This window comes from Mustela lutreola, chromosome 15, assembly GCF_030435805.1.
Source record: "Mustela lutreola isolate mMusLut2 chromosome 15, mMusLut2.pri, whole genome shotgun sequence".
Classification (NCBI taxonomy): domain Eukaryota; kingdom Metazoa; phylum Chordata; class Mammalia; order Carnivora; family Mustelidae; genus Mustela; species Mustela lutreola.
In genome coordinates, this window is record NC_081304.1 from 20,660,082 (window position 1) to 20,801,853 (window position 141,772).

Sequence of the window (141,772 nt, forward strand, 5' to 3'; positions counted from 1 at the left end):
TTGTAGCATTATTTACAATAGCAAAGATATGGAAGCAACCCAAGTGTCCATTGATAGAGAAATGGTTAAAGAAGAGGTGGTATATATACACAATGGAATATTATTGAGCTGTATAAAAGAATGAAACCCTAACATTTGCAACAACATGAATGGCTCTAGAGGGTATAATGCTAAGTGAAATAAGTTATTCAGCAAAAGACAAATACCACATGATTTCACTCATATGTGGAATTTAAGAAACAAAACAAATGAACAAAGGAAAAAAAAAAAAGAAAAACAAAAAGCCAGACCCTTAAATACAGAGAATAAACCAGTGGTTGCCAGAGGGGATACAGATGAGGAGAGGGTCGAAATAGATAGAAGAGATTAAGAATGCATTTATCATGATGAACACTGAATAACGTATAAAATTGTTGAATCACTGTATTATACATCTGAAAGTACACTGAATCAGAAAACAATACAGGGACACCCTGCAATGTGAGCCTTGGATAGCCCCACTTTTCATACTCAGGGTCACTGACGTAGTATAATTTGGGAATGGTCACTGAAACCATGTAAACCATTTGATTTATTAGTATAAACCTTACAGGACAGTGTATTTTCAGTTCCTGAATGAGCTAATCTGCCCCCGCTCACTGCTGCCTAGTTCCTCCTAAATGCCTTGTCTGTTTTGAACATTTCATGGGTCAAATCAGTTATCTGAGAAGGGGTCGAGGATGACTTTGAAGGGGGGACTATGCCATTAGCAGAGAAGGACTGTTCCCAGTACAATCAAAGTGATTGATTCTGTCATTAAATAATTCTATTCTTTTCCCAAAAGGACATGGGCTAAATACATAATTCAGTATGATCTGCTTTTGAATGCTCTGTAGGACTTTTCATAGAAATATGTTCCTAGATGAAAACAAACATTATCTTGATTTTGATTTGATTTAAGATGATAGGGTTTAGAATTCAAGGATTTTCTGTCCTTGGGGCAAGAAGCTACTATTTGGTTCATACTACATTCATTCATTCATTCATCACATAATTGCTGAGCATCACTATGTACCAGGCACACTGGAGGATAAACTGAGTGCGATTGGCTCTGAGCTGAGTTCATTTAGTTCTTTCTTTCATGTTTTCATTGATTAGGCATTTCCTTTGATTTCTTGTGTTGGGAATTACAGAGATGAACAAGACAAAAATAATAAGGCAAAATCCCTGCTTCCAAGGGTCTTCCACATATGCTGGCAACAGAGCAAGCTATGGAGAGGGATATGTTTAAGGTAAACTGAGGATTCAGTGTGAGTGGAGAAGAGGAACACTGACTGAATGCTCTGGGAACCTGGACGAAGCTTTCTCTTGAAGGCAACTCTTCAGCTGAGAAACATGAATCCCGAGAGATACACTTGACCCTAAGAATGATTCAGAATTAGGGTATTTAATAATAGGTTTTCAGTGTGAAAAATAATGCAGGGTTGTCAATATTTACCTATTTTTAAAGGTTTGTTTATTTATTTTTTTGAGAGAGAGAGTGAGAGTGAGCAGGGGGAGGGCAGAGGGAGAGCAAGAGGGAGAGAGGAGCAAACAGATTCTAAACAGAAAACAGAGCCTGATGCAGGGCTTGATCTCACAACCCCAAGATCATGACCTGAGCCGAAATCAAGAGTCAGATGTTCACCTGACTGAGTCACCTGGGCACCCCAATATTTACCTATTTATATTGCATAAAAACTGTGAAGTGGACCAAATAAATAGTTTGACAATGAGTTATTCAGAATTTCATATTTTCCCAACTTCCTAAAATCATCCACTCTACATGTTTCTACAATTGCATTTTTCTCCTTTCCATTAAACATACCTTTGCCCCAGAACAAAGTCAGTGAGAGATTTGTTAGCTTCACATCCATAGGACATGGTATCTTGAGAAGCTCAGAGAAATGGACTCCCAACATTGGGGGGAAATCCTCAAGCCTTTGGGGGCACATGATAGAGGACATGGCTCCTAGCCTAATGTCCCAAGAATCACCACTCAAAGATGAGACTGTGGAGGGCAAAGGGGCTTTTGAATGCTGGGCAGAACAACATCTGAACCCAACCAGTTCAGCACAAAAGTCACAGATTCCTGAAAGGGGAAATGGCCCCCAAGGATGTGCAAACTCTCACAAAACACCAAGCATTTGTTTGTTTGTTTGTTTGTAGAAAGCCTTCTTTAAAAAAAAAAAAAACTAGCTTACAAAAATTATACACATAGAACATACATCTTGTGAAAACTTGAAAACAGAAGTGAAGCCTACACCATGGAAATAGTCCTCCTCCACAAATTAGTTTCCGTATGTATATATATAGAGGAGAGGAAGCAAATTTTGAGGTTCTAACAGATGATCATCACTATATTTCCTCGTACCCTGGGCCCTTCTAATAGCTGTAGCCCAAGCAGCTCTCAGCGATTTGGGAGAAGGATGGCATAGCAGAAGACAGGGAAGAGGTTTTGAGTCTCATGAGTCCAAGCCCTGAGTTGACAAGAGAATGGACTTGGATGAGATGAGTAAGGGGAAATGTCCCACCCTCCAGTCAGAGGAAGGCATCTGGGATTGAGGAACAAAGAGGAGGGAAAGGGAAGAGCATGTAGATGCTGGAGGATCCCCTGTTTGAACCACCCCTTTCCCCAGGCTGGGATACAGAGTCAAGGGTCAGGAGGATAATAGGTTGGGGAAGGTAGGACCAGAGGGCATCTGTTCTCCCTTTCCCAGGTAGAACCTGGAGAGGCACCAAGACCCTAGGGGAGAAATAGTTCATGGGGCGTTTGGACAGAGGGCCTGAGAAAATATAGACAATCCTGAGGCCCAGGATGGTACTGAAGCTGAGACATGACTCTGTGGATCAGAGAGTAGCACAAATGGAGCAAAGGGAGCCCCAAGAGCTCAAGGGTCATGCGGGTGAGGATGAGGATACCATGGCAACACCGGGGTGTTCTGATAGCTGAGAACTGGGCAGAAGGGCCCACATGGGTCTCTCTTACAGTGTGGATTGAGGACAATGCCAAGGGCTGATCCCTGCCCACCTCCTGTCTCCCAACATCCTGGAGAAAAGGCCCCTGGAACTTAGGGTCACCTCTCGGGAGGGGGTCCTCAAGATGATTCTGCCACTTGGTGTCATGTAGGATGAAGATTAAAAGTACAATTTAGTTCAAGCACAAGAAAGTAAAGCTACGTATCTTTTACACCTGACTTTATGGTCTGAGATTCATTCTTACCATAAATGTATTCCCCTTTGGGTAAATATAAAAAGTAGCATACTGGGTATCTTGTTGAGCATTTGACCTTTGATTCACTGAAGCTTACATTGCAGGTGTCATTTCTATGTTACTATATCTGTATCTCTACATATCTACCTCATTATTTGCAATGGTGGCAAGCTTTTCCCTATATGCATATACTACAATTCACTTACCCAGGCTTCTTCCGGTGGGTGTTTCATTTCTCCCTAGTCTTCTATGATTCCCCAGATATTGCAATAAATATTCTTGTTATTCTTATGCACGTGTCTATGTAAGTGCATCTGGGGTAATTCCTGGAAGTGGAATTATTGGATCGTGGGGGATGCGCAATTGCTATTTGCATAGATGTTGCTGAACTGCCTTGAAGAGGCTGCATGATTTACTGGCCCACCCAACAGTGTTTGACAATGCCAGTTTTCTATTCATTGCCAACATTGTGACATCAACCTTTTTGATCTTTGCTCATTTACATAGTTAAAAAATGGTAATTTAATAAGCATTTTAAAATTTCAAATGATGTGAGCATCTAAACCGATGATTAAAAGCCACTGGAAAAAAGCCAGCTAGCACTTATTTTAGTATTTACTCTGCCATGTGCCGGACATTATTTTAAGTGGTTTACAGAGATCAAACTCTTTAATAGTTAAAACAAGTCTATGAGCTAGGTGCTATTACTGCCTCTGTTTTGCATATGTAGAAATCTCAACACAGAGAGGTCAAGCCACCAGGCCAAGTTTTCACAGCTAGTAAATGGTAGAACCAAAATCTGAATCCAGGCTGGCTGGTTCCAGAGTTCTTGGCCTTAACTACACTGCTATGCTGCATTAAAGGGCTTCATAATGGGCCTGGGTAGGAGATAAATAAAGGCAAATGTGCTGCCCTAGAGTGTTATAAAGGAAACCTGTTATCAGGGGTTGGAGAGAGGAAGTACAGATAATTGTTTTTATCAGCTAGTCTCTGATGCCCTAGAGAACCTGGGATAAGAATAAAGCAGAAACTATTAATAAAGATCCTTAAATCAGACAGGATTTCCAAGTAATCATATCATAAAATCTCACTTAATAGAGAAGACAGTGGCAGCTTTTGGTCTTTTTCAAAGCCTCTTGAGGTGGCCTTCTGGGTGTCCATCCTAGAACCCCCTCCTCACAAATGTCCCTGAAGGTGTCCGTCCTGGAACCCCTGCATCCAACATGTCTGAAGGTATATGGACACAGATGGGTCAGGATGGATCACCTGCTGTGGTTTGACATCTTCCTGGTGCAACACACACAGAGCACGCTGCATGTGGACAGCACCTGCTTCCTTAGACACTCTCAGAATCTCCCCTTGGCAACAGATAAGGTAGCTGCAGACTAGATCCTAACCCTGGGCTGCTCCAATTTCACTGCTTTCTCTTTCACAAAGAGTTGTCTCGGTAGGTCCCAGCACCGGCATTGAATGATGCTGTTCTCGACCCAGGGCTTCACCTAGCCCTGAAGACAAACTATAACTCTAAAACTTGTACTCCCAAAGAGCGACAGGGCGGTCCCTGTGAATGAAGGAGGGCTGCTAGACTGCCTCTCTTTTCACAACTCATCGCCAGGACTTCCCTCCACACAACCTGGCCCATATGTTGGTCTCTTTACAGGGAGTGAAAGGAGGCAGACTGGGATGTCAAGGATGGGCTCCTCCCCAGCTCACACCATCTCAAACACCTGTCTCATGCCTTCCACTTACTACCAGTTCTTTTGAGACAAAAGAAAATCAGCAGAACCCTCTTCTTTAAGAGCAACAGGTGGCATCAGTGTCATTATGTAAAACAGACCACGCTGAGTCCAAGCCAGGACTTTAGAGAGGGGTGCCAGGGAGGGCATCAACACTCCAGCTGTGAAGCCCAAGAAGTAACAAGTGGCGTGTGTCCTGAGATGGAAGGAACCATAATTTCAGTCAATGGGATAAGTCCTTCCAGGAAGTAGGGCCACAACTTATTTAGTAGCTTATTTAGCAAATCAAAGGAAATGACTGTAATGGTCCAATTCTCTGGATTAAAGTGATGCATTGGGATGAGGCAAGAGAGAAATAAAGAGGTGTTTGAAGATGGAACTTATGCAGATTGGACCTAGAAGCCTCTGAAGGATGGGAAGGCCAAGTCTGGTGATGTCTCCTAATTATAGTGTTTGTAAGGGGTTATTCACTGGTGACCTCAGGGTAACTGGCACTGACCCCACAATGGGTTTTCCTTTTGGGAAGAATTCCAGATCTCTTTATTTCTTTTTGAGAGAATTCTAAGAGCCCAGGACTCACCGATACTTATACCCACTGCCTCCCATTTGGTTTTCTTAGAGATGCTTTTTCTTGAATTTTAGGAATTAGAGAAAAGACCTGTTTATATTCTCCTGGGCTGTTCTCTGATTAACTCTTCCTCCATTCTTTGGTCCGTCTACTTTCCCTCTAGCACTCTGGAGGGGTGACCTCTGACCTCACAGCCCATGGTTGCTTTGGTCTCTAACAAAAATCTCTGGGATGTGAGGCCCACTTTAGACTCCTGACTTTTTATATGACTTTCTGTGTGCATTTTTTGGTCTTTTCTGCTCTGTGTGTAGGTATCTTCTTTTGCTGGAACACAAGGATCCTCAGATATTTTATTTCTTTTCACATTAGCCTCTAGCCCAACAACTAAGCCTGCGACAACTAAGTCCAACAACTAAGTTGCCCAACAACTAAGTCCTGCAACAAAGCAACAACACAGGCAGTACATAAGTTGTTCTCACTGGGGGTCATGGCAGGGTAGGAAGAGAATGAATGGGCCCCATAGACCTTAGACAGAATCAAGCTCTTGACAATTTATTTCTCTGTGAATTGGAAGATGGACTTTAGTTTCTTCACCTGCACACTGAGGCTATGACTAGCTGCCTCATAGGTAGTAAGGATTAAATAAGAAAGAATACCACAGAATAGCTATTGTACCTTACATCTTCATAAATGTTAGTTCTTGAACTTTTCTTTAGATATCCTTTGAGCTCTGGTCCCAGTTCCCTTTTCTGCAGTCAGATGTTCTACCACTGAGCGATACCCCCTCCCAGTTCCCTTTTCTGGGTCAAATAAAAGGTTTTTTATGTTGTTGTTATTGTTGTTTTGTTGTTGTTGTTTGTTAGTAGCTTTGCTCTAGATACTAGAAATATCCTTGGTTAGGACCATGGATCCTCTCTTACACCAATTCCCATTGATCAATGGTTCTCATTCAAATTTGTTGAAGACATCGTGAGGTTTCTGGGGGTACCCTTTTCTCCTGAAGAATAGGGGCCATTGCATGTTCAAGAGCCAGCACACTGCCCAAGTTCTAGGAAATGTTCAGGAAACATGCTGAACAAGTGAATGACTGAAAACTGATTGTGACTAGTCAACCAAAACTTAGCCAGTTCTAATGTTTCTGGATGCATTAATGCTTTTAAGCTTCTTAAGGGGAGTGTGCAGTGTAAAGGATAGAAGAAAGAAAAAATCGGACCTCTCAATGATCAAGTATCTGTAGACTTACCAGTTTTATAAACTAGTGTTTCTCTTCCAAGGAAAGTCTGGGTGAGCCTGATCACAGGAGTCATTGTCCCTTTTGCTACAAAGATCACTGGTTGAAAGAGTCTATCCTTGAGTGTGTCCACATCCATAGAGATACTGGCCCAGTCCAGAGAAGGATGTCTAGAAGTTGAATTAACTGCTGGTGATTGTTGGGTAGAAATAGAAATCTCTGACCTTTTGTCAATAGATAACCTGATATAAAAAATCAAAGGGCACCACAAATTCATCAACATTCCTATAATGAGGCGGTGAACTCTTAATAGTAAACTAAACAGCTGAGTAACAGGATGACCGTACAACAATAGGGAGGGAATCGAGGCACTGAGGTCAAAGCATGGAGCCAACACCCACCTGGGATGGGGGTATAAAAGGCCCAGGAGGGAAGGAGGTTGTCAGACTCAGTGGCTTGGCCTTTCCAGCTGCTCTCAACCTTCTGTGCAACCTCAGCCTAACACCATGACTTCCTGCTACATCAGCTCATCCCAGTGTCCGGGCAGCACCAGGTTGCCTGCCCCAACAAGTGTCTATGGCCCCTCCATGGACCTTGTGACCCAGCCTGGGGCAGAGGCCAGGGCTGCCTCCCTGTGCCTGTCAGCCACCGTGGCACATGCCAACCGACCATGTGTGGGGGCGACCCCTCTGGGAAAACCCAGCCTGTGCATGCCCTTCAGTTGCTGCACCGCTTGCCCCTTGCCAGGGACCTGCAACATTCCTGGCAACATTGGAGTCTGTGAGAACTATGCGGAAGGCGCCCCGAATGGCCATGAGAAGGTAACCATGAAGTTCTTGAATGACCGTCTGGCCAACTACCTGGAGAAGGTACGCCAGCTGGAGCGGGACAACGAGGAGCTGGAGATCAAGATCCGAGAGTCAAGCAAATGTCATGAATCTACCATATGCCCAGACTACCAGTCCTACTTCCAGACCATCAAGGAGCTCCAGCAGAAGGTGAGGTTTAGAGTAGCCTGGGGTGCGTTGGGTCTGAGGAAGGTGGAAGGGCATGGCATTTTTCTCCTTTCCATTAAACATACCTTTGCCCCAGAACCAAGTCAGTGAGAGATTTGTTAGCTTCACACCCATAGGACATGCTCCTGAAGGCTCAAGGAGCTTTGGGTTCTTGGATTCTCTCGAATATGAGTGTAGATGCTACCTGTAGAGCTGGGGCCCAGAGTATGATGTTTTGTGTGTGAACTGTCTTCCTGCTTTTCCTCAGATCCTGTGCAGCAAGGCTGAGAATACCAGGATGATTATCCAAGTTGACAATGCCAAGCTGGCAGCTGATGACTTCAGAATCAAGTAAGTAGGGCCAGAAGAGGGCTCAGAGTGACTCCTCTTTTTTGTTCTATTTCTAGGTGCCCATCATGGTACTTGCCCAAAGTAGATGTTTGAAAATAGTTGCTGGATAGAAGCATTAATGGATCAATACCTAAGTGTTCACATTCTTCCTTTCCAAACCATAATTTAACCTATTACTAGAAATTGTCCTTATATAGGAGAAAAAGAACAAAAGCATTGAAACAAAAAGAGGAAGAATCATCTAGATTGGTCAGGTCCCATGTCATTTTCTCCCCACATCTAGAAGATAAGAGAACTTGGTATTAGAGCCAGAAACAAAATCAAGTCATTGTAAGAATAAACTTTCAATGCATTGGCTGTTGACAGATGCACTGACTCTTGGCCAAATTCATCGGTGGGAGAAATTGTCACTGTAGTTCCTTGTTTTCAAGAGTTGCAATTGAATGAATGAGAAAGGTGTAAAAATCCTGAAAAATGATTAATCCATGGGATAAACTAGAAAGCTTTAGGTCCAGAAGGCTTACTTTTAAGCCATTCTTTTCCAGCTGAATGATCTTTTTTAGCCGGATGGACACTGCATTCTCGTTTGAACACTTTGGTTGAATCTGCGTATTTATTATTGACCAAGTGGACAATCCATTTATTCTTTCTGAGCCTCAGTTTCCCATTTCATCCCATCCAGTGGGCATAATGATAGTTGTCCTGACCATGAGCTCTGTAGCTACAGGATCCAATAGGGTGAATGTTGATGAATTGAGGAAATGAGGATCCACGTTGGTGGGAACCAGGGGCAGCTGAGAGGACATGTCCTTGGTGTCCCGCTGACTTTGCATTTCCTGTGCTGGAAGGCACGAGAGTGAGCACGCCCTGCGCCAAGTGATAGAGGCAGACATGTGTGGGATGCACAAGCTCATGGATGACCTGAGCTTGGCCAAGGCTGACCTGGAGGCCCAGCAGGAGTCCCTGAAGGAAGAGCTGCTCTGCCTCAAGAAGAACCACGAACAGGTCTGGGCCTGGGGCTGCAGACCCTTGGGGGAGGGCCCTGGGCAGGAAGGAGAGCACTGCTCAGCTTGGGGCTCTAGGATTCGAACCTGGGCTCAGTTGGCATTGGGATGAAGAGTTGATCTGGGTCTGGGAGGCAGGCTGACTGTGTGGGAGGTGGTGGAAAGAGAGTTTCTTGTTTATAAAGGTTTGTCTTGTCAGTTTAGGAAGGTGTCCAAATGGGCTCTTCCCAGTGGACCGTGGGCAAGACCTTTCATATCAGCACACAAGTGGGGGCACCCCTCAAGCAGTTAGTCTGGAGGAGAGGTTCAGGTGCCATCTGCTCTGTCCAAAGCCCTTTCCTCACTCAGGATGTGGTTGCTTCTGTTCCTGCAGGAAGTGAGCATTCTGAGGAGCCAGCTTGGGGACAAGCTCCAGATTAAGCTGGACGTGGAGCCCACTGTGGACATGAGCAGGGTGCTTCAGGAGATGCGGTGCCACTATGAGGCCATGGTGCAGACCAACCACAATGATCTGGAAGAGTGGTTCCGAGATCAGGTGAGGGCACTGCCTTGGAGCAGGGAGGGACCTTGGCTTTCCCGTGGGAAGGTTGCTGATCATGTCTCTGTGGCCTTGTGCTTCAGTCTGAAAGCATCAGCAAGCAGGACATGTCGTGCTCTGAGGAGCTGCGGTGCTGCCAGTCGGAGATCCTGGAGCTGAGACGCACGGTGAACGCCCTGGAGGTGGAGCTTCAGGCCCAGCACACGCTGGTGAGTTTCTTTGCACGCCTAGAGGCCTCTGCTTGGCTCCCACTCCCAAGAGCAATTCCTGGTTCAGTACCGGCCCCCCTTAAATACAGACCAGGACACAGTTGAAACCTCGACTTCCTTGCCTGTGCAAGAACCTTCTCATAGATGTGGATGCTGGGGCATATGGGGGCAGGTCCTGCACACTTATCCTGCGTCTGCAATGAAGAGCAATGGCACATTGTTAGTTCTTCTAGCTGAGGTCTGCTAGCTGAGGTCTTCTAACAGGAGCTAGATTGTTCTCCAGGTCTGGCAATACCCTGGGGTATCACAGTCTTACTGGAGAGACTGAGAGCTGCAGTCCACAATTTTCCACCTGCCTCCCCCTTTGCCATTACAGAAAGACTGTCTGCAGAACTCCCTGTGTGAAGCTGATGCCCGCTTCGGCACCGAGCTGGCCCAGATGCAGGTGCTGATCAGCAACGTGGAGGAGCAGCTGTCTGAGATCCGGGGTGACCTGGAGCGGCAGAATCAGGAGTACCAGGTGCTGCTGGACGTCAAGGCCCGACTGGAGTGCGAGATTGCCACGTACCGGAAACTTCTGGAGAGCGAGGACTGCAAGTATGTGTGATTGGGTCTTTTTCTGCCCAAGATACATACCTGATGGTCAGGCGGGTCCTCAGAGATAACTGATGGGGTTGTGGAAGGAGATGTCATCTGAAAGAACAAAGCTCCCTGTGCATGCTGGCTAAGGGACGCACTCAGCTCTCTGCTGTGTGCAGACTCCCCTGTGGGTCAGTTGTTATATGAAGAGCTGATTCCTAAGGCAAGTCCCCCCAGAGGGCTCCTGGATGTGGAAAAACATAGATGAGGGTGGACGAGGAACTGGTCATATGGAGTTCATGCCGCCCTGTGACGTGGTGGTAGACCCAAGTCCTTTACCTATTTGGTGTTGCCCTTTCCGTGCGTCCCTGAGACACCTTTGCACCTCTTGTGTCTAACTCTTCCTCTCTCTTTCTCTCTCTCCCTGCAGACTCCCCATGAATCCCTGCTCTATGGCTGCCTCCTGTGTCCTTTGTCCAGGCTGTGCCCCTGCCACCTGCAGCCCTCTCTAAGCCGGTGGCACCAGCGCTGAGGCCCAATTCTGAAGGTCTGGATGCCAGCATGGAAGGTCAAGACTGGCTGCCCTCACCTGCTTAGTCTTCCTTCCAGGAAGACCAAACTCACTGGAGGCATTTTCACTGAATCAAAGTGTAACAGAAACTTCTAAGCAGTCGTTCCCTGTGCGTCCCTAGGCTGTGTTTCTCCCCCAAAGCTGTAACTGTCTTTCACTTGAGCTACTGTTTGTTCCCAGTACCTCTTCTGGGATTTTGGTTCTACTCCAATGCTTCAGCCTCTCCTAAGATGTAATTGGATTCCTGTACAAAATGGCCAATAAACCTCCTTCCTGCATTAAGTTCTATACTTCTGGTGTTTGGCAATGTATATGGGGAGATAAAGAGCTCTGGCCCTCAAGACCTTGGGTGGTCGCTAGCTCCAACATGTCTCTTTGCTGCCAGGATTTCTCTGGGGGCATTGGGGTCTTAGCCTCTGGATGAAGGCCCTTTGCTGACACGGGATGTGTACTTACCTTGCCCATCGATTCCTATGGACTGGTGAAAGCAAGTCATGCTGGCTGCCAGGTTTGAATTCCTTTAGAACAGCTCAGGACTAACATGTCTCTATCATGCTTTTGGCATCTTCAGACTCTTGATTTTGTCCAAGAGCAAAATCACACAACTTAGATTTCCAAGCTAGCCAAAGGGAGATCATGCTGAGAACTGCCCTGATCAGGTTGCCAAGTTCTCTCTCTCATTCAGATTGTCCCTTTTACGGAGGCATGGTGTTATCACATACTGTCTTAGATTGGGCTCTGGGGACAGCTGTCTGGGTCCTGGGCATATTTTCTTCCAGAGAGATGTGTGCCGGTCTTCACTGCTGATGCCTTTGGAGCACCGATGCTGACTGAGGAATGCAGTTGGTGTGAGTGCTTCGTATGCCTGTCTGCCACTTGGACATGGCTCTGACCCAGACTCAGGTGGGTCACAGCCAGGCATGGCAGCATAGCACTTGTGAGATTATGTGCCTTCTTTGCTGTCCAAGTCAGTTTAGCATCTGGCATGGGCTGAGCGTGTCCAAGAATAAAACTCTCAGATTTTGGCTCCCCTGTGTACCCTGGTCCAAAGACCAAGGCGGATTCGGTTCTTCTGCATGGTAGCATAGTATTGCGGAAAGAGCACTTGCTCTGGAGTTGGGCCAGTTTGGGCTCAGATCCCACCCTCTGTGACCCCAGTTCAGTGGCCAGGCCACTACACTCTTTTGAGACCTACTCTTCAGTTGTCAAAGTAGAAAAATGTTATTTCCCCTTCACTGTTGTTGAGGGATAATTCATACAATGCTCTTGGCATAGAGAGGGTGTTCAGTGGATATTGGCCTATGGGGCTCCCTGGGAACCAACAGGGATGACGTTTTCCTCTTAGAAGGAAAGCGGGACTGAAGAGTTGATAGCAGAACCCATTAGCAGGATCAGGGGCCATGTATTTCCAAGTCGGTGGCCTGGAAGTTTGACCATCCTCCTTGTCCACTTCTAAGCAATAAGGAAAACCAACCACTCTCAACACTAAGCTCTGTTATTGGAGCTTAGTGTTTCTCTCCAAATGGCCTAACCCAAACCAACCAACCAATCAAACAAACAAAAGACATTCTTTGGGCTGTTAGAGGACAAGTGGGCTCCTGTGGGCCTCCTTCTAATAAGTAACCCACAAGAATCGTATGTTATAAGGAGTGGCCATAACTTTTTCATGTAACATGGTCGTGAAAATCTGGCCTGTTCCTGCCTTGACCGGCCAGGTCACAATCTGCATGCACTCTAATTTGGGACCCCCACGGTTAGTGGATGTGATAGGAAAGGCTATTCCGACACAGGGGGCACTGCAGTCTAGGGAAGCTGGCAAGTGGCTATTTAGCTGGCAGGTGGCTATCCTGCCTGGCCCAGGGCACCTGGACACTGGTTTTACAATCATCCGTAATGATGCCCGGCAGCTCAGGGCGCCCTCTGGTGCCAAAACCCAAGCACTTCTCCATTCACAGACCGGTTCTCGCGTCTGTACATTCCACCCTGGGCCCTCCCGCCTCCCTTGGTTCCACTGTCCTCGCATATTGGACTGATAGGAACCCTGGATGCAGTGTCTAGTTTTGTGTCTAGATTTCAATGAGGTTGATTGTTTTTCCCCCCCCTGAGACTATTGCTCTCTTGGCTTGGAACCAGATCCTCTTTTGAGCCACCTAGTTAAGTTCCAAGCCCACTAGTTTTCAGATTATTGCCTCTGCACTACCAATGTGCTGATCAGTAATGTTTTTTTCCAGGCTTCACACAATAACACCAGGCAGGCCTCTGCAGGCCTCTCCACTCATTGCCTGTTTTTTACTCCAAATGCCATTTCTCCCAAATACCAGCAAAGTGGAAGGAGTGAGGGTAGCTGGCTGCAGGCCCCAGGACAGAGGCTGGCAGTCACTGAGCCAGCTTTGGGGAAGGGCCCACATGTCTGCTCCCACCACCGTGTACTCCTGGAAGCCAAGAGTACTGAGGTGGAATTCTGGACTTTTCCGAACAGGAACATTTTTTATTTAGATACTAATTTTTGTGCGCTGTGGTCCATGATGTGCGATCGCTAACGCTTTGCCTCACCACTCCTTCGTCTTCCTGACTAAGAACAAAATCAAATCTGCCCCTTCTGTTGGTCACTTATAATAATCTCCCCGAGTTCATCTCATTGAATCATTTCTTTGTTTTCTTGTCACCTAATTTAGTGTTTCTCAGCCTTTCTTTCTTCCTTATCTGTGGCTTTTCTTTAACAAATATTAAAAAAAAAAAAAAACCCTCACTTCTCACTTAATGTTGTTTTAGCTCTCAAAAATATGAATACCGAGGCCCGTCATGGCTAAAAGCTCATTGAGAACACAGGCGGTTTGTTTTTAAATGACACTCCCTCTAACCAAAATATCCTCCTCACCATGTCCCCTCTGGCAGGGAGAGGGGACTTTCCCTTGGAGAATCACTGCCTGGTTCAGGTAGGAGCCTCTGGGCTAGCTCAACCCAGGCTCTACCTGCCTGCCAGGTGTAAGAAATCTCAGAGACTCTGGAGAGTGTCTCAGTGAGTCCAAGCCACTCAGGTTGCTCTCGTGTGGCTCCAGGCCTTTCCCTCGGTCCTCCTGGTGGGTAGTCCCGCTGGGCCACATTTCACACTCTCAGAACTTGAAGTCCGCATCCTCCCCCTCGAGCCAGCTCTTTGCCTTGACTTCCCGGCTTCCCTTATCACCCCATTCTTGTCCCAGGAACCCAGGGACCTCAAAGACTTTTGCTGTCTCTCTTTTGACCACCCCCATATCACTCAACCCTGTAGTGTTTTGGTAGAGTCCTCTTGTCTTCTCTGCCTCTCTGTCAGCACTCCTGATTTTACCACATGCTGCTAGGGATCTTGTAGGAACTTTCTCCTCTTCCGTCTGCCCCGTCTCCTCTGTACTGAGTTTATCCTGCACACACTTCAGCCTTTCACCATTTCATTGAACAGTTCCTGGGTATGTGTTATGTACCAGGCACTGCACTAGGTGCTGGAGATTGTGCAGAATGGAGATTCAGTGTTTCCATCCCAGGGTGCATTCTGGGCGCTGCTTTTCCTAAACTACCCTTTGGTCATCTCTCTTGTCTAGTCAAAACCTTCAGAGGACTCTGTCCTGTTCCCCGCTATACTCCTAGCTCTCTGGATGAGTGTGCAGCCCAGAGGGGACTGCGGCACTGGTTCAATGAGTGGAGCACGTGGATGGAATGGGTGTCCGTGGTGGCTGGCAAGAAGCCTTGGCTTGGGTTTGAGGGTCTTGGTCGACCTGAGCTAATATTTCTCAGACTTCCTTTTCTAGTTTTGTGAGCTCAGACAAGTAACCTAACTGCTCTGAGCTTTTTGCTTATTCTATAATGGGATACTGGCAACCATTTTGCAGTGTGATCGAAAGGATTAAAGCCTGAGGTACAATACTGGGGAGCACATAGTAGGTAGTCAAACGTGATAGTGTGTCTCAACTCTGAATATGTAGTTGTGTGTGTGTGTGAGAGAGAGAGTCATGAAATTCTGTGTGACTGCCAAGCCAGATTCCCAGCACCTAGTAGATATTAATCAGTACCACTTCACTTGACCTTCATCTGTCCGCTACAGACATTGTTTCTTGTGGACAGACTTCATACCCACAGGTTTAACAAACACTGTATGGGTTTCCCCTCTGGTCCCTCCCTTCTCCTTCTGTCTTAGATGTTCTTAGAAAACAAACCTTTGTGAAGAAGAGTAAACTAGGAAGATGAAAACAAACAGAATTGCTTATTATATTAAAGACAACCCATGCTAACACATTTCAAGTGTGCGCAAACATTGGCCCCTCCTGAATGCATCAAATACCAGTTTGCTACATTGGGCTTCATTTATATAGGATGACGGCCACCAGAAAGCTCTTCTCTTTCTGTAGAACAGAGGTCCTGTTCTCAAAGTGTGGTCCCCAAACCCCAGAGTTGGTATCACCTGAGAATTTGTTAGAAATGCAGACTCTTGGGCCTGACCCCAAACCTACTGAATCAGATACCCTGGCATGGGGCCCTGGCAATCTGTCTGCAAGCCCTCCAGATGATTCTGATACAGCCTAAAGTTTGAGAATCAACTGTGTAGAAGTTATAAAAATATAAGGAGATGACTTTTTTTTTGCATAAATTAGTATAAATTCCACTTCTATAGGCTTTAAAAATGCAATTTGACTCTTGGGGGTCTACATTTTTCTGTCATTCAAAGTTATCTCTGTTGGGGCAGGCCTCTGTTGGCTGCATACTCGCATTCCTGAGGTTGCACCCCTGCTTCTTTGGAGCCCACCATTATGGTTCTGCTTCCAAGTGTGTGCCTGTGGTTATCTTTGTTTTCTAGAAATTCTTTCCCTCTTTCCTCTGCCTGTCCAGATCTTACCTGTCTTTCAAGCTCTTTCAAGCTTTCAAGAGATAAAGTCTCTTGATGTCCAACCCCCCCATCCCATGCCTGCAGCTCTCTCTGTGACTTTTCTTTCCTTTGAGTGACATGAACTATTTCTCTTTCTGCTCTGAGCTTTTTCAGAGATGGGCACTTCTCTGATTCATCATTGCAATCCTCATGGTGCCTTGAAAGGGCTTTGAACATTGGAGGAGGTTATATGAATATTGAATCACTTGGAGTAGCTCACTAGGACAAATTCACAGATGGCGGTAAGCCTCTGCCTTGGTAAATATTGCCCATATCCATACATAGAGTAATTAAGGGGGAAGTGTTCCCATGGGTCTCACTGACTGTATATGAGACATCATATTGTATATGAGAGTTGGGATCAGCATAGAGCACACAGGAGTCCTGGGCAAGAAGGTTTGCTGGGCCATTTGTTGGCAGCCTCTTAATGCCAGCTCATCAGAAATTCCATTCTAGGGTCCTCACTTAAGAGTAATAGAGGGGGTGCCTGGGTGGCTCAGTGGGTTAAACTTCTCCCTTTGGCTCAGGTCATGAACTCAGGGTCCTGGGATTGAGCCCCACATCAGGCTCTCTGCTTAGCAGAGAGCCTGCTTCCCCCTCTCTCTCTGCCTGCCTCTCTGTCCACTTGTGATCTCTCTCTCTCTGTGTCAAATAAATAAAAATCTTAAAAAAAAAAAAAAAGAGTAACAGAGGCTCCATGGGATGTATTCATAGGAATGTATTCAGGATGGCAAGGGGATTAGAAAGAATTGAAGGTCTGCCATGTGGCCGAATGATTGATTTACCCTCTGTGGGACCCCATGGGTAGAACGAGAAAGTAAATTAACTAAAGGCAAACTCTCTGACTTACTTGCTAGCATACCACCAGCATCCAACATCAGACCCTGCCTGGCACAGTATGGGTCCTCACTCAATGTTTATTGAATGAATGCAGGAACAAATGAAAGCAAGAGCCATAAACAGCACAGAGGTAGATATGTCTTTCTGCATAAAGGACATTCTAACTGTCCCCTGTATTATAACTCCAGAAGACAGAGCTAGCTGTTATTATCTCTTGACTCTAGCATCTTGCCCAAAGCCTGGGAAACCGAGCCACAGGGGCCCAGTTGGCCAATGACGGGAGGGGCCTTCTGGGGAGCGGTGGACTGGACAATGAATTGGAAGGTTATCAGAAGACATTTAATGCCAAAGGGCTTTAGACTAGAGGACTTTGAGATCTCCTTTGGCTCATATTCCATGTTTTAGAGCTACCTAAAACATGTAGCTACTGCCTCAAGGGCCCTCCTGGTGAATGCATTCATCTCAGGAATGGGGTCAAAGCAGCGTCTTCGTTAGCATAGCCTAGAAGCTGGCTGGCTGCCCTTTTCCAGAGCTTACTGAACAACTGGCCACTGGCTTATTTGTTTAGGAATAGAGGAGGCCATAAAGCTTCTGATGCGCTGAGTGTGTCTGAAGATTAAGGAAATTTAAATTTTATTTTACAGTCTGCTAAGTAAAGGACCATCAAGGTAGGTGCATTTCAAAGAAATGTACCAAGTTTCAAAAGATGGAAGATCAAAGTTCTTGAGTACGTATCTTCTTAAACAAGGTGAAGAGGGAGTCAGTGGGTGAGAGGACCAATGTCTTACAAGGAAAGCTGCCGGAAAGGAGGGGGAGGTGCCTGAGAACAGACACCATAAAATACTAATCACTGCCTGCCTTAATTAGCCTATAGGCTCTAATACACAAAAACATAATTTTATTTCTTGAGAATCACAGATTACCCTGTTTCATTTATGAATTTTTTTCCCCCACCTCCTAAGCTAATTTGTCTCATGCTTGCACAGGGAAGTCTTAATTGCCCAAATCAGTTTGATAGGTGTTATTTTCATTTTAATTCAGTTTAAAATACTTTAATTTCTCATTATCCTTTGACCCATGGTAATTAAAAAGTGTCTCTTCAGTTTTCAGACACCAAAATCAATTTGGAAGTTAGTTTTCTCTTTTGTTGTTTCTGGCCTGATGTTGTCCTCTAATGATGATACTGGAGACTTTCATCTCTTCTCTATTACTTTCCTCCATAAGGAACATGGATTTTTATTTTTCCTCGTATTTGGGGAGAGTCAGCTTCCAGGGACAGATTCCCACCTTTGATTTGGGTTTACTTGAAGGCTATATATGGGGTGGTCCTGGCATTCAAGTCTTCCCACAACCTGGACTGAATGCAACTTTCCAGGGCTGGTATATGTGTCTTCCTTATAAATGCCAGCACAGTTATACTATCTTCCATTTTCCAGACACGTTTGATTCTGTTCATTTTGGTCTCTATGAGTGATGGTCTCTGTCCCACTGTATCCTGGAAACTATCATTCAAAACACATCTTAAATGCTCCCTGTTCCATGAAGTCTTTTTCTAGTCACACAGTGTGCTCTCTTCTTAAAATCTATGCAGCTTCTTTTTAAACCCCTTCTCTTATTGCATTTATAGTAAAGGTCATTTACTTTCTTATTCCTTTTACTAAAATCTAAGCCCCTCCCTCCAAGCAGGCTAAGCTGTGTCCCACAGTGGAGATCTCTATACACACCTGCTGAAAGAAACTAATTGTGATTTGTTTTGCTTTCCTCAATGTGCCTGATTGATGACCATTTTAGACTTTGCCATGACGGGAAGATTTGGAGGCAGGAAAAGAATACTGGAGTGGGAGAGATTTTGAGGGGATTTTAGGAGACTCCGGTTCTTGATTACCTCACAGACATAAGCTGACAGAGGGGAAAGAGACATAAGCCACAGAATGTGGCTTGAAAAAGACCTCATTTTCTCTGTGTTCTAGGACCCTGCAGTGAGGGGAAGTATCCTGTGTGGGTGAAGGCCTCTTTCATGAGCTCATTAACTCTTTATAAGAGACAAAAAATCACTGACTAATAGGGTGATTGTATGAGAATCAACATAAATATTAATGAGGAAAATGCCTGTTTTCTTGCACCAACACCCACTACAGACCTATATAAGGTCTGGAGGAAGAAGGCTTCTACTTCAAGCAAATCTAACTGTAGGCAAAGCACACGTCTGGCCTTCAGCACCATGACTTCTCATCACTGTAGTTATCTTCTCAGCGGACAGGTTCCGGAGACCAAGGCTGCCTCTCAGTGCCTGTCAGCCATCCTGGCACATGCTAACCGAGCGCGTGTGGGGGCAACCCCTCTGGGCAAACCCAGCCTTTGTATGCCCTTCAGCTGCCACACCGCTTGCCCCTTGCCAGGGACCTGCAACATTCCCGGCAACGTTGGAGTCTGTGAGAACTATGTGGAAGGTGCCCCGAATGGCCATGAGAAGGTGACCATGCAGTTCCTGAATGATCGTCTGGCCAACTACCTGGAGAAGGTGCGCCAGCTGGAGCGGGACAATGAGGAGCTGGAGACCATGATCCAAGAGTCGAGCAAATGTCACGAGTCCACCATGTGTCCAGACTACCAGTCCTACTTCCAGACCATTGAGGAGCTCCAGCAGAAGGTGAGGTTTGTGGTGCTTCAGATCAAGGTTTGGTAAACTATGGCCCACTTGGCCTACTGACTGATTTTATAAATAAAGTTTTATTGGTACATGGCCATGCTCATTCATTAATGTATTGCATATGGCTGCTTCTGTGCTCTAATGGCAGAGTTGAATAGTTGTGATAGAGATTCATGGCCTTCAAAGTCTTATATATTTACTGTCTGGCCCTTTATAGAAAAAGATTACTGACATTTGCACACAATTTTCAGGGCCTGGATTGGAAGTAGAAACAGCCACTGTTGAAAAAAATTTTTTTTTGGTTGTGGGAAGATAATTTTTCAAGTGCAGATGAATGGGAATATGTAAAAGATGAGATGTTGGATTTGAATCTCTCCAGGATTCTGAGTCTATGTTTACTTAGTCTCGGTACTTAAAATTCTAACATTGGGGATCCTGGGTGGCTCAGAGGGTTAAAGCCTCTGCCTTTAATTTAGCTCAGGTCATGATCCCAGGGTCCTGGGATCGAGCCCCACATTGGGTCCTCTCCTTGGCAGGGAGCCTGCATCCTCCTCTCTCTCTCTCTGCCTGCCTCTCTGCCTACTTGTGATCTTTCTTTGTCAAATAAATAAATAAAATCTTAAAAAAAAATTCTAACATTGTAGTTGCAAAAACAGTGCAACCTAAGTTCTGGCGCAGTACAAGGCAGTGTATTCTAGTGTCCTTTATGAACCAATATATGTCCATTCAGTAGCATTTGTCTCTTCTGCATAGCTCCTGGCCCCTTTGATAATCAATCCAATGCTTCTTAAGAAACTATACCTGGGGCGCCTGGGTGGCTCAGTGGGTTAAGCCGCTGCCTTCGGCTCAGGTCATGATCTCAGGGTCCTGGGATCGAGTCCCGCATCGGGCTCTCTGCTCAGCGGGGAGCCTGATTCCTCCTCTCTCTCTCTCTGCCTGCCTCTCTGCCTGCTTGTGATTTCTCTCTGTCAAATAAATAAATAAAATCTTTAAAAAAAAAAAAAAAGAAACTACACCTTTGCTTTGGAGATAGGAAGGCAAATCATGTCAAATAGGGATCACAGAAACCCGGATAGATTCACAGAAGACCTTTGGGGAAGTTGGCCAACCAGCATAAGGGACTTCTGATTGAGAATCTGTCCCCCTTCATTTAAAGCTTTCATAACCAGCTAGCTCATTGTTCTGTGGCCTAGATTTCAGATCTTGTTTATATAAGGCTAAGTATCATGGCTGGCAAAATAAAATTAAGTCTCTCTTATATGTTCAGTTTGCTATTCCTTTCCATCTCCCAGTTCTTTTGGCTATATGCCTTTTGTCTCTGCCAAGCATCCTCAAGCATAGCCCCAACCGTGTATCACAGCAGCATTTCTTACATGTTTGGGAGTTTGTGTTGTTCAAGAGGATGTTGTCGTTTGAATCTCAGCCAATGCAACTTCTTTTGACCCGAGGCCATTGATGGCTCTGGGGATAGGGACTTACTAAACCTACTTTCTTTCCCCAGATCCTGTGCACCAAATCTGAGAACAATAAGCTGGTCGTGCAAATAGACAATGCGAAGCTGGCTGCAGATGACTTCAGGACCAAGTGAGTTGGGGTAGAACAGGCAGAGGGAGGAGGCAGGTGCCTAGCCTAACTTCTTGTCTCTTGTGATGCAGTTCGCATCAGAGATATAATTGACCAAGATCCCAAACTGATAGTTACAGCAGGAGAAAAGAGAGGGCATGATGTCCAAGGTCTTGAAAGAACACTCCTCTGCCCCTCGGTTGTTTAGCTTTTATGGTCCACGGCATGTTTGAGAATACATCATACATTTGCTGCTATTGTTCCCAGGACCTGGGGAGGTAGGCAGGGCAGTAATGGCTCCATCCTTGTGAAAGTACCAAAGCTCAGGGCCCTGAAGTGACCTGTCTGAAGCCACGTGGCTACTGAGTGGTAGGACTGGAACCGGCACCACATTTCCTACCCCGAAGGCCATTTCCTACCAAATTCTGCTGCCTCCATGAGGGTGTTTCCATGCTGCAGCCCAGCCAGTTGTGAGCACTAGCACTAGGAACTCACAACAAATATCATGCTCCACTGTCTATGATGATGGAGGCTTGGGAAGGTCAAAAGATTTATGCCACCTGAGAAGGTCCAACCCAGGAACAGGAAGGAGCATTGTGTTTTATTGTCTTTCTTTAGAGCTCTGTAGAAGCCTCACTCCTCTGGGGCTAAAGAAAGCTATTTCCAACCTCCCATTAGAAGCGTTTGGCTTCCAATCTGAGAGAGGACCCAGAGTCTGCCTTAGTAGGGGGCATGGAAGAGGAGGGTCTGTGGGGATCACCTGGCATGGCAGTTGTCAGATTACTCTGCTGCCCTGTCTTTGGCCATCAGGCCCTGAGGGCAGATGCTGACCATGTGTCTACTCCAGCACCCTCAGTACTGGCCGCTCTGCCTAGTGGTGCTTAGTGTCAAATGAATGGGACATACCCCATTGCTTTTTGGGCTAGGAGTGTGCCACCTACAAAATAGCAGCTCACAATTAGACTGCAGAAGGATGCTGGTAGAATGGCTGCCAGTGTCCTGGGGCCCCTTTGCTCTCTACCCCCTACTCCTATATCATTCCTTCTAAAGGTACCAGACGGAACACTCGCTCTGCCAGCTGGGGGAGGCTGACATCTGTGGCCTGCGCAGGGCACTGGATGACCTCACACTCGCCAAATGTGACCTGGAGGCCCAGCTGGAATCCCTCAAGGAAGAGGTGCTCTGCTTTAAGAAGAACCATGAGCAGGTACATGGCCCTTTGTGTCAGACTTTCTGGGGATGAATTCGGGCTCGTTTGGGGGGAGCAGTGAAGCTCTTCTTCCTGCTCAGGATGGAAGCTCTGCAGGCCTTGCCCTGTGGTTAAACCTCAAAAGCTATGGAGGTGAGCTCCAGCTTTCAGTAGAAAATTGCTCTTCATCCACAGCCTTTGGAAGTTGCTAGGCTAATGCTAGGCTAGTGCCTTATCTGCAGAGGAGCACAGGGAAATCACTGGGGAGGGTAGATAGTGGGAGATGAGGCTTTGGGGTGGAGGGCAGTGGGGACTCTATGACTGGGATGTCCCCCTCCTGTGCCCACAGGAAGTCCACATTCTGAGGAGCCAACTGGGGGACAAGCTCCAGATTAAGCTGGATGCTGAGCCCACCGTGGACCTGAGCAGTGTGCTCCAGGAGATGCGGTGCCACTATGAGGCCGTGGTGCAGACCAACCACAATGATCTGGAAGAGTGGTTCCAGGATCAGGTGAGGGTGCTGCCTCAGAGCTGGGAGGGACCCCGGCTTTCCCATGGGAAGGTTGCTGATCATGTCTCTGTGGCTTGTGCTTCAGTCTGAAAGCATCAGCAAGCAGGACATGTCGTGCTCCGAGGAGCTGCGGTGCTGCCAGTCAGAGATCCTGGAGCTGAGACGCACGGTGAACGCCCTGGAGGTGGAGCTTCAGGCCCAGCACACGCTGGTGAGTTCCTGTGCACACCTAGAAGCCTCTGCTTGGCTCCCACTCCCAAGAGCAGTTCCTGGCTCAGTACCGGCCCCCCTTAAATATAGACCAGGACACAGTTCAAACCTCAAATTCCTTGCCTGTGCAAGAACCTTCTCATAGATGTGGATGCTGGGGAATGAACATTCACCCATATGGGGCAGGTCCTGCACACTTATCCTGTGTCTGCAATGAAGAGCAATGGCACATTGTTGGTTATTCTATCTGAGGTCTTCTAACAGGAGCTAGATTGTTCTCCAGGTCTGGCAATACCCCGGGGTATCACAGTCTTACTGGAGAGACTGAGAGCTACAGTCCACAATTTTCCACCTGCCTCCACCTTTGCCATTACAGAAAGACTGTCTGCAGAACTCCCTGTGTGAAGCTGATGCCCGCTTCGGCACCGAGCTGGCCCAGATGCAGGTGCTGATCAGCAACGTGGAGGAGCAGCTGTCTGAGATCCGGGGTGACCTGGAGCGGCAGAATCAGGAGTACCAGGTGCTGCTGGACGTCAAGGCCCGGCTGGAGGGCGAAATCAACACGTACCGGAAACTTCTGGAGAGCGAGGACTGCAAGTGTGTATCCCAATGTTTGTGCCAATGTCATGTATAAAAACAAAGCCCTTTTGTGGGGATGATTTGAAAGGAGGGGTGGCATGGCAGATTGCATCTCTGGGGACAAACTTGCTACCTGGTAAGCCTGGTGAGCTGCTTGGACATAAGGGAAGGTGTGAGGGAACTTTTCAGCTCATGCCATCCATTCTGCTGACCACGTTATATTCCCAGATGCCAGTCACTGCCACAGGGGGGCCGAAATACTGAAAGCTCAGTGTATTTAGGTTTTGTTAAATTCTCTCTGGAAGAAGTATTCTAGTAACAGGGATTCTTGATGCTCAATGTTAAAAAACATTGCTAAGGGCATTGGCAACCCTTCTTTCATTTTGTCCTCCCATTGTGCTGTGCAAGAGGTAAGGTGGATAGAACACCCCATTAAGCAATAAGGAACAAGACAGGGGGCTATGTGTCAATCAGGAGGGCAGCTGAGCTGCTTTTGCTTGGCCAGCCTTTCTGCCTTTCTTGTCCATGTTCCTTTACCTGCATCCGGAAGGGCTGGTTTTGCACAGGGGCACCATGAGCTCTGGTCCCAGCTCCACTGTGGACTTTCTAGGCCCAGCTGGAACTCCAAGGTCTACAATCCCCTTTTGCTTTTCCGATTTTGAAATGCCTGTGTACTTTTGTCTTTCATGCACTTCTGACGTCAGTGTTTCAAACACGTTTTTCTCTCCGCAGGCTCCCTTGCAACCCGTGTGCGACCCCAGCTTCCAGCACCCCCCGCCCAACCCCTGCAGCCTGTACCCCCTGCTCTCCCTGCCTTTCTGGGCCTCCTCGGGCCTCTTGTGGCTCCAGCTCGACACCTCGATGCTGACACACTCCTCAGCCCTGAGGACTCAGGAGATGGGAACCGTCTGCAGCTCCGCTGTCTCCATTCCGCAGGCCCGACCCCCGAGGGCTTGCTCCCTTGGCCTATAGGGCAGGAGACTGATGCCCGGCGACGCTTCTCTGCTGATGGGCTTTCTAGTCCAGCGGCTCAGCTCTGGCTTCCTCTCTTTAGGGTGTCCTGAACACTTCTTTTGCTTTCTCCTGTTGCTTCACAGTCTGAGAAGTGGTAGGTAGCCTTGTTTTTATTTTGCTAATAAACCTCACTTCGGCAGCACGAAGAGTCCAGGGCCCGTGGTCAGTGTCTCCATCCTATGCCAAGAGTGTTGCCGAGGGACCCCTCGAGACAGCTGTTCCCACAGAAGCAGGGGTTGGGGGCTCCCTCACAGAAGGGGTCCTGGGAGATGGCAAAGGCAGCCAGGACCACAGTTGAAAATCGGCCTGCAGCAAAATGACACCGTTGACAGATACCCAGCTGTAACTGGGTATCCATAAGTATCTAAAACTTATTAGAGCTGGATTCACAGAGCTTTTAAAATACTTGCACCAGCTAAAATCTCTCCTTATCAGGGCAGAGCCTTCATCCTTGTGCAAAGGAGAAGCTCAGGTCAGAGTTTCTGCCAGGACCCCTAGAATGTTCTACTTAAAGTAAGCTTTTGTGATCATGGGCCCATGGCAAGCAAGGCACAGTCCTGGGGATTCAGAGATCTTGTGACAACAGAGACCTGCCAAAGCCCGCAATGAGGGAGCATCTGGTGGCTGAATCAAGACTTGAACCCTGGTCTCCCTGAGTTAGGCCCAAAGCCTATACTTTGGAGGTACTGTAGGGAAAAATATTAAACATGAGAAGTTTTGAGGTAGTGGTTCTGAAAGTGTTCCAACCAGTAGAACCAGCTTTACTTGGGGACTTTTAGGAAATGCAAAGTCTTGGGCCCCACCTCCGACTTTCTGAATAAGCAGTCTGATTTATTGAGCCTTCTAGGTGATTCTATACAGGCTCAAGTTTGAGAATCACAGGGTTAGGGCGTTTCTTTGGAGACTGAACCCCTCACGGGCCAGATGTGTTGTAGAAGGAGTTGGCTGTGGCCTCCTATAGATTCTGTGTGTGAGCAGTATCTCATCGGATCAAGGCAGCACCTTTCCCCTGCACGTTATGAAATGCTGAATGTATTAAAGGATGATGGTTGCTGAGCCTGTCAGACTATCAGTCTAGAGAAGGCCAAATGGACCCACCCAAGCTTCCTCATGAGCTCCACTAACAAGCTTACTGGCAGCTGCTTGGCTTGGACCTTGTAGACAGTAGACACATGAACCAGAAGCTCCATGTTTAGGCAGCCATGGCCAAGAACAGCATGTCTCCAGAGAGCATCGTCAGAGCTGCCCAGAGATGGGAAGCAGTGAGTTCCCCATCATTGGAGGCATACAAGCAGGTCTTTATAACCACCTGGTGGGGGTGTTGAGGAGGATACTCAGGCATCTGATGGGGCTGGATGAGATGATTGTAGAGGGTGTTTTAGTTCCCAGATTCTATGACCCCCCGAGGTCTAGGTCTTATTCACTGGTGAGGTTACAAGTGTTCAAGGAGAGCTGACACACCAACCCCCACAAGCTGGTTCTTGTCTCCTCTCTGCTCTGTGAGATCTCCAAATCAGAGTAGCCTGCTGAGAAATTTACAAAGTCCAGCCCATCCTGGTGAGGAGTGACCATAGTCCCAAGCCTGAAGGGTGGAGAGATCTTAAGCCAGGCCCTGGTTTTTGTGCCTCCGACTGTTCTCAAATCCAAAATCCTACCTGTTGGCCACCATCTGTGTGGGAAAGACTGATTTGCTTGGAAAGCACCAGGACTTCCAACACAGGGAATATGGAAGGGTCAGAGGCTGTCACACCCTTCCCTCCCTTCTCCACTCTGCCTCTGTTCTTTTTTCGAAGCTGTATAGGTATTTGGGTACAGGTGACATCTCTCTGTCTCTCTTTTTAAGGACTTTTTCCCAAGATTTTATTTATTTATTTGACAGAGAGAGAGAGATCACAGGTAGGCAGAGAGAGAGGGGAAAGCAGGCTCTCCACCAAGCAGAGAGCCTGATGCGGGGCTTGATCCCAGGACCCTGAGACCATGACCTGAGCCAAAGGCAGAGGCTTTAACCCACTGAGCTACCCAGGCGTCACTTTAAGGATTTTAAAAAAAAGATTATGTGTGTGTGTGTGTGTGTGTGTGTGTGTGTGTAAGAGAGAGAGGGAGAAATAATGCAAAGCAGGGGGAGTGGCAGACAGAGCAGGCAGAGGGAGAAGCTGACTCCCTGCTGAGCAAGGAGCCTGACATGGGGCTCGATCCTGGGATCCAGGTCACCATGACCTGAGCCGAAGGCAGACACTTAATCCACTGAGCCAGGTGTCTCAGGTGATACATCTCTAAGGGTAGGTCCCAATAAGAAAGAACAATCTTGGTAAGTCTTAATTTAGCACCTGGCCAAAATACCTTTGCTTTTCCTTTGTACTTTAAAAGCTCCTTTCATCCAACAAGTTCAAAGCAGTCTAACAAAACAAACCCACTTATTCTTGCACCGTGACAGTAGGTGAGCATTGCTTTTCCCTTTTAAGGAGAGGGAGAGAAGGTGAGTCATTGAGTGGTTGAGGGATTCTTCTGGTGACATGAAATGAGTCAGTGGGGCCCCAGGGTAATTGACCTGTGCTTCTTAAGTTCATGTCCAGCCCCTTGATTATACTTAAAAGAGGAGATTTGATGAGACATTGTGTGTGTGTGTGTGTGTGTGTGTGTGTGTGTGTGTGTGTCTGTGTGTGGTGCGTAATGTATGTGTGAAGTGGTTTGGGTTTCCTGGGAAGAAATGCTGGGTGGAGGCATCACTCTGTTTGGGGTGTGTGTGAAGAGCTTCTTCATAGACCAAACAGTCCCTCATCACCACCATCATCACCATCATCGTCACCAACACTGAAGCTCACATTCATTGAGCCATGGCACTCATCTAAGTTACAGATACATTTATGTATATAAACTCATATAATCCCTGTTTTGGAGTGAGAAACCATGGCTCAGAGAGATTAAGGAACATGCCCAAGGTCACACAGCTAGTAGGTGGTGAAGCCAGGATTGAGATCCAGGCTGTCTACCTCTAGCAACTGTATTCCTAACCACTGTGCTGCACGTAGCCCAAGTCTCCGATTGTGTGGGCAGGATGACAGAACCATAATCACCTCATTGTTTTGGTTCCTTTTCCTTGAAGGAAATGGTAGAGTGTTTATGCTAGCAGAACCACTGCTGAGAATTTCTGCCACAAAGGGCAGCACAAGAAATAAAGGTTGTACCTCATTTCAAAATAGTCTGAGAACCCTGGCAATTTTAATGACTGCAAATCATGAAAGAAGGTCACCCCCCCCCCGCCATTGTTAAAAATACTCTGTCTACTGAGGAAGAGGAGAGAAAAACAGTCCGAATCACTTACCTATCCATCCCTTCACCACTTACAACGTGCTTTCACACAGGCTATCCAGTTTGAAATGCCCCAGACGCCCGGGAGAGGCAGAGCAGGCTCCACAGTCCCCATTTTGCAGGGGGAGAAGTTCAGGGTTGGGAGGGAAATGAGCCCATGAGGTCTCCCTGTGGTCTGTCTCTCAAGCCCTTTGCCCGGTCCCTGTACGCAACTGCTAAGGGCTGGAGGCAGATCTGCCTAAGACTGCCCATTCAGACCGACTGTCTGATCCTGCGGTGAGGTGGCGCTGATGGATTTTATAGGGTCTGGGAATCTCCCCAAGGAGAATCTTCCTGTGTTTACTCCCATCTTGCCGGATCTTCCCCATCCCAACCACATTTCAGACCGAGCTTCTGTCCTTTGGCCGTCCCCTAGCCTTCTTCAGCTGAGGCTCCCCTTTTACGCTGGACTTTGTGTCTAAAGCTCCCTCCCTTGCCTCTCCTTTCTCCCTGCAGGGTTGCCGGACATGCTAAACACGTGCCCCGAGGCCCTCCACCAAGATGCCTCTCCTGGTAGTAGATCTCATCCCAAGGGTGGCCGGCGTGTGCCTGCTCACCAGCTGGCTCACGCGTCACCCCCATTTTCCCACATAAGTCTCAGGCCCTTTGACACTTCCTCTTTCACTTGCTTGATTTAATATTGCTTCTTCTTCTTCTGCTACCCCATACTGTGTCCTGGAGAACTCTTCCACGTGCTTGGAAGCATACCCTAGTACCACGATGCCTCTGGGGATCCCGCGGGGCAGCCAGACCACTCGACTGTGGTGTCCAAAGCAAAAAGAACCAACTACCAAAAAAAAATAATAACCAGACCTCATGGAAGACAGGATTCTTAAAGGGATTAAGGCTCTGAGGAGACTGCTTCTTTGAATCCTACCCCCGAGTCACCTAGGGAATAGGGTTTACTACTCAGTCTCCTTCGGGATACAGGTAAATAATCTGAAATGGTCTCATCCCCCATCTCCAGGCAGAGAATCAGACACTGGTTTAAAATGATCCGACTGGAGGCTGGGACAGGAATATGTGTGGGAAAGAAGTGAAGGAATAAGGAAGAAACTTTTGGGACGGTAGGGTCCAATGATATCACCTTATACTAGAGGTTGTTGTGGGCCCATATGTGTGCTCAGCAGGACTGAGAGCTCACAGAGGACTGCAGCATGTCATCTCCCCACTGTCCCCGTGTCCCTGTCCCCCTGTCCCTGTCCCCAGCCCTGCCAGAGATTCAATAAATGACTTCTGCCCTTAATGTTGTATATGCAATTTCCTAATTACATTAAATACAAACATATTTCCAGACATGTCCATCTCACATCTCTTAAATATCTCACCCTTTTGTTTCTCAGATATTTTGGGGACCCATATGAGCCTGAATTGCTCATAAAAATATAATCCTCTACCAGAACGATGATTCTTCTGTTCCAATATATCCCTGTGCCCAGCATGGAGAAGCTGCACCATAAATGTGCTTTGAATAAAACTGATCTAAAGAAAGAACGTGGGCTTGATCGTCTCTTGACCACTCAGTTTCTCTTTGAGTGAGTACAATTTGCAGATATTTCAATTAGGAAATCGAGAGAGTACACACAGTTGACTCCTAGGCTGTGTGAGTTCTCGAAGACCTTACAGTGCAGGAGTCCCTTTCCCTCCACTAATTCAAGAAGCAAATTCACTCAAGCCTACTGGAATTTTAAAAAACACTACAAGGCAGAGGCAAGATTTACAAGGGGATGGCAGCATTGTGTTCACTCACCAGTCACTCCGTCTCCTGTCCCTCTCCTGAATCCTTGTGCCATTGCATCTGTGGGGTGGCCAGCAGGGAAAAAAGAATCTCTGGTTGTAGCCTGTTCATTCCTGTGTCTTTGGTGTGGTTTCTGGTTGGCCATGATCTGAAGCCAGTGCAGCTCTGTCCTCCTCTGCTCCTTTCTTCCTTTCTCCTGTTCACACCTTACTCATTCTGGAACAGGAGGCATTGTCCCCTTCTGATTATGCTGCCGCATATAGACAATCCTGTATTTCTCAGCCACAGACAAATCTCAGACAGGATCATGGAGGTGATGCTCTGGTCTGGGCACCTCGGGAAAGGTCACTTCTTTTGGAGGCCTCAGAAGCTGTGATCCCATGTCTGTAGATCTTTTCTGAATCATCTTGATTTACATCATGTGGGACTCTCAGCAGGGTGGGTCAGTCTTCTGCCCATGGATTTGGGTCGTCTTGGCTACTTCTCAGCATTGCATTCTCCAGGTGCACTCATTTGAAGATGGGCTCACTTTGTCGGAGCAGCATGGCTGCAACGGTTCTGAGGATTCTTTCCTTGCTTCTCTGGTCCGTTGTTATCTCTTATTCAATGCACTGCTCCTGGTTTCCATTTCCCTGGTTTCTTGGCTTTGCATGCAAATTCTAGTTCTGCTTTTTTGTTGACCCAATTCTTGAATCTTCTCTTTCTTAGACCTAAACACTCTCCTTGGACTAAAGCCCCTGTGAGGCTGTGCTGGCCAATCAGTGGGCTCGGCCAGAGAACTTGAAAAACTGCGGCCATTGTTCTGTGCTCAGCGGCCAGTGTCCTTGGGTAGGGAGGAAGGCAGGGGTGAGGAACTGCTCTGGGTTGGAAAGCCAGTGCTCTGGAGCAGGCTGACAAGAGGCAGGAAGCAGGATGCCAGTGCTATTCCCTCTAAGCAAACACTCATCAGTCTGATGGACAGGCCTTTCCATCTGTCCCAAGTGAGACAGATGCTCAAGTGAGACAGATGCTCCCTCTGCCTGGCCTTGCATCCTTCCTCTGGAAAGTCTCAGTGGTGCCTGCCTCAGGACCCACCTATTTCTGCCCCTTTAATTGTCTGGGAGGAAAACAAAGAAATTTTGGTTTTATTATAAGTCTGGGCTTCTTTGTAGTGTGGTGGGGCTTTCCGTCTGAATGGCATTATAATAAGTGGTGAGATAATGACTTTGGAGAGGGTAGATGGAGGACCTTTTATCTGGGACCCAAGCGGAGTGCTGCATGAATACCATCATGAAAGCTTGTTGGGGAGAAGGACTCCAATAAGTTGTCAATAAAACTACCATTCTGGCTGGGAGCCAAAGCCACAATGGAAATTGAGATGCTGCTACCCAAGATGCAGGGGGTACCCCAGTGGGGCCTATAATTATGCAACCTTTATATACTCAGAACTTGGGCCACCCCTTTCCACAGACCTTCTGGTGCCTTCCCTCCCCTCCCAAGTCAACCCTGTATGACTTCAAGCTTGCTCTGCCAAACTTGCTTCTGCTCTGTCTCAGCAGTTTCTATCCTGGTGCCTTAGTCCTTGGATTCAATTATACCACTACAGAGCCCTCCTCAGTGCCTTTTAACATTTGGTTCTTAAACCAGATTGCGTGTAACTCAGTAAGGCTGGGGATGGGGTTCCAGGACGGGATGTGGCCCATCTTCTGGGTGTGTTGATTTTACTGAGAAGATTGGGCAAAATCTTAGAAAGTTTAACTGGAAATTGTAAAACTGTTCTTTGAAAATATTAAAGCCAACATGGGCATATGATGGAATATAAGGTCAATACACATGAAGTTTTAAGATCATCCTCCTTTGGGCAATCTCTCGATTTCCCCGATTATCTGCTCATCCTGGTCTAAAGCTAGACCAGTGGTAAGGTTTGACTAGCAGTGCCTTTTTCCTTTCCAAGCCAGTCCCAGATACTTCTCCTGGACAGTTAAAATACATTTATATGATTCTCTCAGGAATCCTTCCAAATGATCTCTTCCTCCAGAAACTTCCCTGTTCTTAAAGCAATGATCAGAGCCTCTTCCTTTGAAATGCTTCTATAATCCATGTACACAAAATATAGGAGGCATTCCACAAACAGTTCTCCATCCTTCTCAGCCATGGCCCAACTCAGTCCTTATCCACATCAAGGCTTATAAGGCTTGGAATGGTGCACTATTGAAGGATTCTTCCCTTAAAGCAGATGGAAAGGGAGTTCAATGAAACTTCTTCTTTGACTCAATCCCAGTCCCTCCCTAGAAGTGCCAGGTGGGCCAGGAAATGAGTCTGAGTATGGGTTTACAGGATCACATAACACAGAAGAATGTCATTGGATGGACCAACTCCCCATTAACAAGGGCAGATACCTGGGCCAGACTGTGTGGCCTCTTTTAAGATCTACCACAAAACTCTGATTTTATGGGTATACTGCCTGAAGAGGAGTCCTGACTTAGCAAGAAGCCCAAGTAAAGAATTTTATGGGACAAGGGACTCTTCTGAGGAAGGCAAATAACAGACTGAGGGAAGGGCATTTGAAAACCAGAGAAGACATAGAGAGAAAAAAGACATTACATACTATGTCCACACCCTCTGTGAAGGGAATATAAATCCTTGTCAGAGGAAGGAAATCCACAAGCTCCTTGGAGAACTTGGACTCTGTGTTCAGCCAGGTGCCTTTCTCCCTCCAGCACCATGCCTTACAACTGCTGCCTGCCCAACGTGAGCTGCCGCTCCACCTGCTCCTCCCGGCCCTGTGTGCCCCCCAGCTGCCACACCTGCACCCTGCCCGGGGCCTGCAACATCCCCGCCAATGTGGGCAACTGCGGCTGGTTCTGTGAGGGCTCCTTCAATGGCAGCGAGAAGGAGACCATGCAGTTCCTGAACGACCGTCTGGCCAGCTACCTGGAGAAGGTGCGCCAGCTGGAGCGGGAGAATGCGGAGCTGGAGAGCCGCATCCGGGAACGGTGCCAGCAGCAGGAGCCCTATGTGTGTCCCAGCTACCAGTCCTACTTCCGGACCATTGAGGAGCTCCAGCAGAAGGTGAGGGGGTCTTCTGTGAGGGTGCAACAGCAACTGACTGTCCTTGAACAATAAGACCTTCTCAAGTTCAAGTGGCCCTCACAGTAGAATCTTGCTTTCAGATTCTGTGTGCCAAGTCTGAGAACGCCAGGCTGGTGGTGCAGATCGACAATGCCAAGTTGGCTGCGGATGATTTCAGAACCAAGTGAGTTGTTCAGATTTCACACTGATGTCATTCCTTTTGTTTCATCTCTGGATAAGTGAAAGGGATTTTCCATAGTTTTACTGAACCACACTTCCAAATCCATCGGTCGTGAAGAATCCGATAGGGATTGAGGAGAACCAAGTAAAGGAATCACAAAAATAGATGAGGACTCAAATCGATCTGTTTATTTTTGGATCAATATTTGGTCTGGACTGAGATTCCAGAACCCTCTGTCTCTTGGGTCTACTCATTGCAGAAAATGGAAAGGCTAAGTGCATGGGGGCTATCAAAGGTAATTTCTGTACGTCTTGGAGGTCTGCTGGTCACTGATTTGACCTTGTCCTTGTGCAGGTATGAGACAGAGCTGGGCTTGAGGCAGCTAGTGGAGTCAGACATCAATGGCCTGCGCAGGATCCTGGATGAGCTGACCCTGTGCAAATCCGACCTGGAGGCCCAGGTGGAGTCCCTGAAGGAGGAGCTCCTGTGCCTCAAGAGGAACCATGAGGAGGTGAGACCAGAAATGAAAAATGAAGTACCCTAGCTCAGCCTCAGGTACTGAGTGATTTGGGATGGCATAAACTGGAATATGAGGTTGGGGCTGACTTTATGATTTTCCTTTAAAAACACCAAAACTTCAGGATGAATGAAAAAACAAGAGATGAAACCTATCCATGTTCTCAGATAAGGTGTATCTTTCACTCAAAACTGGTGCGTCATGTGAGTTTCCTAGAGTCTCTCCATCAGCTTCTGATTGATCACTGAGCTGTTGAATGAGCCTCAGCATTGCTGTATTCATGCCCTACCAACTCATCTCTCTCCCCAAAAGTCACAGAATCAAACCTGGTAGATCTAAATCTCCACTCTTTCAAAGTCTTATTGAAAAATGTTCTGGGGCTCCTCCTTTCTCCTGGAGGGGCCATGCCATGATCTTATTTGATGGCAAGAATTGTTTGCTATACAATCTGAAATTGTACAGTGAATTCTTTGTATTATGAGGTCTTCTGCAGTCAGTCTGCAAATTGGGAACATTGGGAATTAGTCCATCTTTTGGTGGCATCCGAGCAAATCCTCGGATTTGAGCCCAAGTGCCATGGCACAGTTGTGTGAGGAGGGAGCTCTGCCACATGGAGCACAGAGCATTTTGCCTTGAGTTGTCACAGACTGCTCCACTCAAAGTCTCTTTTCCAAAGAAATAGACTAATGGGGCTCAAGTTTATTCTTCACTGAGGAGAGTCACTCTTGCCTTTTCTGCATCCACAGGAAGTCAACACCCTGCGCTGCCAGATTGGAGACCGCCTCAACGTGGAGGTGGACGCAGCCCCTGCTGTGGACCTGAACCGCGTCCTCAATGAGACCAGGTGTCAGTATGAGGCTCTGGTGGAGACCAACCGCAGGGACGTGGAAGAATGGTTCACCACCCAGGTGGGCATCTCAGCACATGGCCGCTCAGAACCCTTGGCCCCTTAGGGCTCTTGAGGCAGGGTCTGACCCTGTCTTCTCCCCTGTGCTGTTTCAGACCGAGGAGCTGAACAAGCAGGTGGTGTCCAGTTCGGAGCAGCTGCAGTCCTGCCAGGCGGAGATCATTGAGCTGAGACGCACGGTCAACGCCCTGGAGATCGAGCTGCAGGCCCAGCACAACCTGGTGGGTGTTGTTCAGGGTACTGTCCACACTCTCCTGACCTTGTGAAGCCTGGGGCTTCTCTGGAATCCCATGGAGAAGCTCCCTGAGGAGTGGCTCTGTGACCTGCTTTATGTTCCCCACACAGAGGGACTCCCTGGAGAACACGCTGACAGAGACCGAGGCCCGCTACAGCTCCCAGCTGTCCCAGCTGCAATGCATGATCACCAACGTGGAGTCTCAGCTGGCTGAGATCAGGAGTGACCTGGAGCGGCAGAACCAGGAGTACCAGGTGCTGCTGGACGTGCGGGCCCGGCTGGAGTGCGAGATCAACACGTACCGGGGCCTCCTGGAGAGCGAGGACTGCAAGTGAGTAGTTAGCTGGAGATATCTAATGAAACCATGCTCACATAAGTGTGCTTCTGCGTTGGACTCCAGACAAAGATTGCATCCTTTCAAAAGGAAATTATGACTCCACACCAGACATGATCAAACAGAACTCAGAAAACACAATATAGCCATCATTAGAAATACAGAAAAGAGAGTTGTTTGATGGACAAACTACAATTGTGCAGCTATTTATTTGCATTCAAATGTGGTCATATAGATATAAGATCAATGATGTTTATTGCATTTTACAAGACTGTTTTGTGTTGAGGGTGCATCTCCATACGCTACCTTATCTGACCTTGTAGTTACTGCCAAGCCGGTTGGATCAGTACTGTTTCCATTCTGTAGGTGAAGAAACTGGGGCTTGGAGAGGCTAAGCGACTTTCCTAGTCTCACTATCTACAAATGAACAATGTTGGGAGTCAAAGCCAGAGTTCTAGAGTTTCTGTCTAGTACTTTGGGCACTATGTGGTAGGAAGACATTAGCAATCTGATAGGGAGCTTTACAGCAGGTGAATCTGTGGCTCTCTCTGTTACAGGTCAAATCCCACAGGCATTCTGCTCTTCTATATACTACAAGCCTCCCTCGATTCACCTTTTACACGTCTTTCTTTTTCTCCAGGCTGCCCTGCAACCCTTGTGCCACAACGAATGCATGTGGATCCTCCGGGTCCTGTGTCTCTAATTCCTGTGCCCCCTGCACGCCCTGTGTCCCCCGCCCGCGCTGTGGGCCCTGCAACTCCTTCGTGCGCTAGAGCCCAGGGGCTGCCAGAGAAGCAAGGAGGCAGGGCACAAGGTTCCAGAGCTTCGACCCGACACTGGCTTTCTGGACAAAAAGGGGCAGAGAACATGGCTCCAGCCGCCCCAATAAGGCAGCCATGAAACTCACCCTTCCCCACCCCCCGCAGGCTGTTCCTTGCCCACCCTTCTCTTCACCGTGGTCTGTTCCTTTTTCACTCGCCCAGGGAACCCTCGGAAATGCCAGGGCGTTCCCTTGTAACCTGCTAATAAACTTGATTTCCCTGGCAAAGCAGATGCCTTTCTCATTGGTATTCATTCGTTTTGCCACGCCCATCTCTTGAGCACTCTATAAAAAGCCACTTGAAAGTCAGGCTGCATAATGGCCTGACTCTTGGGTACAAGAGCCGTTCTTTGCCTGGCGGGCAGATGGCTGGCCTGGCACCCTGGGTGCAGAGGTGAGGCAGGCTGTCAGAGGGGAGGGCAGAGCAGCCCTAGTGCTGTAGACTTCATCTCTTCTTGACCATTCCTGCGTGTTTCCCACTCTCCCCTGTTGACCTGGACATCTTCTAGAGCTGACTGCCTCTAAATTCGAAAGGAGAAGGCATGAGCTAGGCATGAGAAAGAGGCTCTGGAAAGTTCATCTTTTCTCAGCAGGAAGCCTCAGGTCCAGTGCTGTATTTCCTGGTTCCTGGTGGTCCCAGCTTTCCAGGCAGCCTCAGGAACACCCAGCAAAGGGGTGCTCTGGCCTGCCTGCTATGCCCAGGTCTTCCTCCTTCCTCCTGTGTCAGTGAATCATTATCACCCTGGGCTCTAGGGGTTCACTTCTGTTCCCGACTGATCTGATACCTTCATCTGATAATTCCCACCTTTTTCAGTCCATCCTAACCACTACCTGTTCCCTACTCTATGCACATCCTGGATAGTGGGGAAGGGAGACACATGTCAAGAAAGACATAGTCCTGGCTGCAAGTTTTTTTTTTTTTTTTTACAACTTGTAGAGGAATAAAACTAGTCCCTAAGTTATGCTATCATAAGGCATTGTCCCCGACACTGAACACTCAGGCTCGTGCTGCAAACAAATCACCAAGTACTGAAAATGACAGTAGCATTCATCAAGAAAGGCTTGAACTTGAATCTTTAATTTCAAAGAAGAGCCAAGGAAATGTTAAGCATTGACTTTCTAGAACCCCAGAGGACCATTTTGACACGAAACGATCAGAAAGCACTCAGGTTTCTTCCTTTTCCCATGAACTGTCCCATCAAACCAGGCTTTCTGAGGCAGATATCAGACCCCACTTTGGTGAAACACAATCTTGTGTACTAAAATAACCAAATGGATTGAAATTACATATATATTTGATAAAGCAACTATTTATTGTTTCCACCATAATTGTTACCACTGACACTTATTTTTAAAGCTCAAATTTCCAGGGATTCAGATATGCACACCTCCTTGGCTCGTGAGCAGCCTCCGACCTGGAATCCCTTCTCTGATGTGGTTTGCTACTGTTTCTGTGATTTCTTCCAAACCTGAGGTCAAGCTCAGTTCAGAAGCCATAATTTTGCTTGTTCCTTTATTCCACGTTCTGCTTATATCTATTATCTTACAGTAATGCAAAAGTAATGTTAATGGCTCCTGTGGTAAGCAGAATGACTGTCCCCCTTCTCTGCAAAGATGAGCATGTAGTTTTCTGGAACCCAGGAATGTGTTAGGTTGTACACAAAGGTAAATTAAAGGTGAGAATGGGATTGAAGCAGCCATCCAGCTGACTTTAAAATGGGGGAGATTAAACTGGATTATCCAATGGGGCCAATATAATCACAGGGATCCTTCAAAATGGAAGGGGAGGCAGAGGAGAGCCAGAGGGACAGGGAGATAAGACCGAGGACACAGGTCAGAGCAGTGTGGCATGAGGACTGGTGCTCTCGTTGCAGGACCTAAAGATGGAGGAAGGGGGGCCACAAACCGAGAAAGTAGGTAGCTTCTAGATTCTGGAGAAGGGAAGGAAATGGAGTCTCTGTTAGAGCCTCCAGAAAGGAACATAGCCCTGCCAACACCTTGGTTTTTCTCTTTTGTGTGTGTGTGTGGAAAAATACATATGTATATATAACATAAAATTTACAAGTTTGCCTTTTTTTTAAGTGTTTAGTTCAAGGGCGTCCACCAGCCCATCCCTCTCCAGAACTTTCTCACCAATCTGAACTAAAACTGTCCTTATTAAACTCCATGACCTCCCTGCCTCAAGCCTCTGCTAACAGCCATTCCACTGTCCGTATGAATTTGAAGACTCTAGGTACCTCATATAAGTGGAATCATACAGTATTTGTTTTGTGTGTGTGTGTGTGTGTGTGTGTGTGTGTGGTCTGGCTTATTTCACTGGATATAATGTTTTCAAGGCTTATTCATGTAGCAGGTATCAAAATTGTATTCCCTTTAAAGATGAGATAATTGTACATTGTATATTCAGACATTTCCAAAACACAATATACATTGTGTATATCACATTTTGTTTGTCCATTTGTCCATGGATGGGTATTTTGGCTATTGGGACTAATGTTGCTGTGAACACTGCTATACATATATCTGTTCAAGTCCCTGCTTTCAATTCTTTTGTGTCTGCACCTAGAAGTGGAGTTACTGGATCCTTTGGTAACTGTGTTTAATTGTTTGAGGCCATGCCATTTAACATACCTACCAGCCATGCACAAGGGTTCCAATTTCTTCGTATCTATGCCAGCACTTTTCTTTTTCTTTTTTTTTTTTAAATTAACATATAATGTATTATTTGCCCCAGGGGTACAGGTCTGTGAATCATCAGGCTTACACAATTTGCAGCACTCCCCATAGTACATACCCTCCCCAGTGTCCATCGCCCAGCCACCCTATCCCTACAACGCCAGAACTTTTAAAATTCTGGATTATTTGTTTGTTTTTGCTAATAGCCATCCTAGTTGGTGTGAAGTGGTAGCTCATTGTGGTTTTAGTGTGCATTTCCCTGATGATTAGTGATGTTGAAGCACCTTTTCATGTGCTTGTTGACCTTTGGTTTACCTTTGAAGAAATATCTATTCAAGTATTCTGACCATGTTTTTAATGGAGTCTTTCAGTTTTGCTGTTGTTGAGTTGTAGGAGTTCTTTATATACTCTGGATATTAATCCCTTATTAGAAATACAATTTGCAAATATTTTCTTCCATTCTGTGGGCTGCCTTTTCACTCTCTTAATAGTGTCCTTTGGTGCACAGAAGTTTTTACATCTTCTGGAGTTCATTTTATTTATTTTTCTCTTTTGTTATCTATGCTTTTGGTGCCATGGCCAGGAAATCATTGCCACACCCAATGTCATGAAGTTTTTCTCTATGATTTCTTCCAAAAGTTTAACAGTTTTAGCTCTTACATTTAGGTCCATGATCCATTTTGGGTTCGTGTTTTGTATATGTTGTGAGGTAAGGGTCTAACTTAATTCTTTGCACGTAAGTATGCAGTTTTTTTCAGCACCCTTCATTGAAAAGACTGTCTTTCCTTCACTGAATGGCATTCTTTTTGAAAATCATTTGATCATATATGTGAAGGAATGATTTTTGGATTCCCTATTCTATTTCATTGGTCTATATGTCTGTTCTTACTCCAGTGTCACACTGTTTTGAATATTACAGCTTTGTAGTAAGTCTTGAAATAAGGAAGTGTGAATTTTCTAATTTCATTCTTCTTTTTTATTTTTTTTTTTATTTTTATTTTTATTTTTTTTTTTTTTAAAGATTTTATTTATTTATTTGACAGGGAGAGATCACAAGCAGGCAGAGAGGCAGGCAGAGAGAGAGGAAGGGAAGCAGGCCCCCTGCTGAGCAGAGAGCCTGATGTGGGACTCGACCCCAGGACCCTGAGATCATGACCTGAGCTGAAGGTAGTGGCTTAACCCACTGAGCCACCCAGGCGCCCTCATTCTTCTTTTTTAAAGGTGAGCCTAGTGGTGGGTATTAAGGAGGGCACATATTGCATGGAGCACTGGGTGTGGTGCACAAACAATGAATCTTGGAACACTGAAAAAATAAAAAAAAAAAATAAAAAAAATAAAGAGTGTTTTCACTATTTGGGGTACCTTGAAATCTCATGTAAATTTTAGGATGAGGTTTTCTATTTCTTAGAAAGACATCATTGGGATTTTGATAGGGATCACATTGAATCTCTTTGATAGGGATTTCTTCGGGCAATACTGCCATGTTAAACATACTAAATCTTCCACAGACACAGGAGGTTTCCCCATTTACTTGTATCTTCTTTAATTTCTTTTGGTAAAGTTTTGCAGTTTTCAGTGTACAAGTCTTTTCTTCCTTGGTTGCTTTTATTCCTAAGTATTTTATTCTTTTGGATGTTATTGTAAACTTCCTTCTTTGTTATGCTGAAAAAAAAAAAAAAAAGATACAGACATTTCCAAAACACAAAACTCCAAACATGTTTTGAATAGAAGCTATCACTAGAACAAAGGAGATTCTGGCCAAGAGCAAAGATTTTGGATCTGTAAATTCTGTTATTTATTTATTTTAAAAAGTATCTATCTATCTATCTATCTATCTATCTATTTTATTTATTTATTTATTTTCAGCATAACAGTATTCATTGTTTTCACACCACACCCAGTGCTCCATGCAATCCGTGCCCTCTCTAATACCCACCATCTGGTTTCCCCAACCTTCCACCCCCCGCCCCTTCAAAACCCTCAGATTGTTTTTCAGAGTCCATAGTCTCTCGAGGTTCACCTCCCCTTCCAATTTCCCTCAACTCCCTTCTCCTCTCCATTTCCCCTTGTCCTCCATGCTTTTTGTTATGCTCCACAAATAAGTGAAACCATAATTGACTCTCTCTGCTTGACTTATTTCACTCAGCATAATCTCTTCCAGTCCTGTTCATGTTGCTACAAAAGTTGGGTATTCGTCCTTTCTGATGGAGGCATAATACTCCATAGTGTATATGGACCACATCTTCCTTATCCATTCGTCCGTTGAAGGGCATCTTGGTTCTTTCCACACTTTGGCTACTGTGGCCATTGCTGCTATAAACATTAGGGTACAGATGGCCCTTCTTTTCACTGCATCTGTATCTTTGGGGTAAATACCCAGGAGTGCAATTGCAGGGTCATAGGGAAGCTCTATTTTTAATTTCTTTCTTTTTTTTTTAAAAGATTTTATTTAAATCTTTAAAAAAGGCAGACAGAGTGGTAGGCAGAGGCAGAAGGAGAAGCAGGCTCCCCGCCGAGCAAGGAGCCTGATGTGGGACTCGATCCCAGGACGCTGGGATCATGACCTGAGCCGAAGGCAGCCGCTTAACCAACTGAGCCACCCAGGCGTCCCTATTTTTAATTTCTTGAGGAATCTCCACACTGTTCTCCAAAGAGGCTGCACCAACTTGCATTCCCACCAACAGTGTAAGAGGGTTCCCCTTTCTCCACATCCTCTCCAACACACATTGTTTCCTGTCTTGCTAATTTTGGCCATTCTAACTGGTGTAAGGTGGTATCTCAATGTGGTTTTAATTTAAATCTCCCTGATGGCTAGTGATGATGAGCATCTTTTCATATGTCTGATAGCCATTAGTTTGTCTTTATTGGAGAAGTGTCTGTTCATATCTTCTGCCCATTTTTTTATATGATTATCTGTTTTGTGTGTGTTGAGTTTGAGGAGTTCTTTATAAATCCTAGATATCAACCTTTTGTCTGTACTGTCATTTGCAAATATCTTCTCCCATTCTGTGGGTTGCCTCTTTGTTTTCTTGACTGTTTCCTTTGCTGTGCAGAAGCTTTTGATTTTGATGAAGTCCCAAAAGTTCATCTTCATTTTTGTTTCCTTTGCCTTTGGAGACATATCTTGAAAGAAATTGCTGTGGCTGATATCGAAGAGGTTACTGCCTATGGTCTCCTCTAGGAATCTGATGGATTCCTGTCTCACATTGAGGTCTTTTATCCATTTTGAGTTTATCTTTGTGTATGGTATAAGAGAATGGTCAAGTTTCATTCTTCTACATATAGCTGCCCAGTTTTCCCAGCATCATTTATTGAAGAGATTGTCTTTTTTCCACTGTATATTTTTTCCTGTTTTGTCAAAGATTATTTGATCATAGAGTTGAGGGTCCATATCTGGGCTCTCTACTCTGTCATTCTGTTGGATCAGAAGAATAAACATTGTTTAAAATGTCTATACTGCCTAGAACAATCTATGCTTTTAATGTCATTCTGATCAAAATTCCACCGGCATTTTTCAAAGAGCTGGAGGAAATAATCCAAACATTTGTATGGAATCAGAAGAGACCCCGAATCACTAAGGAAATGTTGAAAAACAAAAATAAAACTGGGGGCATCACATTACCTGATTTCAAGCTTTACTACAAAGTTGTGATCACCAAGACAGCATGGTACTGGCATAAAAACAGACACATAGACCAGTGGAACAGAGTAGAGAGCCCAGATATGCCATTTTTGTTTTTTTTCAAAACAGAAAACTCAATCCCTGTAGCTGAACTGTAATTTTGTAAGTAAATGTATTCTACATTCCCTTAAATACTTCCATGTGGCTTTTAAATTGTTTCCTGGTATTCTGTCATCATCATCATACATGATGACAGTTTTTCTCTACCTTGGTGGTACTCGGGAATCACCTGGGAACTTTAAAAAAAAAGCTAAAGCCTGAGTTTGCCCTTAGAGAATCTGATTTAATTGGTCTGGGATGTAGGCTGGCCGCTGTGAGTTTTCTTATTTTGTTATTTTTATTTTTTATTTTATTTTTTAAATTTAAATTCAATGAGCCAACATATAAGTACATCATTAGTTTCAGATGTAGGGGTCAATAATTTATCCGTTGCATATAACTCCCAGTGCTCTTCACATCATGTGACCTCCTTAATGCTCATCATACAGTTAGCCCTATCCCTGCACCCACCTCCCCTCCAGCAACCCTGTTTGTTTCCTGGAGTTAAGAGTTCTCAAACTCAACATACACAAAACAGATAATCATATATATAAATGGGCAGAGGATATGAACAGACACTTCTCCAATGAAGACATACAAATGGCTATCAGACACATGAAAAGATGTTCATCATCACTAGCCATCAGGGAGATTTAAATTAAAACCACATTGAGATACCACCTTACACCAGTTAGAATGGCCAAAATTAGCAAGACAGGAAACAATGTGTGTTGGAGAGGATGTGGAGAAAGGGGAACCCTCTTACACTGTTGGTTGGTGCAGCCTCTTTGGAGAACAGTGTGGAGATTCCTCAAGAAATTAAAAATAGAGCTTCCCTATGACCCTGCAATTGCACTCCTAGGTATTTGCCCCAAAGATACAGATGCAGTGAAAAGAAGGGCCATCTCTACCCTAATGTTTATAGCAGCAATGGCCACAGTAGCCAAAGTGTGGAAAGAACCAAGATGCCCTTCAATGGACGAATGGATAAGGAAGATGTGGTCCATATACACTATGGAGTATTATGCCTCCATCAGAAAGGACGAATACCCAACTTTTGTAGCAACATGAACGGGACTGGAAGAGATTATGCTGAGTGAAATAAGTCAAGCAGAGAGAGTCAATTATGGTTTCACTTATTTGTGGAGCATAACAAATAACATGGAGGACATAGAGAGATGGAGAGGAGAAGGGAGATGAGGGAAATTGTAAGGGAAGATGAGCCATGAGAGACTATGGACTCTGAAAAACAATCTGAGGGTTTTGAAGGGGCGGGGGGTGGAAGGTTGGGGAAGCCAGGTGGTGGGTGTTATGGAGGGCATGTATTGCATGGAGCACTGAGTGTGGTGCACAAACAATGAATTCTGTTACACTGAAAAGAAATTAGTTAAAAAAAATAAAAAAAAAAGGAATTAAAAAAAAAAAAGAGTTTGTCATGGCTTGTCTCCCTCTCTGCTCTCTTCCCATTCAATTTTCCCTCTCTTACCTTATAATTCTCTGCACTGTTTCTTATATTCCACATATGAGTGAAATCATATGATAATTGTCTTTCTCCAATTCATTTATTTGACTCATCATAATACCCTCCAGTTCCATCCATGTCGATGTAAATGGTAAGTATTCATCCTTTCTGATAGCTGAGTAGTATTCTGTTGTATATACAAACCAAATCTTCTTTGTCCACTGTTGAAGGACATCTTGGTTGCTTCTGTAGTTTGGCTATTGTGGACATTGCTGCTATGAACACTGGGGTGCAGTGGGAGTTTAAAAATCTCTACTGGCTCTACTCTACTTTAATGAGCCAGTTGTGACCCACTTGCCAGAAGTAGGGTTCTAGTTCTCACTTACCTTCTCGTCAGTTTTATGTCCTTGGACAAGACATGTAACTTCTCTGAGCCTCAGTTTCCCCAAAGTGGAGGTAACAATATCTTCTCTGCCTGTATTATACATTTGCCAAGAGGATTGTGGAAGACTGTGTTTATGGAAAAACTTTGCAAGCCAGATATTTTTATTAGGATTATAATTTTGATTATTGATGACTTAACATATAGATAAGCTTCTTAAAAATAGAAAAGCATGGTCATTTTTGTTGTTTCATGCCCAACAGTAGAATTTGTATACCATCTTGTTGTCTTTTACATCAGTTTCTTTCTTTAAGTCCCCTACCTAGCTCTGGAGTATATATTCTATATAATATTATTTGATACTTTTTGGCTCCACCCCCATCTTCTGATAGGGCCCCAGGCCCATCTCATTTGCATTTCCAGTGCTCTTTTGTGATCTATTTAATTGGCTCTTGGCTGTCCTGGTCTGAACTCTTAGCCCACCGGGATTATCATTCTCAGATACTTGAGACCCATCCCCAAGCTTATGTCCTGAAAATTTTGGTTGATTCTTTTCCTGAAAATTTATTTGTTATGGATATAGCTAGGGCTTTTTTTTTTTTTTTTTTTTTGCATCCTTATATCTGTGGTCAGAGTCATTGTTTGAGTGCTTTGAGGCCTGAAGTTGCTGTCAGGATCTCTAGGAAGAGCAGGACTGTCAAGGAATGTACAGCATTTCTCTCTGTAAAAGCTCATCTCATTACTTCCAGGAGGCACGCCTCATCACAAGCTTGTGGGATTTGTCACTTTTTAATCTCCAGTTTACTGAGGAGCAAAGCAACATGCAGGAAGCCTAGGTGTGTCTTCCTATTCGTGCTCAGAGCTGGCATTGGAATTCATGAGCTACCTCTGTTTTCTTCCAGTTCTCATGTTTTGCCACATCCTGGCCTACACCAGTGTCCTAGCTCTCTACTTCACAATGAGGTGCAATGGGCCCAGCAGACTTGACTCTACTTACTTTTGTCCTTTTAGACTTTACTTTCTTCTCAGATTCTTGATATCTGATGCATGGTGACAATAATGGCATTGAAACATCCAGAGTTTGGTGTGAAGATGGAATTTTATATGTGAAAGGTCCTGGTAGACTACCTGATGAGGAAGTGACATATTGCTATTCATTTCTTTCCTGCCTCACCATCTCGTCCTCAGTTTTCTTCTCCATAAATTCAGGTCTTTCTAGCTCTAGAGTTCTTTGGTTCTTAGGAAATATATCCTACTTCTGAGATGAGTTTTATCGTGCTAAAAGTTCAGGGTGAGGCAAGTAGGCTTTCTCTGGCATTCTAAATCACCTTAGGTCATGCCATTGTGCATTTTGATTTTTTTAGATGCTAGGAAAAGGCAATCTAATTTCCAATCTGGACATAGCAACCAATCATGCAAAAGGACAACCTTTTGCCTGTGAAGAAAAGGAAATAAGTATAATTTGATTTTGGTTCAACAGGGTACCAGAGAGTGTAGCTGGGTGAGAGAGGCCTTTGGGCAGAGAGGACTTTGGAAGACTGATGAACTTGGGGGATTGGGTGGGAACAGGGCCCTAGTAGGACAGAAACAAAAACTATAAAGAGAGGGGCAAGGGGCTGAAAGGAATCTAAGATTTCTTTCCCCTCACAAAATCAGAGAAACTTCTGTGCCAAATGTTTGCACCGTGTTTAGGTATTCAGGGTCAGAAATTAGACAATGAATTGTTCAAATCCCAGCTCTGCCACTTATTGGCTGTCTCTTGGGAAAATCCTGAGCCTTTCCCAATCTCTTAATTTATCAGTAAAATGGGAATAATTTTATAGGCCAATCTTACAGGCTTGTTGGGAGGGTCAAATGAGAAATGTACTATCGCACTTAGTGCCTTGTTTGGCATAGAATAAGTATTCATGAAGTGGTAAGTAACATGGTCAGCATCACCAAAACCACCACCATTATTATTATGGATGTTAGCACAGAAACACACTGGGGGAGTCCCCAGTAGATTCAGTGGAATCCATTTCAAGGCCAGTACAAGAAAAGGGGCTTTCACAACCCTGTGTAGAGAACATGTCCTCCTCAAGAACCACCCCAAATAAGATAACTGAATTCACAAGATCAGTAACTTTTCAGGGAATGTAGGGACAATGGGCCCTCTGTTAACTTCCTACTCCGGCCACCAAGTTAATGTTAAAATTTGCGTTTTTGTTGACTAATTCATGAATATAGTTCTGTGCCCCTAGTGTTTGCAAGGTAAGTGAGTGAAGTTTTATCACCATTGGAATGGCATGGGCTGTTTGTCCAGGTGTCTGCTTAACAGAATTGGATTTTCAGAAAATTCTACATCTGAGCCATCTGGGCCAACAGTAAGGAGAAAGATTATGGAAATGATCATCACTCCCACCCCCATCTATATTCACACACACACACACACACACACACACACACACATGATTTTAATTACTTATTAGGAAGAGGGGGGGGGGCCAATGACAGGGGAACAATAGGTAGAGGGAGAAGTAGGCTCCCCAGTGAGCAGGGAGCCTGATGCAGGACTTGATCCCAGGACCCTAGGATAGTGACTCAAGCCGAAGGCAGACACTTAACCGACTGAACCACCCAGGTGTCCCCACACACAATATATTACTTACATTTTACAACAAAACTATGAGGTGGGGAGCATATTACTACTTAAACTTAAGAAATGAAGAGAATGAGTCGAAAAGGGGAACTCACTACTCTGAACTCACATGATCAGTAAAAATGTGAACTCAGGTAGGTTAGCTTCAAATGTGTGATTTTCTGTTACCTTCATACTTCCTTTGAAATCTGGACACAATGTTCATAAATTGCTTATATGATGTTGCACAAATAATTTTGGGGGGGACTTCTGTCTGAGCCCAAGATTTTGTTTCTGTGTAGAAGAAAGGACAGAAAAAATGACAAGGAATAGAAGGTGAGATGAGGAAGGCTACTTCATTAAGATCCTTTACCGGGCAATAGGGAGACTCCCAAGAGTTTGGAGGTGTCCAAGGGTCTCTGATCCTAGAGGTAATATAGAGGTGCATGCTCATCAGAGATGGTGCCCACTTCTTAGGGACGACAGAGTGAAGGTGCATTCTCATGGGTTGTGACTTGTTCTGGGAACATCTCATGTGGGTAGAGTTACACCCCTAGGGATATACAATGCTCTCAGAAAGAGGATTAGCACTAGGGATAAGGTGAGAGAAATTTCCAGAGACTTTGAGATAAGGTCACCATAGACACAAAGATAACTCTGAGCTCCTCATTCTGGTTTTCCATTTTGTTGAGCCTGAAGTATTATGCTTTATGTTTATGCTTCAACATTGCCACTTGAACTCTCTGTGGACTATTCCAGGTATAATTTTATTTCTAGATATTTATTCTCTTTCTCATCTTTAGGGAGATGGTTGTTTCAGTACAGATTGGTAAACTTCTTCTCTAAAGGGCCAGATCATAAATATTTTAGGCTTTGCAAGCTGTATGGTTTCTGTTACACTATTCAACTCCGCCATTGTAGGCCCAAAGCAGCCACAGATAATACCTAATGAACGTAGGTGTATGCTATGTTCATTTATTTAGAAAAGAAAGGGAGCAGGCTGATGGTGGTGGCAGGATGGTGGGCCCTAGGTTGCTGATCTCTGCTTCAGTGTTATTCTACTCATTTTAGCCAGTTTCACTTCTCAGCCATGAACAATCCATTATTTCCAATCTCCATGTATTGATAAATTCCTTAAGTCCCAGTTAATACTCTCATGAGTGGCTAATACAGGACAAGTTTCTGCTACGAAGTCAAGTTGAACCAAACACTGAGGAATGGGTAGGCCTGGGGAAAAAGGGCCACCTGGAAGACCGTTCTCTCCAGACTCTTTCCAGGGAACTAGTGGCGGAACCTCATGGGTGAGGAGTCCCAAACAACTCCACCCCATGTCCCTGGATCTCCTCCCCTCTGAGTAATGGGGAGACCATTTGGGTTTGTGATTATTCTGTCTCCTTTGAAGCCATCTGATGAAACTCTGATTTCACCAACCACTAGCACCCAGGAAGAACTGGTGTGACACAAGCCAAATGGAATAATTTTATGGGTTGAGGGGACTCTTTGGAGGCATCTAACTAGCATATTTTGGAGAAAAAATTAGCTGAAGCATTAGGAAGGGAAACTATGTTATATGCCAACACCCACCCACCAATCAGGGTATAAAAGGACCATGGACGAAGGAGAGACTCAAACTTCACCACATCCACCTGTGTTAGCTTATCTGCTCTCCATCACCTCTCCCTGCACCATGCCTTACAACTGCTGCCTGCCCAACGTGAGCTGCCGCTCCACCTGCTGCTCCCGGCCCTGTGTGCCCCCCAGCTGCCACACCTGCACCCTGCCCGGAGCCTGCAACATCCCCGCCAATGTGGGCAACTGTGGCTGGTTCTGTGAGGGCTCCTTCAATGGCAGCGAGAAGGAGACCATGCAGTTCCTGAACGACCGTCTGGCCAGCTACCTGGAGAAGGTGCGCCAGCTGGAGCGGGAGAATGCGGAGCTGGAGAGCCGCATCCGGGAGTGGTGCCAGCAGCAGGTGCCCTTCGTGTGTCCCAGCTACCAGTCCTACTTCCGGACCATTGAGGAGCTCCAGCAGAAGGTGAGGGGGTCATCTGTAGGGGTGCAACAGCATCTGACTGTCTTTGAGCAATAAGACCTTCTCAAGTTCAAGTGGCCCTCACAGTAGAATCTTGCTTTCAGATTCTGTGTGCCAAGTCTGAGAACGCCAGGCTGGTGGTGCAGATCGACAATGCCAAGTTGGCCTCTGATGACTTCAGAACCAAGTATGTTGAGAATTTCAGGCTATGTGACCTCTAAGACCCCTATGGCTCTCTCATGGTCCTGTGAGACTAACATTTCCTGGAAGGGAAGAGGCAGCCATTTCACCCTTTTCATTTCTCTTCTCAAGTCTGGATTTGTATAAAACCATTTTCTAACAGAAATCTATACACTGCATGCTCTTCAGTTTACAATAGTCTTTCTGGAACATTTTCTCAAACTCTCAAATTTGGACGACATAAACTATTCTTGGAGAATGAATTGGTTCTTGGGGGATAGTGGTAAATTAACCAAAAAAATTGAGAGAAGAATTAGAGACTCCATTTAATGAATCCCTGTGGGAACCTTCTAGTGTTAGGATGAGTCAGGGAGGGTCCTCTCCAGTCTCTCTGTGCAGAGCTTGAGGGAAACATGGGAGAAAAGAGGAAGAAAACTGCATTAGCTCAAAGAGATTGAGACCAGCCCATCTATAAGACACACAGTGGGATGGGATTCTTTCCTACCTCATCCTCCCACTCTGATCTGCATGTGCAGGTACCACACGGAGCTGGGCTTGAGGCAGCTTGTGGAGTCAGACATCAACGGCCTCCGTAGGATCCTGGACGAGCTGACCCTGTGCAAGTCTGACCTGGAGGCCCAGGTGGAGTCTCTGAGGGAGGAGCTGCTGAGCCTCAAGAGTACCCATGAAGAGGTAAGAGGAAAAGGAAAAAAGGAGGCTTTAGAGCCATGCTGTTAGCATTGGCAACCAAGAGGCAACTGACATCAGGCTTCTTGGGTTGGGACCCTTCTCTGAAGAGGTCAAGGTCAGCCAGTGAGTGAATCATGATGCTATACCATAGCATGGAGTGAGGTGGGTTGCTTATTCTCAAGCAGCTGGATGAGGGTTGGGCAGTGTTGGAGAAGCCAAGGAAGGGCAGCCATTTATTGAGCCCTGCTCTCTCCTTGTCACTGTTAGTTTCTGAATTAGTTAGAGAGATGGAGGAAAAAAGAGAAATAAGACATGCCCCTCTCTTCAATGAGCTCCCAGTCTAGTCTGGGGAGATGTCCATGTAAAGACAATGATGTAAGGCAGGGAGAGGACAAGCAGCATATTCAAGGAGTAATCCAGTCTAACTGGAAAGAGATAAGGAACTCTTCTTAGAGGCACGTCTTGGGAAAGAGGAGGAATTCACACTGGGATGTTTCAATCTGTGGGAAGAGGCTGAGCAAAGACACAGAGGTGCTAGAGCATATATATTGAGTTTGGCCCATGGACTGATATGGCTGGGCATATAGAGATGTGAGGTGAAATGAGGTAGGACCTGCATATATCAGGGGGTTTGGATTTAATCTTATTGGATATGTGAGCTTCTTTAAGGTTTTTGGGAAAGAAATTGATGTGATCCCTACTTGGGTTTATTCCCACATCATATTTGCGTCAGTCCTGGGGAATGATCAGGATATTCCCTTCAGTGCATTTTTGTTGTACGTACTTTCCTACAGTAGGAAGGTAGACAGTAGATCCATTTAGGTAGCTCATTCATTCTTCTTCTTCCATCAGGAAGTCAACACCCTGCGCTGCCAGATTGGAGACCGTCTCAATGTGGAGGTGGATGCAGCCCCCACTGTGGACCTGAACCGTGTGCTTAACGAGACCAGGAGTCAGTATGAGGCCCTGGTGGAGACCAACCGCAGGGATGTGGAGGAATGGTTCACCACCCAGGTGGGCATCTCAGCACTTGGCCACTCAGAACCCCTTGGCCCCTTGGGGCTCTTGAGGCAGGTCTGACCCTGTCTTCTCCCATGTGCTGTTTCAGACCGAGGAGCTGAACAAGCAGGTGGTGTCCAGCTCAGAGCAGCTGCAGTCCTGCCAGGCAGAGATCATTGAGCTGAGACGCACGGTCAACGCCCTGGAGATCGAGCTGCAGGCCCAGCACAACCTGGTGGGTATTATTCAGTCCTCCTGGTGACCAATGTAAGGTTGGGGAACCCTAGTCATTGAAAGCCTTGTGAAGCCTGGGGCTTCTCTGGAACCTCATGGAGAAGCTCCCTGAGGAGCGGCTCTGTGACCTGCCTTATCTTCCCCATACAGAGGGACTCTCTGGAGAACACGCTGACAGAGACGGAGGCCCGCTACAGCTCCCAGCTGTCCCAGGTGCAGTGCATGATCACCAACGTGGAGTCCCAGCTGGCTGAGATCAGGTGTGACCTGGAGCGGCAGAACCAGGAGTACCAGGTGCTGTTGGACGTCAAGGCCCGGCTGGAGTGCGAGATCAACACATACCGGGGCCTGCTGGAGAGTGAGGACTGCAAGTGAGTAGGAGGCAAAGGAGGCATGTAGTCCCATGTGGTAGGACTACAAGACATTGTGAGCATACACATGTGGGTCACATTTTCAACTCACAGAACATGCATTTATAGAGAATTTACTATGTGACAGTTACGTAGAAATTGAAGGTCAAAGGTGAAGGGCATACATCCCCTGCCTCAGGGAGCTAATAATGGAGAAGAGAGGGTGGAGAGATTGTTACAACAATAACTGTTGGGTAAGGCGTATTGTGTTAGTTCCATGAAAGCTCAAGAGCACAAGAACAATTTTGTGCCTCAGCACAAAGCCTTCTCAGATGGGGATAAAGATTTGATAACAATCAAATTTGATTCCAACTATCTCCAACCACTGAGACTTCATGAGTTGTTTCATTAAGCACCTAGAGCTCTTTCCACAATCATCCCCAATCCATTTTAAACCTCTGTCTTCCCAGGCTCCCCTGCAACCCATGTGCCACCACCAACGCTTGCGGCAATTCCTGTGGGTCCTGTGGCAACTGTCAAACGCGTTGCTCTTAATTTAAGAACTTGCATCCTTTTTGAAGACGACAATGAAGCCATTCAGATCAAGCACAGGAAATGTCCTTAGGTTTTGCCTTTGTTGGAGCTCAGCTGTCAGTTAGAAGCCTACCCACACCAAATGTGATATTTCTAGACATAGAAATGCTTTCCAGATTCAACAAGCAAAGACACACATCATTAACTTCCAATATCTGGAAAATCCCTTCCTATTGAAGATCGAGTATCTTTGTTTCTGAAGATGATCAGCTCCCTGTAATCTGAGCTCCAGGTATTACTTTTAGGGCATTTCCTGTATGTATTGTGTTTCCTGCTTTTCTTGCTTCTTTGGTATTCTCTGGAATGCAAGGAAGCTACTTCATTTACTTCCCAATAAACTTTATTTCTCTGGCATAGTAAATGTGTTTCTCATTCATATTTATGTACTGTAAAGAACTTGTGTTGCTGTTTCATAAAAATACATCTTTGTTAGGAAGAAATAGGTTAAAAGACTGACCCCAACCATTATATTCCAATGGTAAATACTGGTGGGGAAAGGGATCTATCCTCCTGGGAGGCTACCACCAAGGAGAGACCATGCAGAAACCCTGACCTCCAGCACTCATGACCATCTTGCCTTGGCTGCAGGGTCCTAGGTAATACTGAGAGTCTTCCTCAAACCTCATTGCTCTCCCATTGTCACCTTCATTACTCAGGGGTCAATTCCCTGCTCCCCTTCCTCCTAAAGTACTTAAAGACCAGCTTCTGTAGAAACTGCTTAAAGAGAAGCAGTCCAACTTCTTTCCTTTCAGCTTGTCAGCTGTACCTGCATCACCAATAAGGATAACTGTCTTTCCCTCAAAATGTACCTTCAGTGATTTCCATAAACCCACACACTCTGGGCACTCTTGTTATATCTCCTACTACTTATTCTCCAGCCCCGGATTAGCCTGACTTCTCCTTTCTGTTGCAACTGGAGGAAATACCTAGATCCTCTGCTGTGTTTCTTTTTCTCCTTCCCTGTTCGGTGAGAACTAGGATCTCTACACTGATGACTCCCAAAGCTCTCTAGCTCAAGTCCTGGGTCTTGCCCATGGGACAGTTTGACTTGATGTTATGTTGCCATTTCACATTTAATTAGACTCCAACTTATCTTTGACAGACTGTTTCTTTTTGTTACCCACTTGTTATACCCAACACTTTGTAATCCAAAGACCCTTTAAATGCGGGCAAGTGTATCTCCTTACCTGCCTCTTTTTAAGTTTACTCATTCCTCTAGATCTTTATAAATAGGTCTATAATGTTCTCCACTAACTTCTGTATTACTTTATTTCCTATAATTTTAAGAAAGATCAGTGTTCATAGTCTCCCCCTACAGATATTAATACTACCCCCACTTGACTCATATCTGAATTATTAAAGCTCTCAATTCTTTTGGCCACCATCTCAATTCTTCATTTAATTCAATTTAATTCTTCATTTAACCTACAGAACTGCAATAAACCATCTCCTCTGTGTTTCACTACGGTATAGAGCACTGAGAACACTATGAGACCCAGTCCTAGCCCACAGCATGTTCATAGTCTAGAGTGGAAAAGACAAAGAGATAACTGTGCTACAGACAAACATCAATGTGGCTCTAGAAAGGTATAAATGAAGAATGATGAATTTCTGCTGTGTGAGAGAAAGACTATATTTCATTTCTATACTTTGAAGTGTAAGAGAGTAGTAAAAAGAGGCTCCAATAAGAGATAGTGCTCAATCAGGGCTGTGAAAACTCAAAAATTCTGTCCATAAAAATATTGTCTGCCTGTCCTACAAGAAACTGTATCTTCACCCAATTAAAGCCTAGTGTTAACCATAGAATACTGTAAGAGAAATAAAGGAATAGTAACACTAATAAGTATTCATGAGAAGGTTATTAAAACTTTAAATACTTCCCTTGTTCTGACTTCAATCAATGAGCACTATATGATATTAGCATAATTCTGAAATAAAGTTTGATGCGCTCTGTTTAAATAGATGAGTGTGTGCAGGTATGACAAGAGGGAAAGTTTTCATGACCATGAGCTTTGCCTAGCAAGGAGGTGGGGAAGCAGGAAGTATATCTAGAGCTCGACAGAACAATTTCTAGCTGGAACAAACCATAAATATGGTGGTGGAAAATGAAACTGCAAAGTAGTCACAGATGACCATATCTGGGGGTGCTTTTCATTGTTATCTGTGAGATTTGTTTGTAAGGAAGTTTAGCATATGTTCTGTCATGCTGCTATGTATGGGTTGGGTCATGATGGGTCCCAGAAAGTGGGCTTGGGTGGGAGAAAAGGAAGAACAGTTGGGAGGCTGCTGAGAGACAATAGGGCTGAGATGGGAGGAGAGTGGAAGGCTGAGGGAGGGGTGGATTTTAGAGGCACAGTCCAGGAGGTGGAAGCTGATTAGAGGTAGAGCAATGGAAGGAGAAGGAAGGAAACTAGTACTGATTAAATACCTACTTTGGGTCAACATGAGGGATGTTTTTGAGCCTGAGAAAATGAAACACCAGTGGGGTTCCAGTGAAGAGAGCTGGAAGAGAATGACTAGATTTGGGAGAGATGTCAGAGAGTTACCTAAATAGAAATGATCAGTAAGAGCTGTAGGAGTTGTTAAGACTGTCAACGGGGATGATGTTAGACTAACGATAATCTTGGGAAGCACTTGGTGAAAGGATAGAGGGCCCTCAGTCTCTCCAAAGTCTCTGACATGAGGTTCCTCCTTGGTTTGGTCCAGTCCCCAAGGATGGAGGTGACATCTGGTTATAAACAGTTGGAGTGGGAAGCAGCTGAAGCAACACAGAAGTCAAAAGAAGTCGAGGTTTTGATGAGGGGATGGTCAATGACATCTTTCTCATGAATCCTCATTAGTGTTACTATTCCTTATTTATTCCACTTACAGTATTCTATGATTTATACTAGGCTTTAATTAGGTGAAGATACTATCTCTCTTGAAGGGTCAGGAATATTGAGGATTCAGACAAGTCAGTGTACAAAGCAATAGGGAGATTGCTGGTCACCACAGAGAGAGCAGGGTCTATGGGATGCAGGGGGAAGAAGGCATATTTCAGTGGCTCTTTCACATCTGTTTCAGATCACCATCTTGATAGTAAACTTAATGCAAATGTTCAACACAACTTATTCATACTAAACATGAAGCTTACTTTGCTTTATCCTCTGTGTAACTCTTAAAATGTTTTGGCATCTGCTCTTCCCTTTGATCTATAGAGCAGTCACATAAACAGGTTTTTATCCCTTCTCTGAGTGGTTCCCAGATCTAGCTTTCCCAGATGACTAGGACTATTAAATTATATTGTCTTGGATTGTTTCATGTTCTTCTTGACTCCTCTATTCTAGACTGGGTAGAGTTAAAGACATACTGATGAACTTTGCATTTTTCTGATTTGGCTTGGTTCCTGAAGACCTCCAAACTCTATTCCCATTGACAGTTGAAGCCTGAGCATAAGAAACAATGGAAGCTCTAGAGAGGATTTGAGTAATGAGCACTGAGTCTTATTTTGGGGTGCTTGTACCTCTCTTTGCTCAGCCCATATTATTTTTGACCTGGCTCATTCTCCATGTCCTCTCCTGCTTGTCCTTCATTAGAAATGTTGTTTGAACATCTTCCCAAATCCAAACCCATTGGTTTATTTCCTGGATCACCACCATAATTTCTCCCCTCAATGTGGTAAGTCTGGGTGATTGATAAATTGGCAACAGACACCTTTATGGAACAGTCCATGGAAGCCCTGTATCTTGTTCTCATAAGCAGCTCTAACTGGGGCTGGCTCAGCAGGGTGGGCTGATGTTGGTATCAAAGAGTGTTTCTGCTTTTCTAATTCTCCAATGGCAGACTCTCCAACTCTTTTAGGCAAATGTCAGTATCTTGGCTTGTGTATGTCCAGTGATACCACTCCTGTCCTCTCCTTGCTATTTATCTACATTAAGATAGAGTAAATCTGTAAGGGACCCAATATGTTACTTTGCATTTCCTAAAGAATGTAGTTTACATTTCTCATGATGAGAATTTTAAGTGCTGCATAAGAGAAGATGGTTTTGGGAAGGAGTGGGGAGCCTTCCTAATACCTTTAAAGTTCTGCCTTGGGGAGAATGGTCTTAGAAGATCTGCCCTGATTCCACTCTGTGGTTAAGTGCTGCTCATGAGTTTGCATGTGATCTCTCCTACAGAAATATCCTTGGCTTCCATAATAGATAGTATCTTTAAACCTCAACTGCAATTTTCTCACATCTGGTGACCAGAAGCCTTACCATGGCGTCTGCCACAATTATATGGGCAGGTTTAAACCTTTTTGTTTGTTAGGATTTGATTTGCTCATCAGGTTTATTGAAGGGTCATTGACCAGAGACGATGGCATTGCTTGTGTAAAGGTAAAGATACACAGCATGCAGTAAGTGGAATAAATAAAAAGCAACTGCTTTCCAGAATTCCTGGGGAATGACTTGAAACTTGGCTCTTTTCTCAATAAGCCCCAAACCTCTCAGCTATTATAATGTAATGATCATGCAGCCAAGCGGCAATCATGGTTATTTCTACTCAAGAGCTGGGAGTGGTCCTATTTTCTAAACTCTGCTCTCCACTTTTGAAGATACAGAGATACTTACCTCTGGCTCATTTTGCCCTGAGGTTCAAACTGCTGTAATGGTTTAGGGATCCCCAGAGACATTTTTGGCAATTTACACAGCATTCCTTTCCTATTCTTTAAAAAAATTGCCATTGTCTAGATTTTTCTCTTTTGAAGCCTGGGTCATAGAAGAAGGAGGGAAACAAAATAGCTAACGAATCCTGCTATTTGCTTTATGTTATTTGATCTGGTCCAATAGGGCTTCAATCAATTTGGTACTGATTTTAAGAGAAGGAGAGGAGAAGGGAGTTGAGGGAAATTGGAAGGGAAGGTGAACCATGAAAGACTATGCACTCTGAATAACAATCTGAGGGTTTTGAAGGGGTGAGTGGTGGGAGGTTGGGGGAACCAGGTGGTGGGTATTGGAGAGGGCACGGATTGCATGGAGCACTGGTTGTGGTGCAAAAACAATGAATACTGTTATGCTGAAAAGAAATTAAAAAAAACAAGCACATCCATCTCGTATCTCTCTAAAGGTAGAGATTCAGGCAGGAAGGCAGAGAGTTGTGGATTGTGAATGTGGTTAAGGATGGCATTGTCTTCAAAGCATTATGCTCTGGTAGACCACACATTTACTTCAAATCTGCTCTCCTTCATGGAAGCATATTCAGAGCTACACATTGGAAATGACTTTCAGAGTCACCCAAGAAAATGTACATTATTGTTTTACAGTCACAATGTGCTTCTGACCCATTAAAGATGCTACTAAGTTTGGTTGTTTGTTCCACTCACTAGGGTTGGTTCCAAATGATATCTGACTGGTTTCAAAAATAAAAACACCCTCAGAAGATGAAGATTTGTCTTCAATGAGGATAACCAAAAGAAAGTGTCCCAGACTGTGAGGTCAACTTTGTAGAAGTGACGATCTGAGTGGTAGCTCCTCAGAAGGAATTAGTACATAGCTTTCAAAAGGAACTGTTTTAAGGAGTATCTGTCCTGTTTTGAGAAACGATAGATTAAACATAAAAACCTCTTAATTTGTATCCCCATCTGGAATAGCACACAGGCAGAACATCTGTTTGCCAAAATGTATTGAAGGCCACAAGATGCTATTAAGCATGTCATGATGTGGTGGTTTTTCAGGATCACATCCTTTGGAGACGTTTCTTCATCAAATCAACCAAGGGTTTCCTTTTTTCAAGATTTTAGCAGGAATTAATTACTCACTTACTAGACTTTCTTCCATTAGAATAGAAATGACCTTTGGTTCTTTGACAGAGAACAGGCTTAGGTTTCCTAGATCATTCTAATTTGGGAGAGGATACTGTCTAGTAGTGGTTGAGCTTCATGGAACTCAATTCATTTGTGCATCAGTGAGGAGGTCAGAAGAGAGACAGTTGGTGTGATGGAGAGAGCATGGCTGTTGGAGTCAGAGAGGTTTGTGTTTGAATGTTGGCCACCATGTAGGAGCTTTGGGACCATAGGAAACCTCTCAGAGCTTGGGTCCTCATTTACAAACCCCACAGGACTTTGTGAGGCCTGAAGGAGATGATGCATATGCAGTGCTTTGAATAGTGGGTGCTCAAAAAGCAGGAACCATTGTGATGACACTCCTGTCATGTGTAAGTGTAGGTGCTCCCAAGTTGTTTCTTAATGTTCTATGAACATTGAGTAACAATAGAAATGGAGCCTAGGGGGATTTCCTAGAGTCCCCTAAGGAGAGGGAAGAATTGCCTCCATCTTGCCTGGATGGAAGGGGAAAGGGTTGTTGAACAGGATGGCCTCATAGGTCTGCTCTGATCTCAGCTTCCAGAATTTTCTACTGAACAGTCTAGTCTCCAGGTGGGCTTCCTTAAATGGCTTTTCTCAGAGTCCTCACTGAACAGGAGCTGGATGAGCACAGATGTTTCCTCCTTTAGGAGAAAGAGGCATAGATATGTCCCTCTCTGGGGGTACAGCTCTCACCGCAAATCAACACCCTGTGAACAAGTGCTGTTGTTGGCAAGGTAATGGGTTGGTCACTTTGAAGGTCTTACTTAACCAACCAGCATAATTGGTGAGGAGTCCTGACTTAGCAGGAAGCCAGGGCAAAGCATTTTATGAGGTAAAGGACTCGAGTGAGGTGGCTAAATAACAAATGGAAAAATGGGTAGATGGGGTAAAAGAGGGTAATGGTGCATGTGGTCACCACACCCATGGCTGACAGAATATAAAGTCCTGGAAAGGACCAGGGCTTACACCAGAGAGAGGAACCAGCCTTTGAAACTGACCTTCAGAGCTCCACTCCCTCCAGCACCATGCCTTACAACTGCTGCCTGCCCAACGTGAGCTGCCGCTCCACCTGCTCCTCCCGGCCCTGCGTGCCCCCCAGCTGCCACACCTGCACCCTGCCCGGAGCCTGCAACATCCCCGCCAATGTGGGCAACTGCGGCTGGTTCTGTGAGGGCTCCTTCAATGGCAGCGAGAAGGAGACCATGCAGTTCCTGAACGACCGTCTGGCCAGCTACCTGGAGAAGGTGCGCCAGCTGGAGCGGGAGAATGCGGAGCTGGAGAGCCGCATCCGGGAGTGGTGCCAGCAGCAGGTGCCCTTCGTGTGTCCCAGCTACCAGTCCTACTTCCGGACCATCGAGGAGCTCCAGCAGAAGGTGAGGGGGTGGCCACCACATTGCCGATTTAGTTAACTATTTAAATTTAACATACCAACTTCTGAAATGGATCTAAGACCATTCAAAGCTGTGATGATAGAGATATTGACTGCAGGTTTAGGTAGGACGTATCAAATCATCTTAGAAAATCTACTTGGGAAGCCCCACAGGTAAGAATATGGACTGGGATGGGGTAAGACATTGGACTATGATCAGTCATAGCAATCTTATGTTGCTAACTAAAACCAGAGTGCCTGATTTTTTAGTTCTATTATGATATCTTGGTCTTATTTTTAGGTCTATAGCATTAAAAAATATGCATCTGAATTATTTCTTAAAACTAGTCATTTCCTAAGTGGATCCTCAAATGCTTAAAGCCTTCCAAGTCTGTTGCAAGAGACTATGTCCATAGTAAAGCAAAAGAACTGTTGGCCCCATAAGCTTCACTAATATACTCAGACTCTGTACCATTCACTAAAGCAAGCACGCAGGTGAGAATTTCAGGGCCAGAAATGCAGGAGTAGAAGTGGGGCTAAGTAAAGAGTGAGCATGGAGGTGGGACTTAATGTATGGTATAGGTCAGGGAGGGCTTCCCAGAAGAGGAATATCTGAGCAGGGTTAGATGGATGAGTAGGAGTTTTTACTCAATGGTGCAAGCCTTTAATTCTCCAAGAAGATTAACTGTCCACTGCTCAGCAGTGCTAGCAAAGTGAATGCCAGGAAGGGGCCATGCAATTTGAAGACCATGCTTTCATTTGCCCATATTTACTGAATACAAGGTACAGTACTTGAGTGAGGGATAAAGGACAGTGTGAGACAGTCTGTTTCCTTCAGGAGCTCACAGTCTAATAGGGGAGACAGACATGGCTGGGTTGAAGGGGAGAAGCGTAACTGGCTAATTGCAGTACTGTTGGGGGGTGCATGGAGGAGGTGACCCCCTGCAGCAGCTGAGGGGTGGAGGAGAACGTGGGTCATGCAAGGGGTCTTGCTAGGTGGATGAGGACATCCCTGAGCATTCCAGACAGAGGGAGAAGCTCTGTGCAAAAGCACGGACAGGGCAATATGACGGAGAGTGGAAAGAGGTCAGCAGGACAGGAATAACGAATATGAGGGTAGAAAAACCAGCCTGTTCTGGTTGGGCTAGGATTTTTCTGGGTTTAGCATCCCAGTTTGCTTATTTCTAAGCTTAGAAGTTTGCTTAGAAATAAGCAACCTGGGACGTAGGTTACTCTAAGGAAGGCTCAATATCCAGTAAGCTCAATTCCTTCAGGAAGCCAGAGGCAGACCAAGGAGAGAAGAATTCATGCCAAAGAACACATTTCTCTATGTTTTGAAATGAACAGTGCTATTAATTAATCCTCCTTTTATCCTTTTATCTCTGAGAAGACTCAAAGCTATTTGGCAGGAATGGGTATTTGAAAAAAACAAAACAAAACAAAACACCTTTTCACTTTAAGGTACAATGCATTCCTTCTTAATATAACCCCTTTCATAATGAATTGTGCCCCCAGATACTGTGCAGCAAGTCTGAGAACGCCAGGCTGGTGGTGCAGATCGACAATGCCAAACTGGCTGCAGATGACTTCAGAACGAAGTAAGATTTTTCTAATGATCAGAGCAATCTAGTAATGGACAGGCTGACCAGCAACATGATGAACTCTGTCCTGGGTGTGCCTAAGCAGAAATTTTGGGGATGGCATTAGGAGGATCCTTGCAGTGGGTTAGTTAGGTTAAATAACAGTTTCCTCTCTGAATGAAAGAATGCTGTGTTTTCACCTTATTTTTAAGGAGTGAAAGAAATCACCCATTCTTTCTCTTTTTCAACTTACTACGTGAACCACGTATAAAAGCAAATTTCACACCTGCTTCTTAGTATAGGGTCATCACTATCAGCCCATCAGAAAAAAGTTATTACATCACAAAAATAGGAGGCAAAATCCATTTCAGAATGTAATTTTTTTTTTAGGTGTGATCATTACAATCATAAGAATCCTTTGCATTTTTCTGTGGGACTTTATAGCTTGCAACGTATTTGTAATTACTATGTCATTTCTTCATCTTCAGACCAACCGTGTGAAGTGTTAGTTTGGTTTCCATTTTATAGATGAAGAAATCAAGCCTCAGAGACATGAAGGAATTTATCCATGGTCATGACTATCAGGCTGAACCTAACTGATTTCAACTTCTGTGCTTTTATCACAAGATCAGGTTGCTTTCAAGGTGGTTGGAAAGGATGGTGAGGCAATCTGTATAACAGGCTTATGAATTTCACTAACTCACTTAAAGAAGAAAGACAGGGCTTAATCCATAGCAAATGCTTAAAACAAATGCAGTTAATATCAGATTAAAACTACCAATACCTTCTCTGTGGATCTCAGGGAGGAAATAGGTCTTTTTACGCAGCACGGTGGTATATTTTTCCCCTTCCAAAAAGGGAATTTTGAGAAAAATTCAAAAACTTTCAAAATGTAATGAATCTGACTAGGTCGGCCATGTAAAGTCCTGGAAAAAGTCTTCTTTTTTGACTCTCCGACAACTTCTGCCATGTGTGCAGGTATGAGACAGAGTTGGGCTTGCGGCAGCTTGTAGAGTCGGACATCAATGCCCTGCGCAGGATCCTCGATGAGCTGACCTTGTGCAAGTCTGACCTGGAGGCCCAGGTGGAGTCCCTGAAGGAGGAGCTGCTGAGCCTCAAGCAGAACCACGAGCAGGTGAGGGAGTCCCAGCCCCCATCATCCCATACGGAGAGTTCCATACCTTTCCTGAGCAGGATAAGGTTGGTCTTTGCTAAGCACCCTAGAGCTAACACAACATTTTGCTACTTGCTCAAAACACATTTGGGGGATTTTGGTGGAATGAGTCATAAGCTTACGTCTTTTACCTTAAAGAGTGTGGTCAGCTGACAGATATATGGCCAATAGTCCACACAAAGATCTTTAAAGTACTTCCTACTGCTTGACAAAATCTTTTATCTTCTGAAGGTGCCAAATTAAGGACCAAGGCTAGAAGGGGACAGCAAACTTCCTCATATCATATGTCACCTAGATACTAGAACCCAATGGATGGATGGGTGGATGGATGGGTAGATGGGAAAAATGAGAGAGATGAAGGAATTTAAATAATGGTTGACTCGGACTTCATGGTTGAATGTAATAATAGTAGGATGTCAGATGCCTATATTGAAGATTAGATGTTTTGAAGAAAAGGAGACTATGCCAAGTAGATAGTATATAAAAGTAGAAGACCATGAAATAGATGGAGGAGTTATCCCTGGTTTCTCTATGTTTAAGGAGCAATAATTATAAACTAGATACCATGCCAGATTTGTCACTGAGCAAAGGGAAAACCAGAAAGAAATGAGAGAATCTTTGGGTTGGAAAGGAACATTAGCAATCACTTATTCAAGCTACCTCATCATGCTGATGAGGAGACACTAAGACAGGAGGCCTGACTCACAGAGGTAACTTAGCTGTTCTATGTCAACTGGGCTTGAACTCATATTTCCTAATTCCACTGCAATCTTCTCCCCACCACATTGGACTCAATCAAAGAGAGTTTAGTTATAGACTTTTTTCCCAGTGGGTTCATTCTTTCCTTTCCTCCTTCAGGAAGTCAACACCCTGCGCTGCCAGATTGGAGACCGCCTCAATGTGGAGGTAGACGCAGCCCCCACTGTGGACCTGAACCGCGTGCTCAACGAGACCAGGAGTCAGTATGAGGCTCTGGTGGAGACCAACCGCAGGGACGTGGAGGAATGGTTCACCACCCAGGTGGGCATCTCAGCACTTGGCCGCTCAGGACCCTTGGCCCCTTGGCGCTCTTGAGGCAGGGTCTGACCCTGTCTTCTCCCCTGTGCTGTTTCAGACCGAGGAGCTGAACAAGCAGGTGGTGTCCAGCTCAGAGCAGCTGCAGTCCTGCCAGGCAGAGATCATTGAGCTGAGACGCACGGTCAACGCCCTGGAGATCGAGCTGCAGGCCCAGCACAACCTGGTGGGTGTTGTTCAGGGTACTGTCCACACTCTCCTGACCTCGTGAAGCCTGGGACTTCTCTGGAACCTCATGGAGAAGCTCCCTGAGGAGCGGCTCTGTGACCTGCTTTATGTTCCCCACACAGAGGGACTCCCTGGAGAACACGCTGACAGAGACGGAGGCCCGCTACAGCTCCCAGCTGTCCCAGCTGCAATGCATGATCACCAACGTGGAGTCCCAGCTGGCTGAGATCAGGTGTGACCTGGAGCGGCAGAACCAGGAGTACCAGGTGCTGTTGGACGTCAAGGCCCGGCTGGAGTGCGAGATCAACACATACCGGGGCCTGCTGGAGAGTGAGGACTGCAAGTGAGTAGCCAGCAGGCCATACCCTTGCAATGCACACACACGGTTTTACGCAAGTGAGTAGCCAGCAGGCCATACCCTTGCAATACACATACACAGTTTTACTCAAGGACAAAACAGAGAGTTTTCAGGTGAAGTTCCAGAAGCCAATATATCTGTAACGACCAGAGTTTTCTTTGCAGTAGTGTACCATGGAGGGTATTTTTTGCTGTCATTATATGGCAAAAAGGTATTTTCTGTTCCAAAAGATGCTTGTGAGACTTGATTATTTTCTCCAACTGGTGAGCTTTTGGAGGCTGATGCGTAAATAAAGTTTTGTACCTTCACGGTTGGCCTGCTACAACAAAAGGAAAAACAAAATGCAGTGACCATCAAATATATTTGAATAGTCTTTTGGGTTTAACCCACACTTTCCCTGTCTCACTGATCCTTGTTGCAATCATTTGAGACAGGCAGAATGGGGACAGTATAACCATTGTAGATGAGCATTTGAATACTGAACAAGAAGACAATTCATTAGCTCACAGAGTACAGCACTCAGCACCTGACAGTATTTTCATAAACACAGTCTGTGTGGTAGGTATTACTAATCCCGTCTTAAAGGCGTGGAGGCCGAGGCTTTGAGGGGTAAAGTCACTTCCGTATGACTCCAGAGTAATAGAATGAGGGCTGGAATGCCACCTTCAGTCTTCTTTGCTCTTTTCTGCCACGTCTCAGAGTTCTGTAAAGGGGCAATGCAAATAAGGCTTTGGCTTCCTAAGATGTCAGAGAATGGTTTCTACGCTTTCTGTCTCCTTGGGTTGAGCTCTCTCCTTTTAAAAATTATCCCTCTCATGGTGACCAACTATTAATTCTGTGTCCTAGGCTGCCCTGCAACCCTTGTGCCACGACCAACGCGTGTGACAGGCCCATCGGACCCTGTGTCACCAATCCCTGCACCCCATGTGGCCCACGCTCCCGCTGTGGGCCCTGCAACACATTTGGATGTTAGATACCCTGGGGCCAGCAAGAGGATTGCATGAAGTCAGAAGAACCATCGATGGACCAGCCCTGCTTCTCTAACAAGCACCAGCCACAGAACCAGCCCCAGACAGCCTCATAAATCATGGTCTGGATGGAGAGAAAATGCCCAGGTGTGGCCTGACTCTGAGCTGAGCCCACCGGATCCCTTTCATTCTATTCTGTGACCTGATGGCCTGATAGGACTGGGCTGCGAAGGTGCCCTACCAGGTGTGTTGTGGTTCTCTCTGTTGCTTTGACCTTCCTCGCAGGTCCCTAAATCCCTCTGTAGACCTAATAAACTTTCCTCTTGCAAAGCAGTGATGGGGCTCATTTGTATTCATTCTTTCCAAAGTGTTCACTCTGTATGTGCTTCTTATAAAGCCACTTGAAAGCATAGGAGGACTGTGTCATTAATCCTCTCCCCAGAGGGCTTCATCACCATTAATTAACATTCATTAGGTGCGGTGAGCCTGGCGTCCACTTGGGCCGGCCAGGAACCAGTGGGGCCACTAAGGCAAGAAGCCTCATCCAAATATCATGAATATTCACTATGGGAGCTGACTCAATATGGCACCATGGTTAACATTTCTAGAAAGTTCCACTTTTTCTTTCCAAGGGCCTGCCAGAAGAGGGACAGAATTTACATTTACTGAAAATCAACCAAGTATAAGGAGCTGTATGACTCATTTTCTTTCTAATTCACATAATAAGGAGCTTAGAGTCCATGGTCAGTATGATATGACTGTGAGGGAATGAAACCCACCCGTAAGAAGCACTGGGGTCTTAGCTACTCTTCAACACTGTCACAATGGGGGAGAGATGATGCTCTCAGCACCCCAGAAACTCTCCTTCGGGAAATAGAATTTGGAACAGTAAAAAGGGCATCTCTTATATCTGAGTAATATCTGACAGATTTTTTAAAGTGTTTCTCTTCCTGTTTGACTTTTGTAACCACAAGGACTAAAATTGGATTTTGGGACCAGCTGCTTTCCATACCCCAACTAGGATATTAAGTCTCTGGTCTCTGCCAGTATTAAAGTGACAGTTAGGCTGGTGTCCTGCCCCTGCTGGTGTCTACTGATGTCTGGTCATGCCTGATGGCTCCCACTGCTGTGCACACTGTGGCCCGTGCAAAGCCACTGTCCTGTCTTGGGCTAAACTGCCAGTTAGGTCTTCTCTCCTTTAGATGAAGCTGGTGCTCTGTCCCCCTGCTGTGACGATGGCTGCTCCAACCTTGGTCATAAATCCTTGTCTTAACATACTCTGGTTCTCTTAGTGTCCACTCTGCTGTTGTTCATATTTTGGGTGCTGCTAGAGCTCCCTTATCCAGATGTGCCTCCCAAATGCCCAGTTCTCTGCCTTGCGAGAGCTCCAATTGGTCAGCAAAGGAAATACACCTTTTCTTATTGTTCAACGTGCACAGCATCAAACAAAATTTTGCCTCCATGTTAGACAAGGCTTTGTCAGTGGGACATGTGGGTCTGGGGGAGGCGGTCCTGAGGCTTGGTCTTCGCCACGGTGCTTGCTTTCTTTGGTGAAGCAGAGAAAGGAGTGTCGGGGAAATCAGTTTGTCCCAGAACACAGCCAAACTGATTTCTGAGATGTCTGGGTGGAGTTCAGTGTTACTACTGACCCCACATATGGGGCAAGACACATGGTGCTGAAGTCCACTGCCAAGGACCCATGATTTGCAACGGCATAACAAGGCACTGCCACTATTTCTTATTTTAAATTGCTTATCATGAAATATTTCAAACACCTGAAAGTACAAAAAATAATAAGACACCTAGAAATCTACAACCCAGATTGAAGAGATTTAACCTTGTGCTGTGTTTGTGCCATTACTGTGGGTTTTTTTGTTTCTTTGTTTGGATGGTTGGTTGGGTTTCGGGTTGGTTACGGGTTGACCCAAAACTCCACCTTCATCCATTCTCCTCTCCCCACTCTGCCCTAGAGGTAATTGCTATTCGGAACTTGATGGTGTATCATTCTCCAATTAAAACATTTCTAGGGGGCTTGGGAGAAGGGGGGTGGGGTTATGGACATTGGGGGGTGTGTGTGCTGTGGGGTGTGTGGACCTGGTTATTCACAGACCTGTACCCCTGGGGATAAAATACATTTATTTTATTTATTTATTTTAAAATAAAAATATATTTTATATGTTTATAAAAAATAAAAAATTTTAAAATTAAAAAAAAACATTTCTAGAAATTATACATGGTTATCTCCATATACAGTGTGTGTGTATGTTTCACCTGAGCCGTTTAAGCTAGAAAATATAAGTGGTATAGATGTTACCATTAATTTACTCCATTCCACAGTGTGTTTCTGAGATTTATCTGTGTTAATACACGTTATTCCGGTCATTTATCTTAACTTCTTTGTAGTATTTCATAAGGAAAACATGTTTTTATTTACTTACTCCACTGTGGAGGGACAGTTCGGGTCTTTTTCTTTCTTTCTTTCTTTTGAAGATTATTTATTTATTTATTTAACAGAGAGATACAGAGAGAGCACACGTCGACAGAGCAGCAGGCAGAGGGAGAGGGAGAAGCAGGCTCTCCGCTGAGCAGGGAGCCCCGCGCGGGGCTCAGTCCCGGGACCCTGGGATCATGACCTGAGCTGAAGGCAGCGGCTTAACAGACTGAGCCACCCAGCGCCTTGCCTGCCTGCCTTTCCTCCTTCCTTCTTCCTTCCTTCCTTCCTTCCTCCCTCTCTCCCCCTCTCTGTCTTTCTTTCTTTTCCTTCCTTCCTTCCTTTTTCCTTCTTCCTCCCTCGCTCCCTCCCATCCTCTCTCCTTTCCTTCCTCTCATCATTATAAACAGGGTTGCCGGAACATCCTTCCCAATGTCTCTCCATGTACCTGTTTCAGTGAGTCTCTAAAGCAACGGTTCTCAAAGTGTGTCCTGGGAACCTGGGAAACTGTTAAAAATGCAAATTATCCAGTCCTACCCCGGACTTACTAATTCTAAAACTCTGCAGGTGGGGCCCAGCGAATCTGTTTTTGTTTTGTTTTGTTTTACAACATTATAAAAAAGTTCTGCGTCTGTATCCGAAGGAAATGAAGTCACTGCCTCAAGGAGAGATCTGCACTGCCATGTTCAGTGCAGCATTATTCACAATAGCCATGATTTGGAAAGAGATGTCTCTAGATATGTATAACTGAATAAAGAAAAAGATATATAATAGAGGGTCAAAAAAAGGTGATTTTTTTTTTAAATTTCTTTTCAGCCTAACAGTATTCATTATTTTTGCACCACACCCAGTGCTCCATGCAATCTGTGCCCTCTCTAATACCCACCACCTGGTTCCCCCAACCTCCCACCCCCGCCGCTTCAAACCCCTCAGATTGTTTTTCCGAGCCCATAGTCTCTCATGGTTCACCTCCCCTTCCAATTTCCCCCAACTCCCTTCTCCTCTCTAACACCCCTTGTCCTCCATGCTATTTGTTATGCTCCACAAATAGGTGACCTTTTTTTTTTAAACGTATTTTATTTGAATTCAATTAGTTAACATTTAGTTTATCATTAGTTTTAAATGTAGAGTTCAGTGATTCCTCAGTTGCATATAAAACCCAGTGCTCCTACATCACATGCTCCCCTTAATTTCATCACCCATTACCCCATCTCCCATCCCCCTCCCTTCCATCAGCACTCAGTTTGTTTCCAAAGATTAAGAGTCTCTTACGGTTTTTCTCCCTCTCTGATGTCGTTTTATTTTATTTTTCCCTCCCTTCCCCTATGATCCTTTGCTTTGTTTCTTAAATTCCACAAATGAGTGAAACCATGTGATAATTGTCCTTTTCTGAGGGACTTATCTCATTCAGCATAATATCCTCCAGTTCCATTCACCTAGCTGTAAATGATAAGAATTCATCAAAAAAGACGGTAATCTTGTCATTTGTGATAATGTGGACAAACTGGGAGCACATTATGCTAAGTGAAATAAGCTAGACACAGAAAGACAAATATTGCTTGATCTAGGTTTTAGACATTTTTTTTTAACAAAAAAGAAATCTTTTGAGTATAGTTGACCCACAATGTTGCATAGTTTCTGCATGATCTCTTACGTGTGAAATCTAAAAAAAGTTGAACTCAAAAAGCAGGATGGGGGGCACCTGGGCGGCTCAGTGGGTTAAGCCTCTGCCTTCCGCTCAGGTCGTGATCCCAGGGTTCTGCTCCCCCGCCCCCCCTCCCCCGTCGCCTCTCTGCCTACTTGTGATCTCTCTATCTCTGTCAAATAAATAAATAAATTCTTTAAAAAAAAAAAAGCCGAGAGGGACTGGTGGAGTGAGGAAGATGGAGCGATGTTGGTCAAAGGTGAAGTTACAGTTCTAGAGGATGAATGCGTTTTGGAGATATAATGTATAATGGGATGATGACAGCTAATAATCCTGCCTTGTATTTTTGGAAAATTTCTAAGAAGATAAATCTTAAATCTCAGCACGCATGCCCACACACACCCAAAGGTAACCAAGAGGTGATGGATAAGTCATTTAGCTTGGTTGTGGTGATCCTTCCACAATGTATGCATACGCATATAAAAGCATCAAGTTTTACCCCCAGAGATCTCTTTCACTTTCAAATTTGAGAGGAGCCATTAGACTTAGCAAATACAACCAAAACACGTGGGTGTAATGGCATCTTGTTTTAGTTTGCAGTTTTCTTGTTCCTAGTGAAACTAAGCATTTTTAAAAAAAGTTTTTATTGGTCATTCAGGTTTCTTTTCTGTAAATTCAGTTCAAGAATCGTGGCATGCCTACAATGTCCTAAAACCGTCCTAGGGGTCAGGCCAGGGTAGTGAAACCGAAGACCTGCTCTCAAGAAGCTTACTTTTAGGTGGGGAGACAGGCAGTCAGAAGGGTCAGACAAACATGACTGTGTCAAGTGGTAAGTGCTAAGAGGAAAAATAAAGCCAGGTGCTACCAACTGTGTCTCTCAAAATTCTCATGTTAAAATCCTAGCCCTGGCTCTGAAGGTATCAGGAAATGAGCCTTTGGGAGCTGATTAGTTCTGAGGTGGAGCCTTCATTAATGGGGGTTAGAGGCATTATAAACAGAGATCCCAGAGAGCTCCCTCACCTCTTTTGCCATGAGAAGACACAGTGAGAATACTGCTACCTACAAACCAGGACATGGGCCCTAACCAAACACTGAATGTGCAAGAGCTTTGATATTGGACTTCCCAGGCTCTGGACTGTGGCAAATAGATTTCTATTGTTTATAACCACCCAGTCTATAGTGTTTTGCTACAGCAGCTGGAAGGGACTGAGGCACTGGGCAACCAGACAGAGAGGATGCGGGATGAAGCCTTTCAGATAGGCTGGTCAAGGCACTGAATGTTTGATGAAGAAAAGTAGAGTTTGTTTATTTCTATTTAATTTTACTACTGATGCTTTTGGATTTGTTTTAAAAATCTTATTTTGTGCTTTCTAGTAATCATGATTTTTTTTCTTTGCTTATTGCTTTCTCCTTTCCTGACAACTATTGGAAAGATCTTCTTTTCTTTGTTGATTTTATTCTTAACTTTTAAATGTGCAGATTTAACACTATCTAATTTCAACTCATCTCTCTTCCTGCATATAAAACAAGGTGTAAAGACGTTTTGATTTATCTGGTTTGTATTTTAAGTTCTACCTTGTTTTTACACTCCAAAATTTGGTAATTGTTACTGTTGTTTTTAGGCTTTCCTGCATGTTTACCGGTTTGTTTGCTTACAGTGTTTCTCATACTTTCTTGCTCCTCTCTGGTTTTAATTTCGTATTTTCTGACATACATTTTTTCGCAGTTCTTATGGAACCTGTAAGTGATAACTTCTTTCAGTTACTGTGTGAAAACATATCTCCTTAGTGGTTCCTCCTGGACGATGATTCAGTTTGGTGTGGAATTCCAATAGTTATTTTTCTTCAGCATTTTGAAGCTATTATACCATTGTCTTTTGCGTTTTGTTGTCAACACTGAAAAGCATATTGCCAATCTAAGTGTGGTTCCATTTTGGTAACTCTGGTTTTTTTTTTTTCTCTCTTTGTTTCTAAGATTGACTCTTTGTCTTTAAGTGTTATGTGGCTTCACTATATTATGTGTAGGGGTGGTTTTGTTTTCCTAATTAGAGTTGATGTTCTTCTTGAATTGATTCATGCCTTTTAATACCAGTGGAAAATTCTCAGCCATTGTATTTTTTGAATATTAATTCTGCCCTATTCTATTTTCCACTTCTGAATTCCTTTAAAAAATAACTTTATTGAAGTATAATTCATTTAACATAGATATGATTCATATACCACAAAATTCTCCCATATGAAGTTTACAATTCAATGGCTTTTAATGTATCCATAAAGTTGCATAACCATTACCTCAATTTTAGAACATTTCATCACCTCAAATAGACATCTTGTACTGATTATCCAGTAGTTGCCCCTGGAACCCCTACCTCAGACCTAGGAATCATGATGTCTGTAGGTTTGCCTATCTTGGGCTTTGCATATGAATGCAAACATAAAATCTGTGGTATTTTTTGACTGGCTTCTTTTATATAGCATAATGTTTTACATTTAAAGCCCAGTAAGAAACAGTTTAGCCTTTAAAAAAAAATCTTGCTGTGACAATGAGCATGCTTTTTTCTTTTTCTAGTACACCTTTTCGCTAACTTTTAAGAGATAAGGGTTTTCCAGTAGTCTGAATTCCAGCTCTGTCATAAGGACTGAAGGCCTTGTCCCCTGACCCTCATTTCTAATTTACTGTTTTCCAACCTAGACTCTTCACTAACTCTCTCTGTACCTGAAGCAAGTTGCTTCCTCTTTTGGGTCAACATTTTCCCATTTGCAACATATTTGGGTGAGATGACCCTTTGAGCCCTTGGTGGCTCCAACGTTCTAAGACTCTAGCTGCATCTGACTCAGACACTATTTCCAGAAAAGAAATTTTTATCATCCTTTGTTTCTGTGGGAAGTCCATTCTTAGGACACGGCTCAGTGTGAGGTGATCCTAATACATGACCTTGGACTAGAGGTTGGCAGTCAATTGGCAGAACACTTTTCCAAGTGTTTCTCCTCTTGGTATCATCTTTGCCTGAAGCTCATACCCACAACTCACTTTATGAACTACAGGTTGTTTGATCACATAGGAAGCTTGGTGTCCCTTCGTCACTTCCTAATAGCTCTGCTTCAAAACTGGCAAAGACAGCAGTTATCACAAGGGTGTGAATGACAATCATGACAAAGTCTTTACTTCCAGAATAATAAGCTCAAGCATAATTTAGTGATTATATCGGAACAGGAGCCTTACTTGGGTCCTTTTATGACTCTATTTTTTTTGAAGACTCATAAGAATTTCCTTTTGGATTATTTTATTTTATTTTTTAAATTATTTTTTAAAATTAATTTATTTATTTTCAGCATAACAGTATTCAGTATTTTTCACCACACCTAGTGCTCCATGCAATCTGTGCCCTCTATAATACCTACCACCTGGTACCCCAACCTCCCACCCCCCCTCCACTTCAAACCCCTCAGATTGTTTTTTAATGTAAATTTTATTTATTTTTTTTGCTGTGTACAAGGAATATCAGTTTTCAAAAAATTTGGAGAGAACAGAAAGCTACAGAGAAGGGGGGAAAACATTCAAAACTCTGCTATTTAAAAGCATCCTATGTAAAGGCACCTGGGTGACTCAGTCAGTTGAGAGTCCAACTCTTGGTTTCAGCTCAGGGTCATGAGATCAAGCCCTGCATAGGGCTCCACACTCAGTGTGGATTCTGTCTGGGATTCTTTCCCCCTCCCACTCCCTCACCATCTGTTCCTCCCCCTACTTTTGCTCTCGCTCCAAAATAAATAAATAAATAAATGAATGAATAAAATCTTTAAAAAAAAAGGAGCATCCAATGTCATCATTACAGTATGATTCTTTTTCTCTCTCAATTGTTCTCATTGTTAAAATCATATAATTTTAAATTTTCTTATGACTATGTGTGCTATATTTTGGGCAAATATATCGTTCTTGAGTAATTACACTATTGTGTATGTTCTAAGTCACTTCTACTGATGGGATATAATTGTATTTAAGTTGTTCCAAACTATTGGAACATAATTATATCATCAGTTTAGAAATAGTGATTGAAAAATAAGTGATTGAAATCAGGATAGCAATGAGGAACCTTGGTATCATTGAATTCTAACATTTCCATATTCACCCTTTATTCTTCTTTTAACATGACATATCTATGGGTAACAAGTGGGTTTTTATGGGTAACAAGTGAGTGTTTTTTCCTTTTTCTTATTGTCTCCAATTTTGCCCCTAGGTAGTTGACAGTTCATATTGGTTGTGAAATTGTTCAATATTTCTGTGCTATGGTGATGGGAACTGGAAATACAGTGGGGATTAGCAGATTTGGCTTCTAATTATATGATCCTAAGTAAGCCATTTCTCCATTCTGAGCCTCAGTTTCTTTATCTGTAGAATGAAAGATTGGATATCACTCTTGTTCCAAGATTTTCCCTTTCTCTGACAATTTTGGCATTTGGGATCTACATTAGGAAGTGGAAAGAGGAAAGGAAGAGCTGAATGCATGGCAGTCTGGTTTTGGATCTACAGCTACAGCTGACTCTTGGACTCTTGCTGCGAACATGCTTCTGTGAGTTCTTCTCTGTTCTCTGCTAGAACAACAATAAGGAACACCCCCCTCCCCAGACAATGCATCTAGGCACACAACTGAATTCTTCCCCCATAGTTTCTCTTTAGGATATTAAATAAATCTTACACCTTGCACCAAAACAGAAGTTGAGTTATATGCATGGACATTTCTAATTGCTTATGCCTCTTGGATAGATGTTCCTAAATCACGAACGATTATGAATCATCAAATCAAAACAAGCTTGACATCTTTAAACTACTTAAAGCACTCTAATTATTGTAGAAATTCTGTATTGGTAAGACCAAAGCTCACAAGCTTTATAATCAGGTGTACAAACTGATTATAGCAGGACTTCTTTAAACAATGGAATCTCAATTCTGGGTGTTTAAAGTGTCAATGGCTTAATGTTCAGTGGAAGTTACTCGAAGAGTACAGGTACTGTATGGAGTAAGCAGATCTATGTAACACTGGAAAGGTCCTGGCAATTTGTCGGTCAATGTATCCAAGAACCTCTCCATGGTTCTGATCTTACAGGGTCCCTTTGCCACTCTTGACACTTTTGATCTTTACCGCCCCTTTGAAGCTCTCCTCCCTTGCCTTCTCCGATGCTATAAGCTGGCTCTCTTCATTTTCTCTCACCATTTCTCTATTTCTCTTACTCTTTTTCCTTCTCCTACTCTCTGCTTGGGGGAATTCCCCAAAGTTTGGTCCTTAGACTTTTTTTTTCCCTTCTCCATGTATATTCTCCCTTGGCTCATTTCTCCAATTCTCACATCTGCAGTAGGATCACACCTTTCCTTAGTACCACTGTCAAGACTTCTAGACTTGCTACTCCAAGGACCTGATGGACATTTACCTGTATAGATTCCACCATTCTTTCACAGGTATCTGATCAAGAATGAAACTAGATCACTCTTCTCCTTAGAACCTTCAATGGCTCCCCATTGACCTTCAAAGTCCAAGCTCCTCAAGGAGGTTTACAAAGTCCTTCATGTAAAAGTCCTTCCATGTTTTCAAGGGAATGCAAGTAGAAAGAAAGAGAGAGAGAGAGAGAACTCATGACAATACCATGCTCAAGGTGAGATGAGAACTCACAGAGGAGGAAGAAATGATCTGTCAGAAGTTAGGGAAGGAGCTAGGTCATTTATATCTAAACAGCATGAGATGACAGAAAGAGTTTGTTTCTCCTCCACCCTTGTCTGTCACTCGCTGGCTTACACAGTGCTTACTGAACTTCTCTTGGTTCCTCTATCACTGGACTTTCCAATCTTACTGTGGTGAATGTGTTAGAGGGGGTCCACAGTACTGTGCTCTGAGTCCTTGGAGTGTTTGGCCAAGGCAGCCCTGTCACTTTGCCCCCATAAGCCATAAAGTATTGTCATTTCTTACATAAGTTTTTGTGTGAAAAATAGGAAGCATGCCTGAATGTAATGTGTACTTCCTCGAGATCTCCATTCAGTCTGGTTAAGTCCCCTGGTACATGTTCCTATAGCAGCTGGGGCTAGCTCCATCACAGATGTATTCTATACCTGGTTGGTGTGCATTCTTCATTAAGTTGTAGGTTTGTTTCTCTTGCTCACCTCTACATCTCCCGCACATGGTTCTTTTCCAGACACATGGGAAGGGCTCAATAAAATGTATGTTAAAGGAAGTGGGCTAGTTCGTCCTTGGTGAACAAAATAGTCTGTGCTTCTGTGAATGGTAAAGTTTTTCTCTTAAATATTTTGATTGCCAAATTCTGGTTTCATTCCTGATTCTCTCCCACATCTCACCTTTCTAAATGATTGTTGTTGTTGTTTCTTTTTAAATTGCTTCTTGGGGGCGCCTGGGTGGCTCAGTGGGTTGGGCTGCTGCCTTCGGCTCGGGTCATGATCTTGGGGTCCTGGGATCGAGTCCCGCATCGGGCTCTCTGCTCAGCAGGGAGCCTGCTTCCCTTTCTCTCTCTGCCTGCCTCTCTGTCTACTTGTGATCTCTCTCTGTCACATAAATAAATAAAATCTTAAAAAAAAATAAATTGCTTCTTGGGACATGATGTGATGAGCGCTGGGTGTTATATGCAACTAATGAATCCTTGAACACTACCTTAAAAACAAATGATGTGCTATATGTTGGTTAATTGAGCACACTAAAAAAATAAAAAAATAATGTTAGGTAGGGAAACAAAAACAAATTGCTTCTTTGAAAATGATTCTTACACCACTTCTTCTCTTATTCATCCTCTGCAAACAACTAAACTTTGTCCTTCCTCACTGTTGGCCTGGACTACTGTGATCACCTTCTTGCTGGTCCCTGTGCCTTCAGCCTTACCTTTTTTTTTTTTTTTTACTAAAACAGATCAATGTTTACTAAACATTTCCTAAAACTTCTCCTCTAGGAAAGTCCAAGTTCCTTAGTTTTGCCGTAGAGAACTTCTACCATATGGCATTGACTCACCATACAGCTTTCTTTTCTACCACCTCCCTTCATGCCTCTCTCCTCCCAGCCACTAGTCTCACTGACCAGACCTTGGACTCTCCTGCCCACTGTGTGTGCACACCATTCTTCCACGTGCAGGGCCCATGTTCCCCCTTTGTGTCTCAGAAGCCTTGTGCCCCAGCACATATCTAGACCCTGTAAAATTCCCATCCTGGCAGTGCCCTCTTGCCCCATTACCTTGAACCTTACACTTGTCACTTACTATCTCCTGCTTTAGATTATTATCCTATGTTCATTCCTTCACCCACTCAACATACACCATTGATGGTCTACTCAGTACCATTCACCTAGAGCTGAAGATTCAGAGAACTATACCCTTTTCCTGCCTTTAGGGAACTCAGACACAGAGATAGATGAACACAGAAGCTGGGAACTGTTCAAGGTGAGATAAAAGCTCACAGAGGAGGAAGAAATGATCTGTTGAAGAAGTTAGGGTAGGAGATGGTTCATTTATATTGAAGCGGTGTGGGGTGATGGAAAGAACAGAGATATGTGTTGGAATCCTGGCTTCACAATATATTTCTCCGCACCTACCATTTTACAGATGAGCAAATGCCTCCACTTGCCCATCTGTAAAATGGGAATAATACCATGTACTTTGAAGGGTCATAGTGAGGTGTGAATAAGATCATGTTTGTGGAAAGTATCAAGTACCAAGAGGAGCCTGTGAATGCACAATAAGGATGAGCTCCTTCTGAACACAGTTCTGGTCCTACCTTCTATACAGTGCCCTGTACATACTTTTATCCTGGTGCATATCAGTAATTTGGTTGATTTATAATATCATGGATGTGATGTCTGCTACATCAAGAAACAGGGCACAGGGAACCAAGCTGTTTTAACTATTCTGGAAGGGATCTACTCCTCTTTCTGAGAACCATAAATTTGGTATTTAGCATTTGGCAATTTGAACTAGTGAAAGATACACAGACAGGAGCTGTGTTTTCTCTTCTTAGCAAGAAGAGCCAGGGGATTGCTAAGGAGTCAGGGCCAGCAGGCCAGGAGGCAAAGCAGCAACAGTGTCCATGGATCTGCCACACCTACTAATGAAGGCCAGGGGGTTCATGAGTCCAGCTCTTTGAAGTCACTCCATGAAGCTCTTACTTCATTGATGCACAGCATGGAAGAGGAGTCCTGACTTAGCGAGAAGCCCAAGTAAAGTCTTTTATGAGGTGAGGGACTCATCTGAGGAAACATAACAAACCAAGGGGGAAGGGCTTTTGACAATCACCAAATGAGTAATAAAAAAGGGGCTGCCTTCCATGTCCACACCCTCTGCGGAAGGGGTATAAATGCTCCCCAGGGGAAGGAGACCCACAGCTCTGTGGCTTGGAGAACTTGGACTTTGTGTTCAGCCAGGTGCCTTGCTCCCTCCAGCACCATGCCTTACAACTGCTGCCTGCCCAACCTGAGCTGCCGCTCCACCTGCTGCTCCCGGCCCTGCGTGCCCCCCAGCTGCCACACCTGCACCCTGCCCGGGGCCTGCAACATCCCCGCCAATGTGGGCAACTGCGGCTGGTTCTGTGAGGGCTCCTTCAATGGCAGCGAGAAGGAGACCATGCAGTTCCTGAACGACCGTCTGGCCAGCTACCTGGAGAAGGTGCGCCAGCTGGAGCGGGAGAATGCGGAGCTGGAGAGCCGCATCCGGGAGTGGTGCCAGCAGCAGGTGCCCTTCGTGTGTCCCAGCTACCAGTCCTACTTCCGGACCATCGAGGAGCTCCAGCAGAAGGTGAGGGGATGGCTGCCACACTGTCTCCTGCAGGAAGTTATAGGGACGAAATCTATAATTTGATTAAGAAACAGTATGAATTCTCAGCTAAAGTCTGGCTTTTCCATTTTTTTCTTGAGTACCCATTTTGTGTGAGGCCCAGGACTGTTAGGCCTGAATATTTGCATAGTGTTAGTCTATGTGCAGGAGCAGCACTTTGCATAAATAAGCTGTAATTAAAAGCCGCTTCCAAATGCTTCCATGCATTGCCAAGATCCAGATTTATTACCCTGAGGTAAGAGAAAAGGCCTGAGCCCAAGAAGGAAGTTGAGGAAGCAGAACATTTTGTACGAATTGGACTATTTTCTCTCTACTTCATCCGGACTTTTGCCTACCATGACTTCTTATTGCTGTCTTCTTCTGGGTACCTAATTATCCTGATTGTATTCCTGACCTGAATGCCTCTGGATTTCTCCTCCTGGTGTTCAGTGTCTAGCGAGGGCATAAAATCAGAATGAGTGGAAACCACCTTGCAGGTAGTAGTGCTAAGCCACCCAGGATGGCTGGAAGGGCATGGCTGCTTCCCTGATGCAGCCCCTCTAATGGCCAATTACATATTTATCTTCCCCACTGGACTGGAAATTTCTTGAGGGAAGGACCTAGAGTTTACTCATTTTTATATCTTCAGCTCCTAGAACCATACCACATTTATGGTAGTTTTGTTTTGTTTTTAGCAAGAGAAAATGAGCACATATGAGCCAGGGTAGAGGGAAGCAGAGGGAATGGGAGGGAGAGAATCTTAAGCAGGCTCCATGCTCAGTATGGACCTATGGTAGGTTTTTAAAAATAATTGTTAGTTATTATTATCAGCCCCTTTTGCTCACACATTTCAGATTTGATTTTTCAAATATTTATTGAGCACCTATGGAACATGGACAGCATGTAATAGTCTTACATAAGATCCACTGTGATTTCTCATTCCATTCTCAATCCATGTAAATGAATTGGTAGGAATTGCTGTTGGTTAAAAATAACCAAGCTCATTCTAGATTATTTGGGGGTCTTCTAGATCTTGTGCAGCAAGGCAGAGAATGCCAGGCTGGTGGTGCAGATCGACAATGCCAAGCTGGCCTCAGATGACTTCAGGACCAAGTGAGTGGGCAAGTAGGGTATCCTCTCTCTTCTCTCTTTCCCTTTAACCTCTCCTCAACATTGACAAACACAGACAAAGCTTTTCTCTAGATGTTTTCCCCAGGATCCATAGAACCACTGCTCTGCAGAGCACAGAGATCTCTTCTCTAGATTCAGACCCTCCCTCTCTTGCTTCTCTGTAAGGTGACATCCTCCAATCTAGTGTAGAAGTCATAGCTGCCCTCCTCCCCACCACACCCTGATGCTCTACTAGGCACAGAATGCAATCAGGTGAATGTGAGAAGTGTATTAATTTTGGAAATCTCACAGTTTAAGAACTTTTGTTCCCTAAATCCACTGGCTCCATATATATATATATATATATATATATATATATATATATATATATATATATATATATATATATATATATAATGATTACCAGTGCATTTTCCTCTAGGAGCTATGGCTCAATGTTAAACACCTAAATGAAACAGAAGGCTGTAGAAATCACAAACCCTAATTTCCAGGTGTGTGACAAACCAATCCACACCAGAGTCAGGGCCAGGTCCATTCCCATCTGGTGGGTCCCTGACGCCCCTGTACCATAGGTACGAGACGGAGGTGGGCTTGCGGCAGCTGGTAGAGTCAGACATCAATGGCCTACGCCGGATCCTGGACGAGCTGACCCTGTGCAAGTCCGACCTGGAGGCCCAGGTGGAATCCCTGAAGGAGGAACTGCTGTGCCTCAAGCAGAACCATGAGCAGGTGAGGTTCTCCAAAGAGCAACCGGCTCCAACTTGCTGAGGCCTGTTTCCAACTGCCAGGGGATATGGGAGAGACTCAACTAGCCCGAGGGGTCTGTCCTCCAAACAAAAAGGGATTTGTAGAGAATGAGCAATTGAAAGCTTGTGTTATGAGATTAGGAGGTTTCATCCAGAGATAGGAATGAGAGTCAAGGAAGTTGGCAAGCCCAGGAATGAGGAAACACCGCAGCCAGGTGGCACCCACAGCCTCTTCCACTCTCGGCCAGAGAACACCCCGCTGCAGAGATCTTGTATCCCAATTCCCCATTTAGCATATGAGAGGCCAAGACGGCTCTCCAGCAGAGAGGGCTCCACAGGAAACAAAACCAACTCTCCCCCTTCTCCTCCAGAGTTTTCTCTGCTGTTCAGTGTGATTCGGAGGAAATGTTGAGCAAAATGCTCACTGTCACTGCTTGGTCAGTTGATAAAGAAGATGGACATTTTGTGCAAACCTGAAATACCAGAACAATGTAAATGGTGATAGTTAATATTAATCAAGAGCTTATTGTATGCCAAACATTGTGCTAAGTGCTTTAGAACTCCAGAAGTAGTACTCAGCTTACTGATGAAGAACCTGAGGTTTCTAGAAGCTTCTAGAAGCCATAGACCAAGTGGTAGGGATGGCCCTCTATTCAAGTCTGATATCTTCCTAAGCCCAAGTACCAAGCTATGCTGGCTGTGTGAGGAGAATAGCCCGGAAATGAACAGATATTTAATTTCTTCAGAAAAAGCTAGGTTGATAGAATTGACAAATAACTTTTTAGATCTATTCCATCCCAGATGGCAGATTTTGAAGTAAGCACTCTTTATTTCCTCTTTAGCCAGACTCTAACCTTTTTATTAGTCATGGCGAAGAATCAGACCTAAAAGGCTCTGGGGTCTATGAGCAAAAACAATGAACTGGGTGCTTGGGGCCCACGGTTTACATTATGGACTATCACATCTCAGTGTAGAGGCCAAATCACGGATCTAGACTATGGGTAGCACCCCGAATGGGGGGCAGAAAGAGGTCATGGGCGTGAAAGCACTTTGCAAAGCGGAATACACAGTTTAGTCGCTGATCGTAGAACCCAGTTATGAGAGGATCCGATGGAACAGAGAGGCTTAAAGCTTAAGAATGCTCACAAGCTGATCTGTGATTCCCTAGAGGAAAGCATTTGAACCCTCTGTGATACTTTCCATCTTCCTAAATCCTCCCTCAGGAAGTCAACACCCTGCGCTGCCAGATTGGAGACCGCCTCAATGTGGAGGTAGACGCAGCCCCCACTGTGGACCTGAACCGCGTGCTCAACGAGACCAGGAGTCAGTATGAGGCTCTGGTGGAGACCAACCGCAGGGACGTGGAGGAATGGTTCACCACCCAGGTGGGCATCTCAGCACTTGGCCGCTCAGGACCCTTGGCCCCTTGGCGCTCTTGAGGCAGGGTCTGACCCTGTCTTCTCCCCTGTGCTGTTTCAGACCGAGGAGCTGAACAAGCAGGTGGTGTCCAGTTCGGAGCAGCTGCAGTCCTGCCAGGCGGAGATCATTGAGCTGAGACGCACGGTCAACGCCCTGGAGATCGAGCTGCAGGCCCAGCACAACCTGGTGGGTGTTGTTCAGGGTACTGTCCACACTCTCCTGACCTCGTGAAGCCTGGGACTTCTCTGGAACCTCATGGAGAAGCTCCCTGAGGAGCGGCTCTGTGACCTGCTTTATGTTCCCCACACAGAGGGACTCCCTGGAGAACACGCTGACAGAGACGGAGGCCCGCTACAGCTCCCAGCTGTCCCAGCTGCAGTGCATGATCACCAACGTGGAGTCCCAGCTGGCTGAGATCAGGTGTGACCTGGAGCGGCAGAACCAGGAGTACCAGGTGCTGTTGGACGTCAAGGCCCGGCTGGAGTGTGAGATCAACACGTACCGGGGCCTGCTGGAGAGCGAGGACTGCAAGTGAGTGGGAAGCTAGTACTATTTCCCTTGGGGATTGCATGAAGTTCCTGTGGGAATGAAAAGTTATCCTGGTGGAAACAAATAGATAATTTCAAGCTTTTGGGAGGGGACAGTCTGAGGAAGTGCTATATTCTCATATGAAGTGCATTTAGTATTTTCCTATCTCTTCAGCTCATTTCCCCCTAACTGGCCCTCATGGTCTTCTGTCTGCAGGCTCCCCTGCAACCCATGTGCCACAACCAATGCCTGTGACAAGCCCATTGGGCCTTGTGTCTCTAATCCTTGCACCCAACGTGCTCGGTGCGGACCTTGCAACACCTTTGTGCGCTAAAGGGCTGGTGCCAGGAGTACAAAAGTTCCAGAGTCACATCTCAACCCTACTTCATACAAGGGATCTCCTCTGGGGACCACACATTGGACAAAGGAAGAATTTCTACCAGCACCAGATTCTGAGTGTCCACTCTGCCTTTCACGGAATCCCCTGGCTTGATCCTTCAGATGGCAAAGTCTCCTCAGCAGCTCGTTCTGTCTTCTGAGAGTATAGAGAAATCTACAGCAGGATTGTGCAGTATCTATTATCACAATGATGCACTTGTGTAACATGTTATCTTTGAACAAATACTTATCTAAATGTGATTTCAAAATAATTACATGAAAGTGTGAGCTGATTAGGCAGGTCATAAAACTGAACATACTGAGAAAAAACATCTTCCTTGTGACTCTTTTGGTCTTTGGAGATGCAGTCAGAGTCCCTTGTTAACTTCCTAATAAACTCTTATTCTGGCACAAACATGATCATTGTCCTTCTTCATTAATTCCCAAACTGGGTGTCTTTTTTTTTTTTTTTTTTTTTTTTTAAAGATTTTATTTATTTATTTGACAGAGAGAAATCACAAGTAGATGGAGAGGCAGGCAGAGAGAGAGAGAGGGAAGCAGGCTCCCTGCTGAGCAGAGAGCCCGATGCGGGCCTCGATCCCAGGACCCTGAGATCATGACCTGAGCCGAAGGCAGCGGCTTAACCCACTGAGCCACCCAGGCGCCCTGGGTGTCTTGTATCAATAAAAAATAAGTGGTGTTCTTTCATCAGATGAAGGGGTCATGTGACTTCCTTCAAAGGGAAAGTCCACCAGACCTCACCCACCTGTTGATAAATTTTTTGTGTGGGGAGAAGTTGGTAGCAGAAGCAAAGGTAGATCCACACGACAAGATCCACAAACATTTTCTGCCTAGCTCTGCAGAGGGAAAAGGTGAGAGAACCACAGAAATGGGACCTCATCAGGAGCAAGTGAATGTTGAGACTAAGGCCATACCTCTCGGCCACACAAAAACACTGGATCCTAGCAAGAACTGGAAAAAACAGCCCAAAACTGTCTTCTTCTACTTCTATCTTTGTATATTGGAGAGGTTTTCTTCATCATCATCCCATCTGAGTAATGATGATGTTTGTGCCTAAAATTTCACAACTACTAAAATATGCAGAAATACATTGATCTCAGGTCTAGACTATCAAGTTATGTATTATAAATGATCAAACCACAATGTCAAAAAAGGCTTATTTTCAATCACATTCTTCTCACCAAAGTGTTATTAATGTTGCTATTACCTGTCATATCATTCAATTACAATATTTTTGGGAGGACAAGTGTTTATAATAACAGCAAATAACAGTTAATAATAACAGCAAATATAATTGAAAAAGTTTTATCATAGACTACTTATTCCTTTAAAAATGTTTATTAGTAGCACACAGTATATGTTTTATAACACACATAATATTTTATAGCTGTGGTATATATACATGTTATAAAATGCATATTGATAAGTAAACACATTGCAGGTGTGTGCTCAACATTTCTTCTGATAGAAGTAGAAGATGAAATATTCCGAAACCTAGCCAATTAGGGAGCCTGAATCTCCCAAACTTCTTACACTCTGCACAGACTGAGATATGTAATTTCAAGCTGATGTAAGGTTGTGGGTGGACATTCTTTAGAATGCTTCATGTGTAAATAAAGAATTGGAAATAAGACCATTTTGTTTCCATCAAAAAGACCCTTCCTTTTCACAGTGAGGGAACAGCATATTTACACATGTACAATTTTTTTGACATACAAATTCCCCTGAGATATTTATACTGTGTGAAATTGGGTGTCCGAAGCACTGAGTGGATACCATGGTCCCTTCTCCCAAGGTTGTTCTGGGCTGTCAGGGCAGAGCAAGTGCCTACAAGTCACCCCACTAGAGTCCTGGATTCACAGAGATCCTCTGTCCTATTCACCTGGGCCTCATTCTTCCCCCTAATTGTCTCCTCTCCCTACAGATGCTGCCTGGGTCCCCGGTGAATGTCCTGTCCTCAGTAAGAGTGCAAGGAGTCTGAGAGACATGGAACGGCTGGGACTTCCCTTAAGCTCAGCACCACTTGCTTGGAGGGACAGACTGCTGCTCATGTGACCCTCCTGGCCGTAGGTTTCTCCTGTCCTTTGTGACAAGGAGAAATCAGTAATGGTTCCTAGTCTATGCTGTACTCAAATCTGACTCTGCTCCTTACCAGATTTGGCCCTTGGGCAAGTCCTTCCCCTTCTCCAAACTTCACGCCTCCTCACAGGGCTCACAGACATTTGGAAAATGCAAACTCTTTTTTATTTTTTAAAATTTTTTTCAATTTATTTATTTTCAGAAAAACAGTATTCATTATTTTTTCACACACCCAGTGCTCCATGCAATCTGTGCCCTCTATAATACTCACCACCTGGTACCCCAACCTCCCACACCCCCACCACTTCAAACCCCTCAGATTGTTTTTCAGAGTCCATAGTCCTTCATGGTTCACCTCCCCTTCCAATTTACCCTAACTCCCTTCTCCTCTCTAACACCCCTTGTCCTCCATGATATTTGTTATGCTCCACAAATAAGTGAAACCATATGATAATTGACTCTCTCTGCTTGACTTATTTCACTCAGCATAATCTCTTCCAGTCCCGTTCATGTTGCTACAAAAGTTGGGTATTCATCCTTTCTGATGGAGGCATAATACTCCATAGTGTATATGGCCCACATCTTCCTTATCCATTCATCTGTTGAAGGGCATCTTGCTTCTTTCCATAGTTTGGCGACCGTGGCCATTGCTGCTATAAACATTGGGGTACAGATAGCCCTTCTTTTCATGACATCTGTATCTTTGGGGTAAATACCCAGGAGTGCAATTGCAGGGTCATAGGGAAGTTCTATTTTTAATTTCTTGAGGAATCTCCACACTGTTCTCCAAAGAGGCTGCACCAACTTGCATTCCCACCAACAGTGGAAGAGGGTTCCCCTTTCTCACATCCTCTCCAACACATGTTGTTTCCTGTTTGGTTAATTTTGGCCATTCTAACTGGTGTAAGGTGATATCTCAATGTGGTTTTAATTTGAATCTCCCTGAGGGCTAGTGATGATGAACATTTTTTCATGTGTCTGATAGCCATTCATGTGTCTGATAGCCAGAAAATTCAAACTCTTAGAGCAAGTGCAAAACCACCTGCAAAGTGCTATGTAGAGGCAAATGGTTATTTTTTTGACACATCCAACTCCATTGGTTGGACTGTTGATCAGGGGACATGATATTCAGTTGAAGAAAGTGACTCTGGAACCAGAGTCTGTGGGTTGGATTCCAGCTTCACTCTTTAAGAGCTGTGTCATTGCAAATAACATAAACACCGTGCTCTCCCATTTCCTCATCTTTAGTAGGATGACAATAATAATATGTTTTCACAGGGTGACTGGGAGGGTGAATTGAGTAAATACACAGAAGCACACAAGACTGTGCCTACCAGAAGTAATAGGGCTGTTAGGAGTCACAGAGTGGCTACCCCCTGGGTGCACCGGAGAGAGGAAGACTTGGGCAATGTTGGAAGGGAGCATGAGAGATGTTTCTGACCTAAGCAGAAACTGTTTGTGCACTGTTTGGAGATGTAGCAGATGGAGATTCATTGTGTTAGATGCTGAAGACACTTGCATTTTTTGTATGTGTGTTATGATTCCAAGGCACATGTTTTTTAAAAAGTGTGCCTGGGAATTAGAGAAATTCTTAGAAGAAAAAAAAAGAAAAAATTCTTGGGAGGTCTTCAGACCTTCAAAAGCTAAGGAAGTGGTGGGTTCCAAGCCTGTATCTCTGAGAAGAAATGGAAGCCCAACTAATATCTGGGGTAAAATTGAAGAGAAAATTTCACTAAGGTAATATAAATCTATCTTATGTACATATATACACACACCACATACATACTATATGTACAGACATATATACACTATATACATATGTGTATACATACATATTATTTATTATTCAATTCCATATTCATATACATATTTAATATAATTAAATACATAACAAATAACATATCAATTAATCTATTATATATTTAGATACACACACAATATGGAGGTAGAAAGCCGGAAAGCACAGGGGAGGCTGGAGGATTTAATGGCCATGAGAAGTGGCCAGGTCTGCTAGGCTAGATGGGGGTGGGTGCCTTGAATTCACCTTCAACCCTTGCTCAGCCTCCTTTCCACCCCAGGTGCATCCAGGCCAGCCACTCCCCCATATTAGAGCTGATGTGCAGAGCAGAGCCAGGTCTCTGAAAGGGTCTGGTCATGGGATCCTCATAACCGGGGGCAGACTCCTACAGAACAAAGGATATACATTCTAGCAGGTCTGAGAGTCTGTGTCCCTTTTCAGTAGAGGACCTTATTCTTGATCAGACATTACCAGAGAAGAGTCAGTAGACAATAGTTTTATTAACTTTAAAAACAATTAACATGGTCCCGAAAGTTTATTTTCGCTTTTGTTCCCTTTGCCTTTGGAGACATATCTTGAAAGAAGTTGCTGTGGCCGATATCAAAGAGATTACTGCCTATGTTCTCCTCTAGGATTCTGATGGATTCCTGTTTCACGTTGAGGTCTTTTATCCATTTTGAGTTTTACACAGCAAAGGAAACAGTCAACAAAATAAAGAGGCAACCCACGGAATGGGAGAAGATATTTGCAAATGACAGTACGGACAAAAGGTTGATAACCAGGATCTATAATGAACTCCTCAAACTCAACACACACAAAACAGACAATCATATCAAAAAATGGGCAGAAGATATGAACAGACACTTCTCCAATGAAGACATACAAATGGCTATCAGACACATGAAAAAATATTCATCATCACTAGCCATCAGGGAGATTCAAATTAAAACCACATTGAGATACCACCTTACACCAGTTAGAATGGCCAAAATTAGCAAGACAGGAAACAACATGTGTTGGAGGGGATGTGGAGAAAGGGGAACCTTCTTACACTGTTGCAGGTTGGTGCAGCCTCTTTGGAGAACAGTGTGGAGATTCCTCAAGAAATTAAAAATAGAACTTCCCTATGACCCTGCAATTGCACTCCTGGGTATTTACCCCAAAGATACAGATGTCGTGAAAAGAAGGGCTATCTGTACCCCAATGTTTATAGCAGCAATGGCCACGGTGGCCAAACTGTGGAAAGAAACAAGATGCCCTTCAACGGACGAATGGATAAGGAAGATGTGGTCCATATACAGTATGGACTATTATGCCTCCATCAGAAAGGACGAATACCCAACTTTTGTAGCAACATGGATGGGACTGGAAGAGATTATGCTGAGTGAAATAAGTCAAGCAGAGAGAGTCAATTATCATATGGTTTCACTTATTTGTGGAGCATAACAAATAGCATGGAGGACATGGGGAGATAGAGAGGAGAAGGGAGTTGGGGTAAATTGGACGGGGAGGTGAACCATGAGAGACTATGGACTCTGAAAAACAATTTGAGGGTTTTGAAGGGGCGGGGTGTGGGAGGTCGGGGTACCAGGTGGTGATTATTATAGAGGGCACGGATTGCATGAAGCACTGGGTGTGTGAAAAAATAATGAATACTGTTATGCCAAAAATAAATAAAAAATAAATTAAAAAAAAAGAAATTAAAAATAGAACTTCTCTATGACCCTGCAATTGCACTGCTGGGTATTTACCCCAGAGATACAGATATTGTGAAAAGAAGGGCCATCTGTACCCCAATGTTTATAGCAGCAATGGCCACGGTCACCAAACTGTGGAAAGAACCAAGATGCCGTTCAATGGACGAATGGATAAGGAAGATGTGGTCCATATACAGTATGGACTATTATGCCTCCATCAGAAAGGACGAATACCCAACTTTTGTAGCAACATGGATGGGACTGGAAGAGATTATGCTGAGTGAAATAAGTCAAGCAGAGAGAGTCAATTATCATATGGTTTCACTTATTTGTGGAGCATAACAAATAGCATGGAGGACATGGGGAGATAGAGAGGAGAAGGGAGTTGGGGTAAATTGGAAGGGGAGGTGAACCATGAGAGACTATGGACTCTGAAAAACAATCTGAGGGGTTTGAAGGGGTGGGTGGGGTGGGAGGTTGGGGTACCAGGTGGTGAGTATTATAGAGGGCACAGATTGCATGGAGCACTGGGTGTGGTGCAAAAATAATGAATACTGTTATGCTGAAAATAAATCAAAAATCAATAAAAAAACAATTAACATGGTTACAATTCAGATCTCAATTAAAGGAAAGTAATCTCATTAACAACGAGTGCTGCTTGCTTAGAATAAGATGAGAAATAAATGAGTCTGGAAAAAAACCCTTTTTTTTTAATAGTTGTTTTTTCTTAAATTGTCTTTCAGCAGTAACACAGAGGCAGGGTAAGAAAAGAGGAAGAGCTCTAAGAATTCTAGTCATCTCTGGGTTCTCCCAGGTTTAGGATCAATTTCTTCTTCCACTGGGCTCTAGTCTACCATTGCTGAGGTCAATGGTTCCAGAGCCAGGTCTTCCCAGAAAACAATGCTTCCATAGCAAGGAAGCAAGGGCATCAGAACCCGTGGACTGCCACCTACCCCTGCTCTGCCCTGTGTGTGAAGTAAGCAATGATGGGGTTGGGCTCTGAGCCTTACCTGCTAATGACACTGTGACCCACTGGATGACAGTTACAGGAGAATTATGGGTGGTTTTGGAGGCAGAATGTTTGCCTCATTCTTTTTGACAAGTTTTCACCTTCTCCAACTTCAGACTCTTTGTCTGAGAGAATGCCTGGGCTGCCAGCCTTATGGGGTTGTGATGGTCTCTGTGTCTGGAAGCACTTTCTGAAAACCACATGTAAGCTTCAGTATTATTGTCATTGACCTTTTGACCTTGAATACTGATTCCTGAGCAACCAGAGTCTAATCTTGAGATTGTCTGTTCCTAGGGGAACATCCTTTTTGATGGATGTTACTCAGGCTCCTGTTTTCCCAGCTTGGAGAGCTCTACCTAAACTCTGTTGGGTAGTGTAGGACCAGCTTTCTGTTCTGGAAAGGGGATTAATCTCTTCCATTATTCTGGGCCCCCCTCTTCCTCACTCACCTATGGAATTCCAGCCCCTAGTGCAGCATGGCTTTGCCATGAGAAGAGGCACCACAGGGAATGGAGTGTGAAAGGAGGCCTTGGGGGGAACAATGACAGGAGTGCAGGGAAAAGGGACATGGGCCTGCATGGTCATTCTGGCCGCTTCTCCTCCTGGATGCACATTACAACCTTCATCTCTTCCAGCCCCTGCACAATAAACTCCTTTTAGACGGTAGCTTTATGTGGGTGCTGCTGAGGAGACAAAGGAGTGCTGAATCACTCACAGAAGAAGTTATCAAGAGGCCCAAGAAGCATCTGGAAAACACCCGGCAGCACTTTGGTGGCTGAGTGGGAAATTACATTTAAAGCTGGGGCTCGTGGGTGACAGTTAAGGTCAAACGCTTTGTTCTGTTCTGTTTTGCTTCAAAGAAGTATTGCTGATATTTAACAACTACTCCCATTCCTGATCCAAACAGGAACATTGGGCAAGAAGGGCCAAGAGTTTCAAGAATTGCTACAACTGTAGGAAGATAGGATCATGATATGGCCTATTTCTTGTTATTGCAAAACTTGTGCTGACACCTTTACGTGGGTTGGTTGGCTGTGGCCTGGCCAGCCTCTTATCTGAGCCCACAACAGGTGTGCGAGCTAATGTTCTCTTTCTTTTTCATTCTTTTACATACGAGGACAAGCTGGAGTGTGTGTGTTTAAAATTTGATTTTATTTTTGTATTTTTATTTATTTATTTTTATTATGTTACGTTAGTCACCATAGTGTTTAAGATTTTAAAAACAGCTGAAAGATGAAATGAGAAAGACTATAAAGCAAGCCCCAGAAAAATCTTGGGTTTGAAAAGGACGGCCCTAGGTTTCCATCTGAATCGTCACCTCTACTTGAATCTTAGCCCTCATCCAGTTTCTTAATCTGTAAAGTGGGGAGAATGATGACCACTTTGTAGCTTTCATATAAGGGTGGGATGAGATTATGTTGGAAAAGGTGCTAGACTCAATGGTCAATACTTACTAAATGCTCTGTAGAAGTCATTTCTGTTCACATCCTTAAGGACCCGGAGGAATCATAACTATGTGCTCTGACTGCTTTTTCTACTGATCAGGACAGGGGCTCCACAGCATGTGATCTATTATGTCCTCCTCGGTGTTCTCCAGATGCTTCTTGGGCCTCTTGATAACTTCTTCTGTGAGTGATTCAACACTCCTTTGTCTCCTCATCACCACCCACATAAAGCTACCGTCTAAAAGGAGTTTATGCAGAGGCTGGAAGAGATAGGGGGTTATAACATGCAACAAACCAGAACTTGCCTGCCTGAAATTAATAACCCATTTAGGGCCGATGAAGGAATGAAGTGCAGAGAGGTTGCTTGAGGAACGTCACACAGCAAAAAATGCTTTTAACTCATGGGGAGGAGAAGCCTTTGGGTGACTACGAGAGGAACAGGAAGCATGTAGGCACACGATTGGCAGTTTCTAATGAGAAGGGAATAATTCAACTTTCTCTTAACCCTAGCATGCCATGCTTTGATAAAGCACAGCTTCCTAAGTGTCTTCCATAAAAGGCACATGGAGATGTTAAGAAATGTGAAAACTCTTATTTAAACTATCTAACTTGAGGACATTTGAGGAAGGACAGTGACCCAGATGGAGTCTGAGGGCTGGCTCTGAGCAGGCAAAAGAACACCAGGGGTAGAGTCCCATAGAAGATAAAGAGCAGCATCTGTACCCCTTGCCAAGGTAGTGTGTCACTCCTACATTAACAACCGTGGCACTCACAGGACTGGACATGACGTTCGCTGTGAAATAGCATTGGTGACAAGAACAGGGGCATGGAGTGCAACTTTTGAATTACACCCAGCATGGGGGCACCTGAGTGGCTCAGGGGGTTAAGCCTCCACAACGATTAAGAGCTAAAGTGGTCCAGCCACATAAAGGTGACCAGGCGTTGACCAGCTCTGTTTTGGAAGTGCTTAAGTGGAGACTCTAAAGGTGACCATCATGCCCATATCACAGGACTTCCCAGTAAACCAAGCCAAGATTTGAGAGCTTTGGTCTTGCCTCTGTGGCTCTTCTCTCTACAGAGGGGCTGGGTATCACCTGCTTAGACATAAAACTAGTCAAAGGTGACAAAATGAGGTATACGTTCTAGAAAGTTCAGGATATTAATTGAGAATCAGGGTGTGTTTAAAGAATCCTTTTTTTCTTTCTTTCTCTCATCAAGCTGTGACTAATAATAAATGAAGACCTGGTGAAAAAGCGAATCTCTTGGTTGAAACAACCAGTTCTTTCAAACTCATACCAGTCACGTATCCAATTAAATAAGAGGATTAAAAAATACTAGTTAATGTTTACTCCTATACTTAAAAAAAATCCTGGGCTTGTACAGACATTTATAAAAGCATAAAGCACTAATAGGATGTACTTATGAAATTCATGACTGTGTTTGGGAAGAAGGGATTGGAACATGCATGGCTAGGAAAGTCAAAGTTCTTTATGTAACCTTTCATGTTACATTTACTTGCTTTTAAAAAATATTTTATTTATTTGAGAGAGTAAGAGAGAGAAAGAGAGAGAGAGAATGAGTTGGGGAGGGTCATAGGAAAAGCAGACTCCTTGTCTAGCAGGGAGCCCAGGATGGGGCTCTATCCCAGGATGCTGACATCATGACCTGAGTTGAAGGCAGAGCCTTCTTTGTTAACTGACAGAGCCACCCAGGTACCCTCATATTTACTTGATTTTTAAACACAGAGTAAACATGAAAAAAATTTAACTGCTACTCATCCTGAGTAGAGAAGCATGGGTTTTATAATAAAGTTTCTCTGTTGTGGTTTCTTTCTTTCTTTCTTTTTAAAGGCTCAGATTTTTTTTTTTTTTAAGGATTTTGTTGCTATCAAAATATAAAGCAGAACACAAAAGAGCTGGGTGGAAAAGTGAGCTAATCTCTTCATTTCAGCGAACGGTGGCTGTGGTAATTCTGGGTATTAGACCTTGGAGTCTTGCTGGTAGTGTCGCTTATCTGATGGAAACATCTGGTGCTAAGGATAGGGTGAGTAACCAGGAGGATATTCATCCTTGAGTTTGGTTCTAATCACCCACAGCCACAAAATGATGGGATGACATTTGTCCAGCTCCTTGTAGTAAGGTAGTGTGTAAAGGTATTTGTGATTTTCATACTTCCTATAATAAGGAGACAGAGGGACACATGAGTCAAAGGCTTTTTATAAAAGATCTAACTGCTTTAGCTTTGCCTGCAATATCTGAGTTGTTTAATTCCATACCTCAGGGTTAACTGAAGTCAGGGAAGTGTGAAGACCAGAAAAGATGGTGCATATTGAATGTATACTCTTCCCCATGGGGGTTCCCCTGGAAGCACTGCATGAGATTTATACATAATGAGTATTTCCCTCTCTGTGAAGGACTGGGAAGCACCATATCGAAACACAAATATGGAAATGCTCTCAACCAGAAAAGCATCAACAAGAGTATGGTTACCAAGAGGTACTGTCTGTGGGTATGCAGATTTCTCTGAGGTATCTGATTTCATGGATTCATTGTCTTAGGAAACTTTCCTGCCTAGAATGGAGTTTTCTTTTTCAAATGCAAATCCTTAAATTTAATTAATATCATCCAGTGACATCCTTTGCCAGAAATTTTATAATAAAAGTAGAAAGAAAAAGAGGAGTTGTGAAGTATGATGGTTCATTGTATGTGTCAACTTGACTAGGCTTCAGGATGCCCAGATATTGGGTAAAATTATTTTCAGGTGTGTCTGTGAGGATGTTTCTGGAAAAGATTAGCATTTGGATCAGTAGAATGGGTAAGAATTACCCTCACCAGGGTGAGTAGGCATGATCCAATCAGCTGAGGGTCTGATGAGAACAAAAAGGCAGAGGAAGGGTGAACTTGCTCTTTTTATTTGAGCTGGGACATCTGACCTCTCCTGCCCTTGGATATAGGTGCTCATGGTTCTCAGACCTTTTGACTCAGACTGTATCATAATATCAGCTTTTCTGCTTTCTCTGGCTTGCAGATGGCAGATGGTGGGACTTCCCAGCCTCCATACTCACGTGAGCCAATTTCTATAATAAATCTCTTCTTATAGTCTATACTACATCTATATTTATCTACATATATCTTATTGTTTCTGTTTCTCTGGAGAACCCTGATTATACATAGAGGGAGAGTTCCAAGATGGCAGGTAATGGAGTTTGTGTATGTAATGGTGGTGTGTATGCTCCAGACATAAAATATAGGCATGAGAAGGTTTTCCTGGAAATAGGAGACAAGTGTGCATTCAATATTGACCATCTTTTCTGGTCTTCACACTTCCCTGACTTCAGTGAAACCAGAGGTATTGCTTTAAATTTGCCTTCATGGTCAGCTGAAAGGGCTTATCCTCCTTCCTTCAAATAATTCCCCTAGGTTCTTGCTAATGGGTAATGAGGGGTGGGGCAAGGTAAGAAATACACTGACTATGCAAAGTGTTGTTCAGTTAAAGGGTTATTAGCAAACCTGAGGAAATGGCTGATGCCAGATACCTCTTAGTTTTGTTGTTGGGAAGAAAGGGGAGGAAAGAGGCTGAGGATAATGACTGTAGGCCATGAGGATCCCACATGCTGGGAAAGGATTACTGGGAATAAGAGGAAGTCTTCATGAAAATAAGACTATGCAATAATATCTTATTCCCATGCTCTTTAGAACATGACTGTGCTAGTCCTTCCATTGACATAGACCCTCTCCTTGAACCTGGGTGAGTTTGTAACTACAGAGGAAGTGACACTATGTGACTTCTGAGGATAAATCATAAAAGGCAATGCAGCTTCAACCTCATTCTCCTGGGCTGCCCTGAGGAAGGCCAAGCAGGCTTAGAGTCTTTCCAGATGATGCTCTAGACATCACAGAGCAGAAACAAGCGATCCTACTGTTCTTTTTCAGAATTCCTGGCCCACAGAAACCATGAGCATAATAAAATGCTTTAATCACATATAAAATGTTTTATATCACTGTATTTGGGTTGTCTGTTTTGCAGCAGTAGCAACTGAAACAAAGACTTTCTCTGGTTTGTCTTCATTGGAAGTGGGAACCAAAAGAAAGCATCAGATGGTTGCACCTTGACTTTCCAATATCCATGAAATTCTAAGGGGCTTTAAACAGATTTTCTTTTGTCAGCTATATTTCCAAAGATCACTCCTATAGATATTTTTCAGCTTGTCTTTTATTCCTTTAAAGATAGCAATGTACTTTATTACAAACTGCATTCAATAAATTCCAGTATCTGAATTGTGGTTTGTTTATGCTCTCTTGTTTCTGCTGGTTCTCACTCACTGTGCCTTGTTTCCTTGTATGCTTAGTTATGTATGACTGTGAATTGTTCACTGTGCCAGTTAAGGTAGGCTAAGCTACAGTTACTGTAGAAACAAACAACTCCCAAATTTCCCAAATCTTATCACAACAAGAGTTTATTTCTTGCTTGTGCTTTTGTGTCTCACATAGCCTAGTCATCATACTTGTTTAAGGATCCCGGCTGACATGTGCTCCAACTCCATATAGACTTCCAGAAATCCATTTGGGAAGGTGAAGCCGAAGTGGCAAATTGTGCGTCAGCTAATATAGCCTTGGTCTGGAAATGATGTGTGATATGCATCACTTCCATTCATGAGTTGTTAGCCAAAGCAAGTCTCTTGGTCATGCCTAGCTTCACACAGGATGGACAAGTGCATTCCTGTTATGTTTCTGGAAGGGAGAGAGACAGAAATATTTGGTGATGACAAATGACTGCCACCCTTATGTTCCCCAGGATATTATCTGTGGGTCTTTGTTGAGTTTAGATGGTGGTGTGTCCTCCAGAAAGGATTTGCATTTGTTCCCGTCAGTGCACTAGGGCACTATGGCACACAAGTCAGTTGTGAATGACAACTTTCCTTACAGAGCCCTGATGGTAGGAGTGGGTGGGCTGAGTTGATGTCTGAGTCACTATTACACCAAACTGTGGTCCTTGAGGGTCCCAGCTTAAGGAAGGGGAGCATCTCCCAGGGGAATCTCTACTTTGGGTAGGTCCTGGACTTTATTTTCTGTTTCTATCTCCCCAAAAGGCCATGAAAACTACAATTCAAGGTTGTCAAATTCAGCAAAAGCTCTTGAGGGAGAAGCAATGTCAGTACTCAGTTCACTTCTCTGAGTACCTATTTTTATTAGTTCTTTGATAATTATTGGGCCATTTGTACTATCTTGTCAGCTCTGATTCAAACTTAGAAAATAATACAGCACATTTAGCTGTTTTCATAATGCAGGTTAGTCCAAATAACCTAGTCTACCATCCTGTCTGAAAAAGAATATCTGGAGCTATCCTGTCCAATGCAGAAGCCACTGGCCACATGTGGGCTCTTTCAATACAAAGGTATTAACCTTAAATAAAGGTTAAAAATTGGTTTCTCCATCACCTTCACCATGTGCTTCATGGCCATATACATGTAGTGAATTCCATATTGCACAGAGCAGATATAGAACATTTCTATTCTTATAGAAAGTTCTATTGGGTAGTGCTGCTTACAGACCTGAGATTGAGTGAAACAGTGATTGATAACAATGAAAGATGAATAAGGAATGGCAGCAGAGACCCCAGTCTTTTCTAGCTGACACTTTTCACTGGACTGAGTTACAGGGTGTCATTTCTCATTTATGATTTTATTAATTCATTTATTCAATAAATATTTATTGAGTGCCTACCTTACAGCATTTAATTAAATGTAAACTGTTGAATAAATCAGCTATGATCTCTGTGGTTGTGGAAAATACAATTACAGAATATATTCTTACTCTAAGGCTTACCTTAAAGTGAAGAAGCAATTCTCTGTGGTTCCTTCCAGAAAGCCTAACAGCAGAAGAGCGATGGGCTCCAGAAGCCAACAGATCTGGGTTTAAATCCAAGCTCTGGGTTTAAGTCCAAGCTCTGCACCTTCTAGTTAAAGCAATTTATCTCCATTAGTCTCAGTTTTCTCATGCACAAAAATGAAAGGATCATGATGTTTTTTGTATATAATTATCTTGAACATTAACCAAGAAAATACATATAAGGTACCTAGTGCAGTGTCTGGTACAATTGGAGAGGCTGCTACTGTACTTCCTTTGCCAAGAGATGGTTAACCTAACACATGATTTAAAATCAATGTTGTATAAATATAATAAGCTTCTCATATAAAATCAAGTTTTTGTTGAGTTGCTTCTGGTGAAGCCAGAACCTGCTTGTCTTGACTCCAAAAGAAACACCAGAAGCTGCATGTGTAATGTCACCCAATGAACACTAGAGGCCGCCAAAACAGAAAGCAGAAATAACAGAAAGTTACTATGACTCCTGCCTGCTCTACCTGGTCCTGTTCTTTCTTGCACACTTAGCACATATTTAATAGGTACTCACGGGCCCCAATTAGGAAAATCAGGTAGTTTTTGTCAGCAACATCTGCCACACACCAAAATAAATTCCCGATGGACAACAGCAGTAAGTGTAAAAAAAAAAAAAAATGCACCTATAAAAACTAAAAAAAAAAAAAAAAAAAAAAAAAAAGTTAATAGGTGTCTCACTTAGTAGTGGGAAGACATTTCAAAGCACAAAAGCAGCAGAAAGGAAAATGCACGTAGATGTGCCTATATAAGAAGAAAATTATGTACATAAAAAAGCCATAGAGGCAATCAAAAAGAGATGATCCCCTGGAATAAATTTTGCAACAAGTGTGAGAAAGGAACATTAATATACTTAGTATAAAATAAACTCTTATAAATAAGCTAGAAAAGATGATAGCTTCATTTAAAAAACTGGCATGATATATAATCCCCCAAAGAAGAAAAAAAGGCCTACAGAATAAATGTGCTAATAATGAAGTCAATACACACAAATACTCCAATGAATTTGCATGACTGGACTACGTATCATACCATATTTCCTTTTTTCTTTTCTTTTTTTTTTTTCACACCACATTTCTTGACAAAGAGATTTTAAAAAGAACACTAACTGGTATTGTTGAAGGCACCTGTGAAATAAGTGCAAATGGGAACAATATTTTTGAGGATGATTTTTTAAAAAATTTTTAATTTTTTAAAATTTCTTTTCAGTGTACCAGAATTCATTGATTATGCACCACACCCAGTGCTCCATGCAATACGTGCCCTCCATTATACCCACCACCAGGCTCACCCAACCTCCCACCCTCCGCCCCTTCAAAACCCTCAGATTGTTTTTCAGAGTCTATAGTCTCTCATGCTCATCTCCCCCTCCAATTTCCCTCAACTCCCTTCTCCTCTCCATCTCCCCATGTCCTCCGTGTTATTTCTTATGCTCCACAAATAAGTGAAACCATATGATAATTGATTCTCTCTCTTCCAGTCTTGTCCATGTTGCTACAAAAGTTTGGTATTCGTCCTTTCTGATGGAGGCATAATACTCTATAGTGTATATGGACCACATCTTCCTTATCCATTCGTCCATTGAAGGGCATCTTGGTCCTTTCCACAGTAGGGCGACTGTGGCCATTGTTGCTATGAACATATGGTCCTTCTTTTCATTATATCTGTATCTTTGGGGTAAATACCTAGGAGTGCAATTGCAGGGTCATAGGGAAGCTCTATTTTTAATTTCTTAAGGAATCTCCACACTGTTTTCCAAAGTGGCTGCACCAACTTGTATTCCCACCAACAGTGTAAGAGAGTTCCTCTTTTGGAAGATGATTTTTTGATATTAATTTATAGCTTTAAAAGTATTAACATTCTGAAGATCCAGTAATTTTATTTCTAGGGATTTACTTTAGAGAGTTAATTAGAAAGATACATAAAGATTCACATCAAAGAACCTTGGCTCAGTGTTTTGCTTTTAATTGGAAAATTAAAATTGTTTTTTTAAAAAATTAATTTATTTATTTTCAGAAAAACAGTGTTCATTATTTTTTTTACCACACCCAGTGCTCCATGCAATCTGTGCCCTCTATAATACCCACCACCTAGTACCCCAACCTCCCACCCTCCCGCCACTTCAAAGCCCTCAGTTGTTTTTCAGTCCATAGTCTCTCATGATTCACCTCCCCTTCCAATTTACCCCAACTCCCTTCTCCTCTCTAACACCCCTTGTCCTCCATGATATTTGTTATGCTCCACAAATAAATGAAACCACATGATAGTTGACTCTCTCTGCTTGACTTATTTCACTCAGCATAATCTCTTCCAGTCCAGTCCATGTTGCTACAAAAGTTGAGTATTCATCCTTTCTGATGGAGGCATAATACTCCATAGTGTATATGGCCCTCATCTTCCTTACCCATTCGTCCGTTGAAGGGCATCTTGGTTCTTTCCACAGTTTGGTGACCGTGGCCATTGCTGCTATAAACATTGGGGTACAGATGGCCCTTCTTTTCACGACATCTGTATCTTTGGGGTAAATACCCAGGAGTACAATGGCAGGGTCATAGGGAAGTTCTATTTTTAATTTCTTGAGGAATCTCCACACTGTTCTCCAAAGAGGCTGCACCAACTTGCATTCCCACCAACAGTGGAAGAGGGTTCCCCTTTCTCCACATCCTCTCCAACACATGTTGTTTCCTGTTTTGTTAATTTTTGCCATTCTAACTGGTGTAAGGTGATATCTCAGTGTGGTTTTAATTTGAATCTCCCTGAGGGCTAGTGATGATGAACATTTTTTTCATGTGTCTGATAGCCATTTGTATGTCTTCATTGGAGAAGTGTCTGCTCATATCTTCTGCCCATTTTTTGATATGTTTGCCTGTTTCGTGTGTGTTGAGTTTGAGGAGTTCATTATAGATCCTGGATATCAACCTTTTGTCTGTACTGTCATTTGCAAATATCTTCTCCCATTCCGTGGGTTGCCTCTTTGTTTTCTTGACTGTTTCCTTTGCTGTGCAGAAGCTTTTGATTTTGATGAAGTCCCAAAAGTTTATTTTCACTTTTGTTTCCTTTGCCTTTGGAGACATATCTTGAAAGAAGTTGCTGTGGCTGATATCGAAGAGATTACTGCCTATGTTCTCCTCTAGAATTCTGATGGATTCCTGTCTCACGTTGAGGTCTTTTATCCATTTTGAGTTTATCTTTGTGTATGGTGTAAGAGAATGGTCGAGTTTCATTCTTCTATTTATAGCTGTCCAGTTTTCCCAGCACCATTTATTGAAGAGACTTTTTTCCACTGCATATTTTTTCCTATTTTGTCGAAGATTAATTGCCCATAGAGTTAAGGGTCCATATATGGGCTCTCTACTCTGTCCCACTGGTCTATGTGTCTGTTTTTATGCCAGTACCATGCTGTCTTGGTGATCACAGCTTCGTAATAAAGCTTGATGCCCCCAGCTTTATTTTTGTTTTTCAACATTTCCTTAGCAATTTGGGGTCTCTTCTGATTCCATACAAATTTTTGGATTATTTGCTCCAGCTCTTTGAAGAATACCGATGGAATTTTGATTGGAATGGCATTAAAAGTATAGATTGCTCTAGGCAGTATAGACATTTTAAGAATGTTTATTCTTCCGATCTGAGATTGAAGCAGTGATCAAAAACCTCCCAAAAAACAAGAGCCCAGGACCTGACGGATTCCATGGGGAATTCTACCAAACTTTCAAAGAAGAAATCACACCTATTCTCCTGAAGCTGTTTCAAAAAATTGAAGCAGAAGGAAAACTTCCAGACTCTTTCTATGAAGCCAGCATTACCCTGATCCCCAAACCAGGCAAAGACCCTACCAAAAAGGAGAATTTCAGACCAATATCACTGATGAATATGGATGCTAAGATTCTCAACAAGATCCTAGCCAACAGGACCCAACAGCACATTAAAGAGATTATCCACCATGATCAGGTGAGATTCATTCCTGGGCTACAAGGATGGTTCAACATTCGCAAATCAATCAATGTGATAGAACAAATTAATATGAGAAGAGAGAAGAACCACATGGTCCTCTCAATTGATGCAGAAAAAGCATTTGACAAAATCCAGCATCCGTTCCTGATTAGAACACTTCAAAGTATAAGGATGGAGGGAACATTCCTGAACCTCATCAAATCTATCTATGAAAGACCCACAGCAAATATCATCCTCAATGGAAAAAAGCTTGCAGCCTTCCTGTTGAGATCAGGAACAAGACAAGGATGCCCACTTTTACCACTCTTGTTCAACATAGTATTAGAAGTCCTAGCAACAGCAATCAGACAACAAAGACAAATAAAAGGTATCCAAATTGGCAATGAAGAAGTCAAGCTCTCTCTATTCACAGATGCCATGATTCTTTATATGGAAAACCCAAAAGACTCCACCCCCAAACTACTAGAACTCATACAGTAATTCAGCAATGTGGCAGGATACAAAGTCAATGTGCAGAAATAAGTGGCTTTCTTACACACTAACAATGAAAATACAGAAAGGGAAATTAGAGAATTGATTCCATTTACTATAGCACCAAGAACCATAAGATACCTGGGAATAAACCTAACCAAAGAGGTAAAGGATCTGTACTTGAGGAACTACAGAACACTCATGAAAGAAATTGAAGAGGACACAAAAAGATGGAAGACCATTCCATGCTCTTGGATCGGAAGAATAAAATTGCTTTTTTTTTCTTTTTTTATTTTTTATAAACATATATTTTTATCCCCAGGGGTACAGGTCTGTGAATCACCAGGTTTACACACTTCACAGCACTCACCAAAGCACATACCCTCCCCAATGTCCATAATCCCACATAAAATTGCTTTTTATTGGAAAATTGGAAACACTTAGATATCCAGTAATGTGGAAGGCTTATAATAAATTGGAAATACAATCTTTTCTCAGATTTTCATTATATTTAATAATCAATATCTTTCTGAGTATTTTCTTAGGCGAAGCACAATATTTGATGTACAAATCAACTTACACAGTATGATTTCAATTTTGCAAAAATAGAGGTTTCAGGATGAAACTCTAGAGTATCCAGTGGTCTTATCTTTATTCTGAAGTTTCTTTCACGGCTATTCTTTTCTCACGACTTGGGCATCGGTGGATGTTTCTCTAGTCATTGCTGCCAGGGTAAGGTTATTACTGTGGAAAAGTAGAGAGAATGAGCTAAGACAATGCTTAGTATATGCAATTCAAAATAGACTTCTATGCCAGAGGACAATGGGTGGTCAGAGAGAGGGGCCCTTGGGCCTCCTGGAGGGAGGATAGAAGGATGTAAAATTTATGGAGAATGGGGAGAAAAATATCTCAGCTAGTGCCAGCAGAAGGAGGTTGGTGGCAGAGAATAAGAGAAAACTATGTGCTTTTCAGTGGATACCCACTAGGAACCAACTGCCACTTTCTTTAATGCTGCGATATTGTCCAAGTCCCAGAAAACTCAGATGCCATTTCCAGATCAAGGATGGGGAGGGAGGAATTCTGAATGATTTCTGAATTTATACAGAACTGACTTTTCTTCCCCCATAAGATGGAAGGAAGTTTGGAAATAGGCGTAAACAGTCTTAGAAAAAAATAGTTAAGTATTTTTAACATGCCTTGGAACATAGACTTAGAAATGTGTACCTGATATCTATATCTTTATCTATCTATCTATATATATATTTATATGTATATTTGTGTACATATAGCTGCCTGCAGTCATATCAATATTTATATGCAAATCTTCAGAAAAAGCACTAAGAAGGGAAAGGGGAATATTAGCAGGATATCTTTATTGTGGGGTTATAGATGATTTTAATTTTCTTGCTTTTAATTTTTTGTATTTTCCAGAAATTCCACAATAAGCAGGTATGAAATTTATAATGTAAACATTATTTTATTATTATTATTACTTAATTAAATCATCAAAGGCTAATGACAATCTACAAAATATATTTATAAATCATCATACAGACCAAGCATTCATTTTCTATTTCACAGAGCATTCTTCTCAAAGTGAAAAGACCAACAACCCAACAGAAAAATGGACAATGGCTATAAAAAGAAATTTAGAGAAGAGGGAACATAAATAAAATTTAAGCATATGAAACATTGCTTAATCTCATTCACAATAATAGAAATGCTATTTAAAATGATTGTCAGATCCTATCTTTCTTCTATCAGATTGGCAAGATCACAAACTTTGATTATACATTTTGTTGCTGTGGTTTGAGGAGACAGGTCCTCTCACATATTGTGGATGGAAGTGTAATTCTTACCACCTACGTAAAGGGTGACTTGGCAATATCCATTCAAATTACAAAGGAAAAAACTCAATGACCCTGCAGTTTCTTTTCCAATAGTTTATGGGAGGGATGTAGCAAGCTATGTGTAAGTGCAAAGTTACATAATAGCAAAATGTTTAAAATTAAATTTCATAACACCAAGACATTGGATATATTAGAAACAAATATCTTTCAACAGAGGACTGGTTAATTAAATTATCAATATAATACATCAGTATGAAGAACTTTTTAAGGTACCGATATGGAATGAACTATGAGATACCTTGTAAAGAGGGAAAAAAAGTTAAAACCAGTGTGTTTATTATGCTACTATTACACCTGCTATCATATGTAATGAACAAAAATATATCTATATCTCTATGTTTTTCTTGTATATAAATAATATCAAATGTTTATCAAATAATGTGGCCAATAAAGTGTTCTAAGTGCTTTATATAACTCACTTAATCTTGAGATCAATCTATGAGATTGACGTTATTATGATCATAATTTCCACAGATGTGGAAATCTAGGTGCAGAGGGGTGAAGTGAGAGTGGGAGCAGAGGGGAGGTGGGTGAAAGAACTGACTGGTGGACACAGAAATAGGAAAAACTTTACACTGCACACTTTTAGATGCCTTTCTCATCACCTGTCACTACAAAGAAAGAGGGGCATCTGGGGGGGCTCAGTCGATTAAGCATCCAACTCTTGATTTTAGCTCAGGGTCCTGAAATTGAGCCTTGTGTTGGGCTCCATGCTCAGTGTGGGGAGGGAGTCTACTTGAGATTCTCTCCCTCTCCCTCTGCACTCTTTTTCTCTAAACTGAATAGCTGAATCTTTTTTTTATTAAATTGATTTATTTATTTTCAGAAAAACAGTATTCCTTATTTTTTCACCATGAATAGTTGAATCTTAAAAAAAAAAAAAGAATGAAAAGGATGTGTCTGTCATGGACACCACTATATTATACTTACCCGAAGGTGTCCATCAGGGGATGTGGAGTGACGGAAGCAACATCTGGGCTATGAATCTACTCTATCATTAGTCCTCTCTGGGCCTTGATATCAACTTCTGCAGAAAAAAAAAAGGCTTGGGGGTGATGGTCATGGTAGCTTTAAATTATATCAATGTTTCCTAACCTATCTGAGAATTTGAGTCATCTGGGAAACTTTAAAATATATAGTTTCTCAGGCTCTCACGAACACATATTCTGATTTAACAGGACTGGGGTATAGATTGGGAGGTTCTGGATGTTTCAAAAGCCCCTGCCTCAGGCAATTCCGATGTAAAAATCAGGTGTAGAGACCCTGGACCGCATGATCTCTTCCTCCCAGTTCTATATTTCTTCAATGTGAAAAATTTCCCTCATTGTGAAATTTTCTTCAATGTGAAAATTCATGTCCTGTGAAGTATTGAGCATCCTGTCGGATCCAAGAAATCCATCATCTGTCCCCACCCTTCTCAGTCCGTCCAGCTGGTCTTTTAGAGGCTATCTGTACCTCCGGGCCCATCCAAAAAGAAAATGCAAATTAAAACAGAAGGGCAGTGTCTTCTGATCCAGATCTCCACTCCCACTGCCACCTCCACATCCTCACCTCCCACTGCACCCCCTTCTCCAGGTGCTTCCTTCCAAAGCCCGAGCCTTCGTCTCCAGGATTGCCATGACCATTCCAAGGGTATGACAAGGGACCAAACCTGACAGAGGGATAGGAAGTTTGACCCATCTCAGAATTTACACATGGACCTGAATCCTCTGTGGATTCTCGCCTCTTTCCAAAAGTATTTTTTTCCCCTGGGATGGTACTCTGGTTGTCTCCTAGTCCCTCATTGTGCCAGATGGTCTGTAAAGTTGGAGCTCTTAAAAAAAAGGACACAACATTCCCATTTTCATGTGTTGCTTTGAATAGTCAATGATCGTTCTTCCTTTTTTCTTTCCCCTTCCTTCCCCTCATTCCCCCCGACACCCCCCTCCATCTCTTTCCATCAAAGAAAGGGTTCTGACCACTGCTCTTCCCGCCCACTTAGAGAGGAGTGTGAGTGTTCAGTTCACCAGGAGGTCCAGGGAGAACGTGGCTCCCACCTCTTGCAGTTTTATGATGAGTCTCTTTCCTTTTCACAAGGCAGTTATTAATCATGACTGATGCTCACCGACCAAGCCCAAACAATTGTGTGGCACACTCCACATACCACACACAGTCACAAATGTTTGCCTCGCTCACATGGGCTAGCACGAGGATGCTATTGCCGCCTGGGAGGAGCCACGGGACCAGACCTTGTATTGCAGTCTCTGCCTGCTGCGGGAGGCACAGGACATCCAGCTTTTACTATTCTGATTTTCCAGAATGATCATTCATGATGATCATGGGCTGGGCTGCCCACTTGCCACCAGAGGAGATGAGGAAGGGGAGCACCCATTCCAGAGCCAGAGTCCATGGCTCTCTCCAACCTGGGCTAATGATGGCTGGCTGGCGTTTGGCCGTGATGACAGGTCTTTCCGAAGATGTATTTTTACCCTCTGGACAAATAGCAGTTGGGACGAGTGGGGCTTTTTTATGAGTTGAGGTACTCAGAGCTGGAAAATAAACAGGCAGCTAATGAAACGTTCTTATGGAAACTGGCATAAATAATAACAAAGGAAACATCCTGTCCCCCGTGCCAACACCCTCGGGTGAGGGGCTATAAAAGCTGCTGGCCACCGGCCACCGTCAGACGTGGGGAACTCCGGCCGCGCTCCTGACCTGCCACCTGACCCGTCGGGACCATGGGGTGCTGCCCAGGGGACTGCTTCACCTGCTGCCCTCAAGACCAAGACTGCTGTGAAGTGTGCTGCTGCCAGCCCGCCTGCTGCGGCTGCTGTGGTTCCTGCTGCGGCTGCTGTGGTCCCTGCTGCGGCTGCGGGGGCTCTGGCTGCGGAGGCTCTGGCTGCGGAGGCTGTGGGAGTGGCTGCTGCGGGAGTGGCTGCTGTGGCTCCGGCTGCGGCTCCGGCTGCGGGGGCTGTGGGAGCGGCTGCTGTGGGTCCGGCTGCTGCGGCTCGTCGGGGTGCTGTGGTCCTGTCTGCTGCCAGCCTACGCCTGTTTGCGAGACGAAGTGAAGCCCTCTGCCCCCTCCGCGGAGCTGCCCTAGCAAAGCCTCCACCTGCGGCAGGTGGAGAGACTCCTTGTCTCCAGGACATTCCTGGCCCCCAAGACAGCGTCCTGCCTCCGTGTTATTTGTAGACGAGGGCTTGTTCTCCAATGCCTGCCCTGGTGTTTCAAGGTCCTGAGAGTAAGAGCCATAAGCTGGTGAGAAAATGGAAACTGGGTCCCATCCAAAGTGATCCCCGAAGCTTGCAGGGTGACCCCCCCATGGCTTTATTTTCATGGACTTAAATGTCTTGTCACTGGAAGGCATCCTCTTACTCAAGGTGGCTTTGGGACTGACCCTTCTCCTCAGCTTTCTGCTGCTTTTGAATGCAAAAATTTCTCTTTGTTAACTTCTTAATAAATTCGAGCTTGCTGGCATAACCAAATTAGTTCTCCCGCCTCTTCCTTGGCTCCCTCCCGGGCATTGGGCCAGGAAAATTTACTCTGGCATCCACAATTGGGTTTTTGAAATGTGCTTTGTGGACAAGAGTCCCCTTGCATCGGAATCACCTGGGGGCAAGTTAAAAGGGAGATTCTGAAGCCCACCCTCAGGGCTGTAGCTTGACAATTTTGTTTTAAATAAGAAGCCCAGATGTAGACTAAAGCTTCCATGGTTTGTATGAGATTCACTTGGGGAGGTTTTAAAAATACAGATTCTTAGGCTTCACCATTAGAGATTTTTTTAAAAAAAGATTTTATTTACTTATTTGACAGAAATCACATGTAGGCAGAGAGGCAGCAGGGGGTGGTGGGGTAAGTAGGCTCCCTGCTGAGCAGAGAGCCGGATGTGGGGCGGATGTGGGGCTTGATCCCAGAACCCTGGGATCATGACCTGAGCAGAAAGCAGAGGCTTAACCCACACAGCCACCCAGGCAACCCTAGAGATCTTATCCATTAGCTCCAGCGTGGCTGCCTTGGGAACCTGTATTTTAAAAATGAAGTAAATGGGAAAATGCCGAGGCTGGCCAAGATTTAATCATTTATTTATTTATTTATTTGACAGAGAGAGAGAGAGAGAGAGAGATCACAAGTAGGCAGAGAGGCAGGCAGAGAGAGAGGAGGAAGCAGGCTCCCCGCTGAGCAGAGAGCCTGATGCAGGACTCGATCCCACGACCCTGAGATCATGACCTGAGCCAAAGGCAGTGGCTTAACCCACTGAGCCACCCAGGCACCCCAAGATTTAATCTTGAGTAAGGGGCATGGCTTTCTTCAGCAGTATAGCTCTCCTAGAATGGTTCTTCAGGAGGGCTCCAGGTTTGGTCAGAACTTTCTGGCCAAGTTGGGAAGAGGCTGTGGTAAAACAAGCTTGATTTGGAATGGAAGAGGTTCCTCTGGCAGAACTTGGTGAACACAGTGCTTATGGATGTTATGGGAATTCTAGTTTTTTCTTCTAGCCAAATGCTTTGGCAAAGTCTCCTTCTTCTGGGTTAGGTTTTCTTGTTCTGAAACCAGCTGTATTTCTTCTCTTTGGGTCCCAGGGCTGAGAGAGGTGAGTATTCATCTGCCAGGTGGGGCCTAAACCAGGTGTGAGTTAGGCTGGAAGGTGAAAATTCAGGATAGTTGATTCAACTTCTGGCTGAACATGATTTTTAAAAAAAGAGTTTATTTATTTATTTGACAGAGATCACAAGTAGGCAGAGAGGTAGGCAGAGAGTGAGAGGGAAGCAGGCTCCCCGCTGAGCAGAGAGCCCAACGCAGGGCTTGGTCCCAGGAGTCTGAGACCATGACCTGAGCTGAAGGCAGAGTCTTGAGCCCACTGAGCCACCCAGGCACCCCTGGCTGAACATGATCTTAAGCAACATGTGGAATAAAATTTATTTTGTTCTTGCCTTGGGAGAACAATATTTATTTTTCATTCCTGCAAAGCAATGTTTCATTCAACAAACAAGCAAAAATGTATTTTTTTAAAAGATTTTATTTATTTATTTGACACAGAGATAGAGATCACAAGCAGGCAAAGAGACAGGCAGAGGGGGAAGGGGAGACAGGCTCTCTGCTGAGCAGAAAGTCTGATGTGGGGCTCGATCCCAGGACCCTGAGATCCTGACCTGAGCCAAAGGCAGAGGCTTTAGCCCACTGAGCCATCCAGGTGCCCCCCCCAAATGTATTTTTTAAAAAATTTATTTATTTGACAGAGATCACAAGTAGGCAGAGAGGCAGGCAGAGAGAGGGGGGAAGCAGGCTCCCCGCTGAGCAGAAAGCCTGATGCGGGGATTGATCCCAGGACTCTGAGACCATGACCTGAGCCGAAGGCAGAGGCTTAACCCACTGAGCTGCCCAGGTGCCCCAAAAGTGTATTTTTTATTATAAGTATGGCAATAATCTCTAAAAACACGGAAAAAATATAGAGAAATTGGAAGGGGAGTTGAACCATGAGAGACTATGGACTCTGAAAAACAATCTGAGGGGTTTGAAGGGGCGGGGGGTGGGAGGTCGGGGTACCAGGTGGTGAGTATTATAGAGGGCACGGATTGCATGGATCACTGGGTGTGGTGCAAAAATAATGAATACTGTTACACTGAAAATAAAAAATAAATTAAAAAATGAATACTGTTATGCTGAAAATAAATTAAAAAAATTTAAAAAAGATATGCAAATAAATACATAAATAAAAAGAGGGAAAATACAGAAAAATATGAAGAAGGAATAACAGCCACCTGGATTTTCAACGTCAGCTTCAGCATCTGTTACTGACATAGGTATTTCCACACTCCTTTCTAAGCATACTTACAAATAAAACTGGTATTATACTATTTTTTTTATTTGCCTTTGAAATATTTGTTTTTCATAAGCCAACTTTATTGAGGTATACTTTGTATATAATAAAGTACACACATTTGTAAGGGACAGTTTGATGAGGTTTGACAATTGTATATACTTAAGTAACCACCACAGCACTCAAGATATAGAACTTGCCATCATCCCTTAAATTCTCCAGTGCCCCATTTGCAGGCAATCCTCCCCACCTCTGATCTCAGCCTCAGACAACCATTGATCTTTATATCACTATATTTCACCATTTCTAGAATCTCATGTAAATGAAATCATTCAGTGCAGTCTCTTTTCCACTTAGGATAACACTATTTATATTAATCCTTGTGTCAGATATCAACAGTTCATCCCTTTTTGTTAAATAATATTACATTGTATGAATAAAGTTCATGAAAAAATATTCATCTACTAATGGAAATTTGGGTCGTCTCCAGTGTTTGGCTATTATGAAGAAAGCTACTATGAACGTTCATGTATAAATTTTTGAGTGGACATATGTTTATTCCATGTAGCAGGGAAAGATTCTTTGAGATGACATTCCAGCATAACAGATGATGCCATGTTGAATTTCTCAGCTGACAGAGTTTATAAGGGACTAGTGGGAGGAAGGCCCTCTCCATGTGAATTTCATTGCTGGCTTAGCTGCAGAAGAAAAAGTGCATGACGAAGAACTGGAAAGGTGGGGATCAGGATCTTGGGGGCTCCTTCTCTGCTTTGCCCCCTGCAAAGTTGTCTGAAAGTCTTCTTTTCCAACTGTCTTGAGAGCTACACCTCAAGGATTTCACTTCTTGTTCCTAATCTTCCACTTTCAACCACTAGCTCTATTGATTCTGGCTCTTTACAACCTCTCCTATTGCTCCAGGCCCAAGGCACTGTCCAGTTCAGGTTGTCACTATGAAGATTTTGAGTCATTGCCCCAGACACCTAATGGTCTCCCTGGTTCCAGACTTGCCCTCCTTCTCCCATCTCTGCACCGTAGCCAGGGAGGTCTTTCCAAAGGGCAAACATGGCCAAGTCACTCCCCTGTGTCAGTGTAAAATCTAACTACTTACCATGGTCCACAAGGTCTTTCATGATTGAGTACCCGGTATCCTTCAAGTCCCATTGCTATTCCTTCCTGTCCCTGTATCTTTCATCCTGGCTATGGAACCATTTACTGCTCCCCAATTGTATCATGCTTTTGAGAAGACTTTCTTAATTTCCTAAAAACCATGTTGGTGTTTCCCCTGGGTCCATCCATAGGACCCCAGGCATCCATCTGTCATAGCACTTGTACATATACTGTACCATAATTGCCTATGGATGGGTCTATTTCTCTCCTAAACTTGGACTCATTGAGACAGGAATTGTGGCTCATTCTTTTTGTAACCCTTGCACAGAACCAAATGATGGTTGAATTGAATGAATGATTGAAAGAGAAATTGAGTGAGTGATTGCATAAATTAATGAATGAAGGCAGAGATGATGAATAGATGGCACAATGGTTCAGCTTTTCTAGAGAACTGCATTTGCATTGATGTTGAAGGCTCATAGTGGAGGTAGCCCTTGACTGAGCAAGGATGTCAGGCCTTGGTGTTCAGAAACCTAGGGTACATTTTTCATCTCATGTCTGTAGCATTGACATGCTTTGAGAAAGCATTTGTGTTCTTTGCTTTTGATCACAAACTTTTTGCAAAAAATCTCTTGTCTTTCTTCTTTATCCTTTGGGTCTTGGAGGTGTCTTTGTTTTAAAAGCTATTAAAATCACCAAAATCAAGAGGGATTCTTGAGGGCCACTGAATGCTTGAGGTGTGGGTGGATGGAAGGAAAATAAGGAGGAGAAGCTGAGAGTCTGGGTCAAGTGCTTTCTGGGGACAGGTAGAACCAGTGGTCTGGGGCAGGGTTGTTCATAGAATAGGATGGAGGACAACACAGTGGGCTGAACCTGTGGCATGTGGCTTTGATAAAGTCTTTTTTTGATAAAGTCCTTGATAAGAAATTCAGACTAGACAGAATGGTGAGGAGGAAGGAGGGCAGTCTAGATTAGGGGGCAAGTTGGGTAGGGTTGTTAGCAAGTGACTTAAACTTTCTGATTCCGACCTTTTCTTTCCTCTTCTTGACCTTTAATGGGGCGGGGGGGTGAATTCCTATTTCGGAGGATTGCTGATGGTTTTAAATAAGACTATTGCTGTAGGGGCACCTGGGTGGCTCAGTGGGTTAAGCCTCTGCCTTCGGCTCAGGTCATGATCTCAGACTCCTGGGATTGAGCCCCGCATTTGGGTCTCTGCTCAGCGGGGAGCCTGCTTCCCCCTCTCTCTTGTCTGCCTCTCTGCCTACTTGTGATCTCTCTGTCAAATAAATAAATAAAATCTTAAAAAAAGACTATTACTGTAAAGTGCAGTCATTTAAAATCCAGCCCAGACAGCCCCTCTTCCACAGAGCTCACCACTGCTCCCCTCTATGAAGCCCTTTATGTCTATTGTTGACTTTACCATAGCATTGCAATGGGTTTACCTGAATGCGTGTCTGCCCACCAGAGACTGAGACCTGTGGGAATGGGTGAGTGGGTCCTATTCATGTAGGCACATCTGTGTCCCCTAGAGAACCTGGTGCAGAAGACTAGAAGATGGATAAATTATAAGTTCCTTTCTGCTCATGACGCTCAGAAACATAGATAATCCAGTTTGAAGGCAATGATGCTTATTCGAAGATGACCTGTTGCTCCAAGGATTCCAAATTTAGCAAGTCAATAAACAAACGCTTCTTGATGGGTAGATAAACAACTTCCAGATCAACAAACCTTGATATAATAAGATGTTCCTCTGAAAACTGCTCAAACAACAATGAGGAAAAGATGCAGAGGTTCCAAACAGCACATGTCAGTGAGGGGTGTATAAAAGTGAGGGCCTCAGAGAGCTATTCCAGTCAGGCAGTACCTCTCTCAGCGCTCACAAGGGAGCAGAGGCACCTCCACCATGTCTGGAAACTGCTGTTCTAGGAAATGCCCATCCGTGCCAGGCATCTCTCTCTGCTCCACTGAGGTGAGCTGTGGAGGGCCTGTCTGCTTGCCCAGTTCCTGCCGGAGCCAGACATGGCAACTGGTGACTTCTGAAGATAGCTGCGGATCATCTAGCTGTGGCCCACAGTGCTGTCAGCCCTCTTGTTCTGTGAGCAGCTGTGCCCAGCCAGTGTGCTGTGAAGCCACCATCTGTGAGCCCGCCTGTGCTGTAAGCGGCTGTGCCCAACCTGTGTGTTGTGAAGCTACCATCTGTGAGCCTGCCTGTGCCGTGAGCGGCTGTGCCCAACCAGTGTGTTGTGAAGCTACCATCTGTGAGCCTGCCTGTGCCGTGAGCAGCTGTGCCCAACCTGTGTGTTGTGAAGCTACCATCTGTGAGCCCGCCTGTGCTGTGAGCACCTGTGCCCAACCTGTGTGTTGTGAAGCCACCATCTGTGAGCCCGCCTGTGCTGTGAGCAGCTGTGCCCAGCCTGTGTGCTGTGAAGCTACCATTTGTGAGCCTTCTTGCTCAGTGAGCAGTTGCTGCCAACCTGTGTGCTCTGAGGCCCCTTCCTGCCAGCCAGTTCTCTGTGTACCTGTTCCCTGCCAGTCCATGATATGCAAACCCAGCTGCTGCCAGCCAGTCATCTGTGAGCCCAGCTGCTGTTCAGCTGTCTGCACTGCGCCTAGCTCCTGCCAACCAGTGATCTGTGAGCCCACTTGCTGTCAGCCAGTCTGCCCCACACCTAGCTGCTGTCCGTCTGTCTGCTCTGTGGCTAATAGCTGCCAGGCTGTCTGCTGTGACCCCAGTCCTTGTGAGCCATCTTGCTCAGAGCCCAGCAACTGCCAGCCAGCTCCCTGTGTGGCTCTGGTCTGTGAGCCTGTCTGTCTTCGCCCTATCTGCTGTGTTCCAAGCCCTTGTGAGCCACCTTGTGTCTCCAGCACTTGCCAAGAGCCCTCTTGTTGCATCTCCAGCATCTGCCAGTCCATCTGCTCTGAGCCCAGTCCTTGTTCAGCAAGTATCTGTGTGCCCAGTCCATGTCAACCTAACTGCTACATAGTTAAGCGCTGCCGGTCCACCTGCCCTGAGCCTATTTCCTGCCCATCTACCTCCTGCCAACCTCTCTGCTGCCGCCCGGGGTCTTCTGCATCTGCCATCTGCCAACCAACTTGCTCTCGGACTTTCTACATACCCAGCTCCTGCAAACCGCCTTGCACCCCTCCGGTTTCTTATCGCCCATTCTGTCGCCCAATCTGCTCTGGACCCATCACTTATAGGCAGCCATATGTGACATCCATCTCCTATCGCCCTGCCTGCTACCGTCCATGCTACTCCATCCTGCGCCGTCCGGCCTGTGTCACTTCTCTCTCTTACCGTCCAATCTCCTCCCGTCTGCCTTGTGCTGCTGACTCCTGTAAACGGGATTGCAAAAAATCTACTTCTAGCCAACCAGATTGCACTGACTCGACGTCCTGCAAGGCCGAGGTCTCAAATGCCAGTCCCTGCCAACCCAGTGAGGCCAAACCCACCAGCCCAACCACCCGTGAGGCTGTAGCCAGCTCGCCACCTGCCGCCAAGCCTGCTGACCACTGATCTGGCCTCACCCCACCGATTCCTGCAAAGCAAACCTCCAGCTAGAAAGAAACCTTAACTACTTTCCCCAAAGCTCACAATGACTTAAAAGCTTTCTGCACCACCACTCACCATCTTCTTACACTTCGAAGATCTCATCAGAAATGGCAGTCTCCTAATGGTCCAAATGAAGGTGACCTGGGCACCCGGTGAGGGGGTCATTCGGGGTTTCTGCCTGCTGCTACCATCAAACTGAGAAGAGCTGCTTCACCACATCATCCTGAGTCTCTTTCCCAGCACTAAGTCTTTTGTCCTCATGCATGTGCTTCCTTGCTGGGTGTGCTCACGTTCCTTGGGGACTTCTTCCATGAGAAAAAGATATTTAACTGTCCAATAAAGTGGCTAAGTTGAAGTGACACGCTTTTCTCATTGCCCTGTTAACGTCATATTCTCATCAGCTAACTTGATTTGCCTTTGAAAGCAACGTCATTCATTGGTCTATCCAACAAGCTTTATTAGACAGCCATTAGCCAGGGACTGTGTTAGGCTATAGGAACGAAAGGACGTATGTCTCAGTCCTTGTTCTCAGGGAGCTCACTATCAGGATGGGGGTGGGGGAGACAGATGGGCAGACAGACAGTTACTTCATTGCCTTGTGCTAAGTACTTGGAGAGAGGCAAACATAGGGCAGTTTGAACCCAGCAGGCAGGGGGAGATATAGGGAAGAGTTTGGGGAGTGTGATACTGAAGCTGAGTCTTTCAGCACAAATAAGAATTAACCAGTTCAAAACCAGAAAGGTGGCTGTTTTCCAGGCAGGGGAAACATAGAAATGAATGGGGCTGTGAGCACACCATTCATTAGGGAGGCTTGGGCAGAGGTGTGCTTAGAGGCAGGTGAGCTCTGAGGTCAGCTAAGTAGACAGTGACCTGCCTTGTCAGGCCTTGTAAGTTAGACAGAGACATTTTATTTTTATTTTTATTATTTTTTTTCCTAATCAAAATACCTTTTTTTTAAAAAATTAATTTATTTATTTTCAGAAAAAAACAGTATTCATTATTTTTTCACCACACCCAGTGCTCCATGCAATCCGTGCCCTCTATAATACCCACCATCTGGTACCCCAACCTCCCACCCTCCCCCGTCACTTCAAACCCCTCATTTTAGTTTGGTGCAGGGCTGACATGAAGGCATTTCAGGGCCATATGCTGGGCAGTGACATGAAGAGCACCTGGTTTGGGTATGTCCCTCTGTCCTTGGTCTAGAGAACTGAGTGAAGGAACATGGACTTGGATGTAAGGAGAATGGGAGCAAGCCAATGGCTTTGGGGTTCACAGTGGGATAAAAACAAGTGGGAGGGCACCCTTACAATAAGGCAGATAACCTGGATTTCTTGTGCTGTCAGCCCATTTCCTACCCATCTACCTCCTGCCAACCTCTCTGCTGCCACCTAGGGTCTTCTGCATCTGCCTTCTGCCAACCAACTTGCACCCAGACTTTCTACATACCCAGCCTGGGCAAAATGCCTTGGACTTTATGTTTTCCTAGTCTCTGCAGGGCACGCTCCTTGTGTAAACTCCATTCACACTCCCTTCCAATCCTAAGGACTGAGTCTCTTCAAAGTAGTCGCTTAGTGATGGCATAAAGGGCTATCCCTAGGCCTCAAAGTGCAGTGAGGGTGGACCAGGGCTTCTCAGCTTCAGTGTTATTGACATTTTGGGCTGAATAGTTCTTTGTCATGGAGACCATCACTTTCACATTGTAGGATATTAAGCAGAATCCCTGACCTTTACCAGCTAAATGCTGGGAGAATCCCCTGAGTGTGATGATCAACAATGTCTCCGATTAACAAACATCCCTGGGGATAAGGAGCAAACTTGACCCTGTTTGAGAACCACTGGGTTAGACAGTGGCAGAGGGAGAAACTCAAAGGTGGAGCTTAACCAGTACATTGGTGTCAGGATTACTGTCTCATCAGGCTCAGGTCATGATCTCAGGGTCCTGGGATCAAGTCCCGCATCGGGCTCTCTGCTCAGTGGGGAGCCTGCTTCCCTCTCACTCTCTGCTTGCCTCTCTGCCTACTTGTAATTTCTCTCTCTGTGTGTCAAATAAATAAATAAAATCTTTAAAAAAAATCTCTGTCCCAAGCACAGTCCTAGTGATTCATGTGAATCATAGCAATTCCGTGAAGTAAGATTTCTTTCCCTCTGTTTTATAAGATGAATATGAGCAACAATCCAAGGGCCCAAAAACAGAGACAAGAAAATTGTGGTATAGTCACACAATAAATACAATACTGCAGTGAAAACAACTGGACAGGGATGCCTGGGTTGTGCAGTCGGTTAAGCATCTGCCTTTGGCTCAGATCATGATCTCAGGGTTCTGGCATCGAGTCCTGCATTGGGCTCCTTGCTCAGCAGGAAGCCAGCTTCTTCCACTGCCTGCTGCTCCCCCTGCTTGTGCTCTCTACTTCTGACAAATAAATAAAATCTTAAAAAAACCAAGACCACCCCCCTGCCAAATAAACCCCTACAACTGGACAATAGCCATATGCAAAACAAGGGTGAACCTGACCAGAATAGAGGTGATACAAACAAGCCTCAAGACCACATATATGTTTAAACCTCAAAAACAACACTCATACGTACATGCATATACATATATATGAGTATACACACATGTACACATATGCACACACACATACAAATGTATACCTAACATATATTCACAAAGGAATGTTAAACAGAATTCAGGATAGCCACAGGGAGTGAGAAACATACAAAAGTAACATACCGGTTAAATATATATAACATGCAGAACATAGGGTTCTGTCCAAAGTTTGTGTTTTTTATGCATCATGATTCTTGATGCGATCACAACAGTCCTTGGTGGTATACCAGATGTCTTTAGTGCCTTGAGACACAGTAAAATGAAATATGTCCTTCTTTTTTTCATCTTTATTGAGGCGTCATTGACAAAACTGTAAGGTACTTGAAGTGTCCACGATGAGGATTTCATATACATAATATATCATGAAAAGATTCCTCCCATCTAATTAACACATCCATCAAATCATATTTTTGAGAGGGAAGCATGTGAGAACATTTAAGTTCTTTTAGTAAATTTCAGTTATGCACTACAGTGTTATTAGCTAGAGTGACTATGTTATATATAAGATCCCCATACTATACTCATCTTATAGCTGAAAGTTTGTACCACTTTTTTTGTTTGTTTGTTTCTAGGTGATTTTTAAAAAATATTTTATTTATTATTTTAAAAATTTCTTTTCACTGTTCCAGAATTCATTGTTTATATACCACACCCAGTGCTCCATGCAATACGTGCCCTCCATAATACCCACCACCAGGCTCACCCAACCTCCCACCCGCCTCCCCTCCAAAACTCTCAGATTGTTTCCCAGAGTCCACAGTCTCTCATAGTTCATCTCTCCCTCCAATTTCCCCCAACTCCCTTCTCTTCTCCAGCTCCCCATGTCCTCCATGTTATTCCTTATGCTCCACAAATAAATGAAACCATATGATAATTGACTCTTTCTGCTTGACCTATTTCACTCAGCATACCATTTACCAACCACTTGAGAAGTTCCTTTAGAAGGAAGAAAGGCAAGGACAGAATCAGAGAAAAATGGGTGTAAAAATGGGTTGCTTTAAGATGGGATTGGGAGGGAGACAAACCATAAAAGTCTCACAAAACAAACTGAGGGTTGCTGGGAGGAGGGGAATAGGGAGCAGGTGGTTGGGTGATGGACATTGGGGAGGGTATGTGCTATGGGGAGTGCTGGGAAGTGTGTAAGCCTGGCGATTCACAGACCTGTACCCCTGGGGCAAATAATACATGATATGTTAATAAAAAACGGGCTGTTTTAAAAACAATAAAAGTGGTAGGTATGAGCATGGGGATTGATAGTTTTCCAGGTTGCGGTTGACATTGTTTCTCAAATATATTCATGTTCCCATTATGACTTCTATTTGGTGAGACCAAAATATTTCTTCTGAAAGTTGAGAGCTTTGGGATGTAGATAGGAATAAAACGGAGTGCAAGTTTGTACCCCTTGTGATCCCTGAAGTTTGCAAGGTGCCAAAATGACTAGTGATGAGTTGGGCGGCAAAAGAAATGGTCGGTGCTGTGGTAGAAAAGCAATGGTAGAAAAAAAAAACAAAAAGGCATTTGAATGACAAGGGTGAAGATTTCCCAGGCATCATTCTGATCAGAAAAGTTTTTCTTCCTTTTAAAATGAGGGTAAGGAAGAGGGCGCCAAGGAGAAGTGCTGGTACTTTGAAAAGTACCTTCCAGAATTTCCAACATTTTTAGTAATTGTGAGGCAGTTAATAAAAATAAAAATAACCTGAGCAACAGCAATGTGGTTGATTGATAAACTCTCAGTACTTTGAATACTTGGGTAATGAACTAACACATCCCACAGAGTGAGTTAGTAGCCAGAAAATGGCACTAGCCCTATTGGGATCCTAAGGCCACGATCTTTCTATTCTGTTGTGAATCTCTGGTGTGAACTGGATCAGACATGGACCGTGTGGGATGCTGAAGATGACTGGTGACACAGAGCCCGGGCGAGCCTAGAGAAAGAGGGGAAGAGTTAGGACAACCAATGCCTCATAAGTCCCTCTTGGGTGATTTAACACTAAAATTATTTTGCAGTGATGTCCTAATATAGCTATTGGTTGTTGTAGTTTTATATTTATAGAATTTATATGTTGTGAACTCCATAATATGATTTAATCCTTGGTAAAATATTTTGTAGTTATTAAAATTTCCACATTAAAAGATTGTCTTTGGGTGTATGGATAAGTAGAGGTAAGAACTCATACTGGTTTAATCGAGTCACTGTACTGGATGAATGGCCTCTAGCATAGGGCCTGGGCCACCGGCCCAAGAGTCAGCATACTGCTATACAAATGTCAGTCTTCAGTCATTGGGTTATAGTCATTTTCTTCCACTCCAAAGTTAGGAGGTCTAACAGGTGATTAAGACCAGAGGTTTTGGGGTCTGCCCAAACTAGGTTTGGACCTTATTTCAACATTTTATTGCTTGCAAAATTTTGGGAACAGGATTCAAACTCTTTGAGTTGGTTTTGCTATACCTCTAACATAGTAGTGAGAATCATACCTTCTACTTAAGGTCATTGCAAGATTCAATGAAAAATGAAGTCAATGACTTGGTATATAGTAAGTATGCTATAAATGGAAGGGAAACCTTTCCTACTACTACTGTTGCTGTTATTTTTAGTGGTACTAATAAAACGAAGTTTCAGGAAAACCAAATGGGAAGAAGGTTCTTAGAGGTGGAGATATTGAAGTGCCCTTGGGTTGCACTGCCTGGTTTTCTATTCACCATCTCGTACATCACCCTCTTTCAACTGGGTCAAGGCTTCATTTCCTGATCATCTAAATGGTGCAGAACTGCATTCCTGGAGGAAGAACAGGCTGCTTTGGCTGGGCTGAGGCCTCCTGATGAGAGGTTAGTTCAGAAAAAGGCCTGCTTCAGGGCAGCTGGAGAACAACCTGTAAAAGAGACAGCTCATCCCAGAGCAGGAACCATCAAGGAATCCAAACTCAGCAAAGAGAACTCTCAACTCAACTGACAAGTTTTTAAAGTGGGGACAATATCTATCCAGGCTCATGAAGCCTGCTAATCAGATGTTTGTAGGCAAATGAGTAGAAACAATAACAAGGAAAGATGCTCTAAGTTGTACCAACACCCCTAGTGAAGGACTATATAAGCCCCCATGTATTAGATGTCTTTCGCACTCAGGTATACTGAGTTTGCAACTTCCTAGCAAGGTTAACACCAGTGCCATGGGGGACAGCTGTTGTCCCGGAACCACCATGGCCATTCCAGCTGTGCCCACTTTCATGTGCTCAAATGGTGGTGGCTTCCGAAATGGTATTTGCTTGCCTAGTTCCTGCCGGAGCAGAACGTGGCAACTGGTCACATGCCAAGAAAATTGTCAGCCATCCAGCAGTACCCCAAGTGTCTGTGAACCTGCTTCTTGCCAACCTACCTGCCTTCCAGCAACTTCTTGCGTTGGTTTTGTCTGCCAACCCATTTGCTCCTGCACAGCCAGCTATGAATCTGGAACTGGTCAGTCTCCTTGCCTGGTTAGCTCATGCCAACCCTCCTGCACGGAATCTACCAGTTGTCAGGCAAATTGCAACGAAGCCAGCCTTGACCAGCAAAGCTCCTGCCAAGAACCTGTCTTTGTGTCCAGATCATGTCAGTCAGCTTGTGGCCAATCGGTCTGCTGTGACACTGTGTCCGGCCAGCCATCCTGCTCTGAGGTAACTTCCTGTATTGAAAATTCTTGCCCACCAACCATCTGTGCAGCTTGTCCATGCCAGCCAACTCGTTGCCAGGCAGGTTCTTGTCAACCCATTAATGGCGAAGATCAGCTCTGCAAATCAACTTATTACCAACCCATCTGCTACATTCTCAAGACTTGCCAGTTGGTTCCCTGCATGCCTGTTCCCTGCCAGCCATCAACTTGTATGTTAAGTTCTTGCAGTCCTACATGCTGTGTGTCCTCACCTTGCCAGCCACTTCACTGCCAACCAATGTCTTCTATATCCTTCATCTGTCAGCCAGTGGCTAACTGCCAGCTCCCATGTTCTGTAAACAACCCTTGTAAACGAGTTTCCTGTGGCACTGTGCTTTCCAGCCAAACCCCTTGTGATGGATCCACTTCTTGCAACCAAGGTGGCTGCAAATCTCCTTCCTGCCAACCAGCTTGCTGTGTGACAGGTTTAGGCAAATCATCCAGCGGTGGCTGCAATTGCTTTCAGCCAACTGCCCCAAGTCTCTGCAAAGCCAACACCTGCTCGCCAACTTCCTGACCACCAGTCATGAATCCAGCTTCCGTAAGGCAAGGCTTCACTGATGCCTTCCCATCTACTCTGAGGTCTGCCACTATCTGCAAGTGCATTGCCACCCCATGGTGCTCTCTTCTGGCTGAGGGCAAATTCTATCTGTGTGCTAACTTCATTTTGAGTCCAGCCCCACATTCTCACCAGGTGCTGATGAGGAAATTTGTCCAGCCACTAAGAAATCTTTCTTCATCAAGGAGGACATTTCTGTAAGCCTGGTCCACACTACAACTTGCATTTCCTCATGTTGTCAGTTCATCACATCAGCATTGTGTGTTTGTCTTTCTTTTCTTTTCTTTCCTTTTTTTTGTCTTGTCTTCTCTTCTCTTCTCTTCTCCTTTCTTTCTTCCTTCCTTCTCTCTCTCTCTCTCTCTCTCTCTCTCTTTCTTTCTTTCTTTTTTTTTTTTTTTTTGGTGTTGTCCAGTCTTTAAAAAGACTCCTTTGATGCCAACTGCTAATAAAAATGTGAGTGATTGAACAAAACTTTCAGAATGTTTTCATTCCCTTCAATATACCCCTACATAGATTTCCTTCAGGTCACATTTGGACACATGACCGCGGGCCCTCTAAATTAGTGGATTTACTTTAGTCTGAAAGGGTGGTCGGTGTCTGCAATTACAGATGCTCAAGTTGGAAGGGAGGAAGGGCAAACAATCCCCTGGCTTCCAATCTTTATATCACCAAAAGCTCTTTTGAGTTGAGTAGACTCCATTTCCCCACAGTGAACAGGCTTGGGAAGCCAAAGACTGAAATGGTCTAGGGAAGCCATAGACTAAAATAAAGTAAGCTTTTTGGCCATTGAGAATAGCTAAGGGTTGATTAACTTAACACTGCTTTTTTTTTTTTTTTTAAGATTTATTTATTTATTCCAGAGAGAGAAAGAGAGAGAGCAAGCAAGACCAGGGGCAGAGGAAGAGGGAGTCCTAAGCAGACTATGCTGAATGCAGAGCTGGATCCTACAACCCCGAGATAACAATCAGAGCTGAAGCCAAGAGTTGGACACCCAAACAACTGCACCACCCAGGCACCCCTTGACACTGGTTTTAATGATCAGTTCACCTAATGGACAATTTAAATAAAATGTAAAATTTGAAATTTATGGCTGTTGTTTGTTTGCTCAAGTTTTTGACATTTTAAGAGGCAGTTTTAAAAATGATTAGTCTAAGGAAATACCTGACCAAATAGTTGTATTATGTAATTATCAAAACTAAACATTTAAGAAATGGCTGGACTGTTTTTCTTTTCTTTTCCTTTCCTTTCTCTTCTTTTCTTTAAATATTTTATTTATTTATTTGCAGAGATCACTAGTAGCCAGAGAGGCAGGCAGAGAGAGAGAGGCATGGGGAAGCAGGATCCCTGCTGAGCAGAGAGCCTGATGCAGGACTTGATCCCAGGACCCTGGAATCATGATCTGAGCTGAAGGCAGAGGCTTTAACCCACTGAGCCACCCAGGCACCCTGTACTGGTTTCCTTTTGGGAAAGATTAGAGGGAGGTTTGCCGAGTGTACCTGTAGCAATTATGCAGAGTCCTTCCTCAAGGGCATCTGGCCTCCCCTTTAACCAAAGGCCCTGGGTCTGTGAAATGATTTAGGTCTGAAACTCAGGACATTCTTACATGGGTCTATAAGGGGGCATAGTTGAGGATGATCACATTTCTGTGATAATACAGATTTTAAAGGAAATCTGTGTCCACCACTAGGACGGTGGGTAGGCAGCAAGAGGTCATTCTTTCCATGAGGTACTCTCTTGGTCTGGTTCTCCAGAGAGAGCCAATAGGATATATATAAAGAGATGTAATAAGAGGAATTTTCTCATATGATTTTGGAGGCTGGTAGGTCCAAATCTGTAGTGTGGGCCAGCAGGCTAGATATCAAGGAAAGCTGACAGTGAAGATAAAGTCTGAAGGCTGTCTGCTGGAGGATATACTTTAAAGAAAATAAAATAGCTGCCTTTAGGAAGATAATGGAGAACAGGAATTAAGTTAATTGGTATGTAAGTACATAAAGAAAAAAATAAGACAGAGATCTTGCAAGGACAAAAAGTGGCAATATACCACAAGGAATATAATTAACTTAATTATTTACAACTGAAGTCCAAAAAGAAAATTAAAAACAGGAATAAGAGAGGAACCTTGATACTGCAAAAGAATGACCATAGATAGAATGTCTTCTAGAAATGACATTTTGATGGACACCCCATTTAAATTCTCTCTCCACATCTTCCATGGAGATTTCAGTCATGCCAGAGGAAGAATGAGGCTCTGGAAGGTGTGAGGAATCTCACCTCAGTTCTGGACTGAACTGTCAACACTTCCTTACATTATAAATTTAAGGAATTATATCTCTTCAAATAATTTGCTTTCTAATACCAGAATTCTTGGCATAGCTAGAATTTCAAAGTTCATTTTGCAATAGTTTTTGACCCATCTCTATGTATGTTAATTTTTTCCTTTTTTTTTTTTTTTTAACCTTTCCAGTTGTGGATTTCTCTGTTGTATTGGTAAGTGTTTTACACTGGCTACCTGCCAACATACAAAGCCCACATTTTAAACATGGCAAGTGTAAACAGTGTACTGGGAAGCCGTGCACTTCTTCCATACTTGGCAATAGTTTATTTTTTTTATTTTTTTTTTTTTTTTGGCAATAGTTTAAATAGTGAAGCATTTATTAGCTCCTTTCAGGTTTGCTAGTACTTGTCCATAACACATCTGAACCTCCTATTAGAGACAATCTTCTGCCATGCCTGAACATGCTTATAAGTAAATCTTTATTTACACTTACATCCCAAATAGGGGAGCAAAATACAGGGCAGTTTTGAGAAAAATATTAGAAATTCCCACCACTCAGAATGGACATTTTCTTATATCTACTTTAGATCTTTAAAAAGCATAATTTAAGTAAACATTATTGATAAAGTTGAAGTCCCTTTTGTATAGGTCTCCAGCTCCACAACATTTACCTTCTTTCCTTCTCAGATACAACCTTGTGTAACCTTCCAATTCCTGTTTATATAAAAGTATAAACAGTGACTAATATTTATAAAGTAGCTGATATATAACAGTAGGGTTTGGAAATATAAGACTTCACATATACAATGTAAAATTATGTAATCTTATTTTTTCCTTCACTACTGCTTTTAAGAATGACATTTTTAAAATCAAGAATTAATATTTATATCAATCATTACTATAGTTCTTTATTAAGAATTAAAAATATATGTGTTTTATTCCATTTTGATACATGATCTGTTTCATTATAGTAGTTATTGCTATATAAAAAATGACCTCAAAAGTTTGTGGCTGAGAACAACAAACATTTATTATCTCACTCTTTCTGTGGTTTAGAAATCTGTGGCTTAGCTAGGTACGTCTAACTCAGCTTCTCTTATGAGGTAGTTGTGGAGGTGTTGGCTGGGGCTGCATTGATTTCATAACTTGGTTAGGGAAGGATTCACTTCCAAGCTCACTCATGTGGCTATTGACACACTATAGGTTCTCACCAGCTGTTGGCCAGATATATCATTTCCTTGCCACATGGGCTTCTCCGTACACTGGCTGATAGTCCTCATGGCCTAGCAGCTGGATTCTCCCAAAGCAAATGGTCCTAGAGGGAGAGAATGAATACCTGATATGAATGTCCCAGGTCCTTTACAGACTAATCTTGGAAATGAGATCCCACAACATTCATTGTACTCTCTTCATTAGAGACAACTCAGTAAATCCAGCCCACACTCAAGTAGAAGGTATTGCACAAAGGCATGAATACTAGAAGGTGGGATAATTGGTAGTCATCTTAAAGATTGCCTACTACACTCTGCTTTTTATCATCCCAGTGGTCCACATATTAAATGTACTCACTCACTATTGAAGTCCTCCAAGATATCATCTAATTACACAATAAGCTTAAAGTCCAGAATCTCATTGCTGAAATCAGGCCCAAGTATGGATGAATCTCCTTGGGTGTGACTCCTTAAGTATAGCTCCAAAGTACACTTCTTCTAGATCTACAGACTTGCGAAATGAACAGGATAAACTATCCAAAAGGAAGGATAATGGCAGTGCATTTGACAGTGTGAACGTCAAAGCAACTAAAGTTTTTGACGAAGGAAAGAGAAAAATGACATTGTTAGTGGCAAAGCCAATGTGAGAAGTAGGTTTTCTACTCCAACTAGTGCCTTGGTCAAAATTCAAGACAGTGACGCCTAAGTGATCATTGAATTCATCAAATCTTAACAGCTTAAAGAATCTTGCCAGTCAATTGGCCAAATTATCCATTTATTTACACAATCATTCTGTGACATCCTTCTTAACTTTTATTTTAGTCTATGTTTGACCATCTTCAGAGAATGGGATGCGTCACTTCCCAAGGAAACACTGCATTGCTGGGCAGCTCCAAGAGTGAGTTTTCTCTTATTTTTAGTCTAAATTAATATTCATAGTCCCCATGATTGGTCTTGTTATTTGATTCCATAAGGCCAACAGAATCTAAGTCTTCTGCAGACAGATATTTCCATATTCAGATACACTGGGGCACTCTTCTCCTAAAGATCTTTTCTCTGGGATAATTATACCCAGATACCTCCATTCTTTTTTTGTTTGTTTAAGATTTTATTTATTTATTTGCTAGAGAAAGAGAGAGAGAGAGAACACAAACAGGGAGAGAAACAAGCCGAGGGAGAGGGAGAAGCAGGCTTCCCACTGAGCAGAGAGCCCAATGTGGGGCTTGATCTCAGGACCCTGAGATCATGACCTGAGCCAAAGGCAGATACTTTACTGACTGAGCCACCCAGGCGTCCCACAGATACCTCCATTCTTCATGATGTGATTTGAATTCCAGTTCCATTCCCAGGATAGTTGCTTTCCTCAAGACATTTTTCAATTATTCAGTATTCCTTTAAAAAGGTCATGATCAGAACCTAAGTCAAGATCCAGTTATTTTCTAATTAGTCCAGTATATGTCAAAATCATTTTACTCTTTTGAGTATAGTTCATTTTCTCTCTAGATCATGTCTGTCTGATGATGTAATTAAATACTATTCTTTGAGTTAGATATCTCATCCCCCACCAGGAAATTTTAAGGGATTTGAGTGAGTAAGTGAGGTAAGGGTGCATCTGTCCTTCCCTAGGGGCCACTTCTGTCACTCCTCAAGTGGTTTCTTGGTCCCTTTATTGATGTCTCTCGCTCCTGCCTTGGCATGCCTGTTGCTAAGTTTATATTTCTATCCAGTAATACTGATGTCCTTACTGCCATTGCATGGAAGAGAGAGTTCTTCAGGTTCATGTCTAATATCAACTTCAGATATATGGCTCTTTAACTCTGAGTTAACCATAGAGTCTTTTCCTTAGAAACCTTCACATGCTTTGAGTATCTGCAAAAAAATACTACACAGTGGATCTTCCTCAAGTTGTCTGCTTAACTGCCCTCCTAGTACATCTCTTATCCAGAATCTAAGCTTGAATTTGGGGTCAAGTGCTCATTATTATTGTGTGAAGTGAGATGCTCTCATTGGAAATGAGAGTATTTTGGCATTTGCCATTCAGACCATGCTTCTGCACTTTCCTTCTAAATTGAGAGTCCTTTTCAATTAACCTGCTGAAATCCAGATTAATGTTCTACTGAATTTCTTTGATCAACTAATCAAGCAAAAATAACAAGTTAAATTCTTTGACATGACTTGGTTTAAGTGGCCCTATGTTCTATCTTTCTCTAGGAGTTCACAAAGGTTTTTTTTTTTTATTATTTTTTTTAAGGCAAGATCAAACTTACAGCTGCATGGTCTACAGAAAATTGAAAACAGAAGGACATTTGCTTGTCTCAATACATTTAGCATTGCTTGTTCTGTAAGATTTCCTCAAATATCAACGTGTGTTTTACTTGTAGTCTTTTGGTGCTCTGGGCTATAATGTGCATAGCACCCAGTGACATGAACGTATCTAGAGAATATAGGTGCTTGTAAAATCTAGTTGTCCTTATAAAAGTTTAGTCACTTTTTCCAATTTGATTATTCTGCCTTGCCTGAAAAGACAGATACCGAATAAGGGACTTTCTAGCATAACCTCACATTCCTTGTGCTACACTGCAGAGGCAGAATTCAGATCTTATTTCATTCCTGGGTCTTGGCATCAACTAAGGAAAATAGACCCTTTTCATAAACCTGGATTTTCCTTGCTAGATACGAACATGTTGAGAGCTCACTAGTTGGGTGAGTGGTGCATATGAATGCATCATGTAAAAAAAAAAAAAAAAGGCAGTGTCATACTGAGGAATTTACTTCATATCAAACTCCTTTTGGTAGTTGTTGTCTCTTAATTCAGATTAAAAGAAATTAAAATCTCTTGCTCTCTTATTGTTGCAGGTTTTCCCCATTTGGTTCAGAAGGAAACACTACAATCTTCATTTTTCTTTTATGATAAAAATATCTCATGCTGGGGCACCTGGGTGGCTCAGTCATTAAGTGTCTGCCTTCAGCTCAGGTCATGATCCCAGGGTCCTGGGATCGAGTCCCACCTCAGGTTCCCTGCTCCGCGGGAGGCCTGCTTCTCCCGCTCCCACTCCCCCTGCTTGAGTTCCCTCTCTTGCGGTGTCTCTCCCTGTCAAATAAATAAATAAAATCTTAAAAAAATAATCTCATGTGTGGGAGGGAAACAATATGTGAACAAAAAAATGAAAAGCACTTGTTGCCCAGTATCCCATCCCACCCAAATTCTGTTCCCCTGGAACAAACTACTGATTTCTGATTATTATGCCCTAATCTTGGAGTTCCCTTTCCCTTTACAAGGGTTGGTTGTTTTCCCAGTTTGAAAGATGGAAGAAAAATAAAAGAAGCATTTTTGTTGACCTCACAGTTTGCCCAAATAAAGGGGTTTGTCTTACAATAATAGTCCCATTGACTCCAGGAAGTGAGTTTCCTCTGATAACCGACTTTCTCAGGAACTTACAGGCAACACCCTGAATCTAGATGGAGCTGAAGAAATATTTGATGATCATGATTTTACAACAGTCCAGAATTATTGCAAAAAAGTCAGAGTGTTGCTCTTTAGAAGGCCACTTAATAACACTCTAGGGCAGCCCTGGATGGGGTCCATATCCAGTGTCTTAAAATGTGGCCTCTTGCCTGAGTAGTGTGGGGATAGATGTGAAAGAATTTTGTAAAATGTAAAGTGCCCTCGAAATATGAGAGCTTATGAAGGACACTCTACACATAAATCTAGATCACAAAAGGATATGTGAAATGAGTCAAGTTTTAGGTGATAAATTGGAAATGCCTTACTTGCAAAGAAGACAACTCAAATGTCCATAATGAGTAGAAAACAAATTATAAACACAACAAAGAAATGTGAAAGGTGGAAAATTTTAGAGGTGGAAAGTAAACAATTATTAGAACAGTTGGCAGGAATGGAGGATGGGGATGGAGAATTTTATGCATAAACAATTTCTAGTGATACTCATTAGCTAAGCCCAAACTATCACTAGTGGCCATAAAGCCTAACTTCTTTGGAAGGAAAATAAAGACTAGGATGTGTTCTCTTTTCTTCTTTCCTTTTTTTTTTTTTTTTTTAAGATTTATTTATTTATTTTAGAGTCAGGGGGAGGGAGAGGGAGAGAGAGTCTCCTCAAGCAGATTTCTCGCTGAGTGTGGAGACTGATGTAGGACTCAATCTCATGACGTTGAGATCATAACATGAGCTGAAATCGAGAGTTGGATGCTTAACCAACTGAGTTATCCTGGCTCCCCAAGGATGTGTTTTCTTAAATCAAATCCCATTATTTCCCTCATGACATATTTCACCAGAGGAATAAACATAAGTAGCCTGTTTTACAGTATTTCAAACCATCAGAAAAGGAGTGAACTCCACAAACTACCAGTAAAAAGGGGGAAGGAAAAGCAAGTCACTCAATGCAAGGATGTCTAGCTGTCATGGATGCAACAGGCGTACCTTTCTTAGAATAGATTTGTATAAATGAAGTTAATATTTATTGGTTTAAAGAGGAGGAGGAAGCAATAATTCAGGCACTAAACAGGATGACTCAGTAATTTGAAATACAGAAAGCCTTATAAATGATATTACAAACAGCAACAACAACTAATAATAAATCCTCTGCTATATAATAGCTAATTGTGCAATTGCAGAGATATAGATTGTTTAAAGTCTTCAAGGACATTATAAGTTATTTTAAGGATCAGCAAGCTAAAACAGCTCTTAAATTCAAATCCTGGTACATATATTTCAAATGCTGGGATGCTCACTTCAAACCCAGAGATACTATTTCTTATTTCCATCAACTCAGACTATATGAAAATTATCTCTGATGCTTATACCCATCTAGTCTCTTTATGTCTTAGATTTCCCATGATTTTTCAAATTTTCAAATATTACCAATAAAGTTTCAGGTTCTCACTTGGAAGGTGTCTCTTGGAAGTATTTTGAGAGATAATTACAAATACTTGGAAGTATTTTGAGAGGTAATTTGTCTAAGGTTAAGAAACTAGAACTCATTTGGAGAACCTAATTTTCTCCATACTGTTTACATCCTTATGGGGCCACCAATCCCTCTTTGCAATATTCTTTCTGCACAGTACCTTTCAAATGTGTTTTTTTTTGCATACATAATATTGAGAGGACTTCTTTTCTTATGCATAATTATAATTTTACAAGTAGATCTTAAATGAAGTCTTATGTCTTCTTTTTTAATTTTAAAAAATTAATATATAATATATTATTGGTTTTATGCCTAAGGTCTGTGATTTGTCAGTCTTACACAATTCACAGTATCCCCATAGCACATACTTACCCAAGGTCCATCACCCAGCCACTCCATCCCTCCCACCTGCCTTCACTCCAGCAACCCTCAGTTTGTTTCCTGAGATTAAGAGAATTTTATGGTTTGTCTCCCTCTCTGGCTTCATCTTGTTTCATTGTCCCCTCCCTTCCCTTATGATCTTCTGTCTTGTTTCTCAAATTCCTCATATCAGTGAGATCATATGATAATTGTCTTTCTCTGATTGACTTATTTCCCTTAGCATAATATCCTCTAGTTCCATCCACGTCATTATAAATGGCAAGATTTTGAGGTTTTTTGATGGCTACATAGTATTCCATTGTATCTCTCTCTCTCTCTAACTCTATCTCTATCTCTACGTATCTCTATCTATCTCACATCTTCTTTATCCATTCATCTGTTGATGGATGTCTAGGCTCTTTCCATAGTTTGGCTATTGTGGAGATTGCTGCTATAAACATTTGGGTGAACGTGCCCCTTTGGATCACATTGCTGGGTTGTAGGGTAGATTTATACTCAACTTTTCAATGAATTCTGGAACACTGAAAGGAAATAAAGAAAGAAAGAAAAAAAGAAAGGAAAAAAAGAGGAACCTCCATACTGTTTTCCAGAGTGGCTGTACCAGCTTGAATTCCCACCAACAATGTAAGAGGGTTCCCCTTTCTATTTTTTTTTTAATTTTTTTTTAAAGATTTTTATTTATTTGACAGACAGATCACAAGTAGGCAGAGAGGCAGGCAGAGAGAGAGGAGGAGGAGGCAGGCTCCCTTCTGAGCAGAGAGCCCGATGTGAGGCTCGATCCCAGGACCCTGGGATCATGACCCGAGCCGAAGGCAGAGGCTCTAACCACTGAGCCACCCAGGCGCCCCAAGGGTTCCCCTTTCTACATGTCCTGGCCAACACCTTTCATTTCCTGACTGGTTAATTTTAGCCATTTTGACTGGTGTGAGGTGGTATATCACTATGGTTTCTATTTGTATTTCCCAGATGCCGAGTGATGTTGGGCACTTTTTTTTTTGTTGGCCATTTGGATGTCTTCTTTGCAGAAATGTCTGTTCATGTCTTCTGTCCATATTTTTTTTTTATTAAATTTATTTTCAGCATAACAGTATTCATTATTTTTTCACCACACCCAGTGCTCCATGCAATCCGTGCCCTCTATAATACCCACCGCCTGGTACCCCAACCTCCCACCCCCCCTCCCACTTCAAACCCCTCAGATTGTTTTTCAGAGTCCATACTCTCTCATGATTCACCTCCCCTTCCAATTTACCCCAACTCCCTTCTCCTCTCTAACTCCCCATGTCCTCCATGCTATTTGTTATGCTTCACAAATAAGTGAAACCATATGATAATTGACTCTCTCTGCTTGACTTATTTCACTCAGCATAATCTCTTCCAGTCCCATCCATGTTGCTACAAAAATTTCTGATGGAGGCATAATACTCCATAGTGTATATGGACCACATTTTCCTTACCCATTCATCCGTTGAAGGGCATCTTGGTTCTTTCCATAGTTTGGCGACTGTGGCCATTGCTGCTATAAACATTGGGGTACAGATGGCCCTTCTTTTAATTAACTTTGAAAGACTAACGAATCATGGGGGAAAAGCCATGAATTCTATGTGTTTTATTTCCCTAGCACTGGTGTTTTACAGTTCTCATTGATTAGTAAATTTGGTCTTGGCTGGATGTTCTTGCTGATTTTGCTGATCAGGGAGAGGGGCCTCTTGCAGTGATTGTCAAAGGTCTTTGTCTAAGGCAGAATTTACCACCCTTGCTGGGGCCAGGCTAAGTAATCTGCTCGGATTGGCTCTTGGTATCTTTTCTTCCCTGAATGCTTGCTGTAGGGCTTTGGAGGAGGAGAATGAATATGGTGGTCTCCCCAGAGGAGCTGCCCTGGAGGAGCTGAGAGCTTGGGCCCTGCTCTTCAGTGGACCCTCAGAGAAAAGCCATCAATCCCGCCTGTCTCCCTGGTCTCCAGACGCACTCAGAGCTCACCCAGCCTGTGACTGAGCATTTCTATCTCTGACGCATGGCCCATTTGGAGGCTCCAAACCCAGCAGATTCCTGTGGTGTGCTGCCACGCCACTCCTCCCAGAGGAAAAAGGTGGGAGTCTCCCTGGATCTGCCACTTGTGTGGTCTCCCCCTGAAGAGCAGTGGCCTGACTGTGCCAGATCACAGTTTAAGGTAACCCTGAGCTGAGAGCCCCTTCTCGGCTCTGTCTCTTCAGTGGGCTTCCCCACTGTGATAGCTGGGAGCTCGGCTGCACTCAAACACCCCTGGTCTTTCTGTGACCCCCCAGGGGTCCTGAGACCACTGTCCCGTTAGGGCTCCACCCCCAACTTAGCCTCTGGAGCAATGTCCCTCAGAGGAGCAGTCTAAAAGTCCCGATTTTGTGCTCTTGTTCTCTATGGCTTGCAGGGAGCCAGCCCCTCCCCCCACCATCTATCTATCTTCCTGTATGTTGCCTCAGATTCACTACTTTGTACATCCTACCTTCCAGTAAGTCATTGCTTTTTTGTTCATAGAATTGCTGCTATTCTTGTCTTGGATCTTCTGAGAGAAGCTGGTGCAGCTTGGCTTGTGGGGCATCTCTGAGGTTAGTTATTCAAGTGTGGGCAAAACTACAGCTGGGTTGGGCTGAAGCTGCAGGAAGGCAAGCACTCCGGCCACTCAGGTGAGCAGCATTCAGTCTTATGGTCACCTATTTTTGTGGGGGGAAATACTGTTCTTTTTTTTGTTTTGTTTTGTTTTAGTCTCCATTGGTCATTTTACATATTAAGTATATTTATGCTTTGCTATATTTCTCACCATTAGGCAATTACAATGAAGTACTTCAGAAGAACTGGATTGACTTTGTAAGAATCAACTTCAAGAGGTATAGGAGCTTTTGACACTTGTCCCTTTTCTTCTCAATCTTTGTTCTAAACAAGAATCTGAATGAAGTTGAAAAGTTCAGTTTTCAGTAGGCCCAAAAGTAAAGCTTTTGTTTTAGAAAGAGGGCCCAAAGCTTTCTGACCAGAGACTGGTTACAATACCTGCAAACACAGAGGTAATAAAGGATGAGTGAAGCATGCATGCTTCCCTTACTGAGTTCCCACTATACAGTTTAGGTTCTTTGGATTTATATTTTGGGCATGGAGGAAGAGTCTGATAATGGACCCTTCTGGTGTGTAAATCAAGGATCCTCAAAAGAGAAGGCCTGGGGAGAGCTAATGGTGCAAGATTTCTTTTCCTTTAGTGTTCATTGTTCTGGGTCAGGTCGCTTCAAAAAATGAAGACATAGACCAGATGAAGAGTGGTGGACAGCAAAACAAAGTGATATAAAGCAAAATTTATTGAGTGATAGTACAAAGCTCCCAAAGAGGGAGGGGACCCAAGAGGGTAAAATTAACAAAGGCAAAGGAAACAAAAGCGAAAATAAACTTTTAGGGCTTCATCAAAATCAAAATTTTTAAGTCTAGGGGTTTTTATGGGTTTGTTGGTGGGCTATTGTAATCTGGTTAACCCTCTATGTGCCTGTCACATCAGGGTTTTGTTCACGTGCTCATCTGCCAATCAGGTAGTTACGTGGAAAAGGGTGGAGGGCTCCTTCCAGGGTGGTGTAAAATCCTTTTAAGGGTGATTTCCTTTGGGGAGGGGAGCCTTGTCCCTGACTGTCTTTATTCCAACTAACACTGGATTCTACACTTCCTAGAAATGGCCTCTAATCAAGAGGTTTTCATGTTGCCAGGAGGGGGTGAGATTGGGAAGAGAGAGTTGTGTCTGTTTTCAGATTAAGCACAGCTGTGCTGTACACTCAATTTCCATTAACATTGGTAAACAGGCACATTTTTAGTACACCCTTTTAGGTCTTCTCATAAGTTCTTAGAGATAGGGTGACTGAAGGAAAAAATATGAGGGTGACCAAAAATCATGGGTTTGATTCATGGCTCTGGCAGAAGCTAAGATCAGTGGAGCCTCTGTGGTATAGCCTAGGGATAGTCTAGGGATAGCCCTGGGATAGTCCCCTAAAGGACTGGGAAATGGAGAGGAGGAGACTGATGGCACAAACACTATGTCAAGGGATGTGAAAATCAAAGACAAAGCCTTCTGTTTGAACTGCAATGTTCGTTATGTTTGTAACTATGTCAGATTTATAAATTAAACCTTAAAATTTAAAAATAATTCAGTTTAATTGAGTTAACATATGGTGTATTATTGTTTCAGGGGTAGAATTTGGTGATTCATCAGTTTTATACAACACCCAGTGCTCATTAATTGCATCAAGTGCCCTCCTTATTGCCCATCACCTAGTTACCCCATCCCCCTCCTCTCCAGTAATCCTCAGTCTTTTCTTATAGTTAAGAGTCTCTTATAGTTTGCCTCCCTCTCTGTTTTTATCTTATTTTCTTATTTTTCCTTCCCTTTTCCTATGTTCATCTGTTTCGTTTCCTAAATTACACATATGAGTAAAATCATAAAATAGTCTTTCTCTGACTGACTTATTTCGCTTAGCATAATGCTCTCTATAGAGTTCTATCCATGTTTTTGCAAATGGCAAGATTTCATTTTTCTTGCTGAGTAATATTCCATTGTGTGTGTGTGTGTGTGTGTATGTGTGTGTGTGTACACACACACACACCACATCTTCTTTATCCATCCGTCTGTTGATGGACATCTGGGCTCTTTCCACAGTTGGCTGAGGATATAGCTTTTAGAGAAATATGAAAAGACTGAGCTGGGAATCTCATTGGATGGTAACTCTTGTCGTCATTTGCAAAGGTTTCTAACCACTTGAGCTGGGGCTATGTAGAGTCTGAAATGTTGTGAACATCTCTCTGGTCAATTTCAACTAATGATTCTTAGTAATCTAATTTTTCCCTTTGCAGAATACCCTTTATTTTCCTAGAATAATGTCTGTATTTGTTTGTTGAAGCTGAAATCATTATAATTTGATTTCTTATTTATAATCCTGTATTTTCTCTATAAGTTATCTCTGAGACTGTAAGATTCCTATTTCTTTTGTGACTAATGTGGCTTTGAAATCACTTCTTGTGTTATCATTTCTAAAAGTTATCTTGTTCTTCTTAAATTTATCTTGGGTTTGGGCTTCAGATATAGTATTTTTTGTTGTTGTTGTTTTGAGTACATAATACACACAAAAAATCCTGAAAGTCAACCCCTAGGTTTGGTAGCTTTAGTGCCACTCATGGGAGGGAAGGAAGAAATATGATAGGTGTGTCATTCATAACAAGCTGGTGATGTTAGATTATAGCCCAGTGAACAAAGACACAAAAAGACAAGAGTCAGTGCAACATTCTAATGATAACTCTACATCACTGAGAATTCTTTTTTTTTTTTTTTTTTTTTGGTAGAGAGAAAGGCAAATAAATACAAAGTCATCCAGAAATATAATTAGAAATGTCATTAAGTAGCCAACAGATATTATGGTAGAAATAAATGAAAACATAGATGCCATCATGTATGTTCACAATGCAGTAGTGTGAATGAAAATGTATGACAGGATAGGACTATAGAGCCTTACCACTAAGCCTCAGAATCTACATTAAGAAGGACACAAGCTGGGACACCTGGGTGGCTCAGTTGGTTAAGCTGCTGCCTTTGGCTCAGGTCACGATCCTGTGGTCCTGGGATCGAGTCCGCATTGGCCTCTCTCTCTGCCTGCCTCTCTGCCTGCTTGTGTGTACTCTCTCTCTCTCTGACAAATAAATAAAATAAAAAAAAGGAGGACCCAACCTAAATTATGTGAAGTCACCTTAAAAAGAAAGGTATCTTCAAAGTCTGAGCAATTCATTCAGATCTGATTGAAGATACAAGAAATATGAAGCTTAGCTGAGGGTGTTTGTGAATCATGGAAACTCAGAGTTAGGCCAAGCACTGAAGCAAATGTTGGCAGTGCCTAGCCAAGGACTGCTCAAAGGGAGACAGAGCTAGTCACAGGAACTGTAAATTTTGTAAAATTGTAAATTTGTTAAAATTTGATGGCATCTAATGCCATCTGACATTTAGTTTCTTTAACTTATCTACTGATTCCTTGCTCAGGAGGCAGTTGAGAAGTTCCTGTTATACTTAAATCTCTTTAAGTACATAAATAGGCGTCCTTGCTTTATGGGCTTGGCTAACAGGAGTCTGCTCCAAGAGGTGGCTCCACCCTTCGTATGTAAACAAAGTCAGGTCTTAGAGACTGGAAGCCTCAGTGTGATATCTAACTCTGTCGAGGCTATGAATTCTGTCCTGAATGCCTTTTGGAAAACAGCCTCCAAGGGAATGCCTGTTCTCATGACAGTGTGTGTGTTTTCTTTAAAGCATTGTGGACTTCAGAAAATGAAAACATGTTAGTAAGCAAGCAATCAAATAATGATAGGGCAAGGCAGAGAGTGTTTAGGGACCTCAAAGAATCTTAGGCATGGAAGGAATCTGGATAAACTTCCTGCTAAGCAGTTGTCAGTTCCAACATGGAGTGTCTAGTAATAAAACATTCATACACCTGGGGTGGTCCATCCGGGAAATTATTTTAAAGAGTGTCTCCACATTTTACATTACTTTTACTTTGGCTCTCCGGACTTTTCCTCCATTGGAAGCATCTGTGACTGTATAATCAGAATAGCATTTCTGAGCACTTCCTTATCCTTATTAGCTTTGCTCTCTATTTCAGTGTCCTGGGCCAGGAAATCTCATTCCTTTTCCTCTAAACATGGCAATTATCTTTCTGCTCTGCAGTAATTCTGCCTTGCTCTAATGCAGTTTCAGTTAAGCACACATTTCCCTGACTGGTTATCACATATTTTAAGATAGTCCTTCTGTAACAAGTTTATCATTATTAACTTTGCTCACCAGATCTTCCTCTCTGTTAAAAGTCAAGTTCAGAGGGGTCTATTTGGATGCTTAAGAATATTCTACTCTGTTTTAGTTACACTGAGATCCTGCGTTATAGTATCTAGAGATTTGGGTGTACCTTCATCCCTTTCTCTTGCACATGTGCCATTTTGTGATCCGCATTTTCAGTGTATCATCAATTTTTTGTGTCTGGCCAGGAAGGCTCTATAACATGCTCACAGAATGAGAGCTCATCTATGCATCTCTCCTTATATGTTCATCTGTATCTTCTCCACTTCAGAAGTAAACAGGAGAGGCTGGGCCATGGGGATTGAAATCAGATAAATGAGTATTCACATTATTCGTGTTCTGCTACGGACTAGCTACAGGCTTTTGGGAAAGTTACTTGATATATTCCAACCATCTTTCATTGCTTTTTGCATATACATTGTTGGGTGAGCTCCTATACCCCAATTCCTCTTTCAATATCACTCTTTCTGTTCTACATTATAAGTTGATTCATGAGTTCCATATGGAATTTACCTCTGTCCCTCCCTGACTGGGTTGGTCAGATACAAATTCTACATAGATACAGATCTCTCATCCCACTCTTCCTATATCCTTAGTGATGAAGGCTCATCAACCCTACTTCTTGCATATAAATTTCATCTCCTGTTTGTATTCCACTAGAAGCACAATAAGGCAGGGGATCTGGAATGTCTTGTTCACTTCTGTAGTTCCAGCACCTGACACAGTACTTAATACACAGCAAGTACTCAGTGACTCTTATTGAAATAAGGGACCCTTGTAATATGCAGATGTAACTCTCAGTTCTTTCTCTCCTCCCCCAAGCAAGTCCTAACTATAGACAGGAAGAGACACGAAAATATGTGAAAGTACTAATTAATTTGCCTTCATGTTCAAGGCTACATAGGCTGTATTCTCTCCCTAGCCTGTTGGCAAGGGAGTAGAGGCACAAAGTGACTGTGGCATGTTAACCTTAAAAATAAAACCATCAGCGGGCGCCTGGGTGGCTCAGTTGGTTAAGCAACTGCCTTCAGCTCAGGTCATGGTCCCAGAGCCCTGGAGTCGAGTCCCACATCAGGCTCCCAGCTCCATGGGGAGTCTGCTTCTCCCTCTGACCTCCCCTCTCATGCTCTCTCTCTCTCAAAATAAACAAATAAAAAATATATAAAAAAAATAAAACCATCAGATATCTTACTAGTATAAATAAGTCTATTCTGGTGTAGCAGAAAATTGTAACTTGGGTTAAGGAAGCTAGGGCAAAACCATTGGCAAGTCCTAAGAGGAAAGGTGGAAGTTGGGAGAACTCTTGTAAACAAAAAGGCCATTGGAGCAAACTGGGAGTTTGAAGTACAGTAATTTTTCATTCCTCATCAGCTGTGATGGCTTCTCATTGACTGGACTATTGCTGGGGGAGGGGGAAAAATCCCCAAAACTTTTGTTCCTCCTGCTGGGATAGTAAAGTAGCTGAAGTTTGGACTTGCAAGATACTTGCAAAATGTGGCTCTTCCTGACGGGGTTTGCAAGTGATGAAGAGTGGTAGGGCATGAGAATTTCCCAACTCTGGCCTCCTTACTCCATTGTAATTTAATTTAACTTAATTTTAAATTTCAGTATAGTTAATATACAGTGTTATAATAGTTTCAGGTGTACAATATAGTGATTCAACAATTCCGTACATCACCTGTTGCTCTTCACAACAAGTGCTCTCCTTAATCCTACTTTCATCCATCCCCACCCACCTCCTCTCAGGTAAGCATCAGTTTGTTCTCTGTAGTTAAGAGTCTATTTATTGAGGAGCACTGGGTGTTATACTTAACTAATGAATCATTTAACACTACATCAAAAACTAATTATGTACTATATAGTGGCTAACTGAACATAAAAAAAAGAATTTATTTTTTGGTGTTTCTCTTTTTTCTTTGCTCATTTAAAAAATTTATATTAGTCACCATACAATACATAATTCATTTTTTAAAATTTATTTTCAGCGAAACAGTATTCATTGCTTTTGCACCACACCCAGTGCTGCATGCAATCCATGCCTTCTCCAATACCCACCACCTGGTTCCCCCAACCTCCCACCCCTGCCCCTTCAAAACCCTCAGATTGTTTTTCAGAGTCCATAGTGTCTCATGGTTCACCTCCCCTTCCAGTTTCCCTCAACTCCCTTCTCCTCTCCATCTCCCCTTGTCCTCCATGCTATCATTCATTTTTGATGTAGTATTCCATGATTCATTGTTGTGTATAACACCCCATGCTCTAAGCAATATGTGCCCTCCTTAATACCCATCATTGGGCTAACCCATCCGCTCACCCCAGTCCCCTCTTTTTTTCTCAGAGTCTGTAGTCTCTCATGGTTTGTCTCCCCTTCTGATTCCCTACCCCACCTTCAATTTTCCCTTTCTTCTCCTAATGTCCTCCATGCTATTCCTCTTGTTCCACAAATAAGTGAAACCATATGATAATTTACTTTCTCTATTTGACTTATTTCACTTAGCATAATCTCCTCCAGTTCCATCCATGATGATGCAAAAGTTGGGTATTCATCCTTTCTGATGGCTGAGTAATATTCCATTGTATATATGGACCACATCTTCTTTATCTATTCGTCTGTTAAAGGGCATCTAGGCTCTTTCCACAGTTTGGTTATTGTGAACATTGCTGCTATGAACACTGTGGTGCATATGGTCCTTCTTTTCACTACATCTGTATCTTTGGGGTAAATATTCAGTAGTGCAATTTTTGGGTCATAATGTAGCTCTATTTTTAATTTTTTGAGGAATTTCCACACTGTTTTCCAAAGTGGCTGTATCAATTTGCATTCCCACTGACAGTGTAAGAGGGTTCCCCTTTCTCCACACAGCCGCTCCAACATTTGTTGTTTCTTGCTTTGTCAATTTTTGCCATTAATTCTGGTGTAGGGTGGTATCTCAGTGTGATTTTTGATATGAATTTCCCTGATGGCTAATGACGATGAACATTTTTTCATGTGTCTGTTAGCCATTTTTGTGTCTTCTTTGGAGAAGTGTCTGTTAATGTCTTCTGCCCATTTTCTGACTTGAGAATTTGGTTTATGGGTATTGAGTTTGAGAAGTTCTTTATAGATCTTGGAATTTTGATCAGGATGGCATTGAAAGTATAGATTGCTCTAGGCAGGGTAGACGTTTTAACAATGTTTATTCTTCCAATCCATGAGCATGGAATGTTTTTCCATCTCTTTGTGTCTTCAATTTCTTTCATAAGTGTTCTGTAGTTCCTAGAGTATAGATCTTTACCTCTTTGGTTAGGTTTATTCCAAGATATCTTTGTTCATTTTTTCTTTGTTTGTTCCTCAAATTGCACATATGAGTGAAATCGTATGATATTTGTCTTTCTCTGATTGACTTATTTTGCTTAGCATTATACTCTGTAGCTCTAGCCATGTTGTTGCAAATGGCAAAATTTCATTCTTTTTTGTGGCTGCATAATAGTCACTATATATACATATACATACACATATGGACTCAATATATTTATATTTACTATATATATTTACATTTATTTACATATATTACTTATATTACATACATTATTTATATATATTTACAATATACTTATATTTTATGCATATATATGCTTTCAATCTATTCATCTATCAATGGACACTTGGGCTGCTTCCATTTCTTGGCTATTATAATTAATGCTGCTATAAACGTAGGAATGCATCTATCTCTTTGAATTAGTATTTTTGTATTTTTGGGGTCCCAGTAGTGCAATTACTGTACCATAGGATAGTTCTGTTTTTAACTTTTTGAGGCACCTCAGTGGATGCACCAGATTTTATTTCCACCAATAGGGCAGAAGGGTTCGTTCCTTTTTCTCCACATCCTCACCAACGCATGTTGTTTCTTGTGTTGTTGATTTCAGCTATTCTGACAGGTATGCAGTGATAGCTCATTGTGGTTTTGATTTGAATTTCCTTGATGATGAGTGATGTTGAGCATCTTTTCAGGTGCTCCTGACTCCATTTTATTTTATTGTTTTATTTTTTTAATATAAATGTAATTAAAATTTTTTTAAATTTATTTTCAGCGTAACAGTATTCATTGTTTTTGCACCACACCCAGTGCTCCATGCAATCCGTGCCCTCTCCAATACCCACCACCTGATTCCCCCAACCTCTCATCCCCCACCACTTCAGACCTCTCAGATTGTTTTTCAGAGTCCATAGTGTCTCATGGTTCACCTCCCCTTCCAATTTCCCCCAACTCCCTTCTCCTCTCTAACAACCCTTGTCCTCCATGATATTTGTTATGTTCCACAAATAAGTGAAGCCATATGATAATTGACTCTCTCTGTTTGACTTATTTCACTCAGCATAATCTCTTCCAGTCCTGTCCATGTTGCTACAAAAGTTGGGTATTCATCCTTCTGATGGCTGAGTAATATTTCATTGTATATATGACCCACATCTTCTTTGTCCATTCATCTGTTGAAGAACATCTCAGCTCCTTCCACAGCTGGGCTATTGTTGACATTGCTACTATGGGGTGCTTATGGCCCTTCTTTTCACTACATCTGTATCTTTGGGGTAAATGCCTAGTAGTACAATGTTCTATTGCATTGTTTATGTTTACCAGTTTATGGGAGTTATATATAAGTTCTTGACACCCTTTGCCCCTTGTGTGTATTATGCTATCTTCTTCCAGTCAATACCCTATGGGACAAAAGAACTGAGCTCAGTCATGAGATATTATAAACAATTGTTGTTCTACAGGAGTAGTTTGTAATGCAGCAACAGATAATCAAAATAATTTTATTTTGTTATTATTTAAAAAATCCATTTCATCTATATTTTATACCTAACTTTTCCTTACATATTATTTTTATCTTTTAAAGAAATTTTTAGCTTATCAGTCTTCCCAGACTTTTATCTATTTTGTTCACCTTTTTAAAGCACCAAACTTTTGGTTTTATTGAACTTCACTATTTTCCTTTCTCTTCTGTTTTATTAATTTTCATTCTTTTAAAAAAGTATTTATTGTCTTCTATGTAGTTTGGGTGCATTTCTATTGCTTATCCTTTAATTTTTTATTTTTTAAAATTTAAATTCAATTAATTAAGATATGTAGTGTATTAATTAATAATTAATTAAGATATATATATATATATATAATGTATTATTAATTTCAGAGGTAAAGTTTACTGATTCATCAGTTGCTTATAATACCCACGTTTATTATATCAAGTGCCATCCTTAATGCCCATCATCTAGTTACCGGATCCCCCACCTATTTCCCCTCTAGTAACTTTCAGTTTGCTTCCTATAGTTAAGAGTCTCTTATGGTTTCTCTCCCTGTCTGATTTCATCTTATTTTATTTTTCTCCCCCTTCTCTGAAGATCCTGTATTTTGTTTCTTAAATTCCACATTGAGTGAAATCATATAATTTTCTTTCTCTGATTGACTTATTTCACTTAGCATAATACCTTCTAGTTCCAACCACATCATTGCAAATGGCAAGATTTCATTTTTTGATGGCTGAGTAATATTCCATTGTATGTGTGTGTGTGTGTGTGTGTGTGTGTGTGTGTATACATATATATGTATATATACATATATATATAGAGAGATCTGTATATATCTATATAGTTACATCTAGATAGATATAGATAGAGATAAAGATAGATATTTATATATCTCTGTCTACATCTATCTATATCTATCTATCTATCATATCTTTGTTATCCATTCATCTGTCAATGGACATCTGGGTTCTTTCCACATTTAGTCTATTTGTCTATTGTGGACATTGCTGCCATAAACATTGGGGTGCTGGTGCCCCTTTGGATGACTATGTTTGTATCCTTTGGATAAATACCCAGTAGTACAATTTCTGGGTCATAGGGTAGCTCTATTTCTGACTTTTTGAGGAACCTCCATACTGCTTTCAAGAGTGGCTATACCAGCTTGCATTTCCACAAACAATATTAAGAGGGTTCCCATTTCTCCATATCCTAGCCAACATCTGTCATTTCCCAACTTATTTTAGACATTCTGACCGTGTGAGGTGGTATCTCTTTATGGTTTTGATTTGTATTTCCCTGATGGTGAGTGATGTTGAGCATTTCTTCATATATCTGTTGGCCATTTGTATGTCTTCTTTGGAAAAATGTCTGTTCATGCACGTCTTCTGCCCATTTATTAACTGGATTATTTGTTCTTTGGGTGTTGATTGCTTGTTTTGGGGAGTTTGATAAGTTCTTTGTAGATTTTGGATATTAGCCCTTTATCTGATAAGAAATTTGCAAATATATTTTCCCATTCAGTAGGTTGTCTTTTGGTTTTGTCAACCGTTCCTTTTACTGTGCAAAACTTCTTACTTTGAGGAAGTCCCATTAGTTCATTTTTGCTTTTGTTTCCCTTGATTTTGAGGACATATCTAGTAAGAAGCTGTGGCCAAGGTTAAAGAAATTGTTGCCTGTGTTCTCCTTTAGGATTTTGTTGGGCTCCTTCCTCACATTTAGGTCTTTTATCCATTTCGTGTTTATTTTGTATATGATGTAAGAAAATGGTCCAGTTTCATTCTTCTGCATGAGGCTGTTGAATTTCCCCACATGATTTGTTAAAGAGACTTTTTCCCATTGGATATTCTTTCCTGCTTTATTAAAGATTAGTTGACCATAGTGCTGACTGTCCATTTCTGTGTTCTCTATTCTGTTCCATTGATCTATGTGTCTGTTTTTGCAGCAGTACCATATTGTCTTGATAATTACAACTTTGTAATACATCTTGAAGTCAGAATTGCCTCCAGCTTTGGTTTTCTTTTTCAACATAACTTTGGATATTTGGGGTCTTTTCTGGTTCCAAACAAATTTTAGAATCATTTATTCCAGCTTTGTGAAGAATGTTAATTGTATTTTGATAGGGTTTGTATTGAATGTGTAAATTGCTCTGGGTAGCATAGACATTTTAACAATATTTGTTCTTCCAATCCATGAGCATAAAAATGTTTTACCATTTCTTTTTGTCTTCCTCAATTTCTTTCATAAGGGTTCTATACTTTTCAGAATACAGATCCTTTACCTCTTTGGTTGGATTGATTCCTAGGTATCTTACGGGTTTTGGTGCAGTTGTAAATGGGATCAATTCCTTCATTTCTCTTTCTTCTCTATCATTGTTAGTGTATAAAAGTGCAACTGAATGTGCATTGGTTTTATATCCTGCTACTTTGCTGAATTCCTGTATGAGTTCTAACAATTTTTGGATGGAGTCTTTTGGATTTTCAACCTAGTGAATATCATGTCATCAATGAAAAGTGAAAGTTTGACTTCTTCTTTGCCAATTTATATGCCATTTATTTATTTATTTATGTTGTCTGATTGCTGAGGCTAGGACTTCTAGTACTTTGTTGAACAACAGCGGTGAGAGTGGACCTCCTTGTTGTGCTCCTGAGCTCAGGTGGAAAGCTCTCACCTTTT

At 43.3% G+C, this 141,772-nt stretch overlaps 9 protein-coding genes across 9 annotated transcripts; all 9 read left to right on the forward strand.

The window, feature by feature from the left end:
• Positions 1-7,273: 7,273 nt before the first annotated feature.
• On the forward strand, positions 7,274-10,955 carry LOC131816717 (keratin, type I cuticular Ha7-like). The gene is made up of 7 exons (XM_059149656.1): positions 7,274-7,765; positions 8,031-8,113; positions 8,962-9,118; positions 9,491-9,652; positions 9,739-9,864; positions 10,241-10,461; positions 10,874-10,955. Exons 1-7 carry the CDS (start codon positions 7,274-7,276, stop codon positions 10,953-10,955), a joined length of 1,323 nt encoding a protein of 440 aa, XP_059005639.1.
• An 8,014-nt stretch (positions 10,956-18,969) lies between these two features.
• On the forward strand, positions 18,970-24,318 carry LOC131816718 (keratin, type I cuticular Ha8-like). Its single transcript, XM_059149657.1, has 7 exons — positions 18,970-19,398; positions 20,900-20,982; positions 22,012-22,168; positions 22,500-22,661; positions 22,747-22,872; positions 23,248-23,468; positions 24,183-24,318. The coding sequence occupies exons 1-7, from the start codon at positions 18,970-18,972 to the stop codon at positions 24,316-24,318; spliced, it is 1,314 nt and encodes a 437-aa protein (XP_059005640.1).
• A 7,932-nt stretch (positions 24,319-32,250) lies between these two features.
• On the forward strand, positions 32,251-35,548 carry LOC131815950 (keratin, type I cuticular Ha1). The gene is made up of 7 exons (XM_059148135.1): positions 32,251-32,601; positions 32,703-32,785; positions 33,137-33,293; positions 34,046-34,207; positions 34,302-34,427; positions 34,552-34,772; positions 35,416-35,548. Exons 1-7 carry the CDS (start codon positions 32,254-32,256, stop codon positions 35,546-35,548), a joined length of 1,230 nt encoding a protein of 409 aa, XP_059004118.1. The 5' UTR covers positions 32,251-32,253.
• Positions 35,549-48,125: 12,577 nt separating this feature from the next.
• On the forward strand, positions 48,126-51,493 carry LOC131815953 (keratin, type I cuticular Ha1-like). The gene is made up of 7 exons (XM_059148141.1): positions 48,126-48,488; positions 48,590-48,672; positions 49,202-49,358; positions 50,208-50,369; positions 50,464-50,589; positions 50,739-50,959; positions 51,409-51,493. Exons 1-7 carry the CDS (start codon positions 48,141-48,143, stop codon positions 51,491-51,493), a joined length of 1,182 nt encoding a protein of 393 aa, XP_059004124.1. The 5' UTR covers positions 48,126-48,140.
• Positions 51,494-58,369: 6,876 nt separating this feature from the next.
• On the forward strand, positions 58,370-64,052 carry LOC131815954 (keratin, type I cuticular Ha3-II). The gene is made up of 7 exons (XM_059148142.1): positions 58,370-58,729; positions 60,241-60,323; positions 61,284-61,440; positions 62,338-62,499; positions 62,594-62,719; positions 62,844-63,064; positions 63,926-64,052. Exons 1-7 carry the CDS (start codon positions 58,382-58,384, stop codon positions 64,050-64,052), a joined length of 1,224 nt encoding a protein of 407 aa, XP_059004125.1. The 5' UTR covers positions 58,370-58,381.
• Positions 64,053-76,543: 12,491 nt separating this feature from the next.
• LOC131815966 (keratin, type I cuticular Ha3-I) lies at positions 76,544-81,070 on the forward strand. Its single transcript, XM_059148180.1, has 7 exons — positions 76,544-76,894; positions 77,943-78,025; positions 78,616-78,772; positions 80,013-80,174; positions 80,269-80,394; positions 80,519-80,739; positions 80,953-81,070. The coding sequence occupies exons 1-7, from the start codon at positions 76,547-76,549 to the stop codon at positions 81,068-81,070; spliced, it is 1,215 nt and encodes a 404-aa protein (XP_059004163.1). The 5' UTR covers positions 76,544-76,546.
• Positions 81,071-103,816: 22,746 nt separating this feature from the next.
• Positions 103,817-104,843, forward strand: LOC131816777 (keratin-associated protein 17-1). The gene has a single exon (XM_059149758.1). It carries the CDS (start codon positions 104,107-104,109, stop codon positions 104,434-104,436), a length of 330 nt encoding a protein of 109 aa, XP_059005741.1. The 5' UTR covers positions 103,817-104,106; the 3' UTR covers positions 104,437-104,843.
• Positions 104,844-110,193: 5,350 nt separating this feature from the next.
• Positions 110,194-111,807, forward strand: LOC131816719 (keratin-associated protein 16-1). The gene has a single exon (XM_059149658.1). The coding sequence runs from the start codon at positions 110,194-110,196 to the stop codon at positions 111,805-111,807; it is 1,614 nt and encodes a 537-aa protein (XP_059005641.1).
• A 5,811-nt stretch (positions 111,808-117,618) lies between these two features.
• Positions 117,619-118,653, forward strand: KRTAP29-1 (keratin associated like protein 29-1). The gene has a single exon (XM_059149660.1). The coding sequence runs from the start codon at positions 117,619-117,621 to the stop codon at positions 118,651-118,653; it is 1,035 nt and encodes a 344-aa protein (XP_059005643.1).
• Positions 118,654-141,772: the final 23,119 nt, after the last annotated feature.

What these genes read in the sequence shown, in the direction of transcription:
- LOC131815954 (XM_059148142.1), top strand. Translation starts at nt 58,382, where the DNA reads ATGCCTTACAACTGCTGCCTGCCCAACGTGAGCTGCCGCTCCACCTGC. An exon ending in GCAGATGACTTCAGAACGAA is followed by an intron (nt 60,324 to 61,283) that starts GTAAGATTTTTC and finishes CCATGTGTGCAG; the next exon opens with GTATGAGACAGAGTTGGGCT. An exon ending in AGGAATGGTTCACCACCCAG is followed by an intron (nt 62,500 to 62,593) that starts GTGGGCATCTCA and finishes GTGCTGTTTCAG; the next exon opens with ACCGAGGAGCTGAACAAGCA.
- LOC131816777 (XM_059149758.1), top strand. Translation starts at nt 104,107, where the DNA reads ATGGGGTGCTGCCCAGGGGACTGCTTCACCTGCTGCCCTCAAGACCAA.
- LOC131816717 (XM_059149656.1), top strand. Translation starts at nt 7,274, where the DNA reads ATGACTTCCTGCTACATCAGCTCATCCCAGTGTCCGGGCAGCACCAGG. An exon ending in AAGAGTGGTTCCGAGATCAG is followed by an intron (nt 9,653 to 9,738) that starts GTGAGGGCACTG and finishes CTTGTGCTTCAG; the next exon opens with TCTGAAAGCATCAGCAAGCA. An exon ending in CTGGAGAGCGAGGACTGCAA is followed by an intron (nt 10,462 to 10,873) that starts GTATGTGTGATT and finishes CTCTCCCTGCAG; the next exon opens with ACTCCCCATGAATCCCTGCT.
- LOC131815966 (XM_059148180.1), top strand. Translation starts at nt 76,547, where the DNA reads ATGCCTTACAACTGCTGCCTGCCCAACCTGAGCTGCCGCTCCACCTGC. An exon ending in TCAGATGACTTCAGGACCAA is followed by an intron (nt 78,026 to 78,615) that starts GTGAGTGGGCAA and finishes CCTGTACCATAG; the next exon opens with GTACGAGACGGAGGTGGGCT. An exon ending in TGCAGGCCCAGCACAACCTG is followed by an intron (nt 80,395 to 80,518) that starts GTGGGTGTTGTT and finishes TTCCCCACACAG; the next exon opens with AGGGACTCCCTGGAGAACAC.
- KRTAP29-1 (XM_059149660.1), top strand. Translation starts at nt 117,619, where the DNA reads ATGGGGGACAGCTGTTGTCCCGGAACCACCATGGCCATTCCAGCTGTG.
- LOC131815953 (XM_059148141.1), top strand. Translation starts at nt 48,141, where the DNA reads ATGCCTTACAACTGCTGCCTGCCCAACGTGAGCTGCCGCTCCACCTGC. An exon ending in TCTGATGACTTCAGAACCAA is followed by an intron (nt 48,673 to 49,201) that starts GTATGTTGAGAA and finishes CTGCATGTGCAG; the next exon opens with GTACCACACGGAGCTGGGCT. An exon ending in TGCAGGCCCAGCACAACCTG is followed by an intron (nt 50,590 to 50,738) that starts GTGGGTATTATT and finishes TTCCCCATACAG; the next exon opens with AGGGACTCTCTGGAGAACAC.
- LOC131816718 (XM_059149657.1), top strand. Translation starts at nt 18,970, where the DNA reads ATGACTTCTCATCACTGTAGTTATCTTCTCAGCGGACAGGTTCCGGAG. An exon ending in TTGAGGAGCTCCAGCAGAAG is followed by an intron (nt 19,399 to 20,899) that starts GTGAGGTTTGTG and finishes TTCTTTCCCCAG; the next exon opens with ATCCTGTGCACCAAATCTGA. An exon ending in TTAAGAAGAACCATGAGCAG is followed by an intron (nt 22,169 to 22,499) that starts GTACATGGCCCT and finishes CTGTGCCCACAG; the next exon opens with GAAGTCCACATTCTGAGGAG.
- LOC131816719 (XM_059149658.1), top strand. Translation starts at nt 110,194, where the DNA reads ATGTCTGGAAACTGCTGTTCTAGGAAATGCCCATCCGTGCCAGGCATC.
- LOC131815950 (XM_059148135.1), top strand. Translation starts at nt 32,254, where the DNA reads ATGCCTTACAACTGCTGCCTGCCCAACGTGAGCTGCCGCTCCACCTGC. An exon ending in TTGAGGAGCTCCAGCAGAAG is followed by an intron (nt 32,602 to 32,702) that starts GTGAGGGGGTCT and finishes TCTTGCTTTCAG; the next exon opens with ATTCTGTGTGCCAAGTCTGA. An exon ending in GCGGATGATTTCAGAACCAA is followed by an intron (nt 32,786 to 33,136) that starts GTGAGTTGTTCA and finishes GTCCTTGTGCAG; the next exon opens with GTATGAGACAGAGCTGGGCT.